The 125,956-nt window shown below is 39.0% G+C and overlaps 4 protein-coding genes and 1 long non-coding RNA gene across 12 annotated transcripts; 4 read left to right on the top strand and 1 right to left on the bottom strand.

Moving 5' to 3' along the window:
• The first annotated feature begins 11,935 nt into the window (after positions 1-11,935).
• On the top strand, positions 11,936-15,026 carry LOC135770383 (uncharacterized). Its single transcript, XR_010542615.2, has 4 exons — positions 11,936-11,990; positions 12,505-12,569; positions 12,701-12,799; positions 14,395-15,026. It is a non-coding gene; the product is annotated as an uncharacterized lncRNA (long non-coding RNA).
• Positions 15,027-16,136: 1,110 nt separating this feature from the next.
• LOC135770911 (zinc finger MYM-type protein 1-like) lies at positions 16,137-20,912 on the top strand. Its single transcript, XM_065280830.2, has 9 exons — positions 16,137-16,423; positions 16,706-16,786; positions 16,926-17,015; positions 17,162-17,251; positions 17,392-17,481; positions 17,624-18,999; positions 20,357-20,455; positions 20,585-20,641; positions 20,740-20,912. Exons 1-7 carry the CDS (start codon positions 16,150-16,152, stop codon positions 20,357-20,359), a joined length of 2,004 nt encoding a protein of 667 aa, XP_065136902.1. The 5' UTR covers positions 16,137-16,149; the 3' UTR covers positions 20,360-20,455; positions 20,585-20,641; positions 20,740-20,912.
• Positions 20,913-26,314: 5,402 nt separating this feature from the next.
• Positions 26,315-35,333, top strand: LOC135770914 (NXPE family member 3-like). Its single transcript, XM_065280838.2, has 8 exons — positions 26,315-26,638; positions 27,112-27,179; positions 27,478-27,909; positions 28,015-28,430; positions 28,570-28,649; positions 28,807-29,010; positions 29,095-29,432; positions 33,123-35,333. Exons 2-8 carry the CDS (start codon positions 27,117-27,119, stop codon positions 33,315-33,317), a joined length of 1,728 nt encoding a protein of 575 aa, XP_065136910.1. The 5' UTR covers positions 26,315-26,638; positions 27,112-27,116; the 3' UTR covers positions 33,318-35,333.
• A 1,992-nt stretch (positions 35,334-37,325) lies between these two features.
• On the top strand, positions 37,326-74,920 carry LOC135770913 (NXPE family member 3-like). 5 transcript variants are annotated; one of them, XM_065280835.2, is made up of 11 exons: positions 43,170-43,381; positions 44,468-44,551; positions 48,647-48,938; positions 55,397-55,446; positions 58,286-58,353; positions 58,659-59,075; positions 59,175-59,590; positions 59,722-59,798; positions 67,615-67,818; positions 67,968-68,305; positions 73,217-74,920. In XM_065280835.2, the coding sequence occupies exons 4-11, from the start codon at positions 55,398-55,400 to the stop codon at positions 73,409-73,411; spliced, it is 1,764 nt and encodes a 587-aa protein (XP_065136907.1). In that variant the 5' UTR covers positions 43,170-43,381; positions 44,468-44,551; positions 48,647-48,938; position 55,397; the 3' UTR covers positions 73,412-74,920. The 5 variants fall into 5 exon arrangements, with proteins under 5 accessions (XP_065136909.1, XP_065136907.1, XP_065136908.1 ...); XM_065280836.2 differs by lacking the exon at positions 44,468-44,551; XM_065280834.2 differs by lacking the exon at positions 44,468-44,551 and having other exon boundaries at positions 43,170-43,970.
• A 4,772-nt stretch (positions 74,921-79,692) lies between these two features.
• LOC135770902 (NXPE family member 3-like) lies at positions 79,693-111,384 on the bottom strand. 4 transcript variants are annotated; one of them, XM_073815595.1, is made up of 9 exons: positions 111,187-111,384; positions 110,556-110,623; positions 93,957-94,418; positions 93,436-93,851; positions 93,243-93,322; positions 82,208-82,411; positions 81,911-82,053; positions 81,716-81,806; positions 80,151-80,290 (listed from the first exon to the last, which is right to left on the bottom strand). In XM_073815595.1, exons 1-8 carry the CDS (start codon positions 111,212-111,214, stop codon positions 81,717-81,719), a joined length of 1,491 nt encoding a protein of 496 aa, XP_073671696.1. In that variant the 5' UTR covers positions 111,215-111,384; the 3' UTR covers positions 80,151-80,290; position 81,716. The 4 variants fall into 4 exon arrangements, with proteins under 4 accessions (XP_065136886.1, XP_065136884.1, XP_065136887.1 ...); XM_065280814.2 differs by having other exon boundaries at positions 79,693-80,290; positions 81,716-82,053; positions 93,475-93,851; positions 111,187-111,381; XM_065280812.2 differs by having other exon boundaries at positions 79,693-80,290; positions 81,716-82,053; positions 111,187-111,380.
• Between the last annotated feature and the right edge of the window lie 14,572 nt (positions 111,385-125,956).

Here is a 125,956-nt window from a genome sequence, read left to right as displayed (position 1 = left end):
ATCCATGTCCTCTGCCTGTAGCATTGTGTTTGGGGGGGCGAGATATGACAAGATTGTGTGTACCATCTCAGCGATGAATCTGAAACTTGGTTCAGACATGGTCTGCAGTAAACCTGTTGCTTTAAAGGGACACAAGGCAGCATTTTTATGTTAATAAATCATCTTCGTAAGTCGGTATATGGTTAAATGACTCATTACATGACGAATGAAGACTCTCTCACCCGCCCCTACCGTCTGTAGGAAGAATACCCCACTTGCAAGTTCGCGGTAACACTTTATTTTACGACCCGCAAAGTACCGCGTAATTAAACCGAATTTACAGCGTACCTATTTGTAACAACAGAGTACCTCTACAGTACGTACTTGTAGTTATAAGGGAATAATATTTTAAGTTTGGGGTAATAAGGGGGTAAGAATATATGGAAAATTATTCTCTAAGTATTTCATAACTACAGGGTACCTACTGTAATATTACGTGGTATGTATGACTTACGTCTATGGGTAATATGGTCTATGTGTAATATGTTTTTTTTTTTTCATATTTGCTACTTACCTGATGAAGTGTTTTGTATAGCCTACAGTTGATGTCTACAAGCCACGTCGGCAAATAAAATATAACACACAATAAAAATAATAGCAACTTGTACCTCTTTGATCTGTATATGTATACAGGAGTTACCAGGTAACTCTTATATTTGTGGGCTGTAAATTGAAGTGGGGCTTATTCCCCGATTGTTCTGTGTATGTACCAGGTAACTCACATATTTGCGGGCTGTAAACTAAAGTGGGGCTTATTCCCCGATTGTTCTGTGTATGTACCAGGTAACTCACATATTTGCGGGCTGTAAACTAAAGTGGTGCTTTGTTCACCTCTTGTTATAGGGTAAATACCATAAACATACAGAATATTGTTATTTTTATTTTAAAACAACTTATTTCAAAACATCTTTAAAACACTATAATTAAGCCAACACTTAATGTTTATTATCACATAACTTTTATTTAAAATAAAAAGTCATGACAATTTTTCATTGTTTTTGCGGCTTGGCTTCCTCTGTTGGTGTTCTTGTCCACTCGGATGATGAGTTGATGTCGTCTCACAAATGCTGTTCTGCATTACATAAAAAAACATAAATGAAAGCCTTCAGTAAATGTTTCTTCACTGTGCCTTGACAGAAACAGAGTTTTCTAAGCCAGTTACGTTTATAAATTTTAGGCTTACTTATGTGCTAGCTAACCGGCTACCGTTAGCTAGCAACTTTCTTGAAAAACATTGTTTGAAATGCGTGAGTCATGTATTAACAAAACCAGTCACCTTATCCAGCATGCGGAACCTGCTAACATCACTCGCAGCCGTACTCCACAGTGTAGAACGTTTTTAAAACCTCTTAAAGAAATTTCACCTCAGGATCGCGTTCCAGCAAACCTCCTGCAAACGGCCGTGCGCTCTACACCTGCGCAGTAGTCTACGCATGTAGTCGTCTTTTGCTTTAGCGGGAGCTGATATCTGCTGTTGTTTCATTCTGGTTTGCCATTTCATAAATTATATTTGGCTAAAATACTTGTGTTTACAGTAAATAAATTGCAAAGCACCACTTCAAATATGTCCGCAAATGTAGGAGTTTCCTGGTAAATAGGGAATAAGTTGCTATTTGTATTGTACTTACCTTAAAAAAAGATAACCACATTAAATCAGCTGGACTTTTGTTATTAAAAGCAAGTAATATAGGCTACTAAAATAAAACTGATATGCTGTTATATTTATTTGCCGATGTGGCTCGTAGACATTGACTGTATACAACATTCAGTAGTCAATATGAAAAATTCACAATAAAAAATAAATAAAACATAATTTCCCCATAGACTTGACTAAGTCATACATACCACGTAATATTACAATGGGTACCCTGTTGTTATAAAATACTTAGAGTATAAATAATTTATAATTCTTCATATTCTTACCCCCTTATTACCCCAAACTTAAAATATTATTCCCTTATACCTACAGGTTACCTACCCTGTTGTTACAAATAGGTACGCTGTAAATTCGGTTTAATTACGCGGTACTTTGCGGGTCGTAAAATAAAGTGTTACCAAGTTCGCTGTATCCGACCCGGTGTCCTTCAGTCTCGTATAGTCTTAGATATAGAACGCATTTACTCCCAGACACTAGGGGGAGCTAGTAGAGAAATAATACTCAGACTTGCCTTGTGTGCCTTTAACTCGCACTTCTTTGGGATAGGCTGTTAACTTCGCGCAGAAGGGTGGCAAGGTCATCAAATGATCTTAAATTAACGGAGACCATCCCAAGATGACCAGTCCAGCGTTGATTTAAGAGTCGCTTCAGAGTCTGTCCTTTATAGATAAGGGAGACTGTAGGTTTTCTGCTGAATTTGTAGAGCATGTTGCACATTGTGAAAAAATCCGATAAGGCTTGCTCAGTTGCCAAAACATGATGAATGACAACCAAATGAAGTTGATGATTGAAACAGTGGACATATGGTATGTCTCTGTGCAGTTTCTGTTGCAGAAGTTTTTGCACTCCTCCGTGTTTGCCCGACATCAGGAAGGCGCCGTCATACACCTGACTTATGATTTTTTTCGGTACTCAGTCCTGTTTTTGTTAATTCCTCAATAATTGTGTCAGTCAATGTAGCTGCATCCCCCTTGTCAGTCGTGGAAATGACCAGAAGACGCTCAGTTGGCTCATACAGGTCATTGACAAAACGCACAATTATGGAAATATTATTCTGTTCCTGTAGGAGTTCCATTCACTTTTATAGTGTAAAACAACTCACCAACCTCTTTCACAATCTGCTCTGTGACCATAGTACTCATAATGTCTATAATGATGTTCTGAATATCATGGCTAGTGTATCTAGTGTTGTGTGGAATGGACTGTGCGATTCTGGCCAAGGCAGCATCTTTCTTTAAAAATAGACCACAGGCATCTCCAGACCATAGACCATAAAAAAATATGGACGTAGTGTCCGTGACGTCACCCATTGGTTTGCGAAGATCGTTTTTGAAGCTTAAAGTAGGCGTTGCCTGCCGTCGCCATCTTGGCCGCGCGTCACTGCGAATCACTCGCAGAAAACCAAAAATGGGTAAAGAGGCGGGACATGGGTGAAGCTGAGGTGAAACCACGCCCACCTTTCGCGAGTCTAGTGACAACAGTGGCAGTTCAACCGTCACTCAAGTGGCCACACCCTTAATTATGCAGTAGTTTAAGGCTTAATATAATTTAAACGAATGGGTTACAAACAAATTCACCCCCCTCACAGTTGTTATGAAGGGCCAAATTTAGCTATTTAGACCAAAAACACTTTTTGTACCAGGCTGTAAACATATTATTTTCTACTGTAAAGTTGGGCATTTGTAACATGGGAGTCTATGGGAATTGACTCCATTTGGAGCCAGCCTCAAGCGGCCAGTCGATGAATTGCAGTTTAAGTCACTTCTGCATTGGCTTCATTAGAGAGATCGGAAGGTTGCCCCTAACTCCAGACATAATATCAAAACCATCATTGTCCCCTCTAAAAGGTAGCTGGTTACTGTAAGAAACTCAATGGCATCAATGACAGCTGACAGGTAGTATCTATTATGTAGGTTTTTTTTTTGCCTGAGAACAAGCGTGCAGGAAAGGTTATCAGGACAATTTGATTTGGTTTCTCAATGCTGAGATCTCCTGGTTCTGCCGCCTGTGATGAAGACCCTTGCAAACCAATCAAATCCATTATTTTATTATATATTTTTTAAATCTACAAAACAAAAGGTGTGATTGGTGACAGGCTCTCAGTTTAAAAAAAGGGCTCGTTCAGCCAGGGTGGGCCCAGCTGACTCTATGGGCGGGCCCGGCCCCCTAAAGCCCGCAAATGACACCGGGTCTGAGGAGTCTTTTATGTCGAGTCAAGTCTGAAGTCCTTAAAAATGAGGATTCACTAATGTCGAGTGCCCAAATAACAGAACACATGTGATAACGATTGTACAATAATGACTATGATTGAACTAAATTAACACTGCTGGTGAGGAGGAGGGGATCTGGACCTCTGCAGCGGAGCCAGAGTGAGGGAACCCCCAGATGACATCTGTAGGCTGGAGGAGCCCAAGTGAGTTGGCAGGATGGTGGGAGGGATGGTCATAGGATGACCGGAGCAGCTTTACATTAATAGATGTAGGAAAAGCATAGAAAAGCGAGCGTAGTAATAATGTAACGTATACAGTAAGGTAGTAAGTTAAGCCAAAGGTGGCGGACTCTTCAGGGGATGAAAGAAACCCCTAGGAGAAAAACCCTCCTGGCTAGTCCAGGGGGAAAACTCCTAGGAGGGTAAAAACCCTTGAGAGAGATACATATATATTTTTATATATAAATACTATCGGGTTATGTGAACAGGTAAGCGAAATAAACTGGTTCTGCCGGTGGTCACTGGTCAGGCATCGGCTAGGCATCTCGTTAAAGGACGGTCAGTAGATCAGTGGTTTGGTTTTTTAATGAGCAGTCTAATAACTGCTAGTTTGAAAGCTGTTGGAACGTTTCCTACACTGAAAAAAATGATTCATTGAATTTAATCAATTTTTTTAAGGTAAGTGGTTGCAATCAATTTATTTAAGCTACATTTAAACAAAAAAGATTAGTAACGTAAAATGAAATATAAAACTTTTGTTTAAATGTAGCTTAAATAAATTGATTGCAACCACTTACCTTAAAAAAATTGATTAAATTCAATGAATCATTTTTTTCAGTGTAATTCTAGCGATGAGTTAAAGATATTTAGTACTGGGTCTGACACTACAGGAAATACCACTTTAAGTAATTTTGTGGGAACGGGGTCTAATATACAGGACGATGATTTGGATGATGTTACTAATTTAGAGAGCTCTTATATTGTAGTAGGTTTAAATGACTCAAGATGTTCGTATGGTAGTCTAGTGTTGAATGTATTATTGGGTAGAGTGGTGGATGCTTGCGTGGCTTCTATGTTTTCCCCTAATAACCTAAAAACTTCTATGTTTTCCCTAAGCAACTGTAAGCAAAGCAGCTTCTGTCCCTAGTGATCAGACTGTGGCCATTTCTCAATGTCAGGGATACTTCCTTAGCAGGACTAGTCCTTACAAGTCACTTCCTTTAGAGGCTTGGTTCCTCTTAAGCATTCCGAGAACACGTTAAATGGAACAGGCTAGCAAGTGCACATCATTGTGTCAATGAAATGTATGCTTTCGCTCATATATTGTGGGTGATTTCAGGGCGCAAAGAGCGCGAAGGATACACATATGCATCCTTTCCTGTATATGGGATATTTTTCGAATGAAGGACTCAGTCCTTGGCTGAAATTCCGAGGATCCTCTACATTGGAACAGTCCTTCGACGGATGTCGATGACGTAGCATCCTCGAAATTCTGGCTTTCGATGATCCTTCCTTGACATTGAGAAACAGCCTGTAAACAGGATTTACAGGACTCTGTACTTGTGGTGGCAATTCTGCAATATACAAAAGGCGGGGGCGTGAAACTCATTACTATAACACACCCCATTTATCCCTGTCTCTGTTTTTGCTCTGACATTTTCTACTGACATTCGCTCCGATTTAAAGCCCAAGAAAACTTCAGTATTGTGTGAAGGTGAAAGTGTGTTTTTAGTGCGGTTGAAATGCAGCTGTGGCAAATGGCATTCTGAAGACAAACTTCAAAGTGTTTTTTTGTTTGTTATGTTTTCATTTTGTAAAAAGACAGATGAGTGAAAAAACATATAAATTACTAAAAATGCTGTTGGTGTGTTTATTTAGATGCATAGCTTTTTTGTTGTCAACATATCAAAAATGTTTTTTTTTTACATACTTTTATATATTCATAAATTTGGCAGTCATGCAGTATGTCTATACTGTATCAAACTACCCCAGTATTACCATCTAATAACATCAATGTACCATTGAACTGCTACAATGCTTCTTTAATTGCAGGGGTTTTTAAATATAATGAGAAATTGTAATAATTATTGTAGTTGGCCAGTTTGAACCTTACGTTTTGTTATAGACTTAATAATGGTTATGACCATTATTAAGTCTCAGTAGTACCCTGCTGGAAAAAAACAGCAAGACCAGCATATGTTGTGTTCCCTTTCAGTCGGTCACTACGACGTCACGTCGTGACCGACGAATTGGGAACCGCTTCGCGGGTGACCTATCTGCTTCGAGAAACCTTTAAAACGCCAATGAACTTGGCATGCAGATAATTGCATCTGCCGGCGCCGCCCCGCCGCACAGGTATTTAATGAGCGGCAGGTGCAGTTATCAAATCAGCTTTTTAGCTTCGAAAGCTGGCAGACTGACTGCTCACGAGAAGCTACTCTCTGCTCTTTGGAGAACTCTGCGTGTTTGATTTAGTTGGGCAAAGGCATTTCAGCGGAGGCTCGCGGGTGTTCCACCTCTCTTTTTAATTTTTTTTTTCTCACTCTTAGTTGAGTGTGTGCGTAGCCGTTCCCCTGTGTGCTTCATCAACATCAGCACATTCAAAGAGTGTTTCCTCTAAAAGAGTATTGCGGTGTTCTGCGTCTTTTTAAAGACAGCATTTCACTTGCACTGAGGCAGGAGCGTCTTTTTAAAGATGTCTTTCTGTCCGTGTTTCTGGATGCGGCAAATGTATGGGTCCCCGGGTGGCCACGATCGTCCTCTCTCGTGCGCAAGAGTGCATGCTGAGGCGGCGTTCGTGGAGGGTTCATACTCCTAAGAGAGCGTGAACCTCTTGGATGGCGGAGACGGGTTTCGTACCTCCGGGAACGTCACCCCCTTTTTTCCGTTGCGGAGCCCCGTTAAAGGTGCGGTGGCAAAACTCCGGAAATCTTATCTCCGTATAAACGGTGCTGAATCGGTTAGCTGGTTCGTCCAGTGACTCTCAGCACCCCCATCCACAGCCAGAGGTGCCGTAAGAGACGGGTGGCGCGTGTTCTACGTGCTCTCGTCCTCTTTCAGTCCTCACGAGGATTCTATGTCTGTCACAGCATCGGAGAGGGGGTCGTCTATTCGGTCGCCGACTCGGACCCACTCCCGCCTTCGGGTTGGGTAGGGGCTCCCGTGCTCGACCCCGAGTGGCGGCCATGTACGCTCGGGAGCGCGGAGACGGTCTGTGTGGAGCGGAGAGCTCCTCCCCCACCCGCACCGTCCCGCCTAGATGATTGGCACTTCAGGACTGCAAGAACAGCCCCAACCTTCTGTGCCTTTCTTCCCGGGGTGCATGTTGGTTGACACGGTCGTGGAAAACTCGTTTTCCTCCCGGAACCGACCGTTCAGCCATCACCTCTCACCTCTCCTGACGGCGGGGCCGCTAAGGGTTATGCTGCTCCAAGAGACCAGCCTCCCTCCCCTCACAGACCCACGGGCTTGTGAGAGGCGGCCTCTGCCGTGCGCGCCATGGCGCGATGCAGGTCCGCCAGGCTACGGCACTGAAGGATCTGCACAGGCGAGGTCACGGTCCGGCAACTAAAGAATCCTGTGTGGCTCTGACCTGGCGCTACGAGCGACTGGGTTCACCCCACAGGCCGCCGGACGTGCTATGCCCACCCCCCGGTGGTCCAGGGACGCCATCTCTGGTTGTGTCTTGCGGGCATTAAGTAGGTCATTAATAATCGCCCTAATGTTCCTTTTTAGACCAGCCATTTCGGCGACGCGGCTGAGAGTGTCCAACAATGATCGGCCGCTTTAGAGCAGACTGAGGCTTCATGCCACGTCGGAGCCTAGCTGCCCCCTCCGTTACGTCAGTATATTGGTCTGCTTTCCGCCGAGGGTGTCCTGCTACGGCTTTTTTCGTTCCTTCATCCCGGCAGCTCTGAGGAACCTGTCGTAAGCTGCTCACCCGCCCACTCAGCCCGCTACAAAGGTGGAAAATGAAACTTAGCGGCTCTGAGTCGGGCGACCTGAAGATGGAGAGGATCGCTCGTCAGGAGATGGTGAAAACATCACTCTCCCCCCCCACCCCGTAGGAGGGCCGGGTGGGGAATCCTTGGTTTCGTTTTGTGTTCCGCCGACTTCAATCGGCACCCACTAACCTCAAAGAGCGAATTCCTCTTCTTTCTCCAGGTCCCCGGAGGCATATAGGAGCTTCGGACGGGCTCAAAACCCTACGTTCTCCTCTTCCTCATTCGCCAGCGGATGTATCGAGCGGGACATCTACAAGGGAGCCCCTTTGCTCAGCATCCATCAGCGGTTTCGGGTGAGTGTTTCATTACACACAACATCTCACAAAGCGGCCAAAGAGCACGCGTCGTTGAGTTCCCCGTCTCCGCTTGCCACGGGTACACATCGTGCCGTTAATTTCCTCTCGCTCGGTATCTGGGGGCCTGGAAAGAGCTTCCCAGCCCGTCGCGTTGGCTTTTACGCACGATCCGTCTCGGTTATACATTCAATGTGCCCGGCTACCTCTCAAATATTCAGGCTTCACCACGGTGAAGGCTGCCGATGCGCACGTACTGCGTGCGGAAGATTGCTGTCCTATTGGCGAAGGACGCGAGCGAGCCGGTCCCTCCAGCCGAGATAAAGTCGGGGCTTTACAGCCCTTACTTCATTGTACCCAAGAAGAGTGGCGGGTTGCGTCCGATCCTAGATCTGCGTACTGAGTCGAGAATTCACAGAATTCACATTCACAGAATGCTGTTCAAAATGTTTACGCAGAGGAGCATATTTTAATGCATCCGCCCCCAGGATTGGGTTGCAGCCTTCAACCTGAAGGACGCGTACTTTCATGTCTCCATACTTCCCCGACACAGGCCGTTTCTCCGCTTTGTGTTCGAGGGGTGGGCATATCAGTACAAAGTCTCACCGTTCGGGCTTCTCTCTCTCTCCCTGTGTCTTCACGAAAGTTGCGGAGGGCGCACTGCAGCCCCTGAGAGAGAGAGAGAGCGGTGTTTGCCTTTTGGCGTATTGGCTCATACCCACTGCGCAAAGTGACGTCGGAATTACGTCTTTTTCATGTAATTTTTGGACGTCCGAATCCGGTCCATAAAAGGGGTTGTTTTGTAACGCCAGGCGACGTCTTTTTTTCGACGTGTTCTGCACGTCTAAAAATGTTGACAACCGTAGGACCGCCGTGTAAGGAAAAGAGACATGAAAAAAGCGAAAAGACATGATTGCCTCTGCACTTCACCCATTCACCGCACCGAAACCTTTCAGAAATTTCCTGCCGGCCGTGGGATTCGAACCCCCGATCTCCGTGTTACAAACAAGTCTCGCTAACCACTCGGCCACGTGGCCATACTTTCAAGTTGTAAATAAGGCATTCTTATTGCATTCATATCATGAACAATTTAATATGAGAATATTTTCATGTTAAATTGTTAGTATGGTCATATACTTTTAATATAACGAACTACACATTTAATTACATATTTTGAATGGTACATTTAGATGAATTTTGTATGTAGTTCAAGAAAGCAGAAAAAACAGTATTGTTATAATATTATAGACTATTCATATGTATTAATCATGTTGGTACAATAATGATGATATTTGTAAATAAACACATTTTTATAGGCCTAATCATGTAATATAGACATAGACCTGTCATAGACGTCCAAATGACGTCCAAAAATTACCCAGTTTAAACGTCAAATGTGGCCCATAAATATGACGTCCAAATGACGTCCAAAAAATTACCCAGTTTAAACGTCCAATGTTGCCCGTCAATATGACGTCCAAATAGGGTCATGGTGGGACGTCCAAATAGTGGACCTAGTTTGGACGTCGAATACATGTTCAGAATTGGTCATGGACCGACGGACCCAATATAGACATGATCTGCACGTCTATCCGACGTCCTGTGTTTAGTGGGTAATAGCTCAGTTTCGTCAGATGCTGTGCACACACATAAATCGTGTACTTAAACACCTCGCTCGTCTCGGTCTTCAGGTAAACTGGGAAAAGAGTAAACTTTGCCCCGTGCAGAGGATCTCTTTTCTCGGAATATAACGGGATTTGGTCGATTTAACAACACGTCTCATAGAAGCGCGTGTTCAGTCAATTCTGACTTGCCTAAACATTTAAAGGCAGGGTTGCGGTTCCACTAAAATAATTAAAAAAAAAAAAAAAAACTTCTGGGGCATATGGCAGTAGCTGCGGCTGTGACACCGCTCGGGCTGCTCCATATGAGACCGCTTCAGTGTTGGCTTTATGACCGAGTCCCGAGGAGAGCGTGGCTCACCGGCTTTCACAGTATTATAATTACATCGAGATGCCGTCACACTTTCACCCCGTGGTCAGACCCAGCGGTTCTCAGGGTGTGGATGCCACTGAGATAGGTCTCCAGGCATGCTATTGTTGGCAAAAATGTCTCTACAACGGGGTGGGGAGCTACGTACGGCGGGCTCGTCGCTTCGGGGGTCTGGTCGACATTCCAGCGACATTGGCATAAATTGCCTCGAGCTGTGCACTGTATATCTTGCGCTCGTCCGTTTCATCAACGCGATTCGATGCTTAAGATGTATTAGTGCGCACCGACAAAACTGCGGCTGTAGCGTATATCTATCGCCAAGGCGGTCCCCAGCAAGCAATAGCCGTCATTTCAACGTCTCGTTTCAGTATAGACCCGATATAGCCGGGCTGTGCCTAGTCCACTTCTAGCCCAATTAAACTTTAATTTGGTTACATGTGGTTTTTGACAAAATAATTTGTGAGATGGATGCTATTTTATCATGTAAGCAAAGTTAACAGCGATTACAAGGTATTTCTTTTCATTTGTTTAAAGTGTTTCATGCATCGTCTGTACGTAGTCACAATTTAGCTCATAAATAGACCGACTACGAATAAACCACGTTTAGCCCAGAAATAACCATGAATTTAATTACATGTTGTTTTGCCAAAATGATTTGTGAGATGTATGATATTTAATAATGTAAACAAAGTTCAAAGCAATTAAGGTATTTTGTTTCATTTCTTTAAAGTGTTTTATGCACCGTCTGTACTTAGCCACTATTTAGCTTACAAATAGACCGACTACGAATAACCCACGTTTAGCCCAGAAATAACCATTAATTTAATTACATGTTGTTTTGCCAAAATGATTTGTGAGATGTATGATATTTAATCATGTGAACAAAGTTCAAAGCGATTAAGGTATTTTGTTTCATTTCTTTAAAGTGTTTTATACACCGTCTGTACTAGCCACTATTTAGCTTACAAATAGACCGACTACGAATAACCCACGTTTAGCCCAGAAATAACCATTAATTTAATAAAATTTTGTTTTTGCCAAAATAACTTGCAAGAATTATGATATTTTATCAGGCATGAAAAGACACCAGTGAAATTAAGATGTTTGGTTTAATTTATTTTATCTGAATATCTGCTGTCACGCATAACATTCATTATTTGACTGTATTTCAAAGATAAACAAAATCCAGTTACAACTCCGAACCGCTAGATGGCAGCAGTATACAAACACGGGGCCAAATCTCACGAGAAAGATTTCCGCTGTTTGAAAAGCAACAACCATAGATATATACACTAGATGTCGCCTTGCCTACGGCAGTTCATTGGACCGAATGCGTCAACTAGAGCCGCCATCTTGAAACAGGGGAATCCCGCATCAGCGTCATTGTAGGCAATGGTGTAACCGAAATAAAATCACCATAAATCGTCATGAACGCGATTTTCTTTGTTTTCTTGTGGTTCGTTTCAACAGTCAGACATGTATTTAGCGTTTAGTCCAGGAAAAAACAAAAGTTTTAATTTTATGAAAATTTACTTTTTCTAACTGTAATGCATAGTGCTAGTAGCCCTTTCATCCATGCGCAGCACAAAAGTCCAGCATCGTTCATGAATTCGAAGTACAGGCGGAGATAGCTGCTTTACCTAGATACTTCCAATGACAAGACCCCTGTTCTAAGATGGCGGCGGTTTTGACGCATGCTCAGAGCCCCAAGGCGACATCTAGTGTATATATCTATGAGCAACAACAACATCAGCGAGCAGCCACGAGGAAAGTATGTACCACACTCGTTTGGTCTTGTAAGTTTTTTTTTATTATTTTACTTTACATGTGTTTAAAATTGATTTACTTTATTTGTTGTTGGAATCGCGACATTCTTACCGGGTACTTAACAGTGTAACGTAGTAAGTAACCCATGTTTTATAAAACCTAAACAGTACAACCTGCAATGTAATAAAATAGTGGAGGTAAATGAGTCTATGTAACGTTACACTGAAGATCTACATGTGTGATTTGTAGGCTGCTTTTTAGTAACAGCAGTAACGTTAACTTAGCTAAGTTACTGTGTTCCTTACAGTAATGTAGGCAGTGTTGTGCTTTACAATTATGCATGCAGAGATAGATTGTGGGGGAAAGCTATTCCTCCATATGGAATTAACTTACAGGCCTTTAGTCTGTTGGAAAAAAGAGTTTTATTGTGTTAGTGAGGGAAAACTTGCAGGTCAGTGGGCATTAACCTTTAAGGTTTGTAAACACTTGTACACTGAAGCATACAATACTGTACAATTACTGACATAGGCATGTGCTATTCAGGTGTCAAAGCTGTGCGAAACTGGAGGGAGAAACTTGAGAGACCATGCCGGAAGAATGCTGGACAGGTAAATTCTCTAAACATGCAATATTAATCAGACATTGTGGTGTCAAGTCAACACAGTCTTTCATGTGGTCACAAAAAATCAGAAAATATTTCAGTCTGCAACTGTTAACGACATTGTCTTTTCTATTTTAGAGTTCACTAAAATTCATTAATTTCAAAGTTCAACATGAATGGTGGTGGTCCACTGCAGAAGCAAGCATTTGAAAAAACATCAGTTCTCAGTTATTAAAGGTAAGTGTGTTTGTATGTAGTTTTGGGCTGAATGGTGTTTCACAAAATAGTACTTTTAATATGACATTAGGTTATGTGAGGAGTAATTGACGACAGTCCGGTACTGCCTTAATATTTTCTAAATATTAAAAGCCCCAGATTAAATTACTCTTTGCCAATACAACAGTTTACTCATCCATACAATATTGTTTAGATGTTTTATTTTTAGACATTTGACAGGTTTTATGTCAATAAGATTGTATTGTGAATATTTTATGCTTGGCATCTTAAAGGGCAGGGTATTTGATTTTGAAAAATACTAACTTTAGCCTACACGCACCAACCAGAAGCACACTCCTATCTCATTAACCAGTAAGACTGACAAAGTGAATAACATTACCAAAATAACCAACATAAACAACTGTTTTTAATCCGAAATAAATACAGCACGTTTAGAAATTTGAAAAGATAAATATCATTACACTAATTCGTAAAGGAACACAAACTACATAAGCAACAAGTTTCATTAAAATACAATCTGAATCCATCAAAATAGAATCACACTGCATACCTACCTTTCCAAAAGAAACACTGCAACGACCCTTTCAGACCTGTAGCTGTTTCCATCTTGCAGAAAAGCAGTGAAGTTACCAATGTTAATTTGGGTTTTTGCTCTTTGCTCATCCAGATGTTTTTTTTGTTGTTTCAAAATGTCTTTCGTTTTGTAGCTCCTGTGTCAATTCAGCAGGAAGGTTTATTTGATTCTCCCTATTTTTACAGAGCGTGAACAGGTTGTGAAGTGGCATGCAAAACACGTTCACAGAAGAGGGGCAAAAATTTAATGCGTCCAATTATGGGCCGGAATAAGATTCTGGCAGTATGATAACCGTAAGCAAAAATACCACGGTGTTGTGGTATTGCCATTGTGACACTAAAATGTGTTATTTTCAAATGTCTGCATATTAAAACATCAACTTTTCAACTGGACACAATACATTTTATTTTTAAGCAACAAACAACGTTTATGCCAGGTAAAAATAAAGCCTTTAAATGATAATATTCTTTCAATTGTAAATGTAAACATGAATTCAATTACATGATTTAATTCACTTTGTGTAAACACAGTTCATACATTGAAAACGGTATCACAGAAAATTTTTGTAGTTTTTTAAGACCTTGACTCTGAAAATCTCGGTATACCTTCAAACCGGTAACTGGCCCATGCCCACGTCCAATTATTGCATTCAGTCAGGGTTCAATTATTTGTTGAACGTTTTTTGGTCCTACGCCTTTTACAGGTGACACAAATATATAAAAATACACATTTAGACAACTTAACATAGTGAGAGCTATCAATATTTGAGGAGACTTTCAACCAGCACAACTAAATAAAAATTCTGGATCAAAATCAGATACCCTGCCTTTAAGCCTCTTTTGCTAGTTCCAAAAATGTAATTAAACACACACAGAGAAACATGCACTTCTGTTAGTAATGAGAACGGTATGATTACTGTTGCCTGTCAATATTTATATATGACTTTTTCAAAAGAGAATGACTGTCACATTTAACATAAAGCAGAAATACTTGTCTCATGCATTCTTTTCATATTTGGCAGATGCTGTGTTGAACAACTTCTCAGCAGCAACAGAACTGGAAGGATGTGAAGGATGCAATGGGGGCATTTCAAACAGGCACCAGGGAGCACGGGGGGGGGGGGGGGTATAGAAATTAGTACAATTAATAAGTTGACGTGAACTGAAGATAGTTTGTTAATGTTTAGATGTTATTTCATTTTTAAAATTGTATTTTGTTATATATGCTTTTATTTTGTTACTGTTTTTATTCTTTTTGTTAAAAGTAGTTTTTCTTCATTTTGTCTTATCTGAATTTCTATTGTATTAACAATATTTTTTGTAATAAATTGCATGATTGCATGTTTATGAGAACCTTTTTTAATGGATTAAAAATAATTCTTTAGCCATTCTTTTGTTCTTTATTAGACACAAACGTGTAGTCGTTTAATAGCCGTCTATTTAATGGCTAGTCTATTCTTGGGCTATGATAGACGTCTACTAGATTTTCACTGACAGCCCAAAATTAGCCTTGTTTTAGCCTAGACCCACATTCACCGTCTATTAGACGTATATTTGTAGACGTTTAATAGCCGTCTATTTGATGACTAGTCTATTTCTTGGGCTATGATAGACGTCTACTAGATTTTCACTGACAGCCCAAAATTAGCCTTGTTTTAGCCTAGACGTCAGGGGGTGTTTAGACGGCTACTAGACGTCTATTAGCCGCAAAATTGCTTGCTGGGTCTGCGCTCTCGTCACCTGTCGCATCTCGCCCGTCTCTCCTCTTCTGGAGTCAGAAGTATCTGAGGTCTCTTCGTGCCATTCACATATCGGGGTCGCTGAACACAGCGGCAGACGCGCTCTCACGAGCAGCGCGCCCCGGCGAGTGGCGGCTCCACCCCCGGTCGGTTCAGCTGTTTTGGAAATGTTTCGGCAGAGCAGTTAGATCTGTTTGCTTCTTCAGAGACAACCCATTGTCGCCTGTTTTATTCATTATCCGAGGGAACACTCGGCGTGAATGCACTGGCACACAGCTGGCCGCGGGGTTTCCCCCCAGTAAGCTTTATTGCGCAGACACTGTGCAAGTCAGGGAGGACGAGGAGCGCATTCTATTAGTTGCGCCGTACCGGACAACTAGGAATTGGTTTAACAGAATTCACTCTCCTCGCGACAGTCCCTCCCTGGCTGATTCCCTGGCACATTATGGCACCCTCGCCCCGATCTGTGGAACCTCCATGTGTGGTCTCTGGACGGGGCGCGGAGGTTTTAGGTGATTTACCGCAGGCGGTATCTAACACCATCACTGTAGCGCGAGCGCCGTCTACGAGGCAGGCGTATACGCTGAAATGGAACCTGTTTGTTGTATGGTGTACTTCTCAACGAGAGGACCCCCGGGAATGCTCGATCAGTATTGTGCTTTTATATCTCCAGCACCGCTTGGAGAAGACACTTATCATTAAAGTAGATATCGCGGCAATATCCGCGCATCACGTACCCATAGACGCAGGGGCGGACTTACCCATTAGGCAAAGGTCGGCAATTGCCTTGGGCCCCCGACTACCTAGGGCCCCCGAAATTTCAAATAACTTTTATTAATATGTTATAAAAACATTTTATACTTTACGCAAATTATATATTTTTTAAACTCGTTCGCTAAAATGACATTAGAAAGCTTGTTGTTTAGTGTTGCAGAGGGGCCCACCCCTATTCTATTGGACTATTCCATTTTCTCACGTTACTGCGCAGCTGCGGAAGTGATAGACAGCGTGTTCAAGTAGTTGGAGGGAAGTTCTAAAATGAAGCGAAACTATCCAAGCGGTGCTGAAAAAAGGAGGAGGCGGGAGGAAAACAAAAAGAATATTGCAAAGTTGCCAAAGCTAACAAGTTTTTTTGTGACGGGTGCTGCAGCTGCTGCTGCCAACACAAAAGCCATTGAAGAACAGAAAGAAGCAGAAGCCGAAGTCAATGCTAATGCTAGCGTGGATGAGTCACAAGTGGCTGCCGACAGTGCTATGCCTAGCGGCTCAAGTGATGCTGCTTTGGCTATATGCAAGAATATTTCAACAGCAGGTAAAAAAATCTCTGTGTCAGTGTTTATTTTCAATTATGATGATGATGATGATGATAGAGAAATAACTAATAAGTACTACTACTAGCAGCAGTAGCTAAGCTGCGTTTTGACCAGTGTGTTTGTGTTACACTTAAATATGTGTTAGTGTTTATTTGCAATGATGATGATATGATGTCTTAACAATGATGGTGATACAGATAAAAAAACTAATAAGTACTACTACTAGCACTAGCTGTTGTCTGACCAGTGTGTTTGTGTTACACTTAAATATGATAACATAGCTGCTGATGATGACAGTGCCAGCCCAGGCTGTCCAAGTGATGCTGCTGCTGTTGCTATATGCAAGAATACTTTAACAGAAGGTAAGAAAACCTATGTGTTAGTGTTTATTTGTAATGATGATGATGTGATTTTATAACAAGTGATAAAGATAAAAAACTAATAAGTACTACTACTAGCACTAGCTGTTGTCTGAGCAGTGTGTTTGTGTTACACTTAAAGATGATGACATAGCTGCTGATGAAAGTGCCAGCCCAGGCTGCTCAAGTGATGCTGCTGCTGTTGCTATATGCAAGAATACTTTAACAGGAGGTAAGAAAACATATGTGTTAGTGTTTATTTGTAATGATGATGATGTGATTTCTTAATGATGGTGATACAGATAAATAACTATTAAGTACTACCTACTTCTAGCACTAGCTGTCGTTCTGACCAGTGTGTTTGTATCACACTTAAAGATGATGACATAGCTGCTGATGAAAGTGCCAGCCCAGGCTGCTCAAGTGATGCTGATGCTGTTGCTATATGCAAGAATACTTTAACAGAACGTAAGAAAACATATATGTTAGTGTTTATTTGTAATGATAATGATGTGATTTTATAACAAGTGATAAAGATAAAAAACTAATAAGTACTACTACTAGCACTAGCTGTCGTTCTGACCAGTGTGTTTGTATCACACTTAAAGATGATGACATAGCTGCTGATGAAAGTGCCAGCCCAGGCTGCTCAAGTGATGCTGCTGCTGTTGCTATATGCAAGAATACTTTTACAGGAGGTAAGAAAACATATGTGTTAGTGTTTATTTGCAATGAAGATGATGTGATTTCTTAATGATGGTGATACAGATAAATAACAAGTACTACCTACTACTAGCACTAGCTGTCGTTCTGACCAGTGTGTTTGTATCACACTTAAAGATGATGACCCAGCTCTCTGGCCAAAACATCTTACTGACAACGAGTGCTGCTTACTAGTGCAGAGAGGCCCAGTTCAAATCAAAGACAGAAATTATCCAAAAAATCATGAGGGGCGAAGATTTTCTAACCACCACTTTTACCTGCAAATGAAAAATGGGGAAAAGATAAAGAGGTCATGGCTTGTGTACAGTGAAAAAAATGACTCTGTTATTTGCTTTTGTTGCCGCCTGTTTGGTAACCGAGAAAGGGACACTCTGCTAAGTGGGGATGGTTTCAACAACTGGAAGAATCTTTCAGCCCACTTGAGACAACATGAGACATCTGCTAAACACATTGCAAACATGGATACTTGGCGCAATCTTTTCCAGAAACTTCAAACAAACACAGCTATAGATCAGGTAAACCAAGATCTAATTGCTATTGAAGTAAACCGCTGGAAAGAGATTTTGAGAAGACTTGTTGCAATTGTAAATCATCTGGCAGAGCACAATCTTGCTTTTCGTGGCCACTCAGACAGATTGTTTGAGTCTGGTAATGGAAATTTCCTTGGACAAGTCCAATTAATGGCTCAGTTTGACCCAGTGATGCGAGAGCATTTGAGAAGAATTCAAACAAAACAACAAAGTGACAGCTATTTAAGCAAGACCATTCAAAATGAACTAATTTCCCTTGTAGCAAAATGTACCACTGATGCCATTATAGAGAGAGTAAAAGCAGCCAAATATTATGCCGTTATCATGGACTGCACTCCAGATCTCAGTCACAATGAGCAGCTATCAGTAGTGCTACGAATACTTAATTGTGAGTTGTCAAAGGGTGTCTCCATTCATGAGCACTTCGTTGGATTTCTTGAGGCACTTGACACAACAGGAAAAGGCCTATGCGAGACATTTTTAACCCATTTACAAACACTTGGATTGGATCTGTGCAACTGCCGAGGCCAATCGTATGATAATGGGAGCAACATGCAGGGTAAAAAGCATGGAGTGCAAAAGAGATTGCTGGAATTGAACGAAAAAGCATTGTGTGTTCCTTGTGGGAGTCACACTTTGAATCTTGTTGTTGGTGATGCAGCTAAATCTTCAGTTATGTCCATCAGCTTCTTTGGGCTGTTACAGCGGCTTTACACTCTCTTCAGCTCCTCAGTTAACCGTTGGACCATTCTCAAAGAACATGTGAAGAATTTTACACTGAAGGCTTTGTCAACAACCAGATGGGAGTGCAGAGTTGAAGCTGTTAAAGCTGTTCGCTACCAGCTGCCTGAAATTGTGAAAGCATTAACTGCTCTAAAGGAGTACGCCACAGAGAAACGAGATGCTGATGTTGTCTCTACAGCTGAAAGCATATGCAAGGAGCTGCAAAGATGGCCTTTCATGGTAAGTACCATTGTGTGGTACAATGTGTTGTTTCAAATAAATAAAGTAAGTAAGATCCTCCAGAGCCCCAAAGTTTCAGTCGAGACTGTGAGGAAAGAAATCAGGGCTGTAAAAGAATTTCTTCAGGATTTCCGAAATGAGGGATTTAATTCTGCTAAAACTGAGGCCAGGGAGATTGCAGAAAAGCTTGAGGTGGAGATGAGCTGGCCTGAGGTGCGTCAGAGAAGGAAGGCTAAACAGTTTGATTATGAGGGAACAGAACAGACTCAGTCAACTGCAGAAGAGCTCTTTGAAAGACAGTTTTTTCTACCTCTGATAGATACGGCTCTTGTCACAGTAAAGGACAGGTTTTCCAAGATGGAAATATTTTATGAACTTTATGGTTTTCTTTACTCACTTGACACAATGAAAAGCACTGAGAAGGAAGGAAAGCTGGATGAATGCTGCCAAAGATTAGAGCAAAAAATGGATGACATTGATGCACAAGACTTGCAGCTTGAGGTAAAGGGTGCAGTTAGGTCCTTTCCCACCCATATCTCATCACCATTGGAAATGCTTGACCATATATACAAAGAGAATATACTTGACATATATCCAAATTTAAGTATAGCTTTAAGGCTGCTACTTACTCTTCCTGTGACAGTAGCTTCAAGTGAGAGAAGTTTCTCCTCACTGAAACTTATTAAAACATACCTCAGGACAACTATGTCACAGGACAGGCTGTCTGCACTTGCTGTTATCTCCATCGAGCAAGAAGTCACAAAGGCCGTGGATATGGAATCAATGATAGCAAGATTTGCTGAGGCCAAAGCTCGTAAGGTCAGATTTTAGACCTGAACTGTTCCCAGTCATTCAAAATATGATGTTCCATAATAGAAAACAATTTCTGAAAGTTCTTGGAAAAATCACGGATCTGAGTACATAGAAATACAGCAGCCAGCAGCCCAACAAATTGTTTAATTTTTTCTTTAAAAATGTTTTATTAGTAAGAGAAAGCAAGAGAAACTCACTGTATATAAAATGCATTGAAGAAAGGGAAGAGAAGACAAAGAGAAAAATCTGGTGTAAGGGAAGACAAATAAAAATGAACAGAAGAGGGTGAAGATGAAAGACAGACAAAGGTAAAATACAAAAGGGAGAAGAGGGAAAGACATAATGAAGAAAGAACAGAGACAAACTGAGAAGATGAGGTGGACAGATGCAAAGACAAGGAGGTAGATAAAGAGAAGATCAGAAACAGAAGAGGGAAAGAAGAGCAAGAGATAGGCAGAGAAACGGTAAGCATTTAAATAGTATATTATTTTACTTTTGTGTGTTCAAAATTGATAACAGTGTCCTTTGTTTGTTCTCACTTTAGTAACACAAGACATGTGATCCTAAACAACTAGTCCAATTTAGGTCCCAGCAAGCAGATCTATTCAGGAGATTCTGTCGGAGAACCCGCTGAAAGACCAAGGTAAATGAAAACCAATGACAACTCTCTTGTAAACAGACAATATATTTTACTGTGCACAAACATGTTGCGAAAAAAATTATTTTACAATGGATACATTTGTTAAACAGAATGTTATGCTCTGTTTTATAGATATGAACAGTTGCAACAAATGTGCATATATCATGTGTGAGGAGTGCTGATGAAAAGGTCAGTAACATAGAATGTTAAGCATTTTAAACAGTATTTTATCTTTTGTGTGTTCATAATTGATAACTCATGGTCCTCTTTGTTTCTTCTCACTTTAGTAACACATGACAGAGGACATCATAAGACATCGTAACGCATCATAACTGTATGAGGACTGCTGAGATAAAAAATTACAAGTAGGTCTTAGATAAGGAGTGACAAAAGGGTAGAAAAAGAGATGCGGAGGGCCCCATGTTTGTTCTCGCCTTGGGCCCCAAAATGGCTAAATCCGCCCCTGCATAGACGGTAGATCTGTGGGTCAGCACGATCTGGTCATTAGGTTTTTAAGAGGTGCACGGAGGCTGAATCCTTCGCGCCCTCCCTCTATTCCTCCTTGGGACTTGTCCATGGTGCTGAAAGCCCTTCAGGACTGCCCTTTCGAGCCTCTGCGGACTGTGAGCGTCAGGTTTCTCACTATGAAAACTTTGACGCTCCTCGCATTGGCTTCTATTAAAAGGATAGGGGATCTTCATGCATTTTCGGTCAACGATTCGTGCCTTCAGTTCGGACCGGTTGAATCCAGCGTTACACTAAGACCCCGGCCGGGCTACGTGCCTAAAGTTCCCACCACTCCCTTTAGAGATCACGTGGTGAATTTACAAGCGCTGCCTTTGGAGCAGGCAGACCCAGCCATGGCTTTGTTATGTCCTGTGCGTGCATTACGTGTGTATGTGGATTGCATTCAAAGCTTTCGGACCTCAGAACAGCTCTCTGTCTGTTACGGTGGTCAGCAGAAAGGGAAAGCTGTCACTAAACAGAGGATGTCTCATTGGATTGTAGACACAATCGCCCTGGCTTATGAAAAACAGGGCATTCCTTGCCCTTTTGGGTTGAGAGCCCATTCAACCAGAAGCGTGGCTTCATCTTGGGCTTTGGCTCGTGGTTCCTCACTTTCAGATATTTGTAGAGCTGTTGGCTGGGCGACACCTAATACGTTCACTAGATTCTATAGTGTTCGTGTTGAGCCGGTATCCTCTCGAGTTCTCTCGTCAGATCAGTGAGAACATCGAGGAACGGCTCCTGTGTCGGCTTGGTGCCTTTCTTTTCGGTGCTGCACGACCGCACCATTATGGAAGGCAGTTAAGGCAAAAACGTTACAAAAAGCTGTTTTTTGTCTCCTCCACCGCTTGGTGGCCGATGTTGCGGAGCATCGGCTGCCAGCCTCTCACTAGATGTATCCTTGACTATCTGGGTGAGGCTAGCGCCCACATTGCGCCCCCTAGTGGTTTCTTTGTGAGTATTTCCGTGGAAAGTTTCTGATTTACCATGTTTCCCTTAGCGGAGTTCGTTCCGCGCCTCTCTAGTGTTGCTAAGAGAGTGTATTTTTTATAGACCTCGTGTCTTTTTATCCATCACCTTAGTGGTAGACCCCTAGAGGGTTTTCTTTCCGCAGCGATCTTAGTCCCGCCTGACGAGTTCGCTTCCCAGTTCGCCTAGTCACTATCGTGGGTTAAGGAACAAGTAGTGACCGGCCTCTGCTTCAACCCCATTTCCGTTCCCTTAAAGAGGAGAGTCGGAGGGTTTATGCAGGCACTGGAAGGGTCAGCTTCAGTGGCGCTTTGGTAGGGATTCCCAATTCGTCGGTCACGACGTGACGTCGTAGTGACCGACTGAAAGGGAACGTCTCGGTTACATATGTAACCCTCGTTCCCTGAAGGAAGGGAACGGAGACGTCACGTCCCGTCGCCACAGTTTGCTGTTCCACTGCTGATATCGGCCGGACCCTTTCCTTCTGTCCAGCTTTCTCAGCAAAAAATAGCTGATTTGATAACTGCACCTGCCGCTCATTAAATACCTGTGCGGCGGGGCGGCGCCGGCAGATGCAATTATCTGCATGCCAAGTTCATTGGCGTTTTAAAGGTTTCTCGAAGCAGATAGGTCACCCGCAAAGCGGTTCCCAATTCGTCGGTCACGACGTGACGTCTCCGTTCCCTTCCTTCAGGGAACGAGGGTTACATATGTAACCGAGACGTTTTGGTGCTGGTTTGCTGGTGACTGTGTTAGTTGCTACTTGTAATTACCAATGCTGACATCGCGGTCACGCGCATCGAATTTCTGGGTCGAAGAATCTGTTTAGTTCACATAGCAACTGTTTGAAAATGTGTGTCACTTTCAACCGGTCGGTGTGGACTCTAATGGAAGGTAGGTGGACCAAAATGTAATCCAGGTTTAAATAAACTAACCCCCTGAACCCTAAATATTTTAAGTGACAAATTATAAAACAATTATTTTGTTGGAAAAATAACTACACTCCAAATGTATGTTTAAAAATGAATGCATAACTGTTAAATAAAAATAAAAAATAAAGTAAATGCAGAAATAATTTGGTTACGTATGCGGATATGACGAATGACGTAGTCACGCAACAGCTGTAGAGAGAGATTTTTTATTTTTATTTAACAATTTAAGACAACAATGAACAGATAACGGGGTAGACGGACATCACAGTTTACAAAACATACAATACAATCAAATATACTTTATAACAGAATTAAAGGGATAGTTCACCCAAAAATGAAAATTCTGTCATCATTCACTCACCCTTATGTTGTTACAAACCTGTACAAATTTCTTTGTGCTGATGAACACAAAGGAAGATATTTTGAGGAATGTTTGTTAACCGTTTGTGGACCCCATTGACTTCTATAGTAGGAAAAAATAATACTATGGAAGTAAATGGGGTCCACGAATGGTTTGATTACAAATTTTTCTCAAAATATCCTCCTTTGTGTTCATCAGAACAAAGAAATTTATACAGGTTTGTAACAACATGAGGATGAGTAAATTATGACAGATTTTTCATTTTTGAGTGAACTATCCTTTTAAGTATAATAAAGTTTTTTGAGCTTTTGAATTTAAAGGCTTTGTCATATTGTCAAAAGTTTTGCATAGGGACTTAATGTCTGTAGCAAACATTCTAAAATTAGGTTTAGAATGAATGGATCTGGCTTTATGAATATGAAATTTTCCTAGAAGAGAAATCAGAAAAATAGTGTTATTAAGATCAATGTGCTTAGAATAAAAATCTGAAAGAAAAATTATAGTCTCTGAAAATTCAACAATTTTTTTACAGCATAGAAAAACCAAAAAAGTAACATTGGACCAAAAGGATTTTGAGAATGGGCAATGAAAAAACAAGTGTAAAATAGATTCATCTTCTAAATTGCTGTAGAGAGAGATTGCTCGAGTCATAATCTACTTTTTCACATTTCCTGATTGAGGTTGACTCATTGCTCACATCTTTTTGTTTGACTAAAAAAAATGTGTTAAGTTTTTGGATGTATATAAAAAATATATTTCTATTGACTCCAACTTAACGTAGATAGCTTTCCTTCATTGCCTTTATATATTTATTGTTATTTTTTCCCCTTGATTGTAAGCTACATTCCCCTATTGTGTTTTTTATTTTTTTATTTCTCCTTTTCCTTTTTTCTCTGACTTGTATCTTCTTTCATTTGTAAAAAAGTTTTCCTAAAGGTGATTGTATACATCTAATTGTTTGAATAAAAAAAAGATTGCTCGAGTCATAAACACGACTGTTAGTCATCAAAAGTGCAAAATTTGGATGCAAGCTGATAGTGAAATCTGATGACCATGAACAGGTGTCTGTTTAAGTGTTTAGTCATCTGACTTGGTCAGGTTTTTTTGATCGTTTGAAAAGTGAAAGTGAAAGTGATCATTAGCCAACGAGATTTGTGAAAGCTACGGAGACAACAAACACCGATTTGTGGTTGACGAACTCGGCGTAAGGGGCTGTAAACCAACTCTTCGCTAACTTTTAGTCATTTGGAGCAAAAAAACCCTCTACGTGACAGCGTGTTGGCGAGCCAACCCCAACAGTAAACTTTGATCACCATAGAAACAGCTGAACGCGATTTGAGAATACGATAAGTGCATTTAAATATTTTCGTTTTGGACCACGGAACAATCAATCTACGATTACGGACGAACTTTGTGGTCTTTGTTATTCATACGAACTGAACTGTTTACATTTGTGGAATATATTTCAAATTAATTGGTTTCATTCATTCTATGTTGAAATGCTGAACTGTTCCTCAGCAATTGTATATTGATATTATGCTTCAAGTATAATTCCTTTTCTTGTTTTGTTTTTTATTTTGTGTAATTTCATATTTAAATGCAGTGCTTATGTGATATTGATGTAAGCACAGAGAGTATTGATTTTGGATTATTTTTGTCTACATACAAATACATATCAAATTCTTGAAGTAGATTGTAGTTCTTAACATTTACATAATACCCTGAACTAAAATAGGCCTGATCTATATTATAAACCTTTATAAACTAAGGCTCATAATAACCATCCACATTGCCTTTACATATAGCATGTATAAAGCAAAAAAAAAAAAAAAAAACTATATTCAAACAATCATAATTGAAAGAGAAGTCAACCGAGACAACAGTATTTTATTTTGGTTTTGTTTTCTTTATTAAAGGGGAGTTATATTGAATTTGACACATGTGAAAAAGAAACTCCAGTCATTGTTGTGAATGAATGTTTATTTTCTGTTTGTTTACTTTGATTAAAGAAAAAATCTGTTTAGTTTATCCATCAAAATCTCTGTTCTCCTTACGAGCCTAGCTTTCTGGTCCATTCCCCTGGTGTTCCTTATTTTCCAAAAGTAGTAATGGGTCTTCAGTGGAACACGCGTTACAAAAATATATTTTATCTTGGTACTGAAACATGGGAATCTAAATCTATGGACAAGATTGTATTTAAATAAACCAAGGGAATTTGGTAGTCACATATTTAGTAATAGACTACAATGAACTCCTGTCAGAACACAGGCATCGTTCTCTGATGCTCATTCCAACTAAAGTTTGTTGCCCATTCAAACTAAAACAGTAAATGTTTATAATTTATTTGTAAGAACTACCAAATTCTACCTTCTGTTTAAATTTCATGCAAATATCATGCAAATATAAAATCTTAAAGTAGATTTCCTCTCTGGCCAACTTTAAGGGGGCAGCGCCCCCTATTGAGCAGCCGCCACTAGGACGTAATAGCCGTAGACAAGACTGGTCACACCATCACAGCAGATAACAAGGCTTGCTTTGTCTACATCTTCCAATCCAACGGCAAGCTGGTGGCCAAATTTGGCGCCAAAGGAACATCAGAGAGGCATTCGCCGGGAAATTTTATTATTTATTGTCAAGTTCATCCATCTAGTTTATTCATTAAGCTCATGCCATGTTTCCATGCAGAGAAAAGTGCTCCAAATACACTGACTGAGCCAAAGCAGAGTAAATCAGTAAGTATTAAACACAAGCCCTCAGGATTAGGCATGGGATGTTATAAGATTTTGGCGGCATGATAACCAACTTTTCAACTGGACACAATACATGTAGCCTATGCCTTAATAAAGTCTTTAATATATATATTTTTTGTGATATATATAAAATGTAAACATCAAATCCATAATATGACTTAATGATTTAATTACACAGCTCATACCTTGGAAAGGGTATCACAGAAAATGTTAGTGGTTTTTGAAACATGAAACACAATAGGTAAGAATAAACTCCTAGCAAAAACTTGAGAGAATTGGGTGGGGCCGAGTGGCCCCTCCCAACAGATGAAATCTCACCAAACTCCGTGCAGCTTTTCAAGTTTGGCCGCGTTCGACACGTAGGCAATACAAATGTTTTCTTATTCAAATTATACCCGGCCCTTTAGTCCACTTTCTATGCGCACTTGCCCCGTGGCAACCCCGCCGAACCGCGCAACGCTGTGAAGCCAAACAGACCTCACATTACCGAGACATATGGTTTTAAAAGGATGCAGTAATTTTTGAATTCACTTCGGTAAGACGAAAATATAGTTAGTCAGATGCAAAATTTACAGCGCCGTCACAAGTTCCATCATCTCATATTTAAAAATCAAATGTCAAGAGATATCAGAGAGCCATACGAGCATTACATCTTGACTGAGAACAGGTGAGAGGACAACACGACACAGCCAATCGCTAAAATGATAGCAAAGACTTTAAGCTGCTTAATGTTATGAAGTTTGTGGTTTGACTGGACGTGTTTTAAAGCGTGCGTTTGGTGCACAACGGAAACTTTTTGTCTAGTACATAACTTAGTTTATGTCTTGCATTTTGTGCAGATATGTGCACGTTATGTAATACATTTTTGTTGTATATAAGGTTTAATATATAGACAGCGCTTAAGTTTGTGTTTAGTTTCACTTCATCACGCCGCTTTTCTGTTAGGTTTCTGTTAAATTAAATAACATTTATTTCGTTTATAATCTAGTATGTGTTCTTTGTTCTGTCATAGTTTCTTAAAAATTAAGTTTTATTTGAGTGTTTTTTCTAATTTGCGAATTTATTATTTTTGTTTTCTTCATTGTGTTTTTAATTCTTTTAAAATTAATTATTGTTAATGAAACTTTTTTATTTGCACAGTTTACATGGCGAGACCATGTTTGGGGACGTTGTTTATTGGCCTGTGCTTTGGAATTACAGGACTTCTGGTGAGTCTAGAAATTAGTTTGTCTTTTAAGTGTACAACTTATGAAATTCATGTGTGATCACATGTTTTATTCAGTCATTTGTTTTTGTACATACCTTTGGCAAGGCTCTTTGCATCTCAATCAGTGTATTCGGAAATTAGTTCATTGCTTATTTGTATTTAAATAAAAATGCAGGGTGCAAATTGTTATTTTTAATTTTCCACTATTAATCATTATTTATTCTTAGCCCTGAGAGCTTTCATAACACTTTTAAGAACAGTAGGTTAAACCTTCTGACTTTTGATTATTAACCTTGTAGGTTTTATGGACTTATGTGGCAAATAAAGAAGAGAAACATCCTTCAACCAGCTTTTTGTTTCAGCACTTTTCAAAACTTTACAACTCCAGAATCTCCTCCACCTCTCCTGCAGATGTTCAGCTAGAAATCAGTTCAGAAGACTCAGAGTCAAGTTCAAGTTCATTTTACTCAGAATTTGGAATCAGTTCAGAAAGTTACTCCAGTTTACAGCAGACTCTTTACTGGGCTGGACCAGACAGATCAATTACAAATGTGTCTATGAGTACAAGTCCAGATCACTCCACTTTCATCATTCAGAACCTGAAAGACAGCTACCAAATAGGGGAGGAGCTTTTTGTTACTATCCATGCCAGAGACTTTAACAATAAATCTAAACGTTATGGAGGGGATTTCTTTCAAGCAAAGCTTTTCTCATCCGAAAGTCCCCAAAAGGTATCTCCTACATGTCTGCTGTATCAGTGATGTTTACTGAGTACTTATCTTTTTCTTATCTTTCTGGACATTAATTTGGGAATTAAGAATGTTTTTCTGTCACAGGCCAGTGTGTTTGGGGAGGTGGTGGATTTGCTCAACGGTTCCTACTCTGTGCGTTTTCTTCTGCCGTGGGTTGGAGAGGCACAGGTGGCTGTGCGTCTGATTCACTCCAGTGAAGCTGTGCAGGTCCTCAAGCATCACAGAGCCACTGATTCTGACAGAGTGTCTTTCCATGGATATTTTGAAGGACCAGGACCGAATGGGACCAGACTGAAAGAAAGAGTGTTGTGCAATGTGAAGTCAGACAAGAATGGACTGGAGAGGATCAAAAATGGAGATTGTTGCTGTGAATACAAAGATTCTCGCACTGGAGAAGAATGGCGCTGTCAGAGACCCAAATCACTGCCATGCAGCGCTCGTGTCTATCACTCTATTGGAGTGTATATCAACTACATGACTGCTGAAGAGGAAATGTTTTTGTGAGTTTATACAATGCTCATTTAATTTATTTTTGTATTATCTTTACATTTGTTGATATTTGATTAATTTTTCCTTATTTAGCTTTCTGTTTGAACATTAAAAAAGCTATGGGAAAACAGTAGATGTTGTCTTTGACAGGAATCCAAGCAACAAGGGTATCAGTGGACTAAAAAACACAACAATCAAGATTCTTCCCTCTAACAGGAGTGCAGAAATTGGTATGTTGACATTTGATACATGTTGCACACTTTTTACTAATTGCAATTTTAAAATTTTAAAAATAGAAAAAAAATATATATGTGTATACCATTAATTTAAATTATATTACTAGTGCAATTACACCATGTACACTCACTATAACACTTTATCCTGCAGATGTAACACAGAAATGTCGCCCTGGTTTGCATACACCAGTTCCTGCTGGCTTTTACCTGAATGATGTTTGGACATCTTTTGTGTGTAGCACACATCATTTTACTAACCAAACAACAACACAGTGTTTAAAAGACAAACACATCTACATGATGGGAGACTCGACCTTGAGACAGTGGTTTGAGTTACTGCTGAAAGTTATACCAAGTAAGATTAACTGGTATGTGTACTTAAATATTAAGTCATATTCATAAAATCAAACAGTATCATTGTTGGTGTTTCTCACTGCAGCTTTGAAGGAGATAAACCTGCATGTTCTACAACCGGCAGGTCCTCACTTAGCAGTGGATGTTGAGAACAACATTGATGTTCACTGGAGGCATCACGGTCTTCCTGTCCGCTGTCAGAAAACTGAACTTACTAATCTGCACTACATCAGTAATCAGATTGATGATCTCAATGGAGGACCTCATTCTGTGTTTGTTATTCACCTGGGGATCCACTTTGCGACATTTCCTCTAGATTACTTCACCAAAAGAGTGCTGAGGACGCGCAAAGCTGTGCTAGATTTGTTACAGCGGGCACCAGAGACTACTGTTATAATCAAGACGGCCAACACTGGTTTTAAGGTTACAGTCTAATAGTATAAATTGGATTATGTGGTTAAGGTTACTCACATTACCCTGGTTCCCTGAAATAACAGGAATGAGCATTGCGTCAGTAGCTGACGCTATGGGGGAAACTCCTGTTTACTCCACGATTGAAGCCTATTTGTTAACGTCTGTAAAAATTACAGACAAATGGCGCTTGAGCCTGCGTAAATGGGCAGGGTTATGCCCCATATAAGTCTGGGTCGAATGCCATAGTTACCTTTCTCGAATGAAGCGCACAGTTAAAAGAACTTAACATTTAACCATGGCCAGCTACGCAGTGCTCATTCCCGTTATTTCAGGGAACCAGGGTCATGTGAGTAACCTCATCGTTCCCTTTCAATACAGTTCACTTCGCATTACATCAGTAGCTTTAACACCTGGTTATACCTGCGCAACGCTTTCAGGACCGTGGATAGGTCCCAAAACACAAAGGAAGATATTTTGAACAAACAAATTCATACAAGTTTGTAACAACATGAGAGTGAGTAAATAATTACAAAATTTTAATTTTTCGGATGAACTATCGTTTTAATGATAAAGCCATGTTTCCTGAAAGAGTGGCCAGGTATTGGAGTGTGGTTTGCTGTTATAGCTGTCAAATAGACTTTGCCATAGATCCGAGGAGAGCCACGCAATCAGCGTCCTTAATCTCCGTCATGGTTCAGCCATAAATGTTGCTCCAGTATAATAAGGCTCGACACAGCTCGTTGCGGTGCACAGATCCTTTAATGACTCGGGATCTGGGCCTGATTCATCCATATCACGGAGAAGCTTGGCTTGGTACACTTGCAGCACTGCTATTGTATGAAGGGCAGAAGCGGCGTGGCCGTCGGAGGCTTAAGACTTGGTCAAGAACGAGGATGTAAGACGTCAGGGTTTCGAAGGGTGATTAAGCTTGGATCTCCAGCTGCTAGCCGATGATGGGCAGCCACAGACTCTTCAAGCGACGGAAGTTTGGAGGAGCTGCGTTCATCCACCCCTACAACCACCGACAACACTTGGGTGACAGAACTGTGGGAATGGGTTGAACCCTGGCACTCAGCAGGAGTCCCTGGTCCTCATGGGTGAACATAACGGGTTGGAAAAGGATAGAGAGCCCGCCGGGGCTGAGCCGGCGTGAGCTTGTTGTCCGGACGCCTATCTGGTTTACGGCTCCGCTGCTTTTTAGGTGGGGGAGCACGGGAAGTGGTGCCTTGGAAGACACTCGCAGTGGGCACAGCCGGCCTCCTTAAGTGACATCTCGGTATGGGCGGGACCCTGGCAGGATACACACTCTGAATAAAGATCCTCCATGGGCAACGGAGCTCTGCATGAGCCGCAATGCCGAAGCGACATTATGTCAACGCACTTCTCGCTCTTTTAGAGAAAAGTATCTTTTCGGCAGGGGAAGATGCTGGGGCGTGGATTCCACTGCAGGGCTCGAGTTGACGGTAAGTAAAGGCTTCTTCATCTGAGCAGTAAGATGATCGTGCAGGAGGAGTAAAAGGTAACTCTATATCGTTCGACCTGGACTTAAATAGGGCATAACCCTGCCCCTTTTCGTGGGCTCAAATGCCATTTGTCTGTAATTTTTACAGACGTTAACCAATAGGCTTTAATCGCGAAGTACACAGGAGTTTCCCCTGTAGCGTCAGCTACTGACGCAATGCGATGTGAACCATTTTAAAAGGGAATTACATTTACATTCATGCATTTTAAGGCCTAAAACAGTGCAGAAAATGGCAAAAAAATAAATTTTAACTGGCTGTGGCAACGAAGCACCTGGAAAAAATATCAATTTGAATGCGCTTGATACGCATCTACATTTAACGTATTTGCACATGCAAAAGACGTGAAATTTGAATTGTTTATCCAAAGTGACTTCCAGCTACTTAGGGTTTACATTCTATTATCAGTATTACATTTTCTAATCAAACCCATGACATTTTTTTAAATTATGTCAAAGTTTATGGGAGTCCCCTAGCCAAGCCGGGGCCAATCTTCAAGCCCCCCCCCCAATTCGAACACTGCTACTATTTGAACTTTTGGCAGTCTTTAATCAAAAGTACCATTTTAGTTTTTCTCTTAACCCTTATGTGTTGTTGGGGCCATTTTTGCAATTTTTTGTCTTAATTTGGCCACAACTTTCTCTGTGTTTCAGCAAATGGAATGATTTTTGGTGACAAATCTTATACACATAAATTAAATCTTATTTACACATATTTTAAGAAAATGCTTTGAAATTTTTCAAAAATGTAACAATATACCGTGGGCAAATTTACTACCCTTACGTATTGTTAGCGGCCAAAAAAGGCCACTAAATTAAACTGCTGTAAAAATTTATCGGATAAATGTTTTTTCACATTTTTTTTGCATAAATCTGTTAATCAACCTCAGTACTGATCACTACCAAATGTTTGCAAAAATTCCATGATTTTAACTCTTTCATTGCCAAGTTTATAAGTGGTGTCACTGATTTGGGGAAAAAACACACAAAATTACTGATTTTCAATATAAAAAGTGAATGTGGACTGGATTTTCCTTTACCTTTTTACCTTTACTTGCTCTCTGCAAGTGTGTCTACCACAACAGATACAAGTGCTGACTGTTCTTTTTTTTGTTCTGTACACCACTTGCATGTTCCCCTCTTCACTCCTGAGCTGCTGGTGCCTGCTGGCATCTGTGGATTTGTGTCTAGAGGGACAGCTACAGGAGACAAAATCCCTCTCACCATTGCAGCACTAACTGGTGCGTGAGGGAGGTGCTCTCTCCTCAATACAAACACTAACCCTACACACACACACACTCGCACACACACACACACACACACACACACACACACACACACACACACACACACTGTGGTGTTATTGTCCATATAACTCAATGTACAAAACCAGAAATTAAGCTCTGTTTTTTGCACAGGCTACTAAAGGGCTAATGGTGCCACATGGTGATCAACAGTTAAATGAAAAATTTTACCTCTTTGCAAAAGGAAAAGCCACAAAGAATCAAGAAAGCATGGTAATAAGGTGTCATGGCTCTGCAATCAAAAAATTTTGTTATAATGGAAGTCAATGGGGAAAAAATGGCACCAAACAATAAATGAGGGAGAAAAAAATTTAATCTGATGCTGCACAAAAACTAAAAATGCACCAAAGCCAATGTTTTTATCAATCTTTGGCATGCCCAAGACTGTGAAAAGGGTGAAAAAAATCCAGTCCACAATCACTTTTTATATTGAAAATCAGTGATTTTGTGTTATTTTTTTCTCAAATCAGTGGCATCACCTATGAGCTTGGGAGTTAAAGAGTTAAAATCATGAAATTTTTAGAAACATTTGTTGGTAGTTTTGATCAGTACTGAGGTTGATTAACAGATTTATGCAAAAAAATTTGAAAAAAATATTAATTTGATACATTTTTACAGCCGTTTATTTAGTGGCCATTTTTGGCAGCTAACAACACGAAAGGGTAGTGAATTGGAACAAGGCACAAGGGTTAAACGGTTCAGTTTATGGGGACACAGGTAAACCATGTTTAAAGCATAATAAACATGTCATTATACACAACATAAACCACATATACCAACACACACACATACATGGGTATCTATTATGCAAATAAATGTGAAAAGTATATATTGTATATTGATATTATGACCTTTATTTTTCTGTCCTTCTAATAGGATGTGTTTGGCAGTGACTGGTATGTCCAGCAGTTGGACACAATTCTACGGTGGGCTTTTCAGAATGTTGGTGTTTATATTATGGATGTGTGGCAAATGACAGCTTGTCACTACAGTGAAGAGAACATTCATCCAGGTGAAGTTATCCTCAAAAATGAGATTGACATTTTACTATCTTTTATTTGTCCTCCATGAACTTTTTAAAAGTAATGACAAAGTCAAAGGATAACCTGTTTTGTACTTTATTTTCTTAAACGATAAAAAAATCGGGCAGGAAAATGGGTGAATATAAAAAAAATGGGGGTGTGTAAAAAACAAACATATTGGATTATATTGACTATAAATTTGATTATTGAATAAATAAACAAAATAACTATTTTTTCATTTTAATTTGGATAGATAATGATAATAACTTGCATAGATCATGCTTTTGAGCAAAAAAGCAAGCGACATGCAGAAAATGTTAGATACATCATTCAAATATAGACAAATTCCGATTTGTTTCTTAATTTGTGAAGAGAATCAAAGAGTTCACGTGTGTGTAAATTAACAACTATGCCACCTTAGGGTGATGTAAGCAGGAGTTTGATTGTTTGGAACTTTGTCAATAAAGCAAAACAAGGTTTGGTATTTACAGCAATTGTCTGACATAAATCAATCTCCAATGGATGGTGGTTAAGCAGCAATGTTTCTGTATAGCTCAGTGGTAGAGCATTGTATTTGCAGTGCAAAATGTCATGGGTTTGAACCCGAGTACTGTACAATATACACTCACCGGCCACTTTATTAGGTACACCCTTTCAACTGCGCGTTAATGCAAATTTCTAATCAGCCAATCACATGGCAGCAACTCAATGCATTTAGGCATGTAGACATGTTCAAGACGATCTGCTGCAGTTCAGACCGAGCGTCAGAATGGGGAAGAAAGGTGATTTAAGTGACTTTGAAAGTGGCATGGTTGTTGGTGCCAGACGGGCTGGTCTGAGTATTTCAGAAACTGCTGATCTACTGGGATTTTCACGCACAAATATCTCAAGGGTTTACAGAGAATGGTCCGAAAACGAGAAAATATCCAGTGATTGGCAGTTCTGTGGGCGCAAATGCCTTGTTGATGCACCAGGTGGATCACCAGGTACCACTCCTGACAGCTAAGAACAGGAAAGTGAGGCTACAATTCACACAGGCTCACCAAAATTGGACAATAGAAGACTGGAAAAACGTTGCCTGGTCTGATGAGTCTTGATTTCTGCTGCGATATTCGTCAACAACATGAAAGCATGGATCCACCCTGCCTTGTATTTAACGGTTCAGGCTGGTGGTGGTGGTTTTATGGTGTGGGGGATATTTTCTTGGCCTGTTTGGGCCCATTAGTACCAATTAAGCATTGTGTATTGTTTCTGACAATGTTCATCCCTTTATGACCACAGTGTACCCATCCTCAGATGGCTACTTCCAGCAGGATAATGCCCCATGTCATAAAGCGCAAATCATCTCAGACTGGTTTCTTAAACATGACAATGAGTTCACTGTACTCAAATGGCCTCCCCAGTCACCAGATCTCAACCCAATAGAGCATCTTTGGGATGTGATGGAACGGGAGCTTCGTGCCCTGGATATGCGGCCGACAAATCGGCAGCAACTGCGTGATGTTATCATGTCAATATGGAACAAAATCTCTGAGGAATGTTTCCAGTACCTTGTTGAATCTGTGCCACAAAGGATTAAGGCAGTTCTGAAGGCAAAAGGGGTCCAACCCGGTACTACTGTAGTAAGGTGTACCTAATAAAGTGGGCGGTACAATAGTACAATATACTTGTAATGTACTGTAAGTTGCTTTGGATAAAAGTGTCTGCTAAATGTATAACTATTTATCATTTTTTTGTATTTGACAACCAGTGTCCTTTTGGAAAGCAGAAGCATCTGTGTATTCAGACTAAACTCTGTTGCGACCAGATTACTGACCTAAATTCACAAACACATACAATCATTTTTGACAATGCAAATCTGTACAGTGGGTTTGAAAAGCTATTTGGTCTTTTTGGGCTCTTGAAACATACAGATTTCCATAAAATAACAAAATATATTACACCAAGTGGCATCACAAACAAATAGTTCTCACAGATAAATCGTTTGTTAAAAAAATACCACAATATTAAAAAACAAATGGATTCATTTTATTTTCATGGCGACTTTAATACACACCCATACACACTGGGGGAAGTGTATGGGGCAAAAAAAGATTAACAATCTTTTTTACTAAATTAAAATCACTAAACGTTCCATTTCGTGCATAACCAAATGTAAAAGTTAAGAAAATAGACAAACATATACTGTACAGGCTGCCTATTAGTTGTGATTAGTAAACTGGTAATAGCATGTTATGTAATCATATTGAGGGTATTATGGTTTTGAAAATTGTCAAAAACAATCTCAAGCCCATATTTACAACACTACAAACTTATTAGTAGTATTCTAGTAATAATGATATGAAAACATTTCCTGTTTACCTTTGCACATAAGTCTGCACATACATTTCCAGAAGAGATTATTAGCCTTCAGCTATTTGACTGATTTATGTTGACATGAATAAACGCAGGGCTTAATGAATATTGCGTCCATATTTTATCGATTTCCATTAATTTGCGTTAATATCCGAACCGAATGTAAATTGAAAACAAATAATAAAAATCAAGGTGCATCCGATAGTGACTTAGGCAGCTATCCATATAAGTACAAAATACTTTGTGCTGTTTCTTCAAAATGTCAACCTGCGTGCTAAACCCCCAATTCAGTTAAATGTTTATAATTGTTAAAAAATTATGTAAGCATTTTTAATAACCAGTTCATTAATGCTTCAGCTTAAGAATGACCCATAGAGGGCACTGTTTCACAACAAACTGGCCATTTGTGCATTTACTAGTTGTACATGGGTATGCATTTGTATCATATGGTGTAAATTTGATTACAATTGGCTTGCTGTAGTATGATTTTGGAAATTCAGCCTCTCTTACAAGGCTAAAGCTCGATATTTAAAGCAACACAGCTTAAGGTAAACTAGCTTTTTGTAAACATTTCTATTCTGATAAAACTTCTGTACTTATTCTGAACAAATGTGCACAAGCGATGAAAGCAGGTGTTGTTTATGCCATCAATACAGTATTCTGTAATGAAACTACAGTGTATAAATCTGTTATTTAAACTGCAATAATCCTAAAATGTATATATCAGAATTGTATCATTTCTAAAACTGCCCTTAAAGAGTATGAAATTATAATATGGGCAGTCATAGATGGTTGTTTCTTTAAATTACATAATTTCTAGGATATTGTAATGTAATATAAAGTGAATCTGCTGTATTGCCAATATTACAACTCTTCCCGATTAAAATCCAAATGGAAATATTCCAGATTCTGGAGAGTCTGCCACCATTGGCTTAATTTAATACTTATAATAATACTCTAATAATGTAAAGCTGCTTTGAAACAATTAACAATTGTGAAAAGCGCTATATAAATAAAATTGAATTGAATTGAAAATTAAAATGTTGCTTATTCAAGCATTAATATAAGCATGATATGAAACCAAAAGCTTTAATTCAATCGGTACTAAACTTACATCTCCATGTCTGGAATGGTGATGCTTTTTCCAGGATTTGTTTAGAAACCATAATATGATTGTAAACAATCAAGCCTTTCTGTAAGAAAATACAATAAAACACAGCTAGAGCCCTGCACCCAATAATTCTGTATATCAATGGGCAGCACACTTGGCAACGCAAGCATCCATTCTGTTGCTGTTCACAGTCGGCCAGGGACTATTTTTTCCAGCTGAAGGAGACTTTAAGTGATTTTACTTAATGAAAGTTGCGTTGATATTTTTTTTGTTTTTTTATTTGCAGTGTGTGGTAACCGTTTTCTAAAAGCAGTCTGGTACTTAAAGATAGTGCTGTATCGGTAATGCTGCAACTCAAAGATAGTGCTGTAATGCTGCAACTCAAAGATAGTGCTGTATTCAGAGATGGGCAGTATTTTTGATACATGTATTTCAAATAAGTATTTCAAATACAAAATAGTATTTTGTCATTTGTATTTGATAGGGTTGATAAAAATGCCTTCGTATTTTTTGTATCAAAATACTTTAGTGTTTTGTATTTTTAAAATACAGTAAAATACTTCTACATCATGACATCATAAAAATGCGGCCTTTGATTGGTGCCTACAGAGAAGTTTGCCCAGCCAGCCCCATACCAGAAAATTGATCCATACAGTATGAAAGGTGGTGGTCAAGGTAAGAAACGTGCAGGCTGCCAGCTTTTCATTTTTTTTTTTTTTTTTTTTGCATAATTTGCTATAATTTTTAACAGTTCATGTTAAGTTTTGGCATTTGTTTTAGTAGCCTAGGCTAAATAGTTTAGCGTGCTACTTTCAGGCTATGTTGGTTGTGCATGAAAAACATAAAGCGCTTCAGTGCTGTACAACAACAACTGGGATTTAGGTTTTTGGGACTTTTCAGTGTTGCTAATGCAAAGTAGGCCTTCGTTACCGGTTGCATTTGTCAGATTTTTACATGACTCAGAGTCAATAATGGTGAAGCAATAGATCAAATAGTCCAACTGATGGAAGGTTTGCGAAGAAATTACATGCTCCCTCGAATTTTTTAGGATTTTCAAAATACAGAAATACAGTAGTTTATTTTGACACATGTTGTGGCTGCTGTATTTTTATTTTATTTTGATATACTTAAAGGTATTCGGTATTTTATTTTAAAATACATTTTGATGTATCTTTGCGCAACCCTGGCTGTATCGCTAATGCTAAAACCTCACCCATGACTTATTCCACGATGTAGCACAGCCTCTCATATATTATTGCTTACATGAAAAAACGTACAGTTATTTGAACATGGATGTCGTCATCAATGGGAAGCATGTCAAGTGTGAAGATTCTGTATTTGACTGCAGAAATTATAAATAGAATAAAAATAGGAAATAATACAGAGAACTACAGTAGGATCGAGTCTTCCAGAAATCTGATTCTTAAAGTACAGCTGCATACTCGTTGCTTTTGTTGCTCCATGGAGCTGCACAATAACAATCTCCTCCAATTCCAGATGGATTATATTTGGAGCAGCAACAAGGCCTCTGGTGTATAAGCACATAACATAGAAGCACTGATGCCGATTGGAAGGAGAGATAAAAATATGCAACCCATGCAGTACATTAATATAAGCAAACAATGTTATAAGCAAATTTCAAAATGTAAACTGCTGTCCAATCCATAATTCTACTTACGTGGGTCTCTGCACATCCACTACAAGAAAAACAAAAAAACAGTAACCAGTGTTGATATGACATGAATATATCGATTTATGTCGATATGTATCTATACACCCTTTTTTAGTTAATAAACATTGACACATTTTGTGGGCGAAGTTTAGGTGGAGACAGAAAGACCACTGACCGATTGGTGTGAATACACCCTTGTTATAATAATACTTTACAATAGGTTGTATTTGAAAAAGGTTGTATTTGTAATGCCATTTCATGCATTCTGACTTATTTACACTGTTAAAGAAAGAAACCTTTGTCAGGGTTCATACAAGTTTCTGAAAGTTTTTTCGACTACTAAATCTGTTACATCACAAATAGTCGAGGTACAGTACAGTGGAAGTCCTTGTATGGACACTTCTCACCAAAAAGCGCCAATCAGACAAGAGAGCAAGAGGGCCGCCCATCAACGTCTGAACTCGCACCGCCCACAGTACGCCTCCAGAAGCTCGGATGTTTTTGTAAAGAAGCGGTACATACATGAAGTAACAATAAGCAATATAGTTTTTCATCCTTTATTAATTTTTGTCAATATTTGTTAATGGCAATACAGTAATTGACACATTTTCTTTTAGTTCCCACATTACTCAACAACAAAAAAAAAGAAAATAAAACTAAAGAAACTGGAAATTAAGCTTGGATTTTACTTTTTTTGTTTTTATTTAATATGAGGAAAAACTGCTACTTTTTCTTGCCTGTGATTAATTATGGGGATGCGGATGTATGGTATCAATCTTCTCTTCTTTCCTCTCTGCATGGTGATTATCATGGTGGATTAAGATTTATATCTGACTGTAAGCTGTATAATTGCACTTTGTATAATATGGTTAGTTGGCCTTCTTTATCCATCAGTAGAAAATGCATTTGAATTCAATCATTTATAAATCCATTTAAGGGTTTTTGCCTTCATATTTTAGTTGTTTAACCTAGTGGAAACATGTTGGGCAATATTCTATGGAAACATGTTGGGCAATATTCTATGGAAACATGTTGGGCAATATTCTGATCTCATGATAGTTTTACTTGCTCTGTGCCATTTGCTAGAGCCAATCTGGGAAAAAAGGCCTTCTTGTATGCAACTCCCTCTAACTGGAACTTTCTTTAGTCAAGACTGGAATTATAAAATCTGCCCTTGGATCAGGATTCAGTAATTAGTATATGATGCAACATGACTCTATGATGTGTAAAGGTTTTTAAGTGCCTTTGGTGTGTTGAAACTGTTGTTTTGTCTATTTGTGCTTGAAACTCTTTGTTCCGCTGCTTATCTTGGCCAGGGCACTTCTGTAAAAGAGATTTTAATCTCAGTCTTCCTGGATAAATAAATATTCATGTTAGTTCATGGTACATTAAATAATGCTAACAGATGCAACTTTTGATTTTAAAAGTATATTAGTAAATGCTGAAATAAACATGAACTAAGATTAATACATGCTGTAGAAGTATTGTTCTTTGTTAGTTCATGTTAGCTTATGGATTTACTAATGTTAACAAATACAACCTTATTGTAAAGGCTTTTTTATAAACAGTGATTGGACGAAATCCATGATATTTGCATTGCTTGTGTAGCAGCCTCTATTGCTGATTTGTGTAGACAGTTTCATCAGACGCACACGCGTTGTCACGATTACATGTCTGGACAAAAGTTAACTTCCGGTCTCTGTCTGTGTAATGGTCTGGCTAGTGGCTAAACTGAACTCTGGAACAAATACCTTGTAGAAAATAATAAATGTTTTGGTTTCCTAAAGAGAAGAGGTGACGGCGATTATGGATCACCACTATTTGAAGGCAGGTTTGACAGACGATCTGTTGTTAAAGGTGGTGTGTGTACATTTTTGTGGCATTTAGTGGTGAGATTGTGAATTGCAACAACAGCTCACCCATCAATTATAAAACGCGGTAGCCACCACAGGACAAACATGTCATCCTCTGAGACAATGTAGGAATGAAATGCACTCTGTAGAGCAGTTTGTCCGTTTAGGGCAGGGGTGTCCAATCCTGCTCCTGGAGGGCCGGTGTCTCTGCAGAGTTTTGTTTCAACAATAATCAAACACACCTGATCCAGCTAATCAAGGTCTTACTAGGCATACTAGAAACTTTCAGGCAGGTGTGTTGAGAAAAGTTTCAGCTAAACTCTGTAGGACATCAACCTTTCAGGATCGAGTTTGGACACCCGTGGTTTAGGGCTACTGTAGAAACATGGCAACGACTTCCATATAAGGGGACGGCGGTGTATGAAGATAAAAATATCTCAAGGTAATAAAAACAATACAGTTCATCATGTAAGGTGTTTTTACACAATTGAGAATATAGTTACTGTATGTATATTACATTGCATTTCTATCAAGAGATCCTTTTAAAATATAAACAATGAACTTTTAACATTGTATACATTATATAGTACACATTATACACAGTAACTTACGGTGACAAGAAGAAGTATGTGAACCCCTAGAAATAAACTGGTTTTCTAAAGCGATTTGCCATAAAATGTGATCTGATCCTTGTATAGGTAGGTCACAACAATAGACAAACACAATGTGTATAAGCTGACAAAACACAAATAATTCTTGTTTCTTTGTGTCTCCAGTGATGGAGGAAAATGTATGTGAACCCTTGGATTTAAAAGCTTGTTGAACTTCCTTTGGCAGCAATTACTTCAAGCAAGCGTTTTCAGTAGCTTTGAATCAGGCCAGAACATTGTTTCAAAGAAATTGTTGCCCATTCCCCTTTACAAAACCGGTCTAACTCAGACACATTTGTAGGATATCTGGTGTGAACCGCTCTCTTGAGGTCATTCCACAGCATATATGAGGTTAAGGACTAGACCACTCCAAATGGCGCATTTTGTTTTTCTCTGTGGTGGATTTACTTCGATGCTCAAGGTCATTGTCCTGCTGCATCAACCAACTTCTACTGAGCCCCAACTGGCAGACAACCACCCTGACATGATCCGCTAGGATAGTTTGTTTAACTTGGGAATTCATTTTCCACTCGATGATGGCAAGTGATCCAGGCCCTGAGACAGCAAAGCATGCCCAAATCATGATTTTGTGAAATGGCTACACTCACCGTACATTTACAAAAGTCCACATGAAGTGCGCCATTTGTGACAGGGCCAATGTTGCCCGTCAGTGTGAACTCCTCCCTTCCGTCGTCTGATTGGTCTGATTGATCTTTCGCAAGGACTTCTTGGTTGGTAAAGTGCGCAAAGCCTGCTGCAGTGTGGGCTTCGACGGAGACCGCATCAAGGGGGTAAAGGGGGTGCTAATGAGCACACTTTGAAGTGTAAAAATGACAGACGGGACACCCTACGGACTCGTAGACTAAGCGATCACGTGCAATTTAAGTCCACAAAACCGAAAGTCCACATGAAGTGCGGCATTTGGGACAGGGCCGACGTTGGAAGAAGTTGAACATTTCTCAATTTTTTAGCACCACCGCGTGCGTCAACCAATCAGATCACCTTATGCAAATAACCTAGTGATTACATCATTAGTATTCTACTTCTTAATATCTTCACTTATTGGTAATAAATAATTTTCTCAATATGCGCTATTGGATCATGGAATCACATACAATGTGGTTTATTTTTGTCACGATATCATATTGGTTTGTGTTTTCATCATGTGTTTTCGTTGTATTCATCCTCATGTTCATTTAATCATCATTTTGTTAATTATTCAATCTCAGTTCTCATTTTCTTTTATTGTCTTTACCTGTGTCTTAGATAATTATCCGTCTTATGCCCTGCCTGTCTTCAGTCCCTTGTCTGATCTGATCGTACCGTGTTCAGCCACGTTTGTTATTTACCGTTGTGTCAGTGTGGATTCCCTGCCCTTTTTCTTGTTTAATATTTAAAGGGTTTTTTGTATCTACCTTCCTCGTCCTCCTTCATCCTCACGACACCTCAGCCGTTTTCCCTTACGAAAATTAATCATGTTTAAAAGTGTAGTTTTTTTTTTGTGTATTTATTACTATTAGCAAAACCATATTTTTTAACTGTAGTAAAACCATGGTTAATTTTCTTAAGGATTATACTTTACAATCTGTATATTTTATACCCTTTCCCTCCCTTATAAAATTAACCATGTTTTATTGTGGTAAAAGTGTAGTAACCATGTTTTTTTTTGGTGTATTGATTACTATCAGCAAAATCCATGGTTTTACTACACCAACCATGGTTTAACTGTGGTTTTTGAAAACCATGGTTGTCATAACCATGGTAATTTTGTGGTTACCATGGTTTTACTACAGTAACAATGTTTTTTTGGTTTTAACTGTATTAAAACCATGGTTCATTTTCGTAAGGGCTAACCTTACCCCACCTATAACCTCAAAGGAAACTTTCTCATAGGCATTTTTAAAATTACAATTTGCTATGTTTATTAAGTTATTTGGTTTGCGAGGACACAGAGAACATCTTTATGACGTTAAAGGGCGTAAATGCAGGGGGACAGGTTCCCCCCTATCTGAGGGTTGTCCCCCCATCTGAGGGTTGCCCCCCCCAAAAGAAATAACATGTAACTATGCGTATTAGCACAAATATAAAGATATAGTATAAATAATTGTGTAAGTACAGTAAAATAATACAACTGCAAACGGAGAGAATTTGTTTTTTAAGTTTTTAAACATTGAATGCCCCCTCTCTTGCCTCACAGTGGTTTGGTCCACAGGATGCGTTCTAAACGGATATATTTCCCCTCAGAAGGGCACTTAAGGGAACGCCACATTAACAGTAGGACCGGGTGAAGAGAAAATTGCGTTGTTTTTCATTAATCTGTTCGCAAAGTGTATTTTAATCGGCCACAGTAAGACTATAAGACACAACTTCGCAACTTCATCTAAAATGTATTCATCAAGAATTTTGATCGTCCAAGAAAATATGGCATATGGAGGATCTCTTTCGATAGGAGTTCACCCAGACATAAGTTCGGTGAGAGACAAAGTTTTTAGTAGTTACAGTGAAACTCCAGTTTGTAGACAGTCAGTTTTACTCACTTTAAACCTCGGATAAAGTGATTATTTTCTCTTTAATAGATATAATGCCGAGTCTTTAATAAATTAGTTATGACAAAAAAAATGTCGACGAGTCCGCTATATAGATTATTATAAGACTAGCTAACATTACGTTTAAAGTTAAGTTCAAGTTTAATTTGTTGACTGTAAACGGCTTCAAAAAACTGCAATAAATTAATAGTTAAAGAAGAAGGCTTTCCTCTGTGTACACATATCCTTAAAAGTACAATTCTAGTTGTATTATTAGTGTCCCACCGACAATACTGCTCTTGAGAAATTTTACGTTGTACCCCTCTACTCTCAGATACAATTTACGCCCATACATGTCCTCGTATTGATAATATACAACAATAAATGCTACAACCACATATCCGCCTGGTCAATAAAGTTTTATTGTAAAGCACAGCTATGACAGCTGTATGAAAAAAATTATGTGGACGTTTCTCAAACGGAAAGCTGCATCTTCCGGAGGTCGCATTTGCAGTCTCCACGCGTCATTAAGCCAGGTATTTGAATATGTAGTGTATATAAATAGCCTTACCGGTAACACTTAAAAATAACGGTCCAATAGTTACAAGTAATGCAGAACAAATGGTTAGTGCTGCATTAACACTATCACTACTGCCCAGCAAACATTGCAAGGTGGGGCCCATGTGGGCTTATGTGGCCCTATATGGGTTTGTCCATGGGTTCCACTATGGCCCCACCTGGGTTGCCCACATGAATTTGATATAGAAACTGAGTGGGGCTTATGTGGGGCCCAGGTGGGTTTTTAATGGGTACTGGACTGGTCCCCTATAATGTGATAATTATACTTTTAATGCTTAATTTAAATTTACTTAAATAATATATTTGTTTAAAATTGAAAACCGACAAAAGCAACATAATTTCAGTTCGGTAAATATCAGTTTTCAGCATAAATATTCAACAGTTCATTCATCTATAACATCACAAAACATGAAGGAGTCTTAATTCTGATCATCAATTAATCTTTACTCAACAGTTTTATTAAGAACTTCCAAAGTATCCACAGCCAGACTCATTAAATGTCCTTGCACGTTTGCTTTGATTCATCGCTGTGCAGTCAGTGAGTATTACATTTTCTAAAAACACAACTCAGAAAATAAATTACAAGTGTAACATTATAAATATCACAATTAAATGTAAAAATAATGCATTTTTATTTAAAATGTTTTATACTGATCAAATCATATCTTTTATATTATTTGGTCTTTGTTTAAAAGTGACAATCAACCAAAAGTTATTATTTCAAGATTTTAAATGTATAAAGATGTATTTCAAGCATAAAATAATTTTGCCCACATAGGTGCCATGAGGGCCCCACATTATTATCCCACATGGGCAAACCTATATGGGGCCCACATAGGGAAACCCACATGGGATCCACATATATTGCCCATGTGAAGCCCATGCCCACATGTAACCCATGCTGCCCAGATGGGACCCATGTGGGGCCCACATATCAATGTTGGCTGGGTGGTAACTAATATAAAAGAGCGAATAACTAATCAGTAGGTATAGCATACTAATGTTTGGGTTAAGTAACAATTAGTTAATTATTACTTATTTAATAGTCATTATTAACTATAACATGTTGAATAAATGAAGAGCTCTTTTCCGCTTTGTTCAGTTTTCAAAAAAAGTAACTTTTATTTACCTAGACCCATACATTTTGTGAATATTCAATTTATTCTGTTAAAATAGTTTTTTCTTTTTGCTCAGTCTGAACATGTTGAATTATGATTATTAAATCAAACAACAATATTGTTGATTATAAATTCAAAGTAATTTTTTTAAAACGCTATAAATCCATCATTTTTTTCCATAAACTTATGTTTTTTCTTTAAAAAACAAAAACAAACAAAAATGAGAAAACATGCAACATATACTCAGGGACTCTTCATACTATAAATGAATAAGTAAATTATTCAGATTGTGATATACATTGGAGCCAGTATGAAATAAACAGTATTACACATAACTAACTTGCTATTACTTCCTCCACCATTTCAGTTTTAGCAGGGCGTTAGGAACCTCTTTTGCTTAATATATTTCACATCTCTCTCTCTCTCTCTCTCTCTCTCTCTCTCTCTCGACCACACACAGTTTGTATTAACCTCACACGCACACACAGCGAGCTCCCCTCGATCTGCTCTCAATGACATACCATGTAACAACGCGCTCATAATGTCCAATCCAAAAAGTACAACTTTACAGACATCCCTGCATTGTTCACTAGCCACATTTTGTACTTTTGCACTACACACAATTTACAATAGCGCCTTATCATTGTCAATGTATCAAACGCCAGTCTGTCTATCAGCAGGCTATCAAACTATTCAGTACTTTTCATGTTACGTTAGCAGGCTTCTTCGCAGGAAAAAAACTTTATAGCGAAGGAGAAACGTACAAAACGGTATTAAACGAGCCAGTTCTGCTGCAGAAAAGCACTATATAAATTTAATGAATTATTATTATTATTACATTAAAACATTAGGATAGGTGAAGAAAAGTAACTGATCCACCATTGCAAACACAGTTTAGTACAAACAACAAGACAACAAAGAACAGGAATCAAACATTATGGTAACAAACATGCTCCACAGCTTTCTGTTCTTGAAAGAAGTAAAAGTTAAAGAGTAACTAAACCCTAAACCAACTTTTTTAAGTTAATGATCTGTAAAAATGATGCTTTGTTAGTGCTGTTCATTGATTTTAGTAAATTTTTTGACATTTGGATATAAAGTGTTTCAATACTGCAATATATGGTGTAAAAACGTCTGAGTGCTGCCCTCTTCAGGTTGAACGGTGGCTACTGCCGTTGAATTTTCCTATTGGATGTTGGGTCCAAAAAATGACTCGTGACGTAAGCAGGTTCAAGCTTACCACGCCCTTGTTACAATCTCACCACACACTTGGTACAAGCTAAGGTCGTCCCCTCTATCTCCGTTGGGATCTGCCCATTTTTCTTGCATTTTTCAAATATTGCCAGTGGGTGGAGTGAGGCTCTGACCAGGGGTTAAGTTACGCTTTAAAGAAGAAAAACGATAGTGTGTGTGCAAATGCTGTTTATTTCCTTTGTATAATTGTTTATAGTGGAATGTCCTGTCAAAATTTTTTCACGAGCATGCGCTGTTGTACGCGCACTGTACACGCACTGTACACGCGATCTCAAATTTTGGGCTGCACGCGGACGGACCCTCCTGATGACGAAAATGACGTAATGCGGACGGCGCGCATACGCGGACGTCCCTAGTATACTTTCGGCTTAACGTTGCTCTAACGTTACCGTAACATTAGAAAAACGTTAAACTAACCTAAAAATAACTTTCCCCTAACGTTATTGTAACGTTTGTAAAAGCGTTAAACTAACCTAAAACTAACATTCTCTTAATGTGATTATAACGTTAGGGGAACATTACACTAACCTAAAAATATTTCTATTTACGCAAAGAAAACTTTCCTGGCTAACCAAAAACAAACCTTATAAAAATAACGTTATGGGAACCAAAAACTAATGTTAGAGGAACGTTTTTAGAACCAAAAACTAACGTTAGGAAAACATTTTGGGAATCAAAAATTGTTAGCTGGGTAATAAGTTACAATGTTTTCACTTTAAAATAGTGGTTAAAATTTTAAGTAATTTCTTAAGATTTATGCCTTAAGTCCTGAGTAATTACTAATACGTTACAATGATTTTCACTTTAAAATTATGGTCAAAATTTTAAGTAATTCATTAAGAATAGCGTGGTAATACTTGAATAATTACTAATGGGTTACCATGATTTTCTTAATATTAAGTCAGTCTTCCACACTTACAAACATCAATAACGAGGAATATAACAAAGGTTGAAAACATAAAAATCTTTATTTTGTGAGATAAGTTGGCTAGAGCTAAATAGGTGTATTCCTTAAGTTGTTTAAATCAATAAGATAGAAAACAGAATAAAAATGCAAAGAATTTAATTTATATTGTAACATAAGAATTGAATCCTTAAGAGTTACCATATTTTACCCTTTCAGTGATGATAGGTAACATGAGTAATTAAAAGTAATTAAGTAAACATAATTTTTTTTCAGAGTGTATTATTTATAGTTTACAGCAGTGGTTCTCAAACATTTTGTAAAGTACATTATAATAAATTCTGCGTAATTAAACATCAGAAAAATAAGGCTACTAACCAACAGCATCACATTGTACAATTTAATATGTTTTGTTTAATACAATAATACAAAATTAATAGGTTTTAGAATTTTTTAGGGGGAAGACCTTACACAAAGGGGAGCGGCACGCCGAAAAAGTATACAGGATCAGACCTTATTTATTGGTGTGTGATATGTAGTTAATTCATAGTTACTTTAAATAAGTCTAAAGGGCTCATTATAGTCGTGCGTAGGTCCTACGGCATAGCCGCGACGGCGTAGGTTCCGCGTCGGTTTTCATTTATACTTTTGTGTCGTCGTCCGCGTCAACATGCAAACACACACCCAGACCGCTGGTAGGCTGTAACCACAGTAGCAGCGCGAACGTCAAAGAAGAAGAAGCTTAGTTAACCCACAAACGAAGAAGAAACACCAACTTGTTGTGTATAATTTGAGAAGACCAGCAATGACTGAAGTAAATAAACAACGACTTTTAATGCAGTTTGAGTTAAATCACTCCTCAACTTGGCTCATCTTTGTTTTCACCGTCACAAACGGAAATACCTATGACGCATTTTTTTTTTACCTGACGGTAGGGGTTCTGGTGGACCAATCACAGTGCTTGCGGTCCGCGTAGATCTGACGCGCTGTTAAAGTTTTTGTGAGGTGCGCATCAGGCTACGCAGAGCTACGCACAGGCTAAGCCTACAGCGTAGAACCTACGCACGACTATAAATCGGGCTTTAGTTAATGTATTGTTCACCAGGATTTTTCAACATGCAGTAGTTAATGTAACTAGTTGTTACTTAACCCAAACATTAGTATGCTATTTCCTACTGATTAGTTAATCGCTCTTCTTTATTAGTTTTCAGTAGTGATTTCAGTGTTAATGCAGCACTAATTATTTGTTCTGGATTAGTTCCTGTATAACTAACTCTTAAGTATGGACCTTTATTTTAAAGTGTTACCGACTTACTATTACTTATGGGATCAACACTGCTGTTTTTTCTCACTGCAGCCTTGAAGCAGATGTTCAATATCAGGCAGGGCCTCTTATAGCAGTGTATGTGGAGAACAACATTGACACTGGAGTACTCACTGTGCTCCTCTGCACAGTTGTAAAACATAGGTTTCTAATCTGCACTACATCATGAGATTGATAATCTGACTGGAGGGCCTCAATCCACTTCACATCACTCTTGATAACTTCACCAATAGAGTGCTAAGGATCCACAAAATTGTCCTAGATTTGTTTCATTGGGCACCTACTACAACTACAGTAATAATTAACACTGAATATACTGGCCAAGGTAAGAGGTTAAGTATTAAAAAATAGGCCATCCTGCCATTGTTCCCTTTCAGTCGGTCACTACGACGTCACGTCGTGACCGACGAATTGGGAACCGCTTCGCGGGTGACCTATCTACTTCGAGAACTATAAGAAACGCCAATGAACTTGGCATGCAGGTATTTGCATAATGCCGGCGCCGCCCCGCCAGGTGCGTATATAAGGCGCAGGTGCACAATACCAAATTAGCTTTATTGCTTCGAAGCCGGCAGACATCTGCTCACGAGAAGCTATTCTGAAAAAACTGATCTTCGTAGATCCTGTTCTGTGGGAAAAAAGATCTCAGCTTGCCAAAGTTGGTTGGGCGAAGACACCTCAGCGGAGGCTCGCAGTGTTTTTTCTCCACCCTTTCTCTCTCTCTCTGTCTCTTTAATCAGGACTTGAGTTCGAGTGAGTGCGTTGCCTCTCCCTGTGTGTTTCACCAGCTTGCACAAAAGAGTGATTTCCCTAAAAGAGCAGCACGTTTGAGCTTTGTGTCTTTTTAAAGACAGCCACTCATTCGTGTCACGGTCGGGGTCGTCTTTTTAAAGATGGATTTCCGTCCGTGTTCGGTTTCTGGATGCGGTGTGTTCATCGCCCCCCGGGATGGCCACCAGCGTTGTCTTTCGTGTCTGGGGCTCCAGCATGCAGAGGCAGCGTTGCGTGATAGTTCATGCTCCATCTGTGAGGGCATGACTATGGCGGATTTGCGGAGACGGGTGTCGTTTCTCCGGGAACGGCGCCCGCCTTCCAAGTCTGGTGCTGCTAAGAGCGCAGCTACCAGACTTGCGAAGGATGACCTCCGTATAACGGTGCTGGGTCGGTCTGCTGGTTCGTCCAGCAGCTCCCAGCGCCCTGATCCGTTGCCAGCGGAGGTCCCGATGGAGACGAGCGGCCCGTGTTCTACGGTGTCCTCGCGCTCTGTCGAGCCTCCACCCGACGCGATGTCCACCGTAACATCGGAAGGGGGGTTGTCAGCCTCGGACGTCGATCCGGATCCGCTCCCGCCTTCGGGCCAGGTTGCGGCTTCTGTGTTCGACCCCGAGATGGCAGCCATGCTCGCTCGGGCGGCGGAGGCGGTCGGCTTGGAGTGGACTAAACCTCCCCCACCTGAACCGTCCCGCCTCGATGATTGGTTCTTCGGGGGTGCCAGGGCTTCTCAGTCCTCGCCCCCGGTGCCTTTCTTCCCCGAGGTGCATGAAGAGCTGACGCGGTCGTGGAAAACCCCGTTTTCCGCCCGGAACCGACCATTTCAGCCTTCACCCCTCACCTCTCTCGAGGGTGGAGATGCCAAGGGGTACACTGGTATCCCGTCAGTGGAGCGGCCGGTCGCGATGCAGTTGTGTCCGGCCGGTGTCGCTTCCTCCTGGCGGGACCAGCCTACTCTCCCCTCACGGGCCTGTAAGCAGTCTTCGGCGCTGTCCGGTGCTGCTTATAAGGCTTGTGGGGAGGCAGCCTCTGCCCTGCATGCCATGGCATTGCTGCAGGTCCACCAGGCTAAGGCTCTGAGGGACCTGCACGCGGGAGGTCACGACTCGGCGGAGTTCTCTGAACTGCGTGCGGCTACGGATCTGGCGCTTCGTGCGACCAAGGTCACCGCACGCGCCGTCGGGCGTGCGATGTCTACCCTGGTAGTCCAGGAACGCCATCTCTGGCTGTGTCTGGCGGACATGAAGGACGCCGATAAAACCCGGCTCCTGAATGCTCCGGTTTCCCAGACCGGCCTGTTCGGCGAGACGGTCGAGGAGTTTGCGCAGCAATTCTCCGCGGCCAAGAAGCAGACTGAGGCCATCGCTCAGATCATGCCACGTCGGAAGCGTCCTGCGCCTGCCCCATCCACGTCGGCGCCTCAGCCTGCTCCTCGCCGAGGGCGTCCTGCGGCGGCCGCCTCCGTTCCTCCCCGGGGCTCTTCTAAGAAGCGAGGAACCGGTCGTCAGCAGCCCGCCCCGCCCGCTCAGCCCGCTTCAAAGGGTGGAAAAAGAAAATCGAAGCGGCCCTGAGACGGGCGACCTAGAGATGGAGGGGATCGCTCTTCGGGAGATGGTGAAAGCACCACTCCCCCCACCGGAGGAGGGCCGGTTGGGGAATCCTTTGTTTCAATTTTCTGTTCCGCCGACTTTTCAGTCGGCACCCACAATTCCACAAAAAGAGCGAATTCCACTTCCATCTCTAGGTCTCCAGATGAGCGCCGGAGACACGAGCGGGCTCATAACCCCCCCTCGTTCTCCGACTCATCAGAGGAGTACGAGAGCAACGCACGGGCTCATAACCCCTCCGCGCTCTCTGTCTTCTCAGGGGAGAGAAGACAATCACGGGCTCATAACCCATCGTCTTCCTCCCCCTTCGCCAGAGGGTGCATCGAGTGGCGTGAGGTGTCTCCAGCAGAGCCTCCCTTACTCACCCACCCAGCAGCGGACTCAGGTGAGTGTTATCATGCACAACACTGCTGTCGGTGCGGCCAATACGCACACACCGGCGATCACCTCCGTTGCGCCCGCCGCGGGTACACCTATCGTGCCTTTAGTCCCTCTCGCACGGTGTCTGGGGGCGTGGGAACAGCTTCCCAGCCCGTCGCGTTGGCTTTTACGCACGATTCGTCTCGGCTACGCGATCCAATTTGCCCGGCATCCCCCCAAATTCTCCGGCGTTCGTTTCACTGCGGTGAGAGCTGCCGATGCGCACGTCCTCCGTGCGGAGATCGCTGTCCTACTGGCGAAGGACGCGATCGAGCCGGTCCCTCCAGCCGAGATGAGGTCGGGGTTTTACAGCCCTTACTTTATTGTACCCAAGAAAAGCGGCGGCTTGCGACCGATCCTGGACCTGCGTTCGCTGAACCGTGCACTTCACAGAATGCCGTTCAAGATGCTGACGCCCAAACGCATATTTCCATGCATTCGTCCAAACGATTGGTTCGCATCCATCGACCTGAAGGACGCGTACTTCCACGTATCGATTCTCCCCCGGCACAGGCCGTTTCTCCGCTTTGCGTTCGAGGGGCGAGCATACCAGTACAAAGTCCTCCCGTTCGGGCTCTCTCTGTCTCCCCGTGTATTCACCAAAGTAGTGGAGGGGGCTTTAAAACCCCTGAGAGAGAAAGGTGTGCGCATTCTCGCGTATTTAGACGATTGGCTCATAATAGCTCAAACACGTCAGACGCTGTGCGATCACAGAGATTTAACTCTAAAACACCTCGCTCGTTTGGGTCTTCGGGTCAACTGGGAAAAGAGCAAGCTTTGCCCCGTGCAGAGAATCTCTTTTCTCGGGATGGAACTGGACTCGATCGATTTGACAGCTCGTCTAACAGAAGCGCGTGTACAGTCGATTCTGACTTGCCTGAATACATTCAAGAGCAAAAGCGCGGTCCCGCTGAAACAATTTCAGAAGCTCCTGGGGCATATGGCAGCAGCTGCAGCTGTAACTCCGCTCGGACTGCTTCATATGCGACCGCTTCAGCATTGGCTTCACGATCGAGTCCCGAGGAGAGCGTGGCTGCGCGGCATTCACCGTGTTATCATTACACCTGCGTGTCGTCGCACTTTCACTCCGTGGTCAGACCGTGCGTTTCTCCGAGCCGGTGTGCCTCTGAGACAGGTCTCCAGGCATGCAATAGTATGCACAGATGCTTCGGACACGGGGTGGGGGGCCACGTACGATGGGCTTGCGGCTTCGGGGGTCTGGACGGCACCCCAGCTGCATTGGCACATAAATTGCCGAGAAATGTGGGCTGTATATCTTGCGCTCGTCCGTTTCAGCAACGAGTTACGGGGCAAAGATGTATTAGTTCGAACAGACAACACTGCGACCGTGGCGTACATCAATCGTCAAGGCGGTTTACGCTCACGTCACCTGTCGCATCTCGCCCGTCACCTCCTCACTTGGAGTCAGAAGAATTTGAGGTCTCTTCGTGCCATTTACATTCCGGGCACGCTCAATGTAGAGGCGGATGCGCTCTCTCGGGCTGCGCGTCCCGGCGAATGGCGGCTCCACCCCATTGCGGTTCAGCAGATTTGGAGACGTTTCGGCAAAGCGCAGATAGATCTGTTTGCTTCCCCAGAGACGACCCATTGTCGCCTGTTCTATTCACTAGCCGACGACTCGCTCGGCGTGGATGCATTGGCACACAGCTGGCCGCGAAACATGCGCAAATACGCGTTCCCTCCGGTGAGCCTCATTGCGCAAACCCTATGCAAAATCCGGGAGGACGAGGAGAGCGTGCTGTTGGTGGCACCGTATTGGACAACCAGGAGTTGGTTTCCAGAACTCTCTCTCCTCGCGACAGCCCCTCCTTGGAAGATTCCCCTGAGGAAGGACCTTCTTTCTCAACAAGAGGGCACATTATGGCACCCGCGCCCCGACCTATGGAACCTCCATGTGTGGTCTCTGGACGGGGCACGGAGGATTTGAGTGATTTACCGCAAGAGGTATCTAACACTATTGCTGCTGCGCGAGCGCCGTCTACGAGACAGGCTTACGCGCTTAAATGGAACCTGTTTGTCGACTGGTGTTCTTCCCAAAGTGAAAACCCCCGAGAATGCCCGATTAGTGTTGTGCTTTTATATCTCCAGCGTCGTTTGGAGAATAGGCTGTCACCATCCACTATTAAGGTCGATATCGCTGCGATATCAGCTCACCATTCACCCGTAAACGGTAGAACAGTGGGTCAGCACGACCTGGTCATTAGATTTCTCAGAGGCGCTCGAAGACTGAATCCTTCGCGTCCTCCCTCTATTCCTCCTTGGGACCTGTCCTTGGTGCTGAAATCACTCCAGGAAGCCCCATTTGAGCCTCTGCATAGTGTGAGTGTTAAATTTCTTACTATGAAAACATTAACTCTCCTTGCTTTGGCTTCTGTTAAGAGGATAGGGGATATTCACGCATTTTCGGTCGATGAATCGTGCCTTCAGTTCGGGCCGGCTGCATCCAGCGTAACACTGAGACCCCGGCCCGGCTTTGTGCCCAAAGTTCCCACCACTCCTTTCAGAGATCAAGTGGTGAACCTCCAAGCGCTGCCTTTGGAGGAGGCAGACCCAGCCACGGCTTTGTTATGCCCTGTTCGTGCACTACGTGTGTATATAGACAGGACGCAAAGCTTTAGGACCTCAGATCAGCTCTTTGTTTGTTACGGTGGTCAGCAGAAAGGAAAAGCTGTCACCAAGCAGAGGATGTCCCATTGGATTGTGGATACTATAGCCCTTGCATATCAAAAGCAGAATGTGCCTTGTCCATTTAATTTACGTGCTCACTCTACACGCAGTGTGGCATCATCTTGGGCACTGGCTCGCGGTTCCTCGCTAACAGATATTTGTAGAGCTGCAGGCTGGGCGACACCTAATACGTTCACAAGATTCTATAGTGTTCGTGTCGAACCGGTTTCCACTCGGGTTCTTTCTACTAACTAGTTAAGAATGCCGGGGGTCGGCTCGTGTGTCGGCTTGGAGCCTCTATTTTGGTGCTGCACATCTGCACCAATATGGAAGGCCATCGGGGCAAAAACGTCTAAAAAACTGTTTTTGCCTCTCCTCCACCGCCCTGATAGCTGGTGTTGCGGAGCATCCGCTGTCAACCTATCACTGATGTATTCTCTGTAAACCTGTGTAGGCTAGGCGTCCACATTTGTCCCCTACGTGGGGTTCATTTGTGTGTATACTCCGTGGGGTACTAATCCTCCACGTTTTCCTTAGCAGAGCCTGCTCTGCATCTCTCTGCATACTATGTTTTGTTCAGAGACTTTTTTATGAGCAACCTATCGGTTGTTTCATATTTTATGTCATCCATTCAACCTTCTTAGGGGATGGCTTCCGCAGTGTTCTAGCTCCGCTCAGTTTAGACGCTTCCCCAGTTCGCTGCTTCACTATCGTGGGTTAAGGAACAGGTAGTGACCGGCCTTCTGCATTTCGCCTTAGGTTCCGCCCCTTACGTGGAGGGCGGAGGGCTTTTACAGACACTGGAAGGGTTCAGCTGCAGTGGCGTTTTGGTAGGGATTCCCAATTCGTCGGTCACGACGTGACGTCGTAGTGACCGACTGAAAGGGAACGTCTCGGTTACGTATGTAACCCTCGTTCCCTGAAGGAAGGGAACGGAGACGTCACGTCCCGTCGCCACAGTTTGCTGTTCCATTGCTGTTTTCAGGCCGGGCACTGCTGCTCGGCTTCTCAGCAATAATATAGCTAATTTGGTATTGTGCACCTGCGCCTTATATACGCACCTGGCGGGGCGGCGCCGGCATTATGCAAATACCTGCATGCCAAGTTCATTGGCGTTTCTTATAGTTCTCGAAGTAGATAGGTCACCCGCGAAGCGGTTCCCAATTCGTCGGTCACGACGTGACGTCTCCGTTCCCTTCCTTCAGGGAACGAGGGTTACATACGTAACCGAGACGTTTTATTTTCAAGTTCAAGATTGATATCGAGCCTCAGAGATATATTTCTGTTTTTTAAATAGGATGTGTTCGAAAGTGAATGAAATTCTCTGCAGTTGGAACAAACTCAACGGTGGGCTTTTCAGGATATTTTTTTTTATAGAAGATACTTATGTCTACAGACGATTTCTGCATAACATGTTTTATTTACTTATACAGTAAACCTAACATTTATTCCAGCTTATTATTTAAATCACCCTTTTTAGAGCAGGGGTATCTTTGATATACTGTTGGGTAGTTTAATCTGTACTATCAACGCGTCATATTCTATCAAATAAAAAAATATCTACCACCATATTTATTTCTAAAACGTCTCTGCTGTTGTGTCCCGATGCGCGGGAACAGCAGGTAACGCAACTCACCGTTTTAGTTCGCTTGGTGAACTTCGGCTGTGGCTTCTCTCAAACACAGAGTCCTCGCCTTTCAAAGTCTGCGTTCTTCGAACTATCCAGCCAGAAAACAATTTCTATTGGTGCATCGCTCCCAATGGTCAATCAGTACCTATGTGCAATGAACAGGTGATACATGGACCATGTTCACTAAATGAAAACATACTGTGCGAATGGTTTGTAATTAGAAAAAAATTTAAGGTTAATGTCTGAGGAAGTGCAAGTATGTTGTCCACATTATAGAGTAAATGTAAACTCTAAAACAGTAAACTCACCTATACAGAATAATACAAATGTAACTATGGAAATTATAATAATAAAAATTAAAAAAATATGAAATATATTTTATATTTTAACATTCTGATGCAAATTTATATTGTTGTTCTAGTTCTTATAATCAACCCATTGGTGCCCCATTTTAGGGTTAAATTTGTACCTGTGAAAACCCAGCTAAAGTGATTAATTTTTAGATTTACTGTTTTCTACAAGACATCATCTAAAGAAAGTTCTGTGAAAATATTACCTCAATTTTTTTATATCAACAGGCTACAGGAATCATGACACATTCTATTTGGGACGTAAAAGCAAGGTGCTGCAGAATATAATAAGCAATGCATGAATCATGAAGCCGGTATTTATAGTAAATTAGGGGGCTTATAATTCTAAATTTGAACTTTCTGACCATCTTTTGTCACTAACAAGCTCATTGTACTATAAATTTGGAATAAGTTTAGAAAGTTTAAAGCATTACATATATTTATAGAATATAAATATATTTATAGATATTCCAGGTGGGCCGGTCGGATTGGGTCAGTCGGATTCTTTAATGCTTTAATCTCACATGTCTATAATTTTAATATCATATATTTTAGAAAATTGTGAGGGTTGTTTGTTATTGTTGTGTTTTCTTTAATTTTAATATATATTTTTTTTTACATATTTTGGAACTATTTAGTAACTTTATATATTTATAAAAATGGTTAACATGTTTATTTTTACATTCTCTCCTTTTGCATTTGTACACTCTTAGAACGAATGTGTTAAAAACAACACATTAGTGTTGATTGTGGGACGACACACTAAATGCGTTGTCCCAGAATTCACCCATCACTGTGTTATTATTGAAACAACACATTTTGTGTTACTTTTAACACAACTTGACACATAATGTGTTAAAATTACACATAATGTGTTAAAAGCTTAACACACAAAGATGTGTAAAAAATTAACACATCCTTTCTAAGAGTGTAATATTTTTTGACCCCTTAACAAATCTTGTATCGATAAAGTAACTTTAGATTTGATAAAAAGGGGCAGTTCTTTTAAAAAAACTGTTTACATCAACTAAAACAAACTAAAAGTGTTAATTTGATCTGAAATGCTGTTTTTCTTAATAATTATTCTCATGTCTGTTAATATAGTATAACATTACAGATTTTTGGCCAAAAGATTGGCTGTTATGTGATGTGGGGCCAGGGTGGGCCAAGCCGATATAGGGAGGGCCAGGACTCTTGACCCTTGACTTTTTGCTTGCTGGCTTTCTCTGCTTGCATTACTTTGTGTTTATAAAACACATTTGTCATGGAAATGTGAAGTTAATAGTGCAATTCTGTTATAGTTGATACATAATAGTAAAGATCATCATCTAATTAGTTGTTTTAATCTCATAAAAGTTTCTTTACTGTCAGTAATGTACTGTATATAAGACACAGCACGCTCACAGCAGTTTGTCATTAATGAGTTTTAGAAATGTTGGACAAAAATTAACCACTGCTTATTTGGGACATACAAACATCAAGAATCAGAGTATGAATCTCAACCATGGTGAGAAAGATAATTGTAAAAAGTTAATTATTTATCCATGCTGCAGTGCATGCTGGGAGTCTTGGATGAGATTTGTAATTTGTTGATACCCAGCATGCATTGCAGCATTTATTTGTCACCATTGTTGAGATTCATACTCTGATTCTTGATGTTTGTACGTGCCAAATATAAAGTGGTTAATTTTTGTCCAAAGTCTCTAGGAATCTTTAATGACAATCTGTTGTGAGAATGCTGTATCTCACAAACATTATTCACAGAAAGGAAACTTGATGAGTAAATTAATTAAATGCTGATCTTTCCAATTATGTACCAACCACTACAGAACTGCATTAACTTTACGTTACTTTAACAAATGTGTTTTATAAACACAAAGTAATGCAACCAGAGAAAGCTAGCAAGCAAAAATTTTGCTAGAACATACATACATTTTTATGTCTTGAAACAGCACTTAGAAATTACATCTGAACCATTTTACCATTGTAATGATATGTGCCATGACAAGGTTAATACCCCGCTTCATCAGTATTAGACATTGTAAACTTAGTTTGTAAACAAAAACATGTCAGGACCTTATAATCAAAATTCTATGGCATATGTCAAATTTATTATCATTGAATGGTTTCTTTATTTTAACGTTTTTTTTTTAATAACAAATCTAATAAATGGAAATTATGTCAATGACAATTTTATATTTTACAGTTCACAAAGAGAGACCATGTTTAAAGATTTTGTTTACTGGACTGTTCCTTGGAATTACAGGATTTCTGGTGAGTCTACCAATGAGTTAAATGTCCGACTTATGACATTCATGTAGGTGTATATTCAGTCATTTGTTTTTGTACATAGCTTTGGAACTAAGCAAGGCTCTACAGCCTTTACATCTCAATCAGTGTTTTAATCAGTTCATTACTTATTTGTTTTTAAATAAAAATGCAAGGTGTGATTTGTTTTTTTATTTTTTATTTTGCACTGTTAATTATGTTCTTAAACGTGTGATGAATTAAAGCCTTGAGAGCTTTCATGACAAGAACCGTATGTTAAACATTCTAACTTTTGGTATTTAACCTTGCAGGTTTTATGGACTTACGTGGGAAGTAAAGAAGAGAAACCTTTAACCAGCTTTTTATTTCAGCCCTTTGCAAAACTTTACAAATCCAGAAAGTCCTCCACATCTCCTGCAGATGTCCAGATAGATATCAATTCAGAAGAGTCAAATTCAAGTTCATATTACTCTGAATTTGGAATCAGTTCACAAAGTTACTCCAGATTACAGCAGACTCTTAACTGGGCTGGGCCAGACACAACAATCACAAATGTGTCTATGAGTACAAGTCCAGATCACTCCACTTTCATCATTCAGAATCTGAAAGACAGCTACCAAATAGGGGAGGAGCTTTTTGTTACTATCCATGCCAGAGACTTTAACAATAAATCTAAATGTTATGGAGGGGATTTCTTTCAAGCAAAGCTTTTCTCACAGCCCCAAAAGGTATCTCTTACATGTCTGCTGTATCAGTGATGTTTACTGAGTTCTTATCTTTATCTAATCTTTCTGGACATGAGAATAAGGAATGTTCTTCTGTCACAGGCCAGTGTGTTTGGGGAGGTGGTGGATTTGCTCAACGGCTCCTACTCTGTGCGTTTTCTTCTGCCGTGGGTTGGAGAGGCACAGGTGGCTGTGCGTCTGATTCACTCCAGTGAAGCTGTGCAGGTCCTCAAGCATCACAGAGAAACTGACTCTGACAGAGTTTTCTTTAATGGATATTTTGAAGGACCAGGACCAAATGGGACAAGGTTGAAAGAAACAGTGAAGTGTAATGTGAAGTGGGAAAAGAATGGACTGGAGAGGATGGGGACTGGAGATTGTTGCTGTGATTACAAAGATTCTCGCACTGGAGAAGAATGGCGCTGTCAGAGACCAAAATCCTTGCCATGCAGCGCTCGCGTGTATCACTCTATGGGCGGGTATAGCAAACATGTGACTGCCAAAGAAACAATGTTTATGTGAGAATAAATGAACTTTATATCCATTTTTGCATTAAAAGTGCATCCTATATAGCATTTTTCAGTCATTAACTAGTTTATAGTTTGAACACCGATAGAAAAACAAATCAGTATAATGTTATTTTTGACAGGAGTCAAACTAACAAAGACATCAATGGACAAACAACACCAATCAAGATTCTTCCTTCCAGTGGATCAGTGGGAATTGGTATGTTAACCTTTTATACCTGATGTGATACTTTTTTTAAGGTAAGTGGTTGCAGGCAATTAAATTATCTAAATTTAGATGTATTTAATTGAACGTAATTGAATACATATATCAAAACAACACTAAATAACTGATATATGTCAGCAAATGCTGATACATAAGCAAATGCTGTACATGTCTGCACAATGGTAAATATTTAAGATCTCAACAACAAAACAGAAAACCTTTCAAATACTAATATAACAACATACTTAACCTTTATAAGTTCCCATCTTTTCTTATCTTAATTAAAAATGCATAAAATAATAACCCTTTATTGTGATATTTACTCTCATCATTCAGTCTCATGCAAAGCATGCTGGGAACTGGAAATCCCCAACCAGTTTTAGCAATATTGCTTCAATACAACACAAATTATTCATGTAGTCCCAGAATGGAGCTTTTTTGAAGCCAATAGTGGGTGGAGCCTGCCATCGGCATATTGTGCATCCCCGTGCATCACTCGTAGATAACTGAAAATGGGTAAAAAAATTATGCAGGATGAAGGCTTAAAGCTACACTGTGTAGTTTTTTTGAGTTAATTCTTAGCAAAAACCAATGTGTTCTTTCAAAATATGTGCTCTTTCATGTGTAATTACTTTCACCCACTAATCAAAATATTCTCGTAAGTGTAGAATCTGCTATTTAGAATACATACGGGTGAGTCGCTCGAATGGATGAATCCATGTTGTGACTCCATCAAGCTCCGCCTTTCGTGCTTCAGACTAGGGCTGTGACGGTTAGGATATTTTCTCACCGCGGTGAAGCATAAAAAAAATTATGCGGTTATGCGGTTAACCGCACAACAGTAACCCCCAAAGCCCAAAAGCACAACCCCCCACCCCCGCAAAGCATCGGAAACGTCTTCTTATTTATTATTAAAACAACAAATTATATTAGCAATAACAACATAAAATAATATTTATTTCCATAGGTATAATATATATATATATATATATATAGCAATACATATATATATTTTTATATATAATATATATAATAATTATATAATTTTTTTGTCATCGTTTATAACCCATTTTGTACAATACATTTCATACAATAGCAACCTGAAAAAAACTAGAAAGAACATGCCGAGCTTAACATTGTTTCTTGTAAGCAAATCCAATTTCTTTAGACATTTTTAGAGTGTTTTTCGGGTAACACTCCGTGGATATAACGCACTCCTCCAAACGCAACGGGTTGAACGTTAAATAATTTATTGCACAATAAAATGGGTAACAAACAATGACAAAAACTGTTCCATAATTCATATTAAACTCAAAAGAAACGAAAATAAATACTATTTCATGTTACTATAGTTAATATGTTTAATTATAATTTTTCAAAGCAGATACGAAACGAAATAACGTATTGCATCATCCCGTAAATAACTGCGCAAAACTTATGGATACTCCAATCAATGCTTTAAATTACTGCTGTCCATTTACATAATCAAGAAGATAATAAAACTTTTTTGATCCCGAGCTGGAGAAATTAGTTTACAGCTTTAACGGGTCACGCGGTCAGTAAGCCCTCACCTGCCAGACTGATGTCACTATGGTACTTTGCTCCTCTCGCAAAAGTCCTGGAGATTTCCAACTGTCGTTGCTGGGCTGAAGTTTTATGCTCTACTAAAGGTATGTTTGGTGCTCCCAAGTCCGACAAACGCCACATGATAGTTAATCATCGATGTGATTTTAGAGAGTGGCATTTCCTCACTACGATAGTCAGACATATAGGTCTACAGCCGACCGCGCTAGCCTTCATAGTTGGCATGTTTGACCATTATAGTTTTAAATAATTATGCTATTATTATCAGTACCAACGCGCATTTCGTGCTGCCCGGTGACCTTCTTGCACCTGAATAATGTAATGCGCGTGGCTGTGAGATTTCCTTGCACTTGAGATTTTGTTATTCGCGCAGTGAGTGAGTTGGTACAGTTCCATGTCATGCAATAAATATCAGAGCACTTGGGCATGACGCGCTTAAATTAATGGCTTCATGTTTAAGAAGATTGCGCCCGTGACAGTAGGTTATTGTGTGTATTTAAGTACTGAAACTAAGTAATTAAATAACAATGATAAGACATGCGCACATAATAAACCCCTATATATGTTTAATGCACCGTCCCTCCCCCTTGTGCGGAAAGCCGTTTTTTCTCTAGAACCATTGAACACAGGATGGAAGACAGTAAATTATGATTAACAATGACTTTTGTGTAGTTCATATCATACACCATATGACTTCTGTAACTTTCATCAGCAAAACAAAGAAAATATAAAAAAGTGCGGTGATGACGATGATGAACTCAGCACCGCGGTTGGCATCTCATTACTGCGGTGATGCGGTGACGCGGTTATCGTCACAGCCCTACTTCAGACTACAATCACGCTGGCCGCTTCTCAATCTGAAGCTGAAGCCTCCTGAGGTTGCATTTGTAGGCGGCATACGTCATCAAGACAGTCTTATTTCAGAATATTAACAATTATAGAGCTGACAATTATTTTTAGTTAATCGTAAATTGATGTAATATGCTTATGACTTGCGAATGTAATGCTCAGTTAACTTAAATAAACCAGGCTTTATGATGTATGCAGCCTGCATATGCGACCTGCGTAGGCTGAAAGCCTTTGGATTGAGAAACAGCCGCATGCTGTGAGGAACTCGTGATCTAATGCTTTGATTTGAAGCAGACTTGAAAGCGTGTTAAAGACCTATTCTCGAGGACATTAAAACGAGTTGCCAAGGAGGCGAAAAAGAGATTTAAAAAGACAACCGCGACAGAAAAAACAACAAGACCAAAGTCAATATTGGAGTAGTTTTCCAAGATGTAAACAGCTCATGAGGCTCAATCTTCTCCGCAGGTAATTCAGCATATTCGTTTAAATCTATCCAGTCTACGGTGTAAACTCGAAGATTTATAATTGCTTGGCTAACTAAGGCATGGTTGTGCATAACACTACGTCTAGGATACTAAATTCCTCGCGTCAATGAAAAAGGTTGCTCTATGGTTGCTTTTTGTATGTGATTTAAAGCGGACATATCATGAAAATCTGACTTTTTCCATGTTTAACATAAATCTGTGTGCTATGATGGATCACAGTCAAAGGAGACTGTAATTTTTTTTTTTTTATTGATTTTTTTATTGCTTTCCTATGGAGTGAATACAGTCTCAAAACCTCCCACAAATGCACACAATAAATCCAAACACACGCACGGTAATTCACAAATGCACACAATAAATCCAAACACACGCACGGTAATTCACAAATGCACACAATAAATCCAGACGCGTACATGGTAACTCAAATGCGCACAGGAGCTCCACGACGAGACTTTACAAATGCTCGTGAGAGACCCACATATTGCAATCCACAAATGCACGCGAGAAATCCACACGCTGTGATCCACAAATGCACGCGAAAGATTCACACGCTGTGATCCACAAGATGTAATCCACAAATGCACATAAGAAATCCACATGCTGTGATCCACAAATGCACTCGAAAGATTCACACGCTGTGATCTACAAGTTGTGATCCACAAATGCACGCGAGATATCCACACGCTCTGCTGCACAAGTACACACATCAGAATGCACATATATAAACATTGCTGCCTTTGGTCACAACACAATACACAAATACTTTATCTGTACCTGTAACTGTTTCTGCCAAATCTTCTTCAGTTTTATTGGCGGTTGGCTAACCAGCTTAAAGGTGTATTACCGCCACCTAGTGGACTGGAGTGTGAGCAGCAGATGATAACACGTTAACTTAGCCTATTATAATCTATTAATTAACCCAGTAGTTTTTTAAGAAAAAAAATTATTATTATTTATATGTTATTTTCCCAATAAATGTTCTGTTGTCGAATTTTGCAGCCAAACGAAGCAGTTCTGTGCCCTAGTGATGACCCAATGTGCAATACAGTGTCTTCCTCAAGAGGGCGCTAATCATGTATATATGTAAAATTACAAAAGTCACATGAAGAAAGAGAAAATGCAATGTTCGCAAATAAGTTTGCACCTTTATTAGACCATTTTGTTATATTAAATGTATTAAACGTTTTGTTCAGTCTGAACTTTTTTATTAATATGATTTAACATGGACTAGCCTTAGCCTGAAATAAATGTAAAAGGTGTCCAAACTGAAAACAACTTGCACTGACATCTCTTAAAATACATCAGTGTCTCAATAAGCACACAAGTAATGTTTTAAGTAAGGCATGTTTGTTAAATATTTCATAATTAAGCCTAAAGCTTAAGCTAATCCCTGTCTGGGAAAACACCCCTTAGTCTCTTAGTGAGCAAGCAATAGGTGACTGTGGCTAGGATGGAGCCACTCCAAGACGTGTATTAGCAGTGGTGTATTAAACAGTTGAAGCATAATGAACAGTTAGAAATGTAGAATTGTTGATGAGAAACGAAGTATTAATACAGTAGCCTACATAAGTTAAACAATTATTGACAAACCAATTTAATAAGACAACAAAATGGTTTAAGTGCCATTTTATTATTGATTAGAGTATGAAAACATTCATCACTGGTAATTCATGGGTTTATTTTATTTCAAGTTGTTTAACATATTTGTATGTGGTTGTTTAACTTAAAACAGATACCACATACTGTCGTCTATTCAAGTAAACATTCACCCCAAAAGATTCAGATTGTTCCAGTGGGTCAAAAGTGGGCCATCTCCTCTTAAAGCAAAACCACTTTCATCCCAATCAAAATTAACATTCTTTTCTGAAAAAGTAATAAAGTACCACTAAACAAATATGAACAAATACCACTGTTCTATATCTATATAAAAAATTGTTTGGCTGCGAAATATGAATATAGAACATTTACTGGGAAAACAACATATAAAAGTCTTGATTATATAATTATTTATCTAAAATCTACTGGGTTAATTAATAGATTATAATAGGCTAAGTTAACGTGTTATCATCTGCTGCTCACACTCCAGTCCACAAGGTGGCGGTAATACACCTTTAAGCTGGTTTGCCAACCGCCAATAAAACCGAAGAAGATTTGGCAGAAACAGTTACAGGTACAGATAAAGTATTTGTGTATTGTGTTGTGACCAAAGGCAGCAATGTTTATATATGTGCATTCTGATGTGTGTACTTGTGCAGCAGAGCGCAGAGATGGGGACTCGAGTTTGAGACTCGGACTCGAGTGCGACTTAAGTCGCACACACAGTGACTTCAGACTCGACTTGAGACCTGACCCTCAAAGACTTCAGACTCGACTCGGACTCGAGCCGCGCGACTCGTGAACAATGTTTATTTTTAGGAAACGTCTGATGAGCTCGCTGTCATAGCTCCCTCCGTTACCTACAACCTGCCCACGACGTAACACGTGACGTATTTGCTCCGCGCGCGCGGCCGCGAACATACATGTCGACTGTACCTGCAGGCAGCTGCTGCTGTGGCATTCATCTGAAGCTATGGGTAGTGCTGTGACGGATCCGCGGTTCAGCTCGCATGCGATTTGCGGATTAATATGCAATTTAAATAGGGTAAGTTTATCATTAACGTGTTTCTAAGGCTTGCAATTGTTTAAATGGGTAAACAATTTAACCGCAAAAGGGGCTCAAGTGAGCAGATTTCTGAACGCACATGCGGTTCAGTGTATCCGGTCCGGCTCCAGTCAGGTCCAGAGTTGCGCTACTTTGTGTCATACTGTACCTGCCGAACTGCGCGATCCGATCGGCGTATGAAATCAAATTAATACTATAGCGGATCTAGAGTGACTGGGGAGTAGACTGCTGTGGCGCCACAAGAACCCACAGGCGAGTGACAACAAAGTACTGCGAGAGCGATTTCAGTTATCACATGGAGAAATCTGCTTTGAATCGCTCTCGCGGTACTTTGACATCACCAAGAGGTCTGCTTAGCGCCAAATGAACTCGAACCTGCAGTGTAGCTGCTCACGCGACACTGTAAACAAACAGGAATTGTCCATATGGAGAAGTAAACGAGTGGAGCAGTGCTTCAACATGAAATCCGAGAGTTAACAACGCACATGTGAGTAAACAACATTTAAATCATCAGTCCAGTTTAATAGATAAGGTTTCAAGTGCAATAAAATAAGCCCGTGATTATATCCTGATGGTTTTTAGCTGCCTTCAGCATGTTTGCTTGTGCTTCACAGTGTTAAACTTCCCTTCTCTGTGTTCATTTATATATCTACGTTCAAGATGTATATGATCTTAAACTTCTGTGAGGAAATTCATGTCTGCATTGATGTTCAGTTCGGACTTGCAAATTAAAGATAATTTTCTTCACTTTGGTTTTGGTGTCTAATATTAGGCTACATGATGGTCTTGTAATAATAAAAGTAAAAGCCTATTTTCATTTTTAGACAATGCTTGTATTATATGCAAAAATAAGCTTTTTATAACAATGACTATGCAAATTAGAGTTAATTCATGGTCATCTTAAATGTGTATTAATTAAAAACATTTACACCATTAAATTACACATGGTAATGTTATCAATAGTTGTCAGATAATAGCTATTGAAAGAGTGGATATTTTTCTTCTTCAATGCGTGTGTTAGCCACGGATTGAAGATTGTAAACAGTTTATTTAATTTTAATTAACAGTTGAGTAAGTTTTGGCCCCAAGTTAGATGTTAATTAACACTAAACCAGTCTAAAAATCAGTCCAGTTTCCCCAGCTGTAAACCCATTGGCTGTTAAACTCTTTTTTTTTCTTATAATAAATTGACATGTTGATAACACATTCAGTTTATGTGTTTATGAGTACACTTTCAGAATGCTCTGTTACATGAAGATCCATACTGTATGCATCTGTGAGTGTGAGTGGTGCGTTGCGCTGGGACGAGTGTCATAAGGGTGAGAGGGAAAAATCACAGTATACTCACTACAAAAATCTAGACTACACCACTGACCCTACTTAATGTGCAACTTTGTTTTTTTATAAATGTTTATAATTTATTTTTGTTATTAGAGTTTTATTTGTTACAACGAGACTTGAGACTTGACTTGGACTCGAGCCCAGAGACTTCAGACTTGACTTGGACTCAAGCTCAAAGACTTCAGACTTGACTTGGACTCGAGGTCAAAGACTTCAGACTTGACTCGGACTCGAGCTCAGAGACTTGTGAACATCTCTGGCAGAGCGTGTGGATCTCTCGCGTGCATTTGTGGATTGCAATATGTGGGTCTCTCATGAGCATTTGTAAAGTCTCGTTTGCGCATGTGGAGCTCCTGTGCGCATTTGAGTTACCGTGCACGCGTCTGGATTTATTGTGTGTATTTGTGAATTACCGTGCGCGCGTCTGGATTTATTGTGTGCATTTGTGAATTACCGTGCGTGTGTTTGGATTTATTGTGTGCATTTGTGGGAGGTTTTGAGACTGTATTTACTCCATACTTTACACTGCATTTTCAGGTTTTTATAATCGTGAAAACTCAGCTAGAAAACTAGTTTAATTTTTAGCTTCTAAAGACTTGTAGGATTACACCGGGATGATTATCTCGCAATTATTGCCGACGATTAACACTTCGTGACTAAACAAAGGGCACCAATGTGAGTGTGCACACCCACATGTAAAATGCCTGGCATAAAAGCGTCATTTAAAAAAAAAAACACCTCAGGCTCGTGCAAAAGCTTCACATAATCAGTTTCAATTGTGATTTTTTACAAAAAATTTTGCATTTTATTTACAGAACCCATTGAATTAATTTTGACATTTTGAAATTACAATTTCAACTTAGAGTCACTGTTTCACTTTTTCCTGCAGATGTAACACAGAAATGTCATCCTGGTTTGCACACACCAGTTCCAGCTGGGTTTTACCTGAATGATGTTTGGACTTCCTTTGTGTGTAGCACCCGTCAGTTTACTACCCAAACAACAACACAGTGCCTGAAAGACAAACACATCTACATGATGGGAGACTCGACCATGAGACAATGGTTTGAGTTCTTGCTGAAAGCAGTACCAAGTGAGATAGATAGTTTCTCCATATAAATTAAAAGCATTGAATGTTTACTGGTTCAGTACAATTTAAGCTTAATCAGTTAATGGTTTATATGTCCATACCAAATGAAAAATTCACATTGGGATCATCGTTGTTCGTGTTTCTCACTGAAGCCTTGAAGCAGATGAACCTGCATGTTGAATATCAGACAGGTCCTCTTCTAGCAGTGGATGTGGAGAACAACATTGACTTACACTGGAGGGCTCACGGTCTTCCTCTGCGCTGTCTGAAAACTGAAGTTTCTAATCTGCACTACATCAGTAATGAGATTGATGATCTGACTGGAGGACCTCACACTGTTATTGTCTTTAATCTGGGACCACACTTCACAACATATCCTCTGGATTTCTTCACCCACAGAGTGTTGAGGATCCGCAAAGCTGTGCTAGATTTGTTACAGCGGGCACCAGACACTACCGTTATAATCAAGACCGTAAACACCGGCTATAAGGTAAAAAGTTAATAATATCAATCAAAAACAGAGAAACTGGGAAACATTGCATACATTTAGGTACATATATATTTGCACACTGACACATGTTTAGCTGTTTACCCATACATATTCAAAATACAGTTATATAATTAATATTTGGCTTAAAGTACAGACTCTCTGCTCACATTAAAATTAAATAAAGTTTAGGAGTTACAGGCGTTTAATACAGTGGTGTTAAAAAAATAGCAGTGTACAAATAAAAGTGAATAAAGTGCAAAAATTGTATAAATGGAGTTTGTTTTCTTATTTCAAATGTATTGAAAACATTAAACATTCAATTAAAAAATCAAAGCATTAACAAAATGTACAAGTCTGTCTTGTTCTTTTTTTATTGCTATACGGTGCCTCCGAGAAATAGATGCATGGTGGGCAAGTGCATCAAGTGGGTAAATATCAGTGGGCTATTTAATGTTGTTACTGACCCATTTGGGTACTGTAGGTAAAACAAACCCCACAATTAAGACAAATGGGGGTGCTAGTGAGCCACTAAATAGACACGCCTTTATCTGACCTTTTTGTCAACCATTAACAGCCGACAACTCTGATGTGTGTGCCAATTTGAAGTTAGTCTAAGCACACCAAGAGCCTTAAATATGCTTGAAAAAAAGTGAAGTTTGACGTGTTGCCATGGGAACAGCGTTCGAGATATCAAATATTCCTTTAAAATTTAGCATCTACAATGTCTCAACATCATGTTGATTACGGATGTTGTCAATCGCATGAATCCTAAAGGAGAAGTATTTAAAAGTTCACAGCATGTAACTGTCAGTCTTAAATATGTGTAAAAATGAAGGTAAAGTTTGACACGTTGCCATGGGAATAGCATTTGAGATATCAAAAATCCCTTCGCAATATAGCATCTCCAATGTCTCGGCATCATGTTGACCACTTCTGGAGTCAATCACATTAATTCCCTAGGAGTATTTAAAAGAACATCGGATGGAACTTTAAAAAAAATCCACCTTTGTGACTGACACACTTCCTGTCGACTAGTGGTGGCGCTATACCCGGGAGTCACAATAGGCACATCGATGCAATCGGAATCTTTGGCCAAACAAACACCAAACGTGTCATCACAATAAGACATTTTTTGCCTTAGATATTAGACACTTCCTGTTTCTCTGAATTCTCATGAGATTCACTCATGAGAAGTGTAGCATCATCTTGGGCATTTGCTCGTGGTTCCTCGCTAAAGAAACAGCTGCTTGTTGGGCGACACCTAATGCGTTCACTAGATTTTATAGTGTTCATATTGAGCCGGTATCCTCTCGGTAGGGGTGCACGATTCAGAAAATTTCACGATTCAATTCCGATTTTTAGGCTTAAGATTCGATTCAAAATCAATTTTCGATTCAAAAATTATTCTTGATTTTAAAAAACGATTTGCAGTATGTAAATGTAGTTTACTTCTTCCTATGTGACTGATTGTAGTAGATATACAATTTTAAAGAAAAGAAACACAACAAATTAAATGTAGTTTGATATTACTTTATGTCTTTATGCAAAAATAAAAACTGTTATGATGCAATTAGATGACCCCTTTTATCAAACTCTATTAAATACAATAATATAGTATATTAATGATAGACAGTGCAGGTCTATATATTATAAATGTGACTGGTGTTATAATGGTTATTATTTTATATAAGATAGAGCAGAAGCAGGAAAAGTGTCTCTCTTTCTATTTCTCTCTTGCCAATTAAAAAAAGCTAAATCCACTCATTATTTCAGATTCAAAAGTCTACTTGCTGTCCCAGTGACAGGGGACTTTACATTACAGCTTTGCGTTTTGTAAATCTTGAGTCAGCTTGAGCTTTGCTCATTCAGTGCAATAGATTTTGGAAAAGATATGGTTTATTAATAATGATAGAAAAGAGCCAGTTGTTATCGCCATAGAAACCGTCGGCACGCTGAAACTGCACGCAAGCTTTAGCACGGTAGCGCTCACAGTCATTCTCCGATCGACTCGGGTTTTACACACAATATTAATCAGACTTGGGACCCGAAGTAATTTAACTTTGACTGACCCGGACCTGACTGACCATTTCAAATACAAACCCGGAACCATACGGTCCGCGGGTGCTCCGTCAAGTTCTCTAAAGGTTAAACTCTGCTCAAGTTCAGAAACATGAAGGATACAATGTGACACGAGCTTGTTCGCGTCGCATCCCAATTCATTGCTAAACAGAGAGCACGTGAACGCATACCGAACTCATCATGTCGCACACAAAATGTCATTATTAAAGAGTGTCATCATCACAGAAAAACAAAAAAGACAAAATTTGATGCCAGAAATACTTGGGCACTTGTTAAAATAACTGGGCAGCGCACCCAAGTAAAGTCAATGTGTGGGAAACACTGTGACAAGAGTGTGCAGGTGTCAGAGTGAATACGACGCAGCGCCATCTATGGGAATACTGAGATAAACTCATTTCAGGACAATAGTAAAACGGCATTACAAAAAAATGTATGAATCGATTTTTGGAATTCTATGAATCAATTCAGAATCAGCAAAGCTTGAATCGCGATTCAAATGTGAATTTGCACACCCCTACCTCTCGGGTTCTTTCTTCAAACCAGTGAGAACACAGACGGTCGGCTTGTGTGTCGGCTTGCAGCCTCTGTTTTGGTGCTGCACATTTGCACCACTATAAAAGGCCATTAGAGCAAAAATGTTGCAAAAACTGTTTTTGTTCTCCTCCTCTGCCTTGGGGGCTGATGTTGCAGAGCATCGGCACTCAGGCTCTCACTAGCTGCATTCCAGAAAACCTGTGTTTGGCTAGGCCCCCGTTTAGCGCCCCCTTGAGGTTCCCTATGCGTGTATTTTCCGTGGAGCTAATCTACCGCGTTTTCTCTTAGCTCTGGCTGCCCTGCCAACGATGCTATAGAAAAGGTGTAGTGGACGCTCTGATGCTCGAATGCATTCTCTGAACTCCTCTCAAGCAGAGGTTTCCGCCTTCAGATTGGTTAGCTCATTACCATAAAGTTGAGCTGATTTCAACTCTCCTCGACACTCACACAGTACATGACGCGCCGCTCCGCTGCTCGCCAGAGCTCGCCGCCCGTTCTCATTGGAAATGAATGACTTTCGGTCACTTTGACGCTCTCGCCGGTGGCGGTGTGAAAGCACAGTTATGATACGAGCAGACAACATCTTCAGTAAAATAGTGTTCAGGCAGTGTGATTGCATTTCCATGCATGGTTTCCTGAGGCACTGGGTCGCTGGTGCTTTTTGGTGATATAATCGAAGACAGAAGCATTCAGATAATTTTTTCACTTCTCTGGATATTGTGAAGGGGTTTTTCTTTATCATGGAGAGGATAATTTGATAATCCACCATTGTTATCCTATATGGACATCCAGGACTTTTTTGTTGCTGAGCTCACCAGAGTGTTTCTTTTTTCAGAGGCTGCGTCTGAAAGTTTCGGCAGCTTAGGCACCTTTTGCCTCGCTGCCTCATGAGGCAATGATTTCGGCAGCAGGAAGACAGCTGTGGGAAACGCATTCCCTTCATAGGCAGCGTAATGGAATTCAGTTTGAAATATAACCAGAGACTAGTGTTGTAGTTCTCGAGACCGGTCTCGGTCTCAAGACCACTTTTTAAAGGTCTTGGTCTCATCTTGGAATCGACCACATTTTTACTTGGTCTCGTCTCGGTCTCAGACAAAGAGGACTCGGAATTTTATTTCATGACCGGTCAAGACCACAACTGATCACAAATTTATTTTTTATCATTAATTTTATGCAGTTTATTCAGGTTTGGCATATGATGTTGGCATTGTTTAAGCATTGTTTAAGTTTCTCCCAATTGACAGTTTTTCTAATTTTATTATTAAAAACACCTGCATTGTGTTAAGTGGATGGCAAGCCATGGAAATACAGTTCAGAATAATGGTAAAGTTGATTTCAGCTCTTTAGTGTTTGTTCACTTTTATTTGCTTATAGACAAGTGTATAGATAAAGTGTTTTAATGCAGTGACTTGCACTGGTCTTGGTCTTGACTTGGTCTTGGCCTGTCTTGGTCCTGGTCATGACTTGATCTCGGTTTAGGTGGTCTTGACTACAACACTACCAGAGACTTTGTGATAACTAATCGCATATTTGAAAACTACAATACTCACTAGAAATTTAATAAAAAGGTGTAAAAAGTGAAAATAAAACTTTATTTACACTAAATTTGTGCTCCAGCCGCTTGCTTGGCCGCTATTTATTTTTTTCGAACTCGACCAGGCTCGACCAATAACATTCCTCGCACACGCCCGCACAACGAATTGTGGGACAAGACGATGAAGATATCTCAGGAGTCAGGAAGTAAACCAAACATTAGATTCAGACATGCCTTTATGCCTTCCTGCCTTGGAATGCTGCCTCCGAAGCCCGAATGTACCAAATTGTTGAACTGATCACTACTGATTTTCCTCCTATCTGACTGATGTATTTGTTATGTTTTTGAAACCTGCATAACTTGCATGGAGATCTCCCTGAACCACATGATGTGGGTTACAGCCACAGCTACCAAATGCAAATGCCACACTTCAATCAACTCCAGACCTTAAACATGCTTTATGAGAAATTTATTTAACAAATAGAAAATACCTATATCCATTAGGTTTTATGTTAAGGGGAAGCAACGTATTAAACACCTGTTAAAATCCTAAACCCGTCATCCAATTTTGATGTGAATACACTCACATTACAGAGAGTCTGTACTTTAAGCCCATATTAATTATATAACTGTTTTTGAATGTGTTTTGGTAAACAGCTAAAATAACAAAACTTGTGTCAGTGTCCAAATATATATAGACCTAACTGTACATGTATGCACGTTTGTGTATATTGTGCTAAGGTGTATTTCTGTCTTTCTAATAGGATGTGTTTGGCAGTGACTGGTATTCTCTGCAGTTGGACAGAATCCTACGGTGGGCTTTTCAGGATGTTGGTGTTTATATTTTGGATGTTTGGCAAATGACAGCCTGTCACTACAACAAAGAGAACATTCATCCAGGTCCTGTCATTATCAAAAATGAGATGGACATTTCCCTTTCTTTCATTTGCCCTGACTGATTTTGTCATATCAGGAGGTAAAAGCAGGGTTAGGGGGCCGGGGGGGGGGGGGGGGGCATTGCACTCCCAGATTTTCCTTCTGCCCCCCAAAAATGTCCAGCCAACCATAAAAAACTGAGTCTTTCAAAAAACATCTTCTGTTGGCAAACGCTAGGGTTTACGGCTCCCACCCACTATTGACTGATTAGCTTATTTAAGCCTTTTTAGCAGTATTTAACTCACTGGAAAAGTACTACTGTTCTCAATGATGGTAACTAAAAAAACCTGCATCTTTAAAACATATATCAGACACAATGCAATTTAGTATTACATAAACGTAATAACACAACACATATTAAAATGAAACTTGTATTTATAGTAAAACATGTCCAAAATAGCCCCTTATCCTTTCTTAGACTCACCTCATTATTTATTAATTCAAATACAACAGCCAATGGCAAGGCTCCAGCAGCATTTAATCTCAGCCAACATTGATATGTGGGCCCCACGTGGGTCCCATCTGGGCAGCATGGGTTACATGTGGGTATGGGCTTCACATGGGCAATATATGTGGGTCCCATGTGGGTTTTACTATGTGGGCCCCATATAGGTTTGCCCATGTGGGATAATAATGTGGGGCCCTCATGGCATCTATGTGGGCAAAATAATTTTATGCTTGTAATACATCTTTATACATTTAAAATCTTGAAATAATAACTTTTGGTTGATTGTCACTTTTAAAGAAAGAGAAAATAATATAACAGATATAATTTAATCAGTATAAAACATTTTAAATAAAAATGCACTATTTTTGACATTTAATTGTGATATTTACAATGTTTACCTGCATTAGAATTTTTCAATTATTAATTTTATTTCAATTTGCACAGCTGAGAATTAGTGAAAATAAGAAATTTCAGAAAGTTAATCAGATTGTTAGTGTGTGAATTAAAGAAATGTTTCAAACATTCTGGAAGGAGCCTGATTAGTGGATTGTAATTTATTTTCCGAGTTTTTAGTAAATGTAATACTACGGTACAAATTCACAAACTGCACAGCGATGAATCAAAGCAAACGTGCAAGGACATTTAATGAGTTTGGCTGTGGATGCTTTGGAAGTTCTTCATAAAACTGTTGAGCAAAGATTAATTGATGATCAGAATTAAGACCATATCCAGAACAGTGAGCAATATTTGTGTTGTTTTTGAGTCTGAACTATTTTAAGAGTATGACTTCTTTCAATGCTTATTTTAAGTGTTATGTTAAATTGTTAGTCATTTACTGCATTAGCAGTTTGAAATGTTGATGATTATTTTAGCATTGAAAGTGTTATAAATTAAAAATAAAGTATTTTGATATATTGAACCTGTACCGGTTTTTTATTTGATTTTTCATGTTTTGTGATGTTATAGATTAATGAACTGTTGGATATTTATGCTGAAAATTGATATTTACCAAACTAAAATTATGTTGCTTTATCGGTTTTAAATTTTAAACAAATATATTATTTAAAGGGGACAGAGAATACATTTTTTTTACCTTGTCTTTGTTGAATAATGGTAGTCTTCCCGCATTCACGAACATACAAAAATTGCTAGACATGTAAACATTTCAGTCTCATAGAAATTCCTCTTTTAGAAATGTCAGCCAGAAAACAGCCCAATCTGAAAAACTGATGCTTATGACATTACATGCTTCTCACTGCCCCTCCACTTTAAAATAATTGGCTAAATTTTTTGAGTGACAGCAAAGTCAGCCAATCAGTAATGAGATTGCAAGTTAAGCCAGTAGTGGGAGCCAAATAGGTGCAAAACCACTTGTTTAAAATCCCCCACCCTAATAGAGCTATCTGAGAGAGGTTTTTAGGACGCTTCTAAGGCATTACAGACCCAAACACCAACTTTTTTGTCTACATGTCACATCACAGAACAAGGATAAATTAACACAGTCTCACCCCATGTCGTCAATATTTGACGACACTTGACCATTCGTCATATGTTGACGCGAAGGGTATACCTTTCGCGTCATTTTTTGACGAACTGGGGACTTCAATACTATTACGTCCGTTGCATTCTCTTTCCTATTTTCTTACCATTTTCGCGTCGGTTTAGGGTTAGATTACGCAAAATTAAACAGTGTACGCGAAATTAAACAGTTGTCACCTGGCGTTGGGGTAAGAGTTAGGTACGCGAAATGAAACAGTTGTCACCTGGCGTTGGGGTTAGAGTTAGGTTTGGGTAGGGATGTCATTATGTAAATCTAACCCTAAACCGACGCGAAAATGGTAAGAAAATAGGAAAGAGAATGCAACGGACGTAATAGTATTGAAGTCCCCAGTTCGTCAAAAAATGACGCGAAAGGTATACCCTCCGCGTCAACATATTGACGCATGGTCAAGTGTTGTCAAATATTGACGCCATGGGGTGAGACTGGGTTGGATAAATACCCTGTTCAATCATTCTATGTCACCTTTAAGTAAATTACAATTAAGTATTAAGAGTATGATTATTACATAATAAAGGACCACTCCAGTACCCATTAAAAACCCATACTGTGCCCTGGTAAATAACGTGGGCTTCATTAGGTGGGGGCAATGAGGGCCCTATGTATGTCGCCTAGCTGGGCCCCACATGAGCCCCACTCAGTTTCTATATCAAATTCATGTGGGCTAACCCAGGTGGGGCCATAGTGCAACCCATGGACAAACCCATATAGGGCCCACATAGGAAGCCCATATGTGGGCCCCACCTTGCAATGTTGGCTGGGGGTATATGTATGTATTTTATGCCAAGTTGAATTAGTCAATAGGGGTTGTATGATTCTTTGGTTTATAACTTTTGATTCTGAATAATAACTGCATAAAGTTAAGTCTATTTAGTATTTTTCAGTAATGCAGTTATTTTGGGGAAAATTGCAGGCTGATTTAAGGTGCGCTCAAAATTTTCTTCTTGCGCACCTAACATTTTCTGTCAGGGGCTACAGTGCTCCTAATAACAAAAAAGTTAGCCCTGAATGACTTGACAAAATTTTTATAGATTTTCATTGCTGGCTTATTTTAAAGAAAGTGTAGTGCATGAGAGAGAACAACTGCTGTGCTTAGTGCACCTTCAAGAGACCAAGGTCCCTGGTCCTCCGCACAGTTTTTGCCAGGTAGGCAGATACATGTTGGATATGCTAATAGTATGGCTATAGTATAGTATTTTACTATACTATTTTGATCTTTAATTTCCTATTTCCCCCTCTTCTCAATGACATACATAAACATGTTAACTAAATAATAAAAATTTGCTCATAAAACCAAACAGAATAGCTTTTTTTCTTCAAACATATTTTTTTTAACTTTATGTATGCAAAGCAGGGGAAAAATGAAAATTAATATACAATTAAATAAGAGGGAGTACACAAGAGCAGTTCACAAACACATGACTACAAATAGGCCTAATGCAGACAAACACCCAGGAGGTAAATTGTTAAAGCCAACTTACAAGGCCAGATATTCTTTGCACTGTATAATACCAAGCTATCATAAAATGTCATTTTTCGTTCATTTATAGTGAATTTTTCAATCATTAATAGTAAATAAATATAAAGCTTTTAATAGGATTATTTTTTTATATTTATTTGAAGGGGGAGCCCTTTTTCAGTTTTAGCACAGGCCCCTCAAAAGGTCTGTGCACGGCCCTGCTTTCATGGGATATGGACCCTTTAAAGCAGTGGTTCTCAAACTGGGGTCCGGGGCCCCCAGGGGGGCCGCGAGATGGTGCCAGGGGGGCCCCAGTTTTATGACATTTTATAAAATACATAAATTTATCATGAATTCTGTGAAATTAAACCTAAAAAAAATAAGGCAGCACTACTTTGTATAATTTAATGTTTTGTTTAATTAAAATTTGAAGTTTTAAACTGTTTTTTGGTCATAAAATTTCTTTGGGGGGGCCGCGAAGGAATGCACCGTACACAAAGGGGGCCGCACGCTGAAAAAGTTTGAGAACCACTACACTAAAGTAGCCTTGACCAACCCATTTATAAAATTCTAGTTCTACCATTGCATATTAAGTGTATAATAAGTATGTGCATATTGTGAATTAATTTAATAAACTAATTATTGATAGCCTTTAGTTAATTCACTAAAATGATCCTATATTCAGTTAGCCTACTGTATGTTTACTTTACTGACACAGCCCAGTGTGCCCAGGATGGTAAAATAATTATTACAATGTATTCCTAATGACCAACACAAGTCTTCTGCATAGGCTACTGACATGGTTTAAAATCTATAGTTATTTGATTCTTTTGTTTTCTGATGTATTAAAATTCATATATGAAGAGCAGAAAAATAAGTATTTTTTTCCTGAGGTGCATACCCTAGAAAAATACTTAGATGGACCTCGGTATTTATAAAATCCTGCATATGGCCCTGCTCATAATTAAATACAAAAGGAGGAGACAAACAGCAAAAAGGTCCACTTTTGTAAAAAAAAACCTTTCAATAAGCTGGCTACGGACCTGATATACATATACATCATTATATATATATATATATAATGTTGGGCTCCACCTACAAAAAACATCATCTCTGTTTGCAAACACGCAAATGGTCTATTCTTCATAGGATCCTTGTCTTTGTTGTTCTAGAAGACGGCTGCTCTGCAATCCTTAACACCGTAACAGAAAACCGTAAACCATCTCTAGGTGCAGCCGCCTACAGTGCAGCAAGTTTTCAAAGACTATGGTGCTGGCTTCTAAGGAAATGAACAACGTGGAGTGCTTCTGGGGTTTTCTCCTCAGATGACCACCCTGACTACAAATTGCTTAGACAGAATAGTGCTATGTGTGTGTGTGTACAATGTGTCTTTACTTTGTCAATGTATATACATGGTTTAAATACCCATGCAATGTCTGTTAAAAGTTTTAAGCATTTTCCCCATACTTTGATATTTTCAAAGAAAATGTCATAATTGTCACGTCAGTAATTCCTTTTATTCCTCATAAATGTGCATACAAAAATTTTAATAAATATTGTTTGTTCTTTGAAGATCCATCCCTTCCCCATTTTTGGGGGGTATTATTGCTTCTGGGTTATGCCTTTTAATATATAGAATTCCTACAGCATTTTGTCTTTCAAAACCAGTTTCCTTTTTTGTCACAACCAAAACGCATATATGTTTCCCTCATATTCTTCTTCTTCCTTTTATTTCTTAATGCCATTCCAGCATCTATGGCTAAATTCATAAGTAATACATACACAAGTTTTATTCAGACAAGTTGATTCATGCACAAGTTGGGGGAGGGACAATTTGGTATTTCCAAATTGCATAACTTGCGTGTTTTTGGCCTGTGGGAGGAAACCAGAGTACCCGGAGTAAACCCACGCTGACATAGGGAGAACATGCAGAAACTCCACACAAAAAGTCCACCTGACCTAGCCAATGCTTGAACCAGGAATCTCCTAGCTGTGAGGCAACAGTGCTACCCACTGAGCCACTGTGCCACCCACTGAGCCACTGTGCCAACCTCTTTCCTGCATCTAAAATAAAAAACTTGAGTATAGACTAATAGGTGTTGTCTGGACTCTTATCATTAGATGTTTAGAAAACTTTTAAAAAGGTTGTTATATGTATTGGTAATGACTGCATTCTCTTGAGTTTTCACTGCAAATGTCACATCTATAACTCTGGGATGACTCATGTTGATTTTTAGCTTTAAATGCAAAATTCTGATTTAGTTCTAAATTATTTTTGTTTATAGTTTTCATTTTAATATAAATTCATTCATTTGATGTTCACATCTAAATATCACAACATAATGTTTACTTTATACAATGTATGGAATGTTACATTGGTAGTTAAACTGTATAGTTCAAAACAAACATGAACAAAAGGCAGAGGCACTCAAAATACGGATTTTAATTCCACTGCTATGCTATGTTTAAATGTCAAGTGCAAATTGCTGGAGGGAAAGCTTTCAACTCCTCTGTGCCATAAAAACCATGAAAGCTTAGTATACCGCTTCGGTACGATTATTTTAACTGTAACACACTGACATTTTGGTGTGACTTTTGTGACTGTATTGAATGTTTTGTTTATCATAATTTTAAATTTACATACAGACATGTAATTTTTGGCTTTCATTAATTTATTTTATAAACCTTATGTTTCTGTTAGCCAAATATCACATTCATAAATGTAAATTTTCAAAGTGCAAACTTTAAGATTTAAACATGAGATGAAAATGTATTTTGACCTGCGAGATATGAGAACAATGGCTGTATTAAAGGACTTGGCACTTAATCTGGACTGAAAGACTGTTGGACTCTTGTTTTATTGTTATATGACAATGGTGTCAATGTGTGTTAGTTTCTTTTTCTGTTTTTTCAAGCATTTAATAAAAAAAACAATTATTTTATATACTTTTATTATGCATGTAGATTAGGTGACGTATTTCCGCTCACCCGCTAGTGGAGGTCAAGTGTTTCCTGTTTGAGAGTGGAGCTCCCCTCGCCCGTGGTCTGCAACCAGACCTTTCTCTCAATTGTCTTTGTTGAATCCAATGGGGTCGCTGTGTCCATTTCTTTTACTGTCTTAGATCTTGGGAATTGTCAGATCACATTTTTTCCACAGACAAGTCTGTACACCGGAAATCCTGCGTGGCGCCGGAGCGCTATCAAGCCTTTGTTTCCACTTCCTGATTCCCCATGTGAAAAGTTCATTCAGGGCAAATGAAAGACAGAAATATGTCCATCTCATTTTTGATGATGACAGGACCTGGATGAATGTCCTCTTTGTTGTAGTGACAGGCTGTCATTTGCCAAACATCCAAAATATAAACACCAACATCCTGAAAAGCCCACCGAAGGATTCTGTCCAACTGCAAAGAATACCAGTCACTGCCGAACACATCCTATTAGAAAGACAGAAATACACTTTAAGCACTATTTGGACGGGATTAAAATTCTCAGGCTATTCCAGAGATGGGAGTATCTGTTTCATGCATTTGGGCTTTGCAGAAGATCACGTACTCTGGATACGCATGTTTGTAATGTTTGATAATTTCACTTTAAATGTAAAATTATTACAGAACATGTAATTTATTAATTTAATTTTAACAAATCAAAAAAACATACAAATCCTAATAAAGAAGCCTACATGTTTTATATAACTGGCTGCTTATAATAAACCCAAAGAAATTATGAAATAATGATTAATAACAATTTATTATCTTTATTAATTAACATTAACATTCCGGAGTTGAACAACATAAGGTCGAGTTTACCTTACACTGATATTACAGTGGCCCAGGGGCGGATCTAGAAAATTATTTATGGGGTGGCAAGGGGGTGCATGTTAGTGCCTTGGATGAGGCGATGCATGCTTTCACGGCAGTTTTCAAAAGTCTCCAACCATGCAAGAAATTAAGATCGCTAGATTTGTTCTAGTCGCTTTTTTAATAAAGTCGCTAAAGCGGTCTAAAAAGTTTCTTAATCTAGCGACAAAGTCACCATGTTGGCACGACTGCGCAGACTTTTTTTACACTGTTGGAACTTTCTGCTCGGACTGACTGTGCCTGCTTGTCTATGACCGGGTATGAACTCTGGTTGGCTAACGATGGAAATTAAGCCAATCATCATCAGCTATGTGGTTGTCCCACCCCCTCTAAGACACACACACCAATCATCATCAGATATGTGTCTCCCACCCCCAAACATTGCCTTTCTGGCTAAAAGAGCCTACTCGGGTATATATATTATATATTGGGATACCAGCGCTGGGGTGGCATATGGGGTGGCAATGCTTTTTTAGGGTGGCAACTGCCACCCCGTGGCACCCCGGTAGATCCGCCCCTGCAGTGGCCAGTCCTAACAGTGTTTGATATTCAGCTCATTTTGATTAAATTATTTTATTTCACAGAATGGAAAAAAACATCCATATCTGAATGAATGGGACTCAAGAAGTTCAATATACACGTGTTAGTAAGACCTTACGCCAGATCACATTGGCCAAAACATGAAAATAACTGCGTTTTCAAAAGATATTGCGGACAAACACAGACATTTGCATTCGGACGGAATTAAATTTCTCAGAGGACCTCTGAGTTAATCGAAAAACAGTAGGTAAATTGCTCTGGAATTCTTACGGAGGTCGTCAGAGAAAAACACAGACATGGCTGATTCGGAAGGAATTAAAAACACAGAGGACCTCTGAGAAGCACAATTTTCTCAGAGGTCCCCCTGTAAAAATAATCCCGTCCGAAATAGGCACAATATTAACATTTAACTTGCAAAGAAGCAATCTCAAAGTGGCCTACTTGTATTTAAACACTTTTTACCTTATAGCCGGTATTTACAGTCTTGATTATAACGGTAGTGTCTGGTGCCCGTTGTAACAAATCTTGCACAGCTTTGCGGATCCTCAACACTCTGTGGGTGAAGAAATCCAGAGGATATGTTGTGAAGTGTGGCCCCAGATTAAAGACAATAACAGTGTGAGGTCCTCCAGTCAGATCATCAATCTCATTACTGACGTAGTGCAGATTAGAAACTTCAGTTTTCCGACAGCGCAGAGGAAGACCGTGAGCCCTCCAGTGTAAGTCAATGTTGTTCTCCACATCCACTGCTAGAAGAGGACCTGCCTGATATTCAACATGCGGGTTCATCTGCTTCAAGGCTGCAGTGAGAAAAGCCAACAATGATGATGATGATCATCAGTGATGATTAAATCCGTGATTATGAAATACTCAAATAGAAATAGAGGTTAAACTATATTGGACCAATACACAAACATTCAGGTACTACATTTATAATTATGTATACTCTCTCACTTGGTACTGCTTTCAGCAAGAACTCAAACCATTGTCTCATGGTCGAGTCTCCCATCATGTAGATGCTTTTGTCTTTCAGGCACTGTGTTGTTGTTTGGGTAGTAAAACTGCGAGTTCTACAAACAAAAGAGGTCCAAACATCATCCAGGTAAAACCCAGCTGGAACTGGTGAGTGCACACCAGGGTGACATTTCTTGCTTTCACCTGCATGAAGTGAAATAGTGTAAAGTCTGTAACATTCGAAGGAATAAAGTTGCCAAAGATTGTCATAAGAACACTTCCTTGCAATTATTCTTCTAGACTGTGGAACAACAAGGTACATTTAACAGTTTATATTTAACAGTATATGTTTTAAAATGGTAAAATGCTTAAGAATTGAAGACATTTTTTTCCAAAAGTAAATTGATTCCACTGTCAGTGGCAGCCTGTGACTTATTGTTCAAGAGCGCATGATGCGAAAGCTTGTCACATCATGTATGTAGCCCGTCATGTGTGTGGCTCGTCATTTCAAAATGTGTTCAGCACGTCATGTGAACCATGTGCACATGCTTCTTGTCAAAATAAGTGCCTGGCTGCTGTAGACGCGTTTAAAGGGTTTATTATGAAAGAGACGCTCGCGTTTGCCAGATACTCGCATAATCTCATGCGTAATTAGAGTTTAGTGGTAAGTTAGTGTCTTGCAAGTATTTTGTGAATGTGAGCGTCTCTTTTATCAAAAACCCTTTCAACGCCTGTGTAGCAGGCACCTATTTTAACAAAACCCATGTTGCACGTGGTTCACATGACACTCTGAACACATATTTTGAATTCACACCTCTCGAAAGAGAAGTCACTGGCTGCCACTGTCCAACATACCGCAGGATTAAGTATAGCTGTTTCAGCTTTATTTATACCTGTAAAACTGATTTGCACATGAGATTATGCAGTAGGTTATGCAATAAGAAAATTCATACAAAATCAAATATGGCTCACTATGAGATTGTGAGAAAAAGTGGCGTCTGCGCCTAATGTCTGTATTGTATGCCCGGTGCGTAACTCCAAGGTAAATGAGTATAATGGTAGAAAAGAGACCGCACTCAGAGACTGAATCAAATACAAAAACTGTATTAAAATACCGAATAGTGTTCACAGGCCATAACAAACACAAGGACAAACGTTTCGGGCTTAGCCCATCATCAGTGTCACAACTTCGAAACACGTCATAAGGCGCTAATGCCTCTTATAGGTTCCTACACCAATCACTCCGTATGTGGAAAAGGATACACCCATGATCATTACTGGCAATCAACCATTGGCTATAGTCGTGAATATATTACGTAAGCATGTCCAATAGAACATCCTATCAATCCAAACCATGATATAATGTACTACTAGAGACAAAAATATAATAAACTTCAAGAAACAAAATTTTTAAGAAACAAAAAATTATATATCAAAATACACTAATAATACCATCAAGAAAACTAAATAAGCCAAAAGCGAAAAATACAAAAGTGAAGAATAATGCTCAATAATCAACCATATATCATACCATATTGATTGGTTACCTGTATGTATATATGCCCTGTTTTTTGCTCTGTTTTTCTTTTTTTTTTCTTGCTCTAGTATTGTATTATATGATATATGGTTGATTATTGAGCATTATTTTTCACTTTTGTATTTTTCGCTTTTGGCTTATTTAGTTTTCTTGATGGTATTATTAGTGTATTTTGATATATAATTTTTTTGTTTCTTAAAAATTTTGTTTCTTGAAGTTTATTATATTTTTGTCTCTCGTAGTACATTATATCATGGTTTGGATTGATAGGATGTTCTATTGGACATGTTTACGTAATATATTCACGACTATAGCCAATGGTTGATTGTCATTGAAATGTGAATTTAGAGACACGAGGTAGTATTTATGTTTATAATTATTTTGCTGAATGCTTTTCCTCTGCAGGGTCATGCCTCATTTCCAGGTACACCCTGGATAGATGGCCAGTTCATTGCAGGGCACTCACAGACACACTCTCACTCAAACACTTAGGGGCAGTTTTGTGACTTTTTATTCCTACAATTTTGCATGTTTACCCGAAGTGAAACCCATGCTGTTGCTGACACAGGGAGAATATGAAAATTTAAAAACAGAATGGCCTTATTCTGACTAGAATCCCTAAACTAGAAACACTGTGCCGGAGTTCATTCTGTTGCATAGTGTTTGTACTTCCTGCTTCGCTACTTCCTGCTTCGGATGCTTCTACTTGCGCTCTGTGCTTTACGCTTTTGCTTTTTCGCTTTTATCTTTTGATTCAACTACCAACAGTTCAGCACAGTGCTCAAACTAAACAATTGGGCACTCACATTAAAACTACAAATTCTTGGAACTATATTGATATTTGGAATATCCAACAACTTAGGGAATTTGTCATAGTGCTCTACCAGTCTGCTATTGCCGGCAGTTGAAAATCCTAAAACAGGACAACACAGCTGCCCACACTCAAACAGAAGAAAATAAGAAAAAATGCCTTCTTTTGGATCTCAATCCACCTGCTGCTCAAACTGCCACAGACTTTTACAAAAGATTGCAGTTCTCGAAACAAAGTTACTTGTGGTGCTACCGACCCTCCCAGACAGTGCCGCTGCTAGCCATTTTGGTGCCCTAAGCATAATTCCTTTTTAATGCCCCCCACCCCGACCCTGAGTTTGTTTTTGCCAGTTTAATTTTTTTATTACCAAACATATAACATAATAGCAGAAAGTAAAATCTTTACAGCTTTAGCCAACACACATTACACATTTGAAAGTGCAAACTTTTATAAAATAGCAAAATAGAAAAAACTTTAAATACTTTAAAAACTTAAATTATCAAAATAATCCAGACATGTTTTTCCCATGTACAATGTCACTTTAAATAAATTACATTAAATAAACATCAATAAGTAAACAAGAATACTCAATATTCTTAAATAAAACAATGATTCAGAGAACTAAGTGTCACAGTAATGTTTGCTTCATATCATATAATGACGTTTTATATTTATATATATTTAACAGTCAGGAATTGTTAGCCTAGCATGTGCACTGACTGCTAACGTTAAGTTTTACTGAGAAGTATTAACCACCATCACGTCAAAATAAACCACAAAATAAACTACTGCTCAATATCTAAAGAAACGTAGTAAAGAAAGTAACAGCTGCGTCAGTTATTTGTAAAATGCATATGCATAGGTAATGTTTTACAGTAAAATCTCAATTTAGCTTGCACTGAGATTATAAATTATAACAACATAGTTTGTCATCACAGCAAGTTCGAGGCGCATTACGATTAGCAGCAGCTGCAGCCAATGCGCATTTCCCTTATTTGGAATGATTAAACATGATGGACTTACCTGCAAGTGATGCACGGGCATCATCCCGCAGTTTCTTCTTTTTTTATTTTTTCCGATCATGACTCCTGCTGTCTTTTCGGGGCCATTTCCAAAAGTTGTCTACTGACTGTCCGTTTCTCAATCCGAAGGCTGCATCCTGCGCGAGGTCGCATATGCAGGCTGCATACGCATGGGCGTAGATTTAGGGTGGGACGCTAGGGACATGTCCCTAGCAATATTCAGGGAAGACTGAATTGTCCCTAGCAATAATTTCGACCAAACAATTAATCTGTATTTATATATAACCACTAATGTCCTTCTTATTCTTGTGTTTTCTATTTTTTACTTATTATATTTTTTTCAGGAATCATTTAAATGAGACTTGAAATCTTTTGCAATCCCGTTCTGTAAAAATAACGCTCTATGTGGTACACAAACGGTTAACAGCTTTCGTTCTCTGCAATGCCCGCCTCCGTAACTCACATCGCTAATATGATTGGCTTTTCATTTCTTTAGTCCCGCCTCTCTAATCACATTGCTAATATGATTGGCAAGGGCGTAGGTTTGATTCTGGCATTGGTGGGGACATAAATAAAATGGTTGCATTGCAAAAACTGTTTATCACCGTTTACTTGACACAAACAACAGACAACTCAGTATGCACTTTACTCAGTAACATCTGACTCGCCACCCCCGGCCATCCCAAATTTATAATAAACAATTCGTTATGTCCTAGAGCCTAATAAACAGTAACTGTTTAAGTCTTTGTCAAAAAAAAGAAAATCACATTGTAAGATATAACCATATTTACTTTATAACAATGAAGAATATGCAATTAATATTTAATTCTTAATTAAATTTTGCCAAAAAAAATCCCAGTGTTGAAGTAGGTATGTATATCATGCTGTTTCCTGAACAACGTTTATTAATGTTTCTGTAGTTCACATTAAATCTTCTTTTCATTAACAGACAGTTAATCAGTGTGAAAAAAAATTGTTTTAAGTTTAAAATGCAACCTTACATTATGTCTACATCTGTGCAAGTAATGACCACAGTGCAGTAATGTAAAGTATTCAGCAATCATGACATGAATTCATGTTTTAAAGTGAAACGATCCTATCACACGTAGCGAGTAAAGACAAGCCAATAAAGTGATGTGATTTAGAGAGGCGGGACTCAAGAAATGCTAATCCAATCATATTAGCAATGTGATTAGAGAGGCGGGACTAAAGAAATGAAAAGCCAATCATATTAGCGATGTGAGTTACGGAGGCGGGCATTGCAGAGAACGAAAGCTGTTAACCGTTTGTGTACCACATAGAGCGTTATTTTTACAGAACGGGATTGCAAAAGATTTCAAGTCTCATTTAAATGATTCCTGAAAAAAATATAATAAGTAAAAAATAGAAAACACAAGAATAAGAAGGACATTAGTGGTTATATATAAATACAGATTAATTGTTTGGTCGAAATTATTGCTAGGGACAATTCAGTCTTCCCTGAATATTGCTAGGGACATGTCCCTAGCGTCCCACCCTTAATCTACGCCCATGATGATTGGATTAGCATTTCTTGAGTCCCGCCTCTCTAAATCACATCACTTTATTGGCTTGTCTTTACTCGCTACGTGTGATAGGATCGTTTCACTTTAAAACATGAATTCATGTCATGATTGCTGAATACTTTACATTACTGCACTGTGGTCATTACTTGCACAGATGTAGACATAATGTAAGGTTGCATTTTAAACTTAAAACAATTTTTTTTCACACTGATTAACTGTCTGTTAATGAAAAGAAGATTTAATGTGAACTACAGAAACATTAATAAACGTTGTTCAGGAAACAGCATGATATACATACCTACTTCAACACTGGGATTTTTTTTGGCAAAATTTAATTAAGAATTAAATATTAATTGCATATTCTTCATTGTTATAAAGTAAATATGGTTATATCTTACAATGTGATTTTCTTTTTTTTGACAAAGACTTAAACAGTTACTGTTTATTAGGCTCTAGGACATAACGAATTGTTTATTATAAATTTGGGATGGCCGGGGGTGGCGAGTCAGATGTTACTGAGTAAAGTGCATACTGAGTTGTCTGTTGTTTGTGTCAAGTAAACGGTGATAAACAGTTTTTGCAATGCAACCATTTTATTTATGTCCCCACCAATGCCAGAATCAAACCTACGCCCTTGTGCATACGTCATCAAGCCTGGTTTATTTCAGGTAACTGAACATTACATTAGCAAGTCATAAGCATATTACAACAATTTACGATTAACTAAGAATAATAGTCAACTTTATAATCGTTAATATTACCAAATAAGAACGTTTGATGACGTATGCGCTTAGATATGCGACCTCTGCAGGCTGCAGCCTTCGGATTGAGCAACGGCCTCTGTCAAACTTAGTCAGGCGCCCGCGCGATCAACCGGCACGGACCATCAAAGGCTGGGGGGCATACTTTCTAGACTAGAGCAATTAAATTATCTTGTTCCCCCTTTTTTTGTAACATATATACATGGATAAAAAGTGCCTAATAATATTTTTATAGGCTAATGAAATAATTTCAGCATTATAATTTTTTTTCATTAGGCTATTATTTTTGGTGCCCTCTCAGCACGTGGTGCCACACGCACAGCGCGTGATGCGCCTTATGGGAGCGGCGGGGCTGCTCCCAGAACATACAGTACAGCGGAGCTTCATAGTGGTCCTTCTCAACATAAAGCTGGTGAGTCCTGTGAACCTAATGCTTTTAAACAGGTCATAGTGAGCTCAGAGAAACCTAAAGTAATTGAGGACACAAACCGATGGCATAAACAGGGTGCGAGACCCAAAAGTGCTCAAGACATTAGACTGTCAAGAGTGTCACAAATTGCTGCATTAGCATCTACCCCAGATATGGGTACAACTTGAGTAGCCAATATTGGTATTCTACCACCCCCTGTACAGCTTGAAAATAGATTTGAAGCACTAATGAGTTTGGGTGAGAATCCCCAAATGTTAATGGACACAGATCACATCAGCCAGTAGCTTACAGAGCTAACAGACGCTCAATATCATACAGACAACAGCCGAGCCATGCACGCTGATAGTGGGTGACTCTATTATCAGAAACATTAAAAAGCAAGGCTACCCGTACATGTTTCCTCGGGCAACGGTTTCTGATGTTAACAAGGAACTTTTTAACATTCTGATGATACATTAGTCTGTAAGCCGGATTGTCATACATGTGGGAAAGAATGATATTCGGAAGAGCAGTCTGAGCTCCTTAAGGGGGATTTCAATAAACTTTTTGAAACACTTGTAAAACTGAAAGTTCAATCTTTCATCAGTGGACCTTCCCAGCCCGAGGAACAAATATGTTTTCTCGGCTACTAAGTTTTAATTCATGGCTGCAAAAAACCTGCACCATGAGAGGACTGAATTACATTGACAATTTCAATATCTTCTGGAGTCAAAGGCAACTTTTTAACACAGATGGTATCCGCCCAAACAAACTAGGTGCTAGGTTGCTTAAAGACAATATCTTTTTCTTCATGCATCATCATTCAGCTGAGTGTGTCAGTCCACTTCTGAACAGCCGAAATGACCACAGGATTTACACCACCACCTGGATAGACATTCAGATGACAAGGATAAAACTCTGCAGTCACAACAACTGTTCACAGACACAGCCTAGGCTTAGCCCTGCCCACCTCACTACAGCTAGATTGTGAATCAACACCCAAGGACGTTTCTGTTGATAACGATCAGAGAAGGCATGATAACACTCCCCCCAGCCTTCAGGAACACCAGAATCATAGCTGATGTCATCATACTCTCTCTCCCTTTATCCAACATCACCACTTCTGTGCTTTTCAGAGAAAATTGAGAAACTGGTATTTGCTGGAACAAAGCTCTCCCATTCTATTGCTGCGAGTCCCCAAATATCAACCAAGAAATGGAAAGCTCCTCAACCACCAAAGCCTTCGGGCCCAGCCCGCCCTCCCCCTTCATCTGAGAGAGCACTTCGACATCTGCCTCAACGTCAGGGATCACACCAGCCCTCATCTGCAAACAGCACTGGAAACTGATATGTGTTGGGTCCCCGTTACGTCAGCAGTAACAATCATAAATGTTTTCAAAACAAGCGGGAGCCCGATGTTCCTTTAGCTTTCCCTATCTCTGTCCTGATATGTGATAGAAAGACGAAGGCCCTCTCCAGCAGCACGGCAATTCTATCAAATCTACTGTCTATTATACGTCATTCTGAGATTGATACAGTGCCAAAACCAGTTACTGTTAAGTTAGCACTTCTAAACATCTGTTCACTAAAGAACAAATCCTTTTTAGTTAATGATCTTATCACCACAAACAACCTGGACTTTATGTTTCTAAATGAAACCTGGTTAGATGACAGCTGCAGTGCTACAATCCTCAATGGATCAGCCCCATCAAACTTTAATTTTATAAGTGTCTTTAGAGCTGTTAGAAGAGGTGGAGGAAAAGCTGCTTTATTTAAAGATGCCTTTCAATGCAAGCAAGTGTTACTTGGTGATTACCAGTCTTTTGAATAGTTGTGTATTGCTCTAAAAGGTACACCATGCATTCTGTTTACAATTATGTATAGACCTCCCAAATACAGCTCAGCATTTGTTGATGAATTCACAGAAGTTTTATTAACCATTTCCTCTGAATTTGATTATTTGCTATTGCTGGAGATTTCAATATTCATATAGACAATGCAGAAAACAATACTGCGATTGAACTGTTAAATGTTTTAAACACTTTTGATCTGACCCAGCACGTGCAAAGTCCTACACACAATCGGGGACACACTCTTGATCTGCTCATTAGCAAGGGTCTAAACATTTCATCCACTGTTATCAAGGATGAAGCGCTATCTGACCATTTCTGTGTTTACTTTGATTTATTGATCTGTCCTGCCACTGATGCTAGATCTGTCTATGTAAAAAAAAAGGTTCATAAATGAGAACACCAGTAAGGTATTTATAAATGCTATATTAATGTTGCCAAACATATCGGCTGACTCTGTTGATGTTCTCCTTGAAAACTTTAACATAAAAGTTAAAGCTGCCATTGATGGTATAGCTCCAGTCAAAGTCAGGATGATCACTGGCAGACGTTAAGCACCCTGGAGAACCACAACAGCAGTACAGCGCTTCGTGCTTTCAATGTAGAACTAGGCACAGCTAGACAGACCTTCTTTTCAAACATTATAAACAACAACATAAACAACAACCGCACTCTTTTTGCTACTGTAGACAGACTAACAAACCCCCCAAATCAAGTTCCTAGTGAAATGCTCTCTGACAACAAATGCAATGAGTTTGCAACCATTTCTCTGAGAAAATCAGTAATATCAGAATGGCGATCAATACGGCCTCATATTGTACTGTGGTCAGTCAGGTATCATTACGACAACCTCAGAAATTAGTCATTCTTTCAGAATTTGACATAATTGATATAAAAACCTTGGAAGAAACTGTACAACATCTTAAAGCATCAACTTGCAGCCTTGACACGCTCCCTACATTTTTTTTCAAAAAGGTACTTCACTGCTTAGAAACTGACCTCTTAAAAATAGTAAATACCTCTCTGATCACAGACACTTTTCCAGAGTCATTTAAAAACGGCAGTTGTTAAGCCTCTCCTAAAAAAAAGAGTAACCTAGACAAAACCATACTTAGCAACTACAGACCAATCTCAAATCTTCCGTTTATAGGCAAGATCATTGAAAAAGTTGTTTTCAATCAGCTGAACAAATTCTTAAACTCAAATGGCTATCTGGACAATTTTCAATCTGGCTTCCGTCAGCATCACAGCACAGTGCTCATAAAGATAATAAATGATATTCACTTAAACTCTGATTCAGGTAAAATATCAGTGCTGGTGCTACTAGATCTTAGTGCTGCCTTTGACACAGTAGATCACACTATACTCTTACATAGACTGGAAAACTTGGTAGGGCTTTCTGGGATGGTCCTCAAATGGTTTAAATCATACCTAAAAGGGAGAGGTTACTATGTGAACATTGGTAACCATAAATATGAGTGGACATCCATGATATCTGGAGTCCCACAGGGTCAATTCTTGCACCGCTTCTGTTTAATTTGTATATGCTCCCACTTGGTCAAATAATAAAAAAGAACCAAATTGCCTACCACAGCTATGCAGATGACACCCAGATATACTTAGCCCTGTCACCCAATGACTACCGCCCCATTGACTCTCTATGTAAATGCATTGAGGAAATTAACAGTTGGTTGCGTCAAAACTTCCTCCTGTTAAACAAAGACAAAACTGAAGTCATTGTATTTGGAAAATTAACAGTTGGTTGCGTCAAAACTTCCTCCTGTTAAACAAAGACAAAACTGAAGTCATTGTATTTGGAAATAAAGATGAAACTCTCAAGGTTAACACATCCCTTGACTCTAGGGGTCTAAAGACACAAAATAAAGTCAGAAATCTTGGTGTAATTTTAGAGTATGACCTTAATGTCAGTAGTCACGTGAAAGCGATAAGCAAATCAGCTTACTACCATCTCAGAAATATTGCCAGAATTAGTTGTTTTGTCTCAAGACAGGACTTAGAGAAACTTGTTAATGCTTTCATCACAAGCAGGGTGGATTACTGCAATGGACTCCTTACTGGGATCCCCAAAAAGACCATTAGACAGCTGCAGCTCATACAAAACACTGCTGCCAAAATTCGGACCAGAACCAAAAAATCTGAGCACATCACTCCAGTCCTCAGGTCCTTACACTGGCTTCCTGTTAGTCAATCAGTTGAACTTAACATTATACAGTACAAAGGTTAAAATATGCAGAAGATGCTGGAAAAGCAAAGAATGTGACCTGGCAGATTTTTCTAAAGTACAGTGGGCAGTTTAATGCTTCAGATAAAACAAGAGACGCATGAACAACTATCACAAAAAATACTTGCTAAAGGTTAACTATCAGTATAAAACTACTTGATAGCCTACTATATAGTCAAGGCACTCAACAGGCGGACCGCATCCCATCCGTTGCACTTTACTATGTGGCCTGCAGCCTTTTGAGAATATTACAGTTAAAATCATCCTGACCTTACGAGTTAAAACACGTTAACTAAAGTCACAATCTTAACGGTATAAAATAATTTTAATTAATGCTTTAAATTTGAATTAGGAACGTGACGCATAGCAAGCATTGACCGCCAAATACCAGTTAATTTGTAAAAACCATTAAAATGAACTGCGTTATTTTAATGTTATTTTATTTTTCTCACATAATATCATCATATTTTCAGGTGAGTTTTAAGTGATAAAATTATTGACTACAAAAGGACTTTAAGTGATATTTTGGAATTCTACAAGTTCAGACCCACACAAAGATGTGATCTCATAATTATGTTTAAAAATCTATATTGATATTATTATTTTTTAAATGATTTGTTTTAGGTAAAGCATCTAATGTGCAAAGCATCAAAAGACTAAAGATGTTTGTATAGCAATACTATGTAAAACAATCATGCCAAAAAAATAATTTGAAATTAAAAAGTAAAAATTATTATAGTCTGGACGAGACTGAATGAGCTGAAACACATTAGTAGTCAATGCAGACTGAGAATTCAATGTCACATACTGGGCTATGCTTTTCTGACTATCCATTAACACAGATCAAAGGCCAACATACCAATACTTCGTTTTTGTTTGGATGGAGCAATCATGATGATGGTTTCATCTCTGGTGTTTATACCTTGGTTGATTTCCTTCCTGCCAAACAGAAAATGTAAGTCTTCCACAATGATTTACCACAACTAAAAACTAGTTAATTACTTTAGTTAAGAATTTAAGTATACAGTCAATCAAGGATCCTTTAATCTCACATTAGAATGTTCTCTTTTACTGTCAGGCGGTTATTATACCCGCCCATTGAATGATACACGTGGGCGCTGCATGGTAAAGTTTGGGGTCTTTGGCAACGCCATGTCTCTTCTGTGCGAGAATCTTTGTAATCACAGCAACAATCTCCAGTTCCCATTCTCTCCAGTCCATTTTTGTCCCACTTCACATTACACTTCACTGTTTCTCTCAACCTGGCCCCATTTGGTCCTAGTCCTTCAAAATATCCATTAAAGAAAACTCTGTCAGAATCGGTGTCTCTGTGAAGCTTGAGGACCTGCACAGCTTCACTGGAGTGAATCAGACGCACAGCCACCTGTGCCTGTCCAACCCATGGCAGAAGAAAACGCACAGAGTAGGAGCCGTTGAGCAAATCCACCACCTCCCCAAACACACTGGCCTGTGACAGAAAAACATTCTTTATTCCCAAATTAATGTCCATGAAGATTAGATAAAGATAATTACTCAGTTAACATCACTGATACAGCAGACATGTAAGAGATACCTTGTTGGGACTTTTTGATGAGAAAAGCTTTGCTTGAAAGAAGTCCCCTCCGTAACTTTTGGGTTTATTGTTGAAGTCCCTGGCATGGATAGTAACAAAAAGCTCCTCCCCTATTTGGTAGCTGTCTTTCAGGTTCTGAATGATAAAGGTGGAGTAGGCTGGACTTGTTCTCATTGACACATCTGTAATTGATCTGTCTGGTCCAGCCCAGTAGAGAGTCTGCTGTAAATTGGAGTAACTTTCTAAACTGATTCCAAATTCAGAGTAAAATGAACTTGTTAGTGACTCTGAACTTGTAAGTGATTCTGAGGTTGTTAGTAACTCTGAGTCTTCTGAACTTATTTTTAGCAGAACATCTGCAGGAGAGGTAGATGAATTTGTGGAGCTGTAAAGTTTTGCAAAGTGCTGAAACAAGTGTGGAGGTTGTTTCGATCTTTCACTACCCATATAAGACCATATAACCTAGACACAAAATAGATGGTTAAAAATGATTAGTTTAGTCTTTCAAGAAGTGATCATCTATTTGATAAGACTGAAATTTGTTTCACTAAGAACACTGAAATCTCAAAAGGGGAAGAAACTAAAATGCTCTTTTATCATATATGGAGAAGGAAGCTGCAATGCTTGGACAATCTCAAATGGTCTATTCTTTGCTCCCCAAAGTGATTAAAATAATAGTACACAACATTACACTGTGTGGCTATAAATTTGGTCACACATGTGATCTAATTTCTCAATGGTGTAACTTTAAAAAAATCAATTCGAGTTCTCCCTGTGGTTCAACAACAGACACACATTAGGCCCATGTTGTGGTCTAAACCAATCTGAGATAGTGAAGGGTGGATCCCTCTCTCTGATGGTCCAGATATTTCTGTTCATGTGCGTGTACATTTGAAAATGCGTGCTGCAGTCAGACAGAGATAAACAAAGTGGATGTAGCCGCGGATGATTAGAGAAGATGAAAAGAACGATTGACAACTTTTTCGTTAAGAATGTTAAGTTATGCCCTGATCCGTCTGTAAATCATAACTAATGTTCTGATATGGAGCCACATACAATGAAGTCTGAGCCAGAGCATTATTCTTTTAAAAAAATTACTTGAACGTAAACCCGATGTAGGCTACAGCAATGTCGCGTGCGCCCAATTTATAGAAAAAAGACATTTCACGGACATTTTCCTGTTTAAACTGTGTGGGTGTATAAATACACATTTGCACATGTAAATTGAAAGTTGTTTAATTTACTTTAAGTTAGTGACTTTTTTGGTTTAAACTGTTAATTGCAGCCCTACATGGTCTCTGATTTTTTTTTTTGGACATGGTCATTCAATGTAAGCATGTACAATATACAATGTGTCTTCCAGAGGAAGAAACTATAAGAGCACATAAACAGAAGATCTTTAAAGATTTGTGCATTGGCATCAAATAAACAAAGAAAAGCAAAATAATAAATAAATAAAAACAGCATAAATTATAAGATACATGCATAAACATATTCAAAATAATAAATAAGTAGATGAAGAGACTACAAAAGCAAAAATAAAGCCAATTATAAATAATAATGTTGGTGGTTAGATACAAAGTCTAACAGTCAAAACCTACAGAAAGGCACATTAATATTTTCTGTGCATAGATCCATCATCAAAAGATTCCAGCCTAAAGTGTGGACCGATACATGTCATTTGAAAAAAAAAAAAACACATCAGAACACAAAAACCCAGACCATTCTTTTAAGATGCAAAGTTGCAATGCCCACCTCCAAAAAGAGGGGTCCCCACATAGCCTGGGTGCCAGCCGATCTTAGCCCCGCCCACAACATTTTGAGGAACGGGAAGATCGGTCTGGAGTTTCACCGTTGAGTTGCTACTATGCTCGACCCAAAGCTGGTCGAACCAATCAAATTGTCAGGGCGGGCTTTATATGATGATGGACAGATGATCAGTAACGTAAATCAACCACGTCACCAAAGAGCGCGTGTGTTGAATCTGTTGTTTACAACGAAATGGCTGCCGCGGTAGAAATCAGATGTGTGGACTCTGACATTGAGTCTGTTCTAAAAGATATCGACAGAGCATTGATTTTAAAAGAGGAACAGAGAAACGCGAGCAAGGCATTTGTTGATGTTTTTGCCGTCCTACGGGATTCGACAAAAGTTGTCGCACTTATGAAAGATCAAGTTAAAGAAGCAACTAAAGTGGGTATCACGGCGATGCAACTCGGTGTGCACGACGAGATGGATATAACAAGCAAACGTAATGGGTATCGTCGTGGATGAAGTTCAACTAATGTACAAATGGTAAGAGATAGTCTTACTGTATGACTTAATGTGATATAAATGAAATGTTGTAAACATAGTAGGTGTTGATGTACGTTCGCAAACTCAGACTTGTAGTGTGTGTCGTAGCGAAATAACTAGCAGTTCGGTCAAGCTGCAAATACGTCATTTCAACATACGTCTCACACCCCGTTGCTCTGATTGGTCGTAGGTCTATCCAATTGAGTGCAGAGGCATTTTTCGGTTGAGACACGCCTCATAATTATAGCTCAATGGAGCGGTATCAGACTCAAATTCTGACTAGAATTGAGTATGACAACGTCAGGCTAGTCCCCACACCCCAGATAGCCCTAATTAGAACCCATGACTATTTTTCTCACATCTAAAGGCAGGTGATCTATAAATGGAGACCATAAGTTATAAAAGTTCTGTGCGTTACGCCCAGTGGTGTAGTCTACGTGATACGCAGGTATACGCCGTATACCCACTAGAAATTGTCAAGGATTTCCGTATACCCACTAAAAATAGCGCGAGGATGCGTAACAGCATGGTTTTGTGACATTTTTAAAGTTTAGTCATAATATAGATGTGAAGTAGTGCTGCACAATTAATCGCATCGCAATCGCAATCGCGATGTCAGCCTGTGCAATTATATGACAGCAAAATGTTGCAATTATATTAAATAAATAAATGTGTGGACTTGTTAACACAAACTTTCTGATAACAGTTTGATGATTTTCCTTGCTGTTTAAAAAAAGAAAGAAAAATGAACAAAAACGGCAGTGCACGTGTGGCATGCACGTGTGTGGTGTGCTTCGTCACTTATACCAGAGCGAAGATGGATGCAGAGGAGGTTGACAGTGATTTGGTAGCTAAAAAAAAACTCTATGTCTGTTGTATGGCGGTATTTTGGATTTAGGATTACTGACACTGAGCAGTTGCTACATCACGTGGCAATACGAAAACATTTCTAGTTTTACAAATACAAATTTTAGCTAAACTGTGTGTGGATTTTCTTTAAAACCCATCAAGTTGACTCATGATACCATTTAGTATAATCGCAATCGCACATCGCAATTTTAGCATCAATAACCGCAATGGGAAAAATTACCCAAATCGTGCAGCCCTAATGTGAAGCATTGAGCATTAGCATGCTACTTACTTTAGCGGGTTGAAATACATATTAGGCTATATACTTCATGCCAAACTGCGCGATCCGATCGGCGTATGAATTTCTATGAAATCAGATTACTATAGTGACGCGAAAGTAACTGGGAAACAGACTGGCGCGTGACAGCAAAGTACCGCGAGAGAGACTCCAGTTATCACATGGAGAAATCTGCTTTGACTCGCTCTCGCGGTACTTTGACATCACCAAGAGGTCTGCTTAGAGCCAAATGAAGTCGAACCTACAGTGTAGCTGCTCACGCGACACTGTAAACAAACAGTCCAGAGAAGTGAACGAGTGCTGCAACATAAACTCCATATAGTTTACAACGCACATGTGAGTAAACAACATTTAAATCATCAGTCCAGTTTATTACTTTATCTGGAGGTAAGGCTCCAAATGCAATAAAATAAGCCCGTGATTATATCCTGATGGTTTTTAGCTGCCTTCAGTTCCTCTGCATGTTTGCTTGTGCTTCACAGTGTTAAACTTCCCTTCTCTGTGTTCATTTATATATCTACGTTCAAGATGTATATGATCTTAAACTTCTGTTTGGTTTGGGTGTCTAATATTAGGCTACATGATGGTCTTGTAATAATAATTATGTATAAGCCTATTTTCATTTTTAGACAATGCTTATATTATATGCAAAAATAAGCTTTTATATCAATGACTATGCAAATTAGAGTTAATTCATGGTCATCTTAAATGTGTATTAATTAAAAACATTTACACCATTAAATTACACATGGTAATGTTATCAATAGTTGTCAGATAATAGCTATTGAAAGAATTTAATATTTTTTCTCCTTTAATGCATGTGTTAGCCACAGATTGAAGATTTATTTAATTTTAATTAACAGTTAAATAACCTTTGTCCCCGAGTTAGATGTTGATTAACACTAAACCAGTCTAAAAACCAGTCCAGTTTCCCCAGCTGTAAACCCATTGGCTGTTAAAGTCTTTTTTTCTTATAATAAACTGACATGTTGATAACACGACGTTTATGTGTTATGAGTACACTTTCAGAATGCTCTTAGTTACATGAATATCTATACTGTATGCATCTGTGAGTGTGGTGGTGCTTATGAGGTGTCGCGCTAGGACGAGTAAGCATAAGGGTGAGAGGGAAAAATCACAGTATACTCACTACAAAAATCTAGACTACACCACTGGTTACGCCTAAGTACAGCAGCCGGCCTCTCATGGTTCAAAACTGCAAAGATCTCTCTATACCACTGTGTTACAGAGGGAGGAGTGTCATTGATCCATCTAATAAGGATGCATTTCCTTGCCACGAGCAGTAGTTTATCTATTAGTTTGTATCCTGTTGCATCCAATTTAAGTGTCATTGCCTGTCTTTTGGATGGAAGCCCCGTTTCTGAGGTAATGAAGCTCCAAAATCTAGAGATATACATACAACTCCAAAAACAGTGAAAGTATGTCCCCAACTCTGTATGGCACTTAACACATAGAGCAGATATAGTATGATCAATTTTATTCATTATTACTGGTGTTACATGTAATCTATGCAATATCTTATATTGAGTTTCTCTGAGCCGGTTACAAATAATAGTGGACCTTACATGTAATGGCCTCCTGCCAGTCATCATCTATATATTCATTGCATAGGTCTTTCTCCCATTTGTGAGCCATTGTATTCAAGGGTCCAAGGGCATGTGATGTGAGTAAATAAAATAACAAAATCTAGACAAAAAGTGAGTACCATTAGTTGTGTTAAAGGTAGGGTAACAGATTTGATCCTGAAACATTTTTAGTTATGCTGGTTAAAAGTCTCCTCACATTCTGATAGCAATCACTGTGTTAAGTTGTTTAAATGTATTTGTAAAAATGTATGTCATCTGTGAAAGGCGTAGGACCAAAAAATGTTCAGCAAATCATAGATTTCGGTCCGAACAGACGTTTCCTTTTATGTCCCTCATACGTAAGCGTAATTTGAATTCCCACCGCGCAGCGAGTCCACGCAGACACCATACGTCATCGGCGAGTTCACGTGCGCTCTGGCTTTAAACAGCGAGAACAGCAAACTTTTCTGCTGAATTGACAACCTACACAGGAGCAACAAAACTAAAGACATCTTTTATAACAACAACAGCAAAAACTGCCTGGATCAGCAAGAGCAAAAACCCAAATGAACATTGGTTACTTTACTGCTTTACCGCGAGATGCAACCAGCCACAGGAGGCAAAGGGTCTGAAAGGGTTGTTGCACTGTTTATTTTGGTAAGGTAGGTACGCGATATGTTTGTATTGAGATGGATTCAGATATTCAATTTGATGAAACATTGTGTTGCTTATGAAATTTGTGTTCGTTTTCCGGATTAGCATAACGATATAGTTACTACGTCTACACAATCCAACGTGTGCTTAAACTAATTCTGATGTAAACCAGTTGTTTATGTTGGTTATTTTGGAAGTGTTATTCACTTTGTACTGCAAAGTTTTCTCACTGGTGAAGGAGACATGAGATGTGACCGTCTGATCTGTGCGTGTTCATGTGTTTGGAAAGAGGCGTGACTTTGGATGGCGATTTGACTTGAGGGTGGGATCGGGATTTCATTGCTAGGCGGCTACCGTTAGCATTTTTCAAAATGTGTTACCCTACCTTTAAAGAGGAAACCCTCCAAATTACTAAGAACTGGCGAATCCAGCACATGTCTTTGCTTTGAGGAAACATAATGCCGAATTTGTAAATAACCAAGGTGATGTTGCTTTGGGAGATCAAACTTCTGTCGCAATTGTTGGAAGGACATTAGGGAGCCATCTTGGAACAAGTCCCCTATTACACGGATTCCCTTCAGGTGCCATGCTTTAAAAAAAGACAAACCTAAACCCGGGACAAAGTCTTGATTCAGATAAATTGGACTCAACATTTGACCTTCCCCAAAGAACCTTAAAATTTGACGCCAAACTTTAACCGAATTGTAAAGTAACAGAGTTTTCCTCACTATATCCACATGCTTGTAGGGACAAGCAAACAGGCTCCAAATAGAGAATGGGGAACAAGCCCTGGAATGCACACTAGGACAGTGATTACAGTAGGACTTATACCATTCCCAAATTAGTCTAGGATGGCAGGCCCAATTATATTATGATATTAGGCATAGCTAATCCACCCCGTTCTACTGGCAACTGTAAAAATGTGATCTTTTGTCTAGGCTTCCTGCCATTCCATACAAATCTAAAAAAAGCACTTTCCAGCTCTGCAGAGAGTTTCCTGCTTAACCATAAGGGCAGGATCTGAAGAGGATACAATAATCGAGAAAGAACATTCATTTTTATTAAACTTATTCTTTATTCGAGCAGTGAAAGAGGAAGAGCTTGCCAGCGGTTTAAATCTTTTTTGACAGTATGAATAATTGGGGCACAGTTAAGTTTCCATAATTTATCTAGATCAGTTGACACATTGATCCCAAGGTAAACAAATCCGGATTTGGACCGTTTAAAGGGGAAGTTAAGCAAAGATTCTGTATTAAAATTGCCTAAAGGTAAGGCTTCCGATTTACTAAAATTAATTTTGTACCCTGAGATAAAACCAAACTCATCAAATAAAGACAGCATTGTTGGTATAGATAATTTGGGTGATGATAAAAACAACAGAATATTATCTGCATACAGTGCTATTTTGTGCTCTTCACCCATCATTGAAATGCCTGTTATACCTCTATGCTGTCTGACAGCCTCCGCTACAGGTTCCAGTGCCAGTGCAAACAAGAGCGGGCTCAGCGGGCAACCCTGTCTGGTGCCCCTAGCAAGTGGGAAGGGATCTGAATGTAAACCATTAGTAATAACGCAGGACATGGTGGAATGGTAGATAGTTTGAATCAACTTCAGAAAGTCACCAACTATACCATATCTCTGTAGAGCCTCAAACAAATACCCCCACTCCACCCTGCCAAAAGCCTTCTCTGCGTCCAGAGATATAGAGATAGCATCATAATGCTGTTGGTTTATATATTGTATAACATTCAGGAGCCTTCTTATATTTATAATAGAAGAACGCTTCTGAATAAAGCTAGTCTGTTCAGGGTTTATAAGATTAGGGAGAACCGTCTCAAGTCTTCTGGCCAGAAATGTAAAGAGTATTTTAGTATCAACTCCAATTAAACTAATAGGTCTATAAGAGCCACATACATCAGGGGGTTTGTCCTTAATAAGTGAGATATTTGCTAAATTTAAAGTGGGTGGAAGCTGACCATTTTTCAATGAATCTGTAAACATTTCAGTAAGTGATCCTACTATTTCTTTTCCCATTTTTTTTTTATAGAATTCTGAGCAAAAGCCAACTGGCCCAGGAGCCTTTCCTACCCTCAGAGAGTTTATAGTGTCAAGAACATCCTCTTCTGTAATGGGCCTACATAAGTCCACTTACTCCTCCAGTGTGAGAGAGGAGAGCTTAATGTTATCAAGAAAATGGCTCAACCTTTGCTCTACAGAGTGGCATTCTGATGAATAAAGATTTTGATAAAATTATTTCATAATTTTATTAATGTATCTGTTTTCTAATCTATTTGCTCCAGAATTTTCCTTTAAAGATAAAATTTGATTGGTTTCTGCCCTCCCTCTTGCCAACCGTGCAAGAAGACGGCCTGGTTTATTCCCCGATTCGTAAAGTCTTTGTTTGGCAAAAAATTGAAGATTCTGCCTTCTTTGTTAATAACACATCTAAAGCAGAAGGGGCTGCATTATGCTGCTGGGATAGGCCTCTGGAGGGTGACACTTTTAAATCTCTCTCCAAAGTCTCTCAAGCTCTATTATATTTTTCATAGCCTCTTTCTTTTTAGCTGAGGTATAAGATATAATTGCACCTCTCAAGTAGGCTTTTGCTGAGCCCCATAAGATAGATGGACTAACTTCAGGAGATTTATTGATGTCAATAAAGTATTCCCACTGCTGTTTAAGATATTGCATAAATTCAGAAAAGCTCAGTAATGAAGGATTCAGTTGCCACTGTCTACTGTACGGTTCTCTATATGGAGTATGAACAATTATTGTGATGGGAGAGTGGTCAGATAAAGTCCTAATTCCTATGGAGCAATCCATCGTTCTGTTTAATATCCCTTGTGATGACAAGAACAGATCTATACGTGAAGACGTTTGGTGAGGCTGTGAGAAAAAGGTATAATCTTTTCCCCCTCATATGAACAGACCTTCAAACATCAAACAATTCCAGCTCCTTGCAAAATTCCAAAAGTCTAAGACTTTTCCTTGATTTAGTACTTTTTGGAGGAGACTGGTCTATAGATGGGTCTAGCACGCAGTTAAAATCACCTCCCAAGATGAGAGAGCATGAAAATTAAGAAATATCAGCAAGTAATTTGGGAAAAAAATTTGGCTTATATGTCGTGGGGGCATAAACGCAGCCAACCAGCACATGTTCCCCATATAAGAAACCCGAGAGAGGTACGTAGCAACCTTCATTATCTGTAAATGATTTTTCTAATTTGAAGGAAAGATTTTTATGAAGAAGAATCACAACTCCCCTGCTATTGGACTTATAAGAGGAGAAAAAAACCTGACCAACCCATTTTCTACACAGCTTCAAGTGCTCTATGTCCGAGAGATCTGACAAGTTTTTGCCTTTTGACAACATGGTTAATGCCTTTCACATTGAGGCTAATTAATTTAAGATCACTCATATACAAATTTTACCATAAGATGAAATATAAACTAAACGACGGGTATAAAAGAGCTCTGGGGTGTTAAAGCCGAGCAAAGAATGGTCATAAAGAACAAAACAACACACTGAACTGAACCAACATATCCCTACCCCGATATCAAAAAAGATTTCAAACCTTGCATAATAAGCACATACCTCCCACCCTCCCATGCTTGAAAACAAAAATGTGGAGGACGTGAAAAAAAGCAGCCACATTACACCGAAAGACGGAATTTAACTCTATCTACCCCCCCACTCCCATCACACGTAATATTATGTGACAACAACAAAGTGGCATAACTGTATGCGCCCTAAACAGAGCACCTTTAAAATGAATAAAAAAGAATAATAATAAAAGAAAATAAACTTAATAATAAAAATATTTTTAAATAAATAAACATTATACTTGAATAGGAAAAAACAGCTGCATAACATCACTCAACTGCTGAGCAGTAAATGATAAAAAAGTTTTTTAAATGCACCGTGAATCTACACTGGTGCTTAACACAGTATGGAAAAAAAAATACTTTAGTTTGAGGCATACCGGGAAACTGTCTGTTCAAGCATTTACCGACTGTGGAAATGTGACGCAGCGCTTATCCCAGCCAATCAAGTCAACATAATCTATGTCCAATCCGTTCAAGTACGTCTGTGCATCTTGTGCAGAGTGAAAAGAGTGGTCAGACCCGTTATGGTTGAAACAGAGGTTAGCAGGGTAGCGCATCACAAAGCGTCGTTGTATGCCCGTCTAGCCTCTCTAACTTTAACTGACAGGTCCTGCGTGATGAGAATGCCACTTCCCACATGTGCGAGACGTTCCTTCCTCTTTGCAGCAGCCAGGATTTTACTCTTGTCCGAGTAGTTGTGAAGGTTAATCAGCACAAGACGTGCGCGGTTGGGTTTGAGCGGGACCAGTGTTCTATGCGCCCGGTCGAATTTAATAGTACCATGTTTTGTTTCAATTTCCAGCAGTTTGGGCAGCCAGGTTTAAAAAAAACTTAACAGGTTGGCGACCCTCTTCTACGCCCTCCTTCAAACCAATGATACGAATATTGTCCCGCCGGCTGTGATTTTCGGCGTCTTCTTCTCTCTCCGAGAGGGACTGTACAGTTTTTTCCAACGAAAATATCTTGTTGTGAAGTTCCGCCATTTTATCCTCGGTCTGGGATACGTGGTTTTCCGCCTCAGTGATACACTTCGTGTTATCCTCTAATCGGTTTGTAATTGTATCCAACGTCGACTCGAAACAAGCGAATTTCTCGTCCAGGAAGGCGGTTAGATTATCAGTTACAGCCTGCACCAGACTGGACTGTTCAGCTGAAGAACCACCATCTTTGTTACTCCGATTAGTAGGCGGTTGGCTTTTGCTGTCGTGCGGCCTCTTCTAGTTTCTTGTTGAGAAGGCGTAGGACCTGATCCAGACATGTTTACGGATTGGATAATAAAGATTTAAGAAATAAACAGCCACGTAGTTTAACTTAAAAATGAGAAAATAACGCGATGGTCGCGGGAGCCCGGCGAAAACGTGCCACTTAGAACGAGAGCATCACGTGACTCCCTGGTCTCTGATTTTAAAACTAGTCAAAGCAGACTTGATTTAGTAGCATTAAATCCTGCAGTAGATAAAGCTTGTTTTTTATATTGCTTTAATGTTGCTATATTGTTAATTAAACTATTAAAATTATGTTCAATAAACATTGATTTTATATCCATCTTGATTGATTTTCCATCATTGAAATCTAGGGTGCAAACCTAATGAAAAATCAATTAAAAAAGTCAACGTTGTTTCAATGATAATTTGGTTAATGGCATCAACATCAATTCAATGTTGATTCACTGTTGGTCTGCTACCTTGAGTGATTGAAATTATGTTGAAGAAAGATTGGTTTTATAATCATTTTGATTGATTTTGCATCATTGAAATAACATAATTCCAGGATGCAAACCTGATGAAAAATCAATGTCAAATTTCAATGTTGATTCAATGATAATTTGGTTGATGATCATTTCAATGTTGACATGTGATATCCAAATTGTGTTGCACAATGTTAAGTCACTCTGTCTGTTGCTTTTGTTGAATAAATAGCAAGTTTGAATGGAAATTAAAAGGAAAAAATACCTGCTTGGACAAACGTTCTTTTATTTTCTGTGTATTTTCCTTAACTCTTTTATAACGTCTTTTGTTTTACAAAGTATGTTATCAAAACCCTTCAAATAAGAATAAAGATAATGTTGAACTGACATTATACAGCGTTTACAGCATGTTCATAATAATCTAAAGCATTTCTAGGTCTCACGGGTCAGAAGTTATGAGCATGAACATAAGTGGATTTTTGGACTGTTGGTGGCGCTAGAGGGTTTGAGTTAGACACACCAATGTTGCTATAGTAACTTCTAAGACTGTCCTCTACATGTGTGCCAAATTTCATAACTTTCCTACGTACGGTTCTATGGGCTAATGTCAAAACAGTTGAATCCCTTCAGCTGTAGAGGATGTGGATTAAAACTCTTTGAAGCGCTGAAAAGCACCACTCGCCTTATGTACCTTATTTTAGCAGCAGTTATACATATATTATGAAACTCGCATCAGAACTGAGAATGAACTGAAAAACACACAGAGCTAACATTTTTCCACGAGACCATGCAGGAACTCGCCCTGTTGAGGGGCAAAACATTCAACAAAATGGCTAGTTTTCATAGCGACTGCTGCAAAAAAATGCCAGTAAAACAGACTATTATCAGCTTACATTGAATTAAGTTGGCCTTAACAATGACCCTAACAACTTGCCAAACAACCAGTAGCCTGCAGGACATTGGCATATGGCCAGACATTGCTTTTCCAGACATGTTTGTCTTGCCTAACATCCCACCTCTGTAGAAAACAAGGCTCATCATAATGGATGTTTTTTAATGAAGGCTCACTGACAAAACTTAGCAATTACACAGAATAAGAGTATTTATTTATGTGTATTTCTTGTATTTTTAAAGGATTATTTATCCCAAAATTTTACATACCCGACATACTGTATGGCTACTGCTACTGATTTACTTCTCCTTTGAGTGGTAAAACATTCAACAAAATGGCTGGCTGTTTAACTGATAATTATCAGCAAAAATTAAATTTAGTTGCACTTGATAGTGACTTGTCAACCCACATGTCGTCAGTAGATGTCGGCATGGACAATTCATTTAGTTCTCCTTTCGGTGTTTCTTGGCAGTCTGTAAAACGATAGCTCCGAAATCTTGTTAAATCTGTTAGATATTCTATCGCACAACAGCTTTTTCCAATTTAGACGCGTTTCCCTGTGTTTTCCCTGTTTTCACAATATACACAAATTCTGCCGCTCTGTCTTTTGCCACTCAGTTGGCGTAACCGCAGTCATTTTCACAGAAGGTGACGTCACGTGCATACCCCCTATGAGACGGTCTAGCCTTCGGAGGACCCATCATTTGTGCCACCTGCTGCACGCACCCACCCCGCCTGTCAGCAGGACACAGCGGAGACGTTTCTGACTTATTAAAATAAATACGGAACCAGAAAATATTAATTTATTTTCGAAAATATGACACAATGATGTAGATTAAACTATTCAACAGCATATCAAATGGATCAACCTTAGAAATATACGCAACATACACAGAATAATATTAATACAAAACATAATTTATAATACTAAAACAGTGCCAAGAATTTTTTTCTGCTAAATACACCATTTATTTAATAAAGGTTTTAATTGTTTATTTTAGAATATCCAGCCGTTATATGCAGCCGTTACAGGTGCGCAATGAATCTTGGGATAGCCTGTGAAGGATCCATTCGTTCTATCCTTAATAGCGCGGAGAAATAAGGACGCATTTTGAGGCTTCATTTTAAAGGAAAACACCACAACTTAGACAAATTAATACATACCTATCTTTTTTCAATGCGTGCACTTCATCTTTGCATGGTAAAGATGAAATATATGGTAGCACAAAATAAAACCTGCCGATTTTTTAAGTGGATAAAATATATTATATTGTATGGCGGAAGAGCACTTAGTTTGCAGCACTTCGACCTCTGGCGCAGTAACAACATTACTCCTGTGAACTCCCCCCTCTCGCTCAAACTCAGTAAGAGTTACTGCGTGCCGAGGTCGAAGTGCTGCAAAGTGCTCTTCCACCATACAATATAGTTCTCATTTTTTATCTGCTTAAAAAGCATCACGCTTTATTTTGTGCCACCATACATACTCGTTTAACTACTCATGTAACAGTCTTTAAATTGGGAAAACATGGAAGTGTTTGGTGGCTTCTAAATTCATCCCTGTTTGGATCCTAAGGAATGAATGGGGCTAGGCTAAATGCTGACACATACACAACGCACTGTGCAAAGATGAAGTGCACACATTGAAAAAAGATAGGTATGTATTAATTAGTCGAATTTGAGGTAAGAATATAGTAAAATATTGAAAAAAAGTCCTTTAAGCAGCCTTCAAATTGGGACGCTTTACTAGCCTTAGGCCAAGCTGCTGTGATGCAATCGGTCTTAGAATACGTCCTTAGAAGGTCGCAGCCTTTGAATTGGGACACAGCTATTATTTTGGACTTTAAAGCTCAAACATGCCTACACTCAAAAAAATTATTAATTGGATTAACTGAATAAAATTTTGGGCAGGATTTCCATCCAATATGAATGTGTACCCCTAACTCATAAAAACTGCTTTATACAATTGCTATATTCAAAAATATATTGAGTTAGTCCAACTCAATTTAATGGCAATACTCAATTAGTTGCCTCAACTCAATTTAGTGTAGTCCGAATAACTCAATTTAGCATAGTTTGAATAACTCAATATAATGTAGTCTGAATAACTAAATTCTGTTATTTTATATAAAATGTTTTTATATCATACTAATTAGCATAAGCACATGTAAGTATGCTAATAATAATTACATATGCAGGGCCGGCGCTAGCTATAGGCAGAGTAGGCAAATGCCTAGGGCCTCAAGCTTGGAAGGGGGACCTCCATAACTGCTAAGTCCATGTGCGCTGGTCCGACAATCACTACTGACAGCATTAAATAAAGTTTTAAGGTGAGTTCAACTTTATGCGGCGCCGCCACTGCAAGAATTAAGTTTGTATTTAAAAAAGTTTGTATTTAAAGTCGAACAGCAAACAAAACTGGCGTTACCTAAAGTAAACTGTCTGTATATCTTGTAAGTCCTCTACACTTTATTTTAGTTTTCAAATCATGAAAGTAGTTTGTCTGTTTAACTTCCAGTGGCAGCTGATTTGTATGGATATTTAAGGTAGTTTATAAAAGGTATTGCAATAGTCTGATAGATAACTTTATACTGTATATTGGTTAAGTAAGAGGGAAATTCTTCTTTATACCAAGTTAAAATAAAAAAACATTAAAAGTTTTCTAGGAGGTGTTCACCTGTAATTTTTTTACAGTTAGGGTTTTTGCAATGTACTGTTGTCTTTTTAATTTTACTCTTTGGAGAAAGCAAAACTGTTATCCTGTGTTATCCCAAAAAGCTGGTGTTTTTAATAAATGTTACTGCCTTAAAATTTTTACCACATGTGGTTTTGCATAATTTCTAATTACATTTTAGCATAAAGTTAATCAATTTGTTGATAAAACTTAATAAAAAGTAAAAGTAATGGGGAAAAACATGTTTATTAGTAGTGCTCATCTGATTTGTTACGCAGTAGAAAAACACGTTCTCACATTATTCTGAAAATTAGAGCGGTGTGAGGGGCCTCCAAATATCTAGAACCGGCCCTGTACATATGATACTTTGGATGAGCATGTGAGAAGAGACTGATCCTCAAACAGGCATTAACACAGTCAGTGCTCATTAAGAGAAATATGTCACATTCACAACCTAACCACAAGCGCCACTCTTCTGCACGATGGTAACCAAACAATTTGAACAAATCACACAAATGCTTCTAAAGCAATAAGATAAACGGACATGTTGCTGGGCATGCTGGGAATTTTTTTCCAGAACCCAAATTCAAACTAATTGTGTTAACGCAATTAAAAAGAAATCAATAAATTATAGTACATATTCATTTTGTGGTAGACTAATTAAATATATATAGGCCTACTTATTGCTCATAATGAGGTATTTTAAATTAATTGAACACAATTTTAATGCGTCATTTCTAAAAAGAGCTTGAATCTTTTTTTTTTGTGAGTGCAGCGTGTTTTAATCTGCTCATCTGGTGAAAAACAGAGTTTAAAATGCACTTTGGTTATGAAAAACTCAGATATTTTTTAAGTGACAAAAATACGTTTGTTAATAACTAAAAGAGTGTTCTGTTGATTTGGCAGTTGAATCTTTTTCTGAACTTTGTGTGAACTGTACCAAAACCCTGACCACAAAACATGCAGTGTGAACATTACACCCTAAAGTGTTGCACTTTTCAAAACTTTTAGAGAAGTGTTTTGCTTAGTTCATATAGAAAAGTCTCGGTTACGTAACCCTTGTTCCCTGAAGGAATGCAACGGAGACATCACGTCGTGGATGAAGCACGCAGGGGAGCGGCAACGCACACACACACTCATTTAAAAAAAAATCTAAGCGGTCTCAGTGGAATCCGCGAGCCTTCCACTGTGGTGCTGTTCGCCCAACCAACCTCAGACACACAGCGTACTCCAGAGCAAAAAGAGAGAGCTTCAATGTAGCAGGTTTTACTGCCAGCTTTCAAAGCATAAAAAGCTAATTTGATATTTGCACATGAAGCGCGTTTTATACTCGTGCGGCGGCGGTGCCAGCTGACGCAAATACCTGCATGCCAAGTTCATTGGTGTTTTAGTAGCTTCTCGAAGTAGATTACGTGACGTCGTAGTGACCGACTGAAAGGGAACTATCACTATATTGCTGCATTATGGGTTTAAGAGTGCAATATTTAGTAAAAAAAGACAAAACGAATCTATAATGATAAATTTTTTAGCATCAACAAGCAGACAACGTAATTTTGGCTTCTTTGGCTGCTATAAATGTGCTTTGAGTCCCTGTAAAGTCTGATATTAAACAGAAAAGTTTGTCAGACCACAGAAAAATTTATTATTAACCACCCAACCAAATTTGAATGAAGGAAAAAATGCCAAGTAAATAAAATAAGTAAAACAAAATAAGCAGCATTCCTAGAAGTCAAGGGTCATAAGTAAAAAAAAGTAAATGACTATTAACGCAAGACGCAAGATCTTTTCTTCAGTGATTCTGTTTGTTAGCAGCAGGAATAAATGTTGAAGCATCACTTCATTATCTCATTAACTTCAACACTAATTAATTCTTATTTTTTAACACTTTGCGTGTGGATTAACCTATAAATTAAGCATTGTTAATAAAACAGTGGGGCTTTTGCTGAAGCCACGCTTCTATGCGAGTATATATTGTACATACCAGTAACATTGGAGCAATCAACTTTGGGCATGAAAATGTGTTAAGTCACATATATCTATTTATCTCGTTTTTCAACTCACCAGAAAACACACCAATCCGAGACACAGACCCGTAAAAATCAGCTTTAAACAGGGTTTTTCCCTGTGAACTGTAAAATCATAAATTCCATTAGTTATGGTTATTAACAAAGTATTTCATATACTACTGTATATGGTGTTTTTCTTGGCTTAAATAAATAAAATCCTTTGCTTAACCTCAAGTCTGACAACTTGAATTCAAGATAATTCATTCTGATTTATTTAGTTAGGGAAATACAATTATAAATGGTTAAAAAATATAGGTTTTGAAACTATCCTCCCGTCATTCCATAAAACATTGTCAACATATAAAAAGTATTAACAGGATTGTCTAACAGTTTTGTTTAGCATAAACTATAGTGTCCATGTTGGTAAGCAAGAAAGTGTTGGAAAAAGACTGTTTTTTAGTTTTATTATTTTAATCATATGTGTTTTGTGCAGAAAAGATTACTTTTATATACTGTATTTACATAATTTTACAGCCGAGTGCTATACTTTTATGTATTTATTTAACATAAAGATTTACCAAGTTAAAAATACAAATTAATTCAAACTAATTTCTAAAACAAAAAATAATTTCTATGATTTTGTTTTTGTTACCAAATTAAACACCAAAGAAATAGAAATAACTTACAGTGTTGTTCCGGAGAATCAAGTTTCATCTTTTTTTGAAGGAATGTTACATTTAAAAATGTAAACGTCCAGTGGTGTTTTCATCTAATTGCTTTGTGTTGCGCTAAAACAGATGTGCATATGTGGAAGAAATTTTGTTTCTCAGTGTGCGTCTTAGTATTTTTGGTATTGGGTGTGTTCTCTGGGCTTGCAGCCAACACCGCTAGAAAGAGGATGTGGTTACACATCTACTCTCTGCAAATGAGGAATGAGCTTCCTGTTCTATGAGAGTTTAACTAATTTCATGATGATTATCTCTCTTAGTAGATGGGGCTTTGGTCTCTTTAATTGTAAACAGTAGAGGTAGATTAGATAAACGAGCATATGAATTACATTGCCAACTGCAATTGACAAACAAAACTGTTGTCTTGTTTTAGCATCAGGGCATCATGTTTCCTGAGCCTCTTACTGTGCAAATCAAGTGTACCATTGTTGGGTAGAGATTTAACGTGCAGACTGGGCATATGTCTGATGGCCAATCACAATTATGTGATGGTGGTTGAAAAAGGATCGCACTGACCATCTATCATGTACAAATATGCCTGGTTGATTTTTAAATCTAGAAAGGCGTCTGGCATCTACCAAATGTATGGTGCCTGGCAATTTGCCTTTGCTGTGAACTGAATTTCGGTGTGCAGCCATCAATTTACAATACTCTGCAGGATGATGAACTGGAGCCCTTTCAGAGGCATATAAACTAATGACTGATATATCTCTACACAGAATCTTTACAGAGCATGCAGTGTGCACAACCTGAAACCATGCAAGTGATTTCATACAGTAAGGGGCCAGTCACACCAATAGCGTTTATGGCAGTTGCAGGCGCCTTTTTTGAATGATATTCTATGGGCAGGGCGCGTTTGCGCGCTGTTTATGCGCGCCGAGCGCCTTGCGGTTTTTTGCCGCCTGCCGCGCACGCGTTTATGAAGGAGCGCTGAGAGCGGAGAAGCGCCTGACGTCATTCGTGTCTTTCCATTGTCCAATCGAATGAGGGGAGAGGCGGGCCTTACGTTGTGGTGAGGGAAGTTAACAGTTGCTTTGAAGAACCGGACACCACTCGCTCACTCTCTCCTGTGTGTTTGTGCACCTCTCACCCTCAAACAAGGTCAGAGCAAGCGTCCTCTTTTTAAAGTTTCTGCTAATATGACAGTTAACAGCAAAAGAGCGCTCACGCTTCAATATTTGATTGACAAGACAGCTGACTCGGTGGTTGCTTAGCAATATGAAAAGCCGCGTCGCACTGCTCTTTTTTTTAAAAAGGCAGTGCGTCGCGCCTTGCGTTTGCAAGCGTTTAAAGCGCTTTTGGTGTGACTGCAGCCTAGTTTTGGAAGAAAATGAATCATGGGTTTATTATTGTTGCTTAATTGTTGTCAGTATGACAAAAAGAGGGGATTGTGGACGAGCTTATGTGTATTCTGAGCTTATTAAACTACTAGCTGAATTTCTGCAGTAATTTCTGAGGAATAGTCAGAATGATTTTAACTGAAATATTTTGACAGCGCCAAAAGCAGCAGACCACAAGTGCAACGAGCGGACAGCCTGTTGTAGGCCGTAACGTTTACATCCACCTTCCTTTTGATTTTGCAATCTTCATTGACAAGCACACAAAAATAGAGAACAATTATCTTACATTATAAAATACTTTAACTACCTGCTATCTTGGTATTGTGAGCACATGAATTTGAAAAATATCTTTTGTTTCTAAAATTATAAGTGGAACATTTTATGCATCTTTATTTGACCTCAAACAAAGCATCAGATCCTGCGAACCGTTGGGAACCACTGTTCTAGAGCATGTTTGATTTCGGTTACCCAAAGTGTTAATGCATTCATTAACTAACAAACATGTATTAATGTGTAGTTAAGGTGGCTGTAATTCATGCATGAATTCATATGACTCATGACATAGTTATGGTTAGTTATTGATTAGTACATGGCTTAACTTATCATTACTTCATATTAAAGTAATTATTAATTTATGTATTGGTACATGGTTATTCATGTACTGTTATTGTAAAGTGTTACCAGAATCAGTGTATGAATCTCAAACATGGTGACAAAAAACATTGTAAAAAAAATCATTATTTATCCTTGCTGCAGTGCATGCTGGGAATCCTGAATGAGATTTGTAATTTGTTGAGACCCAGCATGCATTGCAGCATGAAGTTTTTCATTTAATTGTCCCCATGGTTGAGATTCATACTCAGTATACAACATGCTACAAGTTGTAAAACCTCAAATTTAAATTAAGCAGTAGCTGATTTTCAAAATTGACTACCATGCCGAAAGAGTTGTATTAGACCTTGTTCACACTGTCAATCCAAATCTGATTTTGGTGCATATCCGATTGGAATCCAATCACATTTAGAACATGTGAACGGCCAAAAACCAAATGAAATCTGTTTTTTTTTCTAATCCGTTTAAGGCTAACCTATATCTAGAGGTGGTTTAGCCTGTTCAAATCACATTTTCAGAAATACATTTAAGTCTGAACGCTCTGATCGGATTTTTGTAGCTTTTCGGTTACGTCATGCTGTCACGTCACGTAAAATGTAAACACAATTGTTGTGACGTCATTGCCATAGAGACAGATAATCCGGAAAACGGAAAAACACTGCAGGATGCGCAGATCAAATCTAAACAGTTGTGATTCACAATGTGGACAGTGGGTCCAATCGGATATGCACCAAAATCAGATTTGGACTGACAGTGTGAGGGTCAGGGTCAGTCTTGATAGAGAGGCTGCAAATAGCAGGGAGCGTAAGCAGAGACTCCTTGGACAGATATCCATCCAACTCTTTGCTGGCTTCATGTGTTGTCAGTTTCAAAGAAAAAAAAAATATCTTCATTCGACGAGCCCACCTCGGGCCAAGATAATCCCGGATTTTTCCACGGCCATAGCTTGGGCGACATAAATCCCCTCGGGTAGATTAAGCAACCCAAAGGTATTCAAGCTACGGCCGTGGGAAAATCAGGGGAATGACTGCTGTGAGTCAGCTAGGGAAAGGATTAGAAAGTCAGTGGTTGGCTCTTTGGAAAGGCCCTCTCGGGTAGGATAAGGGACTCCAAGGGCGAACGCCCCAGACTTAAGGTGCCCGAGCTACGGCCGTATTCAGGGAGCTGCACGCTGTATCTCAGACAAGGAAAATAAATAACATTTAAATTAAACTGGCCATCAGCACAATTCAATTGGTTTGGTAAGAGCAAGGGAAAATAGAATAAAGTGATCTTTAAAAAATAAGTACTTTTTTACTGTAAATAAAATTGTAAGGAGTAAAAAGTACTTTTTTCTTAAAAAATGTAATTGAGTAAAAGTATTGATTTTAAATTGTACTCAAGTAAAGTAAAAATCCCCAAAAATAATACTTAAGTACAGTAATCAAGTAAAATTACTCAAGTACTTTACACCTCTGCCCTCATGTTTGCATTGTCCTTGGTTAGGCTTTGTGTGTGTCAATCTGCTGTCCATGTTTGGCCAGTCAAATCGGGTCAAATAAATTCTACTTCTTATGGTTCTTACTTCCCTTCTTCAGAATATGAGGTCATGTTACATTCATCTCAAATACATTTGGTAGGGAAAAAGGATACATTATAACAGAATTTTTATCATAACTACAGAAACTCCTGCAGATATTCTACTACTCTGAATTTCGAATCGTACTTACCGTATTTTTAAACGTGTTTTTAATAGTGTAATATGTAGAATTTGCCGCTAGAGGGCACTAAAACAATCAAAACAATAACAATGACGTAGATTAATGACGCTCTGCAGCAGCATGGAATTATGGGATTTGTTGTCTTGAACTCAACCGCTGATTATGAAAGACCTTTTGAGCAAAAACATGTTAAAATCATGTGTTAACACGCACTACGTGTTAACGATTAAGTGCGTGTTAACGCGTAATTTCTTATGATGGCACGTAAGAAACAGTGTTGCCAGATCTCGCGAGACAAATAAGCAACCAGGCCTGTGAAAACAAGCCCAAAACAAGTGACTTATCCATTTTTTATGTTTCTATGTGCTATTATGTTGTACGAGGTCCGCGTGGTGTGCACGTTTTTCACACCTAACTGATACTCTGCACAGTGCTTCGAGTCGTCCCACACGACAGGTTGAATCCATTATTTTACTCCTTTCTCTTTCCCCCAGTCTTTTCCCACTTTGTCCCAGGCATTTGTTCCTCCAAAAAACTCTCCTACAGTCCAGTCAGTCAACACCAGTCGCAACTCGCATTAATTTAAAGTTTACATCAATCACTGACTACGTTTTCCAAACCAGAAAAAAAACAGATTGCCCTGCTCTGCCTCTGATTGGCTAGTACTTGTTGCCATCTGGGTCAGAGCCAATTAGAATCAGGTGTGGGTGGGAAAAAACTGCTGTCTCCTGTGTGTATGGGGAAAGGGGAGAGATGGAGAGAACAGGCTAGACAAACTCCTACGTTTAAATAACATATAGAAAATATCTGATTGACAACTTATTATGGAGCTGGGATCAAGCCCAAATAAGCAACTACACTTTAGAAACAAGCCCAAAATAACGCGACCCGCGACTACCAATATTTGTAAGCGACTTTACAGAAAAGCAAGCCCAAAGTCGCTTATAATAAGTGGACTTGGCAACACTGGTTAGAAATCATGGAAATGGAGCTTTACCACCATCTAGTGGTGTGGCGAATCTGTCCTAAATACACAGAACAGACACAGATAGATAGGATTGTAAATTGAAGGATTTTATCCTAAAAAAAATTTTTTTAAGTAATTAACAGTGAATAATGATCATAAATAGGTTACAGCTATATATAATAATTATACTATAATTTAATGTTGTTGAAAATGACTTTGTTAGCTTTGTGAATTAGTCAATGGTCCCAATTTCTATTTCCTTTGTGTCTAATGTCTTGTTCTTTTAGCACCTGCCTATAGAAAGAATAGAGGTGTTAAATGATGACACATGGCTTGAAATGAACTTTTTGATGAACTTGTCCTTTGGACAAGTAAATTTATGTTTCACTAGTCCATGCACAAAAGTCACTTGTCCGGGATAAGATTTATAATATAATGTATTTTTTGTTTTGCTAATCAGTGGTGGAGCCGGGGATTTTTCATAGGGGTGGCCACTGGCCAGGCAGGGGCCAGCAGTTTCTCTGGGGTGGCACATAAAATCTCTATAATCCAACCTTAAAATACTATTAAGTATTATAGGTGTGTTAATCACAATGATGTATAACAATTGCTACAATACTTTAATTTTAGAATTTATATCTCCCATTGCTGAAAAAACTATAGAGACCAGAAAATCACGTGAATTTTGTAGCCCACTGAAATGTATTTTACTAAGATTCATTTGGCTGCTTCTTGCTACTCTTTCTGAAGAAGGATGCTATATCTGCTGCTTTTCTCTTCATTTTACCCACATTTCAATGACTGTCTGACATTAAAACACTAAAGCAAACATTAAAACATTACCATGTTTTAAAAAAACTTATTAGGGTAAATGTATCTAGATTATCTGTTATATATAAAATCAATCTTAATCCAAGCATTTACGCTGTAATGTTTGTGTGGGATTCTTGAAGTGACGAATTCTGTCAGATTCAAACGGCTGTCACGCAAGCACACACACACACACACACACACACACACACACACACACACACACACACACACACACACACACACACACACACACACACACACACACACACACACACACACACACACACACACACACACATTCTGGTTTCCATGTTTTGTGGGGACATTCCATAGACGTAATGCATTTTATACCATACAAACTGTATATTCTATTCCCCTTACCTGCCCCATTCCCTAACCCCAACCATCACAAAAACCTTTCTTGAACCTTAGATTTTCAATAAACATCATCTTGTTTGATTTATAAGCTTGTTTCCTCATGGGGACATCAAAATGTCCCCACAAGGTCGCAAAAACACTGGTATTCCTATCTTTGTGGGGACAATTGGTCCCCACAACGTGATAATTACCAGGTACACACACACACACACACACACACACACACACACACACACACACACACACACACACACACACACACACACACACACACACACACACAGGCGCAGGGCCGTGCACAGACCTTTTGAGGGGCATGTACTGAAATTTGAAAAAGGGCACCCCTCCAAATAAGTTGGCTGTAAGTTGGCTTTAACAATTTACATCCTGGGTGGTTGTCTACATTAGGCCTATTTGTAGTCATGTGTTTGTGAACTGCTCTTGTGTACTCGCTCTTATTTAATTGTAGAATATATTCATTTTAATTTTTTCATCTGCTTACATACATACAGTTAAATAAAAATATGTTTGAAGAAAAAAAGCTATTCTGTTTGGTTGTATAAGCTAGTTTTTATTAGAGATTAAAGATCAAAATAGGAGATTATACTACACTTTAGCCATACGATTAGCATATTCAACATGTATCTCTGCTACCTGGCAAAAACTGTGCTGAGGAACCTTGATCTTTTGAAGGTGCAAATAACTGCATTACTAAAAAAAATATACTAAATACTAAATAGACTTAACTCTATGCAGTTGATTTCAGAATAAAAAGTTATGAACCAAATAATCATACAAACAACTCCCTTGACTAAGTCAAGGCATAAGACACATACATACAATAAGTTATATCCATATAGCATATTGTAATGAGTGACAGGGCAATATACTGTACATCAGAGGTGTAAAGTACTCGAGTAAATGTACTTCGTTACTGTACTTAAGTATTTTTTGGGCTACTTTGTACTTGTACTGAGTATCAAAAATATATGCAACTTTTACTCTCTACTCAATTACATTTTTGATTGGGTAATTGTACTCTTTACTCCACTACATTTAAAATGACACTTAACGTTACTCGCTACATTGTTTATTCGTCAAATAAAAACGAGACGAAAGTGTCAGCGGGTGATGATGGATAGAATCCGTGGTCGCGAGGTTACACGCACACACACAACTGAGCGACTTCATTTGGCTCTGCGCAGAGCAATCGTATGAAATCAAAGTACTGCGAGAGCGAATCAAATGCATATGGAGAAGTCTGGTCTCGCGGTACTTTGATGTCAAACGCTGAATGGCTTGCGTTGAGCCACCGTAGCGGGACATCTGCGTGCTGCGTACGTCATAAACTGTAGAGAAAAGTTCGCGTCTGGTCTGAGAGAAGAGATAAAGAGCAAACATATGGATGCATATCACATGCTTCAGTCAAGGGACCCTTTTTTAAACATGTGATGCTACAATCAAAACAAAATGATGCGCGATTGCAGGAGGGTCATCCCGCAACTCAAAGGCAAGCACAAATGTTTATATACTCTGATGCTACTTTATCAGCTAACCTGAGCTGGTACATAACTTGATATAACTTACTATATAAGCCAAAATAAACCAGCGAGGTCCTGTACTGATTGCCCGAGTAACTTAAGTACATTATAAGATTGATAATAAGTGTACAATTTCACTGTCCTCACATTTAATCAAGTATGCTGTAATGTATTTACTGTAAAGAGGGATGCATGACGGAAGAAATGTAGTGCACTTAATGTACGTAGTGGTGTTACGTACTACATGTGTTTTCAATTAATCTTTCAAATGAACAACTTCACGTTTTTAATATGCATTATCATATTTCTGTTAGTGTAATTTTAGTTTACTGGAATTTTCTAAATATAAAAATTATATCTTTTTTAGGATAGGCCTATATAAGAATATTTGGTAACACTTTACAACAAGGTTCATTAGTTAACAGTAGCTAATGTATTAACCAACTTGAACAAACCATGAGCAATACATTTGTTACATCATTTATTCATCTTTGTTAATGTTAGTTAATAAAAATGTAAGCTTTAATTGTTTGTTCATGTTAGTTCAGAGTGCATTAACTAATGTTAACAAGATTTTGATAAAGTATTAGTAATTGTTGAAATTAATATTAACAAAGATGAATAAATGCTGTATAAGTGCAGCTCATTATCAGTTCATGTTAACCAATGTAGCCAACCAATATTACCAATGAACCCCACTGTAAATTGTTACCATATATTTATATCACAAAGTTAGGCTATATATTTTTCAGCATGGCACATTCAAGTACACAATGACACTAGACTAAAATTAAATGGGTTTAAATTAAATTTAATGTAGATTTCTAGACTAAAATCTCATGGCATTTAGTTGAATAAAATTAGACTAAAACTAAATCAATTCAGATGACAAAAATATGACTAAAACTAAATTAAATTTTAGTCAAAAGAAGACTATGACTATGTTTAATCTGTGTTTGTTCTGCCAGGTCAAAATTTTGAGGTGTTTGATTTCTTTTCTATATAAGAAAAATAAAACCTCATAGATAAACTTTCTTAGTTTTCAATGCCCAGACCTACAATGTCTCTTTGTGTTGAGGACTAGTGCATCTTTGAGCCAACATTCAGTACGAGTAAAAATACTTGAGTACTTTTAAATTGGGTTACTTTAATACTTTTACTCAAGTCGTATTTAAATTGGTGACTTGTAACTTGTAGTGGAGTAATTTTTACAGTAAGGAATTTGTACTTTTACTCAGCTACTCTTTACACCTCTGCTGTACATACTTGTATCCTTTACACATTTCTCGTCTTCTATCCAGTTTCCTTAACTGGGCATCTGATGTCTAAAACATTTAATCTCTAATGTTTTTGGTGTTAATGTAGGATAGACATTTACCCGCGCAGGCTCGTCTTCTCGCGGGTCTGAAATGTGTTGACTTTAACCCAGGCTGCATAATTAAACGATTAATACGCGTCATGCAAAAAAGCGGTAAAAACCCGACCCTGCGTTCTGTATTGTTGTCAGGGGTGCCCTTCACATGCGTGAACAGTTGTTTAAAAAAATGCTCGCGCTTTGTCAAAAACTCCATTTGGTCGCAGTTTGGAACCCTTGGTGCCCACTGATTGCCCACCCTCCCAATCCCATCTATGGATAATTCGGCTCAAATTTATAAAACATGCGCCGTTATAGACATACAAGTGTTACTTTCTTAATGTGGCACCATTGTACTCAAACAACAAGATATTTATTTACCGTTGCAAGACGTTCAGCTGCTCTGACTGCTGTGGAACTTAAAGCTCGCTGCCTTCAGGGGGCGGAGTTAAGAGGTTTGACTGACAGTTTGAGTGGATCCAAAAAGATTTTGTTTTTTTAATACATTTTATTTGTTAAATTTATTTATCAAATAAATAAATAAATAAATTTGGTTTTACACTGTGTGAGTTTGAGCAAGTTTGACTGCTATAGCATCCTGGATTGTAATGTAAATACCGTAGACCAGGGGTCGGCAACAGGCGGCCCGCGGGCCAAGAGTGGCCCACCAGCAATTATTACAGCAGGATTATTTTGGAAGTACGTTTTTTTATCAGACAATTTTTATTTTACAATAACAGTTTACAAATATGGCTCCTATAATTCCTTCATTCGTTTTTTTAAATTTAAACCAAAAAGAAAATAAAGAAAAACGACTTGTTTTTCTATCATTTATTTTCTGAACTAAAATGAAAAAAACAAATAGGCCTAACGACTCGTTTTCCGATTATCTGATTGTGCGCTCAGATCAAAAATAGAAAAAATTAATGAAATGGGTTAAGACTAATTTTTATTTAACACCTTAGCAGACATATACCAATTAAATAATTTTAAACAGATCAGGTACTATTGTGGTAACAGATTACAGCCGTTTTAATAATGGTTTGAATAGCAACCATGCGCCAGTTTTATTCGCTTACAGTCCGACTTTTGAACTTTTTTCATTATTATTTATTCGTAATAAATAATATGTATTACCTGATAAAACATATTTGCACTAAATGCTGCACAAAACTCTTCCACTAGCCTACTTGAGAAAAGCCGTAGCCGCGCGGCGATTTCCCTGCTGCATACTGTATGAAACGCCCAAAAGGATTCATGCGGCGCATGATGAAATTTTAAAGTATAAAGACGGTAGCGGAACTCTGGGGTACCTATACTTTGGACGGAGCGGGTGGTCTGACTGACAACATCCCTCTCTTGACAGCGTATCCGCACTTCATTCTGACCACCTGTACAGCTTTAATAGCTGTTTGGTACTGAAACCATTGTCAGCCAACAACATTATTTTTGTGCAAGTATGTTTGAAATAGTTTGGCAGAAAATAGCTTACTTCATTTGTAAGTAGGGCAATATGGTTTCCGTTTATGTTGGTTAGATATTTGAGTGATAGGCTTTGTCCTATTTAATTTATATTATTTATATTTCATTATTTTTTCTGTGACATTTTTTCTCTGCTGACAGTACAATGTTAAAATAATATTTATATTGACACAAACACAATTTTTGTATAGCATTTATAATTGTTATAGGCTACTTAATCTCTCTCTTTCAGTTAGAGACATTTGAATTTGAGATTCTGGAAACGAGATTTAGGTTTTGCGGACCTGTCAGGTCGGGAAATAAAGCGTGTGAACACAGTGTGTATTTTAAGCGTTGCTGAATAGAAACTTGTGGGAGCTGGACAAAAAAAAACAGTCCCGCGCAGACCTCCTTAAACCTTAGGTGTGTATGTGTGTGTCCCGAATAAATGATAATTAAAAATGGAATAAAGTTCAAAAGCCGGACTGTAAGAGACTTTTATGGGAGCATAAATGCCTGTAAAATGCTACCACTATAGTACTTGATCTGCTTAAAATGATTTCATTGATATATGCCTATAAAGGTGTTAAGTTCAGGAATAAATAATGTAAAAGCAAGTTGTTGTTTTTTTCATTTTTTTATTTTTGTTTTTAATTTGAAAAAACGATTGAACGAATGATACACGGACCCATCATATTCCATGATTATAGGCCTATTGCGGGTGCAAACAGACAAAGAAACAGCAGAACAACCATGTTTTAAGCAATTTTAAATGCCGTCTTTCGTCTTTTAAATAGGAAATAAAAAAAAATGTTAATTTTTTTTTTTTTAAATTCAGCTGGCCCGCCATCTACTGGCTAAAAAAAACATTGGCCCGCGGCCAAAGTTACTTGCCGACCCCTGCCGTAGACAGTAAAAGAAATGTAAATACGTGAACACGTGAATGCAGCATCTGAATACAGGGAACTATATCCAAGATAATCACCATCATTTATCAAGAAGATCACATTTATGTATGAATCAAGATCGTGAGTTTATATAAAAAATTGCCTTAAAGGGGAATCGAACCCAGGCCACCCGTTTCATAGGTCCATGACACTAACACGATGCCACAGAGTCACATAATGGAAGATGCTCTCTACACTCCTTAAGTAGCCTCTAACAAAATTCACGTTAAATGATGCCGTAAAGCAGTCAAATTTTGTAGTTTTTTTGTGCTCTGGTTACTACCCGAAACCCTAAGTTTTAAAGTACGAGTAAAAGCGATACAGACCCTGTCAGGCTATGGTAGACATGTCATTCAACCTATTTAAAGTCGATGTACTATCACAAGGGTCTTGAAAATTTATTATGAAGGTTGAAAAATTACATGGTGTTGCTTTAAAGAAATGTTTTTGTTTTTAGAAAAGAATACTGTGGTATTTCGAGATCATTTTGTTTGTATTTGTCCTGTATTTGTGCTTGCTTTTTGAAACGCATCTCCCCGTGTATGCACTTTTGAGTGCACTTAAACACACGCACAGACGGAGGACGAATTCCAAACGAGAAGAAGATGCTGCATAAACAGTCGCTCCCATAAAGTAAAAAATTTCCAAATGTATTTTAATGGACTACAGTATGAGACAAAGTAGCGCAACTAAAGTTTATACATTAAGAGTTCTGATCTTTGAAGAGAATAGGGACAATTGGAGTTGGACCAGACACATTCAACCGCATGTGCATCTGTGCATACAGTAAATTGCTCACTTTAGCACCTTTTTGTGATTAAATTGTTTACAATCACTTAAGTGTTAACATTTGCAAGCCTTTGAAACATGTGAAAATGATCCAATTTCAACCTATTTAAATTAAAATCAATTTTGAGCCCAAATTGTATCACAACTGTATTTCATTAAATGTGTGTGCGTATGCATGAGTGTTTATATGCGTAGGTATGTCGCCTGGGCGGACATATCAGTGCGAAGTCTTACCATACGGGCTGTCTCTCTTTTCCCATGTCTTCACGAAAGTTGCAGAGGGGGCATAAAACCCCTGAGAGAAAGCAGTGTTCGCATATTGGCTTATCTCAATGATTGGCTTAAAATAGCTCACTCTCGGCAGACGCTTTGCGTACACAGAGATTTAGTGCTCAGGCATCTCGCTTGTTTGGGTCTTCGGGTCAACTGGGAAAAGAGCAAACTCTGTCTGTGCAGAGGATCTCTATTCTCGGTATGGAACTGGACTCGGTTGAACTAACGGCATGTAACAGAAGTGCCACTCTAGATATTTGGATGCCCCTCACACCCCTCCAAGTTACAGAATAATCTGAGAAAGTGTTTTTTTCTACCCTGTAAGAAATCATTTAAGCACTACAGTGATTTAACATGTTTTCCCCATTACTTTTCTGTTTTATCAAGTTAACAAATTAATTACATTTTCAAATTTTATTAGAAATTAGACGTTTTGTTACGTCTCTGAAACTTGTACGTTTTCATAACTTGCCCAATCTGCTGTTTATGCGCATTGAGCTGCAAATAAACGCACATCCTGCCAATCTGCAGAGTGAGGATTGTGTGCAACAGCTCTTTCAACACCGTATAACATCTTATGGTTTATCTTGTACGAGAGCTACACAGACATTCTTCTTCCTGCAAATTTCTCAGTTTCAGTTCCTCATTCTACATAATAAAATTAAACACGTGCCCTTTTTTGGAGGTGTTTAATTATTATTTTTTATATATATAAATCAATACTGTTAACCATTTGTGTCTGCCTGTCTGTTTTACAAATATATTTATCAAATAAAATGTATTAAAAAAACAAAATCTTTTTGGATCCGCTCAAACTGTCAGTCAAACCTCTTAACTCCGCCCCCTGAGTGCAGTGAGCTTTAAGTTCCACAGCAGTCAGAGCAGCTGAATGTCTTGCAACGGTAAATAAATATCTTGTTGTTTGAGTACAATGCTGTCTCATTAAGAAACTAACACTAGTTGTTTATAAGGCACATGTTTTATAAATTTGAGTCGAATTATAGATGGGATTGGGCAAGTGGGCAATCAGTGGGCACCAAGGGCTCCAAACTGCGACCAAATGGAGTTTTTGACAAAGCGCGAGCAATTTTTTAATCAAATGTTCACGCATGTGAAGGGCACCCGTGACAACAATACAGAACGCAGGGTCGGGTTTTTACTGCTTTTTTGCTCAATCGTTTAACTACGCAGCCCGGGTTAGTCAACACACCTCACTCAGACCCGCGAGAACACAAGCCTGCGCGGGTAAATGTCTAGCCTACATTAATTTAATTGTATTTGACAATCTTTACATGAAATAATAAAATAAAAGTATAGCGCTCGGCGGTATAATTATGTAAATATAAAAGTAGACTTTTCTGCAAAAAAAAAAAAAAAAAACATATCAAAATTATAAAACGTAAAGGGAGTGCTCACCAACATGGACAATATAGTTTCTGCCACAGCAACAGCTGTTAATACTTTAATATGGTGATAATGTTTTAGGCGTGAAGGGATGAGATTTTCGGGACTTATTTTTTTACATTTATAATTGTATTTCCATAACTAAAACAATTTTAATAAATCAACCTGCTGGAAGTACTAAAACTTGATTTGAACTTTAAAACATACTGATAACGCCTTAATGCAGGTAATAAATTGAAAGGAAATAACTTGAATTTAAACTTTCAGGTTTGAGGTTAAGCAAGGATTATTCAAATTTTATTTAAGCAAAAACGTGGCCCAGGCAGAAACCAAAAAAGCAAACACCACTGTCTTGTCGCTGAGAAACACGGAGTTTGAGCTCCCTCCAAGGGTCCTCTATTGGGTGTTGGTCTGGAGACTGGCTAGGCCATGCCAGAACCTTGATATGCTTCTTACAGAGCCACTCCTTGGTTATTCTGGCTGTGTGCTTTGGGTCATTGTCATGTTGGAAGACCCAGCCTCGACCCATCCTCGCATTGAACTGAGGGAAGAAGGTTGTTCCCAAAATCTCGCAATACATGGCAGTCACCCTGTCCCATGTGCAGAAAAATAACCCCAAAGCATGATGCTACCACCCCCATGTTTCACAGTAGAGATGGTGTTCTTTGGATGGTACTCATCATTCTTCTTCCTCCAAACACGTTTAGTGGAATTATGACCAAAAAGTTATATTTTGGTCTCATCTGACCACATGACTTTCTCCCATGACTCCTCTGGATCATCCAAATGGTCATTAGCAAACTTAAGACGGGCCTGGACATGTGCTGGTTTAAGCAGAGGAACCTTCCGTCCCATGCATGATTTCAAACCATGAAGTCTTAGTGTATTATCCATGTAGTCCTGGGCTGAATTCTCACCTTTCTTAGGATCATTGTGGCCCCACGAGGTGAGATCTTGCATGGAGCCCCAGTCCGAGGGAGATTGACAGTCATGTTTAGCTTCATCCATTTTCTAATGATTGTTCCAACAATGGAACAATCTTCACCAAGCTGCTTGGCAATTTCCCCGTAGCCCTTTCCAGCCTTGTGGAGGTGTACAATTTTGTCTCTAATGTCTTTGGACAGCTGTTTGGTCTTGGCCATGTTAGTA

The sequence above is a fragment of the Paramisgurnus dabryanus genome, chromosome 8 (assembly GCF_030506205.2).
Source record: "Paramisgurnus dabryanus chromosome 8, PD_genome_1.1, whole genome shotgun sequence".
Taxonomy (NCBI): Eukaryota; Metazoa; Chordata; class Actinopteri; order Cypriniformes; family Cobitidae; genus Paramisgurnus; species Paramisgurnus dabryanus.
Note: the sequence above shows the minus strand (reverse complement) of the source record. Positions and strands in the feature narration are given on the sequence as shown.

What these genes read in the sequence shown, in the direction of transcription:
- LOC135770911 (XM_065280830.2), top strand. Translation starts at nt 16,150, where the DNA reads ATGAAGCGAAACTATCCAAGCGGTGCTGAAAAAAGGAGGAGGCGGGAG. An exon ending in CAAGAATATTTCAACAGCAG is followed by an intron (nt 16,424 to 16,705) that starts GTAAAAAAATCT and finishes ATGATAACATAG; the next exon opens with CTGCTGATGATGACAGTGCC. An exon ending in CAAGAATACTTTTACAGGAG is followed by an intron (nt 17,482 to 17,623) that starts GTAAGAAAACAT and finishes TCACACTTAAAG; the next exon opens with ATGATGACCCAGCTCTCTGG.
- LOC135770902 (XM_065280812.2), bottom strand. Translation starts at nt 111,214, where the DNA reads ATGAAACTTGATTCTCCGGAACAACACT. An exon ending in TCGGATTGGTGTGTTTTCTG is followed by an intron (nt 94,419 to 110,555) that starts GTGAGTTGAAAA and finishes TTTTGTGTCTAG; the next exon opens with GTTATATGGTCTTATATGGG. An exon ending in GTAAAAGAGAACATTCTAAT is followed by an intron (nt 93,323 to 93,435) that starts GTGAGATTAAAG and finishes TCTGTTTGGCAG; the next exon opens with GAAGGAAATCAACCAAGGTA.
- LOC135770914 (XM_065280838.2), top strand. Translation starts at nt 27,117, where the DNA reads ATGGCGAGACCATGTTTGGGGACGTTGTTTATTGGCCTGTGCTTTGGA. An exon ending in ACTGCTGAAAGTTATACCAA is followed by an intron (nt 29,011 to 29,094) that starts GTAAGATTAACT and finishes TTCTCACTGCAG; the next exon opens with CTTTGAAGGAGATAAACCTG. An exon ending in CGGCCAACACTGGTTTTAAG is followed by an intron (nt 29,433 to 33,122) that starts GTTACAGTCTAA and finishes TCCTTCTAATAG; the next exon opens with GATGTGTTTGGCAGTGACTG.
- LOC135770913 (XM_065280836.2), top strand. Translation starts at nt 55,398, where the DNA reads ATGTGTTCGAAAGTGAATGAAATTCTCTGCAGTTGGAACAAACTCAAC. An exon ending in TTTTCTCACAGCCCCAAAAG is followed by an intron (nt 59,076 to 59,174) that starts GTATCTCTTACA and finishes CTTCTGTCACAG; the next exon opens with GCCAGTGTGTTTGGGGAGGT. An exon ending in CAGTGGATCAGTGGGAATTG is followed by an intron (nt 59,799 to 67,614) that starts GTATGTTAACCT and finishes TTTTTCCTGCAG; the next exon opens with ATGTAACACAGAAATGTCAT.